The sequence below is a fragment of the Micrasema longulum genome, unplaced genomic scaffold, assembly GCF_059751315.1.
Source record: "Micrasema longulum isolate JH-2025_06_02 unplaced genomic scaffold, ASM5975131v1 h1tg001806l, whole genome shotgun sequence".
Lineage (NCBI taxonomy): Eukaryota > Metazoa > Arthropoda > Insecta > Trichoptera > Brachycentridae > Micrasema > Micrasema longulum.
Window position 1 is genome coordinate 251990 of NW_028278980.1, and position 144179 is coordinate 396168.

Here is a 144179-nt window from a genome sequence, read left to right on the forward strand (position 1 = left end):
ATTTGAATTTTTTGTTTTTGAAAAGAAATACAAGCATTTTAAATCATATACATTTTCGAGACATTTTCATTTATTTCTACTTAAAATTATGCCTTCAGTAATACTTAAAAAAAATATTGACATACCTTTTTTATAGAATTGTATTCTCTTTTTTTGAAAAAAGAAGATAATTCAGGTTATAATATTAAATTTTAAACAGTATCTTATTGACTTTTTTATGACCTTCAGACCAGCCCTAATCATTTTCGGTTACCCTGTTTTTAAAATTATTGTTTTTATCTAATTTATTTGTTTTTATTTTTGCGCGATCGAAAAAAAACATTCGTTTTAAAATTTCCTAATTTTGCGTTCGTTTTACCAGACTACAGCCTTAAAAAAAAAGACACCGAACTTCCTCGAGAGCGGGGTGCGAACCTAAGGCCTTTAATATTTGCTGTACTACCACGGGACCACACCCGGTTGTAAGCAAATAATACAGAGTTCTAAAAATCACACTATTGTCAAAATTTCGTTATTATCAAAAATCTTTATAGTATGTTGGTATATTCAGTCAGGCCTGGTGATAGCTAAAATTCTCGGGCCCCTGGGCAACGAAGTGTATGGGCCCTTCCAACCCCCTATTAGCACGAATTATTGAGATTTTTAAAACACCATTTACATATAAATACGCTGTCGTAGCGCTAGTGCAGCAAGAAAACAAAACCGCGGGAGATTCAAAACTTATAATATATATATATATATATATATATATATATATATTATACAAAAAAATTTCTGGGGCCCGGTTGTTTTTATTTTTATTATTATAGAAGTTATGTGTGAGCAAATTTCATAATAATAAAAAAAACATGTTTTCTTGGTTTGGTCCCGGGCCTCCTAAGAGCCCGGGCCCCTGGGCATTTGCCCCCACTGCCTCCCCCTGTATTCAGTAAATGTCAATCAAACCATCAGGCCGTTTTCCCCTAAGAATAGGCAAAGAGGATAAATTGCGACATCACTCCATCTTTGCATACAGATCTCGCTTCCTCTACATTCATACATCTTTTCATGCTCGCCCGCCGATTATTCCGACTTTTGACAGGTCCATCTACATATAATTGTCGGATTTGGTCGTGCCATGTCTTTCTTGGTCTTTCTCGATTTCCGCATCCATTCACATTCGCATCGTAAATATTTTTAACAGTTTTTTCTCTGTTCACTCGCCCATGTCCAAACCAACGCAAAACTCCTTCTTTATTTTGTCGATAATGCGCTTGTCTCAAACTTACATAAATGTACGGATCTCGCCATTCAATATGAATATTTATTAGGACCGGTAGGTAGTACCTATATAGGTACCTATTTCAAGGTTGTATATGTACCATGTCCACGGCAACTAGATACCTAGCAGAGATTTAACTATTTAGATAGCACTGATAGCAGCGGCTTGCAACGTTGTAGCATATCTATTACAATTACAGTACATAGATAGCAACGACTTGCAAAACCTAAAATTGTAACTCTTGTTAACATAAAAAAACGACTTAAAACTAAGAACAGCTTACGTGTTCCGTTTACACGATTGTACACATTATTATTATACTATAAACATAATGAATGTGTTTTAGTATTATGACCTATCTTAAATGTTTTTCCTGATAAGAAAATACAAATGGCAAACTGTTATAGCTCTACAAAATGTGATACAAACTCCAAACGTTAAAGCTGCCATATTATGTTATGATTTCCGTAATAAAAAATATTGACCTTTGTACTTTACACCGTAATGTCATATAATACACATTACACATAGATAAAATAATGACACCTTGCATTGTAGATTTATGATAAATCTTATTTTGGTCTTCTAGTAGTAGTCAGTAGTAGTCTTATCTCTTATCAGAAATAACCGTCGTTAATCGGCGTTGAAAACCGTTTGTGTTTGTAATGTTACGCTGAAATAACGGATCGATAATGTATTCTTGCTCGGATAATTTACAAACTCACGCGCAAAAAGACCGACTGTGGACGGCAGTATAAGTTCTCGGCGCAAGAAACAAGCTGTACCCTGCTACTCGAGCTAAGCAAATTACGTAAAATTTTCATCTTGTTTAGGTCTTGTCTCAAAAATGGAATCGTCCGATTCGGACAATGACAAGTGGTGGGGGGTTGGTAACGACTTGACTCGAGTGGTCGTGTCGAGTAATGGTTGGGCGTAGGGCCGTTGGGCGGTGAATAATGTTTTACTATAGTACACTAGTACAGTAAGGAAAATAAGCGACGACCGTAAAAATAAGCATAGAATGCAAAAGCAATTAATTTCTATGCAAGTACAGTCGTCCAATTAGGAAGCGATTTCTAACCATGTAACATGTAAAGCAAGGTAAAAATCATTGATATAATAATAGATACTATATCAATGAGTGGTATTTTTTTTTATGAGTCATTGTTTAGACAGATTTAAATTATAATTCTGAAATTATTCCACGACTAGCTGGAAAAAGTCAGCGAACGGGAAATACTGCCCTTCAGGCCTCATTTAATCGGCCCTCCGGGCTTCGTTTCATCGGCTGTACAGGCCTCATTTAATCGGTCCTCCGGCCTCGTTTCATTGGGCCTACTGGCCTCGGTTGGTTAGGATCTCAGATACCTAGAAATATTGCCCCTTTATGCCTCACAACGAATATATGAATAGTCTAGCTGTTTTTATTATATACGTTCAAACAAAATGTTCACATTCTTATACTTAAATTATTTTAAATTAAACTCTTTTATTCCCATAATTGTATAAAATCATGTTTTACAACCCCTGCTTGCACTTGTATATAACATAGAAATTTGTTTAAATTTGTCTGACAATGTCGGTCACTAGATGAAACTGTCACTGGTAAAATTTATAAATAAAAGTGGAATAAAACTATATACGTAATTTTATTATTATGATAAGTTCATCAATGGTGAAGGCATTTATTATATTCGACGCGTTGCTGCTGGTAGCAAAAGTGCAAGGTTTTACAAGTTACACGTACTGCGACCACAAAGCGAATAGCCTAAGTAGGCTATTCGCTCTGTGGTCGCAGTACACAATTTTATTAAATGTTCATATAATTAGGAAATTTATGTCAATTAAAAGAAAGTTTTATGGAAGTACCTTCATAGGTACTATTTGTGTAAGGTGAATGATTAAATTTAACGGAAGCCAACACTTTGATGGCGGCCTGCATACATAGGATCCACTCTCTTGGACCCCACTCACGTGACATGGACCCCCCGCAGGCCGAAGTCAATCCCTGGGGGTCAATATACACCACTGATATAAGGTGTAAGCAAGAAAGAAATAGAATAAGATAGGTGTTCATTCTTTATTACAAGACTACAATAAAACTATTTATATCCCTTTTTCCTTGGTCCTTCAGTTTTGCCAGCTTTAGGAGAAGTTTTTGTGAAGGATTGTGATTTTTTATTTTGTTTGTTGGCGATTCTTGTTCCAGTCTTTTTGAAATTGTCTGTTTTTTTATTTACATTGTTGTTGGTACTTGCAGTCGTGGAATAAATTACAACACTGTCTATTGTCACTGGTGTTTGGGAAATGCTTTTTGAACTAGTGTGCTTCTCGTTTGAAATATGTTCTGTGCTTTTTAATTTATGCTGTGAACTGCACTCGCCGCAGCTCATGTTACTAGCGCTGGTCCCACTGTACTGATCAATGGCTTGTTGTTCCAATTCCTCGAGCTTTCGATTAATACTCTCATCTGATACTTTGTACTGTTCTAGAGCTTCTCTTTCTAATTTATCATAGTGCGCATCAGCTGAACAGATCGTTTCCGCTGAAGAACAGAAGGACTGGTTTCCGGGTACTGAATATACAGCTTTAATTTGTGTGTCTGCTTTTGATGATTTATTTCCAATATTCGTATCAGAATCTTGAGAAGGGATTTTAGGAGTAAATTTATCACAACTCAAAGAGCCAGCTACATGTTGTTCTTTAGGACTGTTGCTAAGAACAGCGCTGTACAATCTCCGTCGGCTCGTTACAGCGGGAACTTCTGTTACAGTGGGACCTTGTAATTTTTTTTTGCGAGAAGCATTGAAATTTTGTTTGTTGTTTGGATTTTTTGTCTGAATGTGATCGACTGAAGAAAATTTATTACATTTTATGAGTTCTGGATCATTGGCAGAACATTGCTTGTTTGAGTTGTTACCTCCAACAGATACGCTACATTTGGCTTTAGGGGAGTTTGCGCACGATGTTTGTTCTAAAACGCAGATAGTTAAAGGTGAACAGTCAAAAACTGGGGATGCACCTTTTCTAGGAGGAGCAGCGTCACATTTCGGTGAAGACTTCAATAAACAATAACTAGGATTTGATACTTCATTCTTTTTAAAATTTGTAGGGGAATTAGCAGTTTTTTTCAACAAAGTAATGGGTTTGTTTGTCATATTACTCTCCATCTCAATCTTCGAGATTTTGCTATCTTTTTTTCTTCTTCTTGGGTAAGATAAAGGATTGGTTTGCTTATCTGAAATGCCACTTTCACTAGAAAATATTTTTGTTTGTCCCTTCGCATTATTAATTTTTTCATTGTGCAGTTGATCCAGTCGTTTAGACAAAGAACTATTACTACCAAAGGATGAGTTCCTAGACAAATTTGTCTGTTTTCCTAAAAGTTTTTGATTGAATAAAGATTCTAAATAGTTATTGCATTGCTTTTCTACCGTAAGACAATCTTTATTTGTTTTATCAGCCTGTGAATCGACTGATTGCTGCGTTTGAGAAGAAAGTTTTATGTTTTCTAAAGAACGAGCTTTGGAAGAATCTTTTAATTTATTTTTCTTGCTGTTGGTAAGCAAAATTAAGTTATTATTTTTAGTGGCCGTATGGTTCTTGACAATGTTAAAAGTGGTGGTTTGGGGAATTTTCGGTTGGCGACCTGTGTAGGTATCCGGGGGCTTTTGGTAAACAGGTATTGTATTCTGATGACCGAACAGGACCTGGTGAGTCTGGAATGGAAACATCAAATGAACTACTTGGGTCGCTACATCTTGAATTTTCCCTGGATAATGTATACTTGAGTCAGACACATCAGTTTTGGTAATCATTTGATTTTGCCTACAGCAAATAATCGTGTGCTGGTAGACACTGATCAAATTGCTGTAATAAAGTTTCTGCTGCATGATTTCTGGGCCTGTTATATTTTTAGGTATAGGTAGGTTTTTGAGTGCACAGTGAGCATTTGATACGATAGGAACAGCGGCAGAAGGAAATGTGGTATTACTTCTCGGGACATTCATAGTCTTAAGTAGATTATTTTGCGATAAAGCCTTGGGGAAGAGTTCACAAAGCCCAGATCTAATGGCATTGTGGTGGCGTTTGATCGCTGGAGAATTTGGGAAGAACTCGGGAGCTTCGACATTCAACAGATTACTCTTCATCGCACTTTGTATACGGGGAGCTTTATGTTTATGGCGACTTTGAATGATTTTTCTCGATTGCGAGTGTATGGGGGTGGGTTTTTTCTGTTTGTTAACTTGGTCGCTGGAGTAGAAATTCTTCATATGAGTTTTGAAATTTTGCAGGGATTTCTCCAAAGCCAAGGTTAGACTCGGAGTGATGGAGAATATGGGCGTTAGAGGTTTCCCCTTATGATCAAACAATAAGTATTGGTTGAATTTCCAAGCATTTTGAGCTGCCTTCCCGTAAACTTTTGCAGAAAGAATTTTCTCCTCTTTAGTTTCCAAAGTGGGATTGTATACAGCATTGGTTATATCACACCTTAGAGGATCTAAAAAGTAAAGAAAATGAACAGTGAATAGAAAGTCCATTATATCAACAGGTAATCCTCAAGCTAATGAGAATAATTCAATATGTCCATGTATTTATAATTTTCTCAAACTGAACAGTTTGGGTAGGTAGGAAGAGATTGCCTTAAGGCAATATGCCCGCCCTTATATGTATATTTATTGTATATGTATATAAAGTGTCAAATAAATAAAAAAAGTACTATGAGTTTTATAAAAAGCTTTCTTGTTTTGTCAAAAATCCTAGAACCACTCTAGTGATAAACAAAGTTTAGTAAAAACGTTCATAAAACATACACATGCATTTCATACAGCATATAATATACATTACATATAGCAACTATCCAAAATAAAAATGTCTACATTAATTCTGAGTTCATTATAATTTTTACAGGTTCATCTAATAAAATTCAAATTTTATTTTCATTTACTTTATTTTTAAAACACCCTTTTTTAAAATAAATATTTCAAGTCAACCATGTCGGGAATCAAACCCGAGACCTTTTGCATGGTAAACAAACGCGCTGATCATTAACACACCAAGAGGCCGACATATAAACATAAATAGTAAAATTTGGTAATAAATAATATAAGCAGAAAAAATAAGTACTGGGCAGATATTGAGCCGAGAAACAAGCCACTGCTGTGGGCTTTTAGGCATTTCTACACTGGCCAGCTTCTGGTACTTCAACATCTGCACAAATATTCATATACATATATAACAGACTCCAACACATGTTCCAGTGTGAGTACAATAGGTCAAACTTTACCCACCATTATCCCCTGGCAAGCATCCTCAGAACTGCTAATAATTATGCTGAGCTATTGAACTTGCTCCACACCACTCCTGCTGCTATCAAATTAGCTATCCTATCCATTGAATGGCCATCCCCTTAATTCTCCCCTATTTATTTCTTCATTCATCTTCACTTTCTTTTTTCTTTTTCTTAGAATTAATTACATGTTAAGTGTAATAGTTGTGAGTTTATTTCTGTTATTTTCTATGATATTTCACATGTACTTTTAACTTTATATTGTAAGAGCCCTCTGGGCGTTTATTATTAAATAAATAAGTTAATAAATAAACAATGTCATAGATAATAAATAATCAAAATACTATATTGATATAAAAATAAATACTATGCAACAATAATTTGGAATTTAATAGACTACTGCTTTGGTGTTGTGACCGTTTCATAATCATATGTTTTTATTTAAAGACCAATAATTTAGAAACACAATATCTGATATTTGTACATACGAGTACTTAATTTCAACAACTATATGTATTGTTATATGATATAAAATATTTACCAGTCTCTCTGTCCTTAGGAGAAATGTTATCATAGGTAAAGAAGGAAAAGGAAATATTGATGGTGAGGTTAGACAGGTGAAGAGGGAGCTTCAGTTCCGGGTACACAGAGTCTAACTGTAGCAGGAGGCCTGGAATGTTCCTGCCTGCAAAATAGAAAAGCAAAACGTTACAAGACACACAAAGATGTAGGAACGGTTGGATCGCCAGACTGTGAATAAATATAACTCTTTTTTTTTTTTTTAATGTTTGAAGCACTTACTTTGTGGAACATTATTATTTAATATATTAAAATAAAATCACTTTGTTTTTATGTACCAAGCTTGTACACTCTTTCTGAAAATCGCTTTAATTTTGGAGAACTTAATATGTTCATCCAGGACATTAAACACCCTTGGGGCCACAAAAGAGAAATTCCTCTGAGCAAAAGTCGTACGTGTTTTCGGTATGAAATAATTCAAATTACAGGAAAACCTCGTTCGAGCATTCTGCTGGGATCTTCTTTTGTAACCACATGACCAGAAATGTGTCAATGACTCTTTAAAAAAAAAAAATGTCTAATGTCCAATACCTTCATGAATTGAAACAATGTCTCAAACGGGAAAGGGGGGGGACATCAAAGCATCACTCCAAGTATTAATTTTTGTATATTTATTAGGGGGTTCATGATAGACGATAGATAATTAAAACAACTGTGTTAGACTTTTTGGCCTGTTATACAAAAAATAAAAATTACTCCCTTCAGCAAAAATATGGCTGATATTAGATTTATGATTTGATATTTCAATACACAATACTATTATATTTCAAGTGCATATCTGGATGACATAAAACTATTCTCTATGTTTCACATGAAGAAGTGACACAAAAGCGTAAATACATTTTGCGATTATACCTTGTCTTGTAGTTTGCAATGTTGGTAAATCGTTTTCTTTTTCTTCTGATTTGAAAATCTGCAATGATAAAAACACTAAAATGAAAATACAAATGATAATCTAGGGCCCCGATTACAATGGGAAGCTAACACAGTTATTATCAACGATCCATAAAGTAAAAAATAAATAACTGTATGATAGTTTATTTTTTAAAAATGTTCAATTGCAGGTTACTGATGAAGATACTCAATTAAAAAAAAAAAACATAAGCATTTTCTTTGGAATTAATAATTTAATTACTAAACTGTATTTATAATATTAGTTTTGTGACACCCGTTGATGGGAGCTCTCTTCCAAAACCAACGTCATGTTCTTTTTATAGAATAATAATTGATTCACAATGCTAATTGCTAATATGTAGAAATTTTCCATGGAATTTCAGCAATTAGCCTTAATATAAGTTAAACAGTTATGAAATGAACAAAAAAAAAACCTTTTTTATGTTGTTTTGCACAGTCTTCACACCCGGCCGCATGAGCGAGGGGGCGGGGAACACTTCTATCGAGTCTCTGCAGATCCCATCTGGACTGATTCACATAACTTGTCAATATTATTATACGTTTATCATTTATGTAGGCATTTAAGTGACAAATAGTATATTCAGGGGTAAGCACCTAATACTGAAATTTAAGTCTACCTGCCTTATTTGACTATGGTGGCATAGATCGGGAGTCTCTATACGATATAATGCTACAATTTCAAATCCCTCCAAAACTGATTAGACTTGTCAAATCAACCATGTCAGACTCAAGATATCAGGTCAAAATATACGGAGAACTAACGGAAGAATTTGCAGTGTCCCAGGGATTAAAACAGGGAGACGGCTTGTCCCCAACTCTTTTTAATATTGTGCTCGAACATGTCGTAAGAAGAACTCTGATAGACATTAGCTCCAAAATTTGTTATAAGAGTAGCCGACTTGCCGGGTATGAGGATGATATCAACATTGTCGGGAGATCAAAACCAGCCATTAAAGTGGTTTTTGATCCCTTGAAAACAGCTGCGCTGCACAAGATGAGGGACTGCAAATCAATGTTGAGAAAATAAAAATGATGACAAAGAGCAGTGTTCAATATAAAGATAATAACTCCTTCAAAGTGGTCAAGCAATTTACCTACCTGGGCTCTGGCATAACAGAGAACAACAAGGATCCAGCAGAAATCAGAAAAAGACTCACAGTGGCCTACAAAACATTATTTTCTTTGCTGCTCGTGTTCAAATACCGTAACGTCCACAGAAAAACCAAAATGACCATTTACAAAACCATTATACTAACTGTATTAGCATATGGGTGTGAGGCGCTTACACTGACAGTGAGAAAAAATAATCAGTGGCGCATTCAGTTTAACAAAAAGAACTGTACAAAATATACCAGGCCCCGAGCATCTTGGCACATGTGAAGTTGCTAAGATGAAGATGGGCCGTACATGTACAGCGAATGCCTGATTCATGTGTCTCTAAAAGATTAATGAATAGACACCCAGTGGAAGGAGATAAGTGGGAAGACCCAGCCCAAGATGGGAGGATGAAGTGAGGAAGGAAGTTGCGGGAGGGCAAAGCTGGATATGGGCTGTAGCGCCATCGGAAAGAGACTTGACTCGACTATCATAAAAAGAAATCAATTTATACAAATTCCAAGTCAAGTGCTTTATTGAATTAGTTGTTTATTGTCTACTTTTAATAATGAACATGATTTAAAACAATTTTAAGCTGCCAGAATTTAATTAGTCCATGTGCTTTGTAGCGGCAAGCCGTTTGTTTGGCGTCATAGCTATTAAAGTTATTTATCTTCACTCGATTTTTACCTAAGAGTAGCCATTGAGTCAAAAATGCTCGTCCAGGGTTCTGGTTCTTTTTCACACTCAGGACTGTATTCTTCATCCTCCAGAGCACAGAGTTTTTATATAAATACATTTTATTTTATAAAAAAAAACCAGCCACGATCATCTCGGTCACTGGTTATTCCAAATTGTGGATTTAAGTACCTTATTCCTAAGGGGAGGGATGAGGTCAGTGCTATACAAGCTCCTGATGTCATTGCGACCTGTGAAGATCTATTGTGACGGGTCCCTGTGAATAGTTCTATAAAAAATCTGGCTACTGTGTGGAAGGCGAGAGTTCTCATTTTGCTAAATCTCCCCCCCAAGCCCAGATCCGTAAAGTATCGGGCTATTAAGTAAGGAGCGAGCTCTTTAACATCTTCAGATTTGAGTATCACTCGTCTTTTATGTCTATAATAAATTAGAGTAATAATCTATTTCAATTCATAGATTTCAAAGATACACAACACACACACAAACCATTCAAAGCAGGGTAAAATAAACAGAACGCCATATCAGTCAGTCTTTGCATGCAGACCTCGCTACTCCTACATACATACATACCTATGCACGCACGCTTTCATCGTTCTTTCATCAAAGATTCTTAGTAATAATCTAAAAAATAGTTTATCATATACTTGTCTGGTACCGCTAATGAAGAGCTGACTATACAAGGATCCACAAACTGAATCAGATGGAACACAAGTCTCGTCATTTCCTCCTGTCAATTTTTGATACCAGTAATCTACCTAGAAATTAAGTTAGTTTAATAAGATAAATGATTTCAATTAAAACTTCAATAATTTCGGGGTTGCGAGTGTAAAAGATCTTCAAAAAGATTGTTAAAACTTGTCTCCTAACCTTTCTCGAGAAAAATGGTTTGTTGTTAGATAGCCAATATGGCTTCCAGGAAGGCGAAGGCAATGCCGACGCTATAGCTGCCATTACTCTAAAAATCACACAAAGTCTCGATAGTGGTAAAAAACTTATCGCAGTATTTCTAGACTTCGCCAGACCTTTGATACTGTGTCTCATTTATTACTTGTAAAAAACTCAGACACACTGGTATCAGAGAAAAGGCTCTTACTCATAGGTAATCAACAATAGCTTTTAAGACACCAGCAGGGGAGTTTTAGGAGTGAATGAGTCACAGTATCTTCATGAAGTTCCACAAGGAACTGTCTTAGGACCTGTTTTCTTCCTCGTATATATAAACTCCATATGTGATTTGAGTAATGGCGGAAAAACTATAGCGTTTGCTGATGACATGGTTGTTCTGTTCGGTGTTTCAAAAAGCAAATTGCGGCATAAGAAATGTCGAAACTCGCTAGATGACAATCTGCTTACGCTAAATGTGGATAAAACCAATTATCTTATGTTTAGTATCAGAGATGGATCAACTGTTCGTGTCAACTATTAAAACCAGCTGATAATATAAAACATCTAGGCATTATCGTTATTAAGAATTTGCTATGGGAGACAAAAGTCCAGTTACTGGTATCTAGATTAATAAAACTCAGCCATGTCTTTAGCTCGATATGTAGAAAATGTTATTATGTATTTTGAATATTGATTTGTCATAATATTTATAAATGAAGTGATTTTAGTATAGAAGAGTCACGACTTAACACGGAATTTTCTAAGAAATCAGGACATGAAAATTAATAATTGCGTTATAGTAAAATAGTGTATTGTGGGTATTAAAAAAAAATTTTTTTTTAAAAAGTAGCCATGAGTAATTTATTATATTTCACCTCTGGTAACATCCAGCACTCGAGATCATCAGCATTATTATTATCATTGATCGATTGAATTGGAAGTTTAGCTATGAATGACGACTCTCCATTATCCACAGTATAACAATTCTCTCTGGAAAATTATATTATAAATAATATTTATTTTTGCTTCAATATTTTCGATTTACTTTTATGGCATCCCTATTATAATAAAATGGCAAAACAACAGCTTTACTGAGTAGTATTTTTAATGGACAACTATGTATTTTGAATGGTCCAACCTCAGAATAATAATTCGCTGCCGCTTATAGAGCCGCCCACATGAACAAAAACCATTCCAGGATTATCAATCATGAAATCAGCGACAGTTTGTAGCAAAACAATGGGCCGTAGGCGTAGAATTAAGAATAGTTCAGAAACCGCATACGCATATCAAACAGAAGGCGACTAAACTACTCATAAATGAGTAGGTTTACATTTTGGCTTATTAGTTTCTTTGTAGACGTCGCTCAGTACGCAACTCCCGATTTTAATTCAACTATGCCGTGTTGTGTCATTTTAAAGTGTATAAATACCGCTGGGATATTAAAGAAACAGGATGGGATCACATTTCATGTGTAATTAGCAAATGTATGTGTAAGTAGCAAATGCATTACTTAAAAATTTAATTCTTTTTCCATCTGTCAGATTGTTGAAGAAAACAAAATTGACATTTCGTTAGTGTTGCCAGGGTAGTAATTTTTTTTACCTTACTTTGCTCATCTAATTAGAGAACCAATGAAAATTGGATCTCGGGTTAAACAACGCCGTGGTGGACATTCGACTGACATTATCTTCAAAACATCAAATATTATTTAACATGATATAAAAATATCCATTTTATGTAAAATACAATTTGTTTTATATTTTAAGTTTAAAGTTCATTTGTTAAATTACTCTTAATAAATGACCCTTTACTTATCTACTCTGCTGTGTCAATCAATATTTCCGCAAGCACAGTAAAATTTTAGAGAATTTAACAATTTTTTTTTCCTTACATTTGTGTTGGAATTATATTTTTTTCCATTGTGCAATATTACGCGGCGGCATCACGAATGCGCGCGGTGAAAGTGCGGCATAGTGGGGTAATTATTAGACACAGTCCGATGTATTCAAATATGATTCTACGCTCCTTCTGGCTATTCTTAATTCTATGGCCGTAGGTACTTAAATCGAGAATTGCCAAATAGGTATTAATTTACACTGTATTTTTTTTTAAATATACCAAAGTATTTCATTATTTAAAAGGTAGGCGTTACACATTTATAATTATTTCAATTTATGTTCTTATAATTCTTTTTTTATTATTGTAATAAGGAAATTTCCACAATATTTATGAGCAAAGCGACAAAATTATCCATTACACTTCTGTTATTAAACCAAAAATTGCAGGGCTTTTTGATATGCAATAGAGAGAAATGGCATCTCTATAAGCGGACAGCGTGTTATAACTCCGAGAGCCCAAACCCACCTTTCTTCATTGTAATAAAAATTTCCATAATATCGAGCAAGTCTCGATTCAGGAATAACATTGCTGACAGCAACTTGTTTTTCACTGTATGAATTCTCAATGCAATCATTGGGAGTAGCTCTTTCCTTTACAGGGTTATCTGCACAAAACAAGTTTTTTTTAATACATATTTGAATACCCACGTCCTTTATAAATATAAGCTGTATACCTATCTATTATTTTTTTAATGTTTTGTGTACAGTGGAACATATTTATAATTAATCTGTTCCTGGGCCCCGATTACAATGGGAAGTTAACAGAGTTATCTTCGACTGTCTATAAAGGAAAACCGATAATTGTCTACGAAAATGAGTCTATTTGCATGAACATTTAAAATATCTTCGTCGGTAACCTATGATTGAACATGTTTAGAAGAAAAAATTGTGTGCATATTCTGCTTTTCATACAGAAAACTTATTTTTACTTTGTAGATAAAATTAAAGATAAATGTTAACTTTCCATTATAATCGGGGCCCTAGGGGTTTAACAAATTAAAAAACAATTGACTGAAAATTAAATAATCTTGAAATTGACCAAAGAGGGAAAAAATTTTTGAGAAGAATATATGGAAGTCTAGGTATTTACAGGGCTAATGACCTGTCATTGACTGGTTTAAGTGGCCACTTTACATACGGTGTAACATTCACCAATCTGCCTATGTTTAAACCACATTTCCTCCGCTCCTCCATTTGTTGACTTTATAGAAGGGGCCAATCAAATCATCCAATGACAAGTTATAAAAGTTATAAGCTCTGTAAATGCTTAGACTATATTCCTGTCTCAAAAATGTTTTCCCTCTCTGTTGCAATAAATTTAAATCTTAATACCTCCCTAAGGAGTGGGATTCGGCCTCATATACAAGCATTAATTTGGACACACTCAAATTACTGTTGATATTTTTTTTGTTTGTCCGGGTATTTTTTTAACATATTGACTGAATTTCCACCAATCACATTTAATAATAATCTACAAATCTTTTTCAGTTTACATAATTACAAAAGATAATGTTCATACATAGGTTTTCATGTTTTTCAGAGGAAACACTCTGTTCTCGAAACTGTCTTGCATTAAGATCTTGAATTCTTTTTTGTGACCATAGTCTCTGAAAATTACAACAGCTATGACATCATAATATTTTTTTTAGGTAAATTTATAATATTTTAATGTGGGTGTCTAACAATTAATAGGGTTGTGGTCCCACGGCTAGTGTCACTGACTTAAGGATCAGAAGTCAGAGGTTTGAACTTTGAACCCCACTGGACCACAACTTGATTTTCATTTTATAAAAGTAATTTATTTACAATTTGTTGGAAATGGTCTCCAAAATTGAAATAATTGAATAAATCATTAAAAAGCAAATACGTATTTTAAAAAAACATTTAATAAAAAAAGCTTTTGTCACAGTTCTTGTTATATTATCTTCACTAATAGTGAATAGAGAACAACATAAACAAAACAATTAGTGTCGTTATTTTGTGATGGTAAGATCAGTACTCTTGGGCTTAAGACGCCAGTCCAGGGACTGTGGAATTTGATGTGGAAATTCGAGGCTTCAGCCAAGTGTGTCAACTACTACACTACAAACTACAGCAAAATGCCCAACAGTCGTCGGCAAAAATCAAAATGAAAAAAAAAAATGCAAATAGGTTATTTCAATATGCACATAAAAACACAAATCATTAAATTATTAAGGTAATCAGTTTGTGAAGAGAGTATTATCAACACATGAGATTTTTGTTTACATTTTTGTTATAAAAATACCACACAAACTAAGTGCCAATAAGATAATAATAGTTTATGTCAACATGACAGAATAAAAATACAGTGTAAATTTCTAACAAAATGTATGATTATCTTTTCTTGTCAACTGATAAATTAGTATTTTATTGTAAATAATTAGCTATGCAATTGAATGAATTGCGGATGAAAATAACCTGATTAGCAGTAATGTATTCGTCACTAGATTGAGGCGCCCAAGCAACATTTGCATACAGCTCAACTTCTCCCCAAGCTCTTGAAAGTTTTTCGTCCTCCTGGTTCATTCAGTACAAGAAGAGTTAATATTTATTTGTTACTCTTTAATAAAAATTTAAAGAACCCTTGTTATTCTGGAAAAATAAGAAATTATAATAAGTCACTACACAAGTATGAAAAGTTATTTTTTACCGACGAGTTATAAAAAAGAATGAAAACTCGACAACGTTCTATTGAATTGTGATTTTTAGTATAGTTCCAAACATTATTTTTATAAATTATAGCGGTATTTTTAAAATGTTATTTTAAAAAAAAACTATGTAAGTACCTACCATCTTTTTTAAACAAAATCTGGTCGTTAAAAATATAATTTATTAGTCTTAAATTAATATTTAAAAAGTATGAACATGTGACAGTGACAGATAATATAACAAACAACGAGAGTATAATTTGTGAAACAACGTTTGTGTTTGCGTTGACCCATATTTTATCTTATTTTTATCATATTGTTTTGTTAAGTACATATTTTTACTTTAAAAGTAAAATTTTGTTCCTAAAATGTTCGATAGTTTTAGGGATAAGCTTTATTCAGTAGTTCAGGATGGGATTAACCTTAATAATACCGTTCGTCGGAAAATATCAGAGGTTCAACATTCGTCTAAAAAAACCTCTAAAACTGTATTTATTCCTCCGGAATCTTTCGACTACTTCACGGGTGCAGATTTGTTAGAGAAATATCAAAAACAATGGACGCAATTGCACGAAACTGCCGAGGAAAACGCCAGGCAAGCGGAGTTCATAGACGCCATGATGTTGGGAATACACAAGAATGTAAAGAAACGACTGGAGGATATAACGAATATTAACGCTTCTCTGGGTAGTCTGCCGAAAGTTATAAGTTCCGTGGAAGATTGTGTTAGTAAACTTAAAGTCGCCAGTGAAAAGTTTGCGGCTGTCGAAACGGAATTAATTCACTTAGAAGCTATTATAGATAGGTGCGATTTTGAACAGAGAAAAATGGAGCACAAGTTTCAACTGCATATGTATAAAGAGAAGAAATTAGGTTTGTAACATTTGATTTTGACCTTTGGAAAGTGGTGCATATTTTAGCTGGGTTTACAAGAGAACAATACAACAAATAGGACAATATTGTCTTGTCTCAGCTCCATAAACAGACTTGACTTTAAAGTTATGTCGTCATCAATGGCTATAGATCGTATTAAATTGTAAGATTTAGGGTTATGGTTTATTTCTTGGAAATTATTAATATTATTACCACTGTGTGTATTTTGGTTATTAGAAAATACTGAGGCAAAGAAATTTGAAAACAAATTAGCAATATCAGTTCCATCTTGTGCAGTTACATCGCCATAATTCATCGTGTCAGGAAACAGGTGATTTTTCAAAACTTTTTACATGTGACCTGAGAATTTTCTGAATCCCAGATTTGCCAGAAGAAATGTTTTTGTACACAAGAGCTGATATTTTTTAAATATCTTTTTTAAATAGTCCAGAGACTTATTGAAACGTTTCCATATTTTAAAGAACTTAATTTTTTCCTTAAATATTTTAATAATAGGCAGTGTTTACCACAGAGGATATTTCGAGACATGTTTTAATTTTGTGGGTATGTGAGTATCAATTAATTTAGTAATAATAACATAAAACGGTTTCTCAGAGGTATCAGTGTTAGTTGCATTCTTCTTCTTAGTTTTTTTGGCTTTTTTCACCCCTAACTGGGGTGTTCTAGCCAGTGTCAAGTTTAAGATATCTTATTTAAATATTTACACATGTGTTAGTACTATACATACAAGTTAGTGTGTTAGTATTTAATATTACATACACTTTACATAAAATATAACTTATTTACAACTTAATTCCATTTATAACTACATACTGTTCAGAATCCATGTCCGGGACTCTGCCATTTGCGAATGTCAGCTAGATGAGGAAGAATTAAACCATATTTTTCTTGGATGCCCCATAAATGATTGTTATCCTGATTTCCTATCCGACCTCTCTGATATTAATATCCCATTCCCTATTCATATTTTAACTCTCCTGTCCCCACCCAATAAACGTGTATTTAAAATCTTATGTAAATATCTAGTTGTAAATGGTGTAAAGTTGTAAATATGTTTTATTATTATATGTATATATTATATTAAATACTAACATACTAACTTGTACATATTATATTACTAAAACATGTGTATATATGTAAAAAAACAAAAATACTCGACACTGGCCAGAACACCCGAATTGAGAAGTGAAAAGGCCAGGAAAAAAACGAAGAAGAAGACTATAACTACATATTTACATAAAATTTTAAATATCTGTTTATTGGGTGGGGACAAAGAGTTAAAATATTAGTGGGGAATGGGACGCTGATTTTGGAGAGGTCAGATTAGAACTCAGGATAACAATCATTTATCGGGCATCCAAAGAAAACATGATTCAGATCTTCCTGTTAGTTGCATTAAAAACAGAAGACCAATCAGTTTGAGATAAAACATGATGTAATAAATCATTGGCTTTGTGGGATAGCTTAACTTTTCTAGGAACATTTGTGATTTTGGTAAACCAGGGGATTGAAAGTTCAATTATTAGTGAATTATGGCGTCAGTCTTCTTTTACCAAGGACGTTCCAGCACTTGAGACGCAGACTGATTTATTGCAGAAGACAAGATCAAGTGTACGGTCATAATGATTAGACGTATGATTATATTGCGTAAGGTTAGAAAATGAACTGCAGTTCAATATAATTTTAGAGCACACATCTGTATTAGAGTATAAACTCAAATCTAAATCCAAATATCTCCAATCAATATTAAGCAAGTTGTAGTCTCCTATAACAAGGAAAATGTCTTTAGAGTGGTTAGTTGTCAGTTTACATATTCTATCTGTATGAGATGATATGAGAGATTTTCGGCCTAAAGAGGACAATTTTGGACCAATTCCTAGTAGATAGGAACATAGATGGATTTTTAAGCGAGACTTACCAACTTCAGGTGGCACTAAAGTTAGCCAAATATCTTCGGTATCAGTTTTCCACGAGTTATGTTATGATACATTTGTAGTATTCTTTTATTGCTATCATTACAGTATCTCTATCTCTCCTGTAAAGCTTGTAGCGAGATTCAATAAATTCTTCATCATTTATACTATCTAACAGCCAAGTCTTTGTTATGCAGATAATATCAAAATCATTGGCAAGAACGTTGTGTAAGAATTAGTGTTTTCGAGCGGAGACCGTGAGCGTTCTGATAAAAAATAAGTAATTTTGACTCTGCCATGGCTATAAAAGTGATAGTATTAGGTAGCTTCGCGAAACCTCATATAGGTCATTATTAATAAATCCACCATGTGAAAAAGTGTATGTTTGTGTTGATAACAGTGATGTGTAAGTGTGGGTGTTATGTAAAACATTCTATAAAAAATATAAAACATAAAATTAGAAAATATTTTTCAATTTAGATATGGTGTATACACAGATATGTGGCTGTATATATATACTATAGGTTTTATAAAATTTCGCATCTCGTACCTGTACGAGACGCGTTTCCGCCTCGTATAAAGAATTGTGAGACTGTAAAAATCTCGGCAAGGCGCTGGTATTCTACTGCGAGCTGCGATAGGTATCAGTAGCCCGTAGGTATGAATATTTATCCCAAATACTGTCGGCTGACAGTGGCGGCTAGCAGGTTGTAAATCCGCTTCAGAATTGGGCTGAGTCCAGGAAAGGTGCAGTGAAGATCTGAAGACGAAGTGGCGAAGTAATCGGGCAGAGTAGAGTTAAAAGACAGTGTTTACTGTTTTCGATCGATGTCTTTATTTCTCACATGTGCACATATTTATACAAGGTTACAAAATCTGACCCTACGGTTAACTTAGGTATGGGAATGGTGCCGGCTCCCCACTCTTGCCAAGTATTCTCTCGAGCGGCCAACGTAAATAGGCGCCTTCTAGCCAACGTATAAGCCCCGACCCCTGCCCCCGTTCCTCCATTGCACAATCGAGCGCCGACTAGAGTGGACGTGAAAGGGCCGCTAGCTTGACACGCTCCGCTCAATTCGTCCTTTATACGGCAGCAGCCGGTTAGTCGCGGAATTAGCCTCGCAGACTCATACATACTAGGTTACATATTAAATACAACTTAAATAATGATTGAAACATTTATACTAACATACAATAATAAAAGAAAGGACTATGACGTCAGCTACAGTACCCATAAAAAACAAACGTTATATTGTCTTTTGAACTCTTGCATCCCTTAAAATGATTTTATTTCCTCTGGTTAAATGCTCATTTACATCAATTTTCTTTCCACCTGGGATAATAAAGCCCGGCGCCTTTTTTAAGTTTGTTTTTTTTTTTACTGCGGCCAATAGTTAATCTTTTTTCTTTTGTTTTTAATTTGATTAGCACATTAGAAATATTTTTATCATTGTGTAGATTGATTCGTGAGCAAAATGGAGATCTTTTGGCAGATAAAATATCCTCTTCCTTCATACTGCATCCAACGGATGTAGCTATATATATATAGTTGGATAATTTATAAAGCGCCATTTTTGTGAAAATCACCTCAAGGGCGCTGTACAATTAATAAATATCCCAGTACGTCTTGCAGCTACAGAGCGCATGGACGGTTGGGATTCTAGTTCCTCGTTTTCAATTAAGATCAATCAAAAATTATAACAGATAGGAGCTAGATTACAGGACGTCTTGCAGCTACAGAGCGCATAGACAGTTAGAAATTTAGCCCCCATTTACACATTTTAAAAATTTACAAATAAATTTAGTGTATTAAAAAATAATAATAAAAAGGAGTAAGATTACAACACGCCTTGCAGCTACTAAGCGCATAGACGATTGGAATTCTAGACCCCGTTTACAAAATTTAGGTATTTTAAAGTTATAAAATGAAGCTAGATAACTAATCATCTTGCAGCTACAAAGTGCATGGACGAGAGGAATCCCAGCAAAGTTAAAACAATATCAATAAAAAACAAAGTCAAGTGTTCATGCCAAGAAGTAAGCAATAAAAAACTAAATAAATCAAACACTGTTTCAACTCCATGGTTAACAAAGGGAGATAGATGTCCGAAGAGAAGCTTTTGTTGACCGTAGGTAGATATCGTCGCCATGTGGCCCGCTGGCTGGTAGATAGTTTCTGGAAACGCACGTGTGTAGTACTATTATGCCTTTTGTTCCAATGACTTTGTGTCCATTTTGGTCCGTATTATTTCGTTTTATGAGACGCAACATTCCTGTTCAAATTCACTTTTTTACATGAATATTACACAAACGCGTGTATAAGCGGTTTGATTTATCATTTTGTATATTATTAGAAGGCAGATATTTGAAATATTATGCTGCAGAAAAAGTTGCAAAGATGAATTGAAGTGTCTTCAGAAATCCTTGTATTTCTAGGTTATTTATGTAATTGAACTGCTAGCTTCAGAGTTGAATCTCTCTCATGATAACATTCTTCCTTTTAGTTTTTCATTTTCTTCTACTTTTGTAATACTATTTTCTATATCGCAAATTTGTAGATCATATCGTTTTTAAAGCTTTCAAATGACTGTAAAAGTTCACACCTTTTCACCCCGTCATTTATGTTTGTCTTCATTGTGGTCTTTATTTCGCCGTAACCCAGAGATGGCATTTGACAAATCTGGATTTGCTGAAAACAGTTGCGGCAAAATAGGAGTTGGAACGTTGTTGATTGTTGAAAGAGCATTTTTTATTTGATCTTTTATTCTAGCCATTTTCGTATAGACTATTTATTTAATATTGTTTTTTAAAATAAATAAATATTACAAAACATTTTTTAGTTTATGGTGTTTGAACACTTTGTACAAGTATTTTTGTTTATGGTTTATAAAAACACTTAAATATTATAGTCTATGGTTTAAATAGAAGTATATTATTAGCTATGGTGATGTTATTTTTTAAATTTGACTTCATAATTACAACAATAAAATCAGCAGTCATTCAAAGAATTTCAAATAACATTTGAAGGTGGTTTTAAAGTAATCAAAGTCTTGCGAAAACTTTCACTGACCACTTATATTGGTTGCCACTAATTGAGGGATAGCAATGGATCGTGAAATGTTTAAAACTATAGAACCGATTTTCGCTGTAAGCAGAAACAAAGGTACTTGTTTATTATTATTTTGTTTTGTTTTATGAATTACAATGAAAATTTAATTGTGTACTTTGAAGTGATTTTAATGCATTGACACCGGACATTTTTTCGCCTTCGAACCAAAAATTTTACATGTACCCAGTAATTACAGTGCAAGTATAATAAAAGAGGCAATTGAAATACGTAGATACCCAAATAACATAAACTAATACAACGGGCTTAAATTAAACTCAACATGGTTCCCAGCACTACATACTACAAAAACGAATAGAAATGTGCCGTCTGCTGACTGGGACACGGTACAAATTACTAGTACACATACCATTTTCTACAAAACACTCAGTTTACCCTGAAGATGGCTCCTGCAATGGTAACCAAAAAAGAAACATAGTGTTAATATGCATCACAAATATGGAATCCCATGTACAATGTGCAGATATCACACATTGAAAATATTCAAAAGAAATTAGTTAAGTACATGTGTTTCCGGTTGAAACTTGAGTTTAAACCCGATCAATATATTCAAATATGTAAAAAGCATCACTTATTACCTCTGCAAAAACGTCGTGAAATAGCTGATATAATTTATCTATTAAAAATTGCCTCTGGTTCTCAATTGACTGTCCTGAACTACTATGCAAATTATCCATTAATGTTCCTTCCAAAGTACTAAGGAATAACCTTCTTCTAACATTCCTCTCGTTTCATCTAATTACAATCAAAATTCATATTTATGGTGAACTTTTAATAATTTTAATGTATTATCAAAATCATTGAACATAGATTATTTTGCGAATAATCATAGTGACGTGCGGCGTTTGCTCTCGAAATAATTGGTACTGTTTTTTCTTTTCATATTATATTGGATTACTGTTCATTTTATGTTTGAGAATATTTTTTAACTTACTGTGGTGTTATTTGTGAAAACCTGTAATTGGCTTGTTTGTAATTTGTTTTATTTTATATTTAAGAAAATGTAGCTGTTGGTTATCCAAATAAAGAATAAATATGTGTTTTTATCTGTGGGGAAAGTAGAACCAAAACCTATGAAAGCTACTCTCAAGTAAAAATCCTGTATATAAATCCGCCTGGTATATTAGTAGGCGTGTTTGCTTACCATGCTGAGGTCCCGGGATTGATTCCTGGCAACTGAATGTAGAGCGAGTGTTCTCATATTTCTAAATCTCCACCTCCAAGCCCAGATCCGTAAAGTATCGGGCTTTTAGGTAAGGAGCGAGCGCTCTAACGTCCTCAGGTTCAACGAGTGCCCTCCCGAGAGGTAGATCATTACTCTTAGACATAAAGATTTATTTATTTATTCATTCAAAAATAAACTCGTTTACAGATTCATAAACTTATTAAGACTTTTAGGCTGTGTCCGTGCTAAGCCGTAATAATTAACAAGAATAAAATATACATAGGAAAATAAGTTAAATTATAATAACATGTAATAGAATATTAATCCAGAAAAATAAAGCATAAAATAAAGAATAAAATAATAAATAATAACATTCTTAAGAAGATAACATTAAAAATAATCCAATATTCATGTTAAAATATAAATTATACGAATTTAGTTACATACATAATCAAATATACAAAATAAAATTGAAATCAATAGAAAATAATACTGATCAAAACAACAAAAAAGATAAAACTGTCAACATGTACAAAACAGTTCTTCTAATTTAATAACAAAATTCTTATTTTGACTTTGTATCTGCAGCCGCCTTGGAGGGGTGCCGAGTGAAGTTGTCAGAGCAGCAGGCCGAAGAGGCCCGCAGAGCAGAGTCTCGCCAGAGGAAGCTGCTGCAGGAACGGCAGTTGGAGGCGGCCAGCGCCTTCCAGCACGACATTGCTCTGTACAAGACACAAGGGGAACTTCCCAGTAAGTGTTTCAGACCCCTGGCATCAAAGATGGCCAAAGTCCTAAATTAGTTCTCAATTAGCTGATATTAAATCATTTTAATTTATTTAACTTTTAGACATTAATATTTGTACATTGTTGTTTCTTCCAGAAAACCAATAAAATAAATGGTGTTATTTACATAATTTTAGTTTGAAAATATACCATTCGGCAGGCTATTGCCGACTCGAAAGTTTGGTCCATCGGGCCCATTTGGATAGTTGGAATCTCTGGCACCTAGAAATTTCAGCTCTTTGGGCCATACATGGTATTTTTTTCTGTTCGAAGCAATCAAAATCTAACAAGGAAGAATCTGTCATTCAAAATAATGCTTCCACATTAAATATTCAGATATATCAAATATCCACACCAAAGTTATGTTAGTGAGCGATCGAATCGTAATGAAGAAGAAATAACTGTTATTTAAATTAATGCTACCAGATCTACACAAAATGTTCAGACAGGTATATCAAGGCTTTTCTGCTTGTACTCCGAATTACAAATCGCTTTGGAGAATAAACATTCATTTGCATTATTCCAAGATTGTTCAATCTCCCAAAAATCATTTTTCTAGCATGGAAGATCTTCAAATGAAAAAAAGAATGAACTGAAATAATTTAATTAAGTTAATTATTAAATTTAAACAAACCAATGAGGAACTGCAGCCTTACTTAATTGGATACAAAAAATGTTTTCTTATGCGCGGTAAAAATTAGAGCATTACAGCAAACACGTTAGAGCAATACAGCAAATTTTCTTAAAAATGTACTAAAAAGATTTAAAAAATATTTTTTTTAATCAAACTAGTTTGAACGACGTCACTAGTTCATATGAATCAACCAATGAATGGGAGTACTTACTTACCGTAAACGGATCAAACGGCAGAACTAACTGAGAAGAAGTGGAAGAGAACTTGAGTCGTCACACGCGGATTAATTTCAGAAATACAAAACTTAAAAAATTCATAGCGCTGATAGATAATACGATACGTAATTTTTTATTTTTTTTTGGCTTAACTAAGCTAAAACTAAAACTTAATATTCTATTAACTAATAAAAATAAACCACTGAACTTCCTCAATGTGTACCACTGAAAAATCTCTAGATTTCGTGGGTAAATAAAATTATAATACAGTTGAACTTGGTTATTATGAGGAAGATGGGGCTGATTAAATTTGCTAGTTATAAACATTGCTCATTTTACTAGAGAAAGGTTGTTTTTAATCCGACCGCCATCGCATATAGTCACCAAGTAAACAAATAAATAAATGTAAAGTTTTTTTTTAAAAAGGAATAACCTGCTAAGCCTCTATTTTCAGGCTTATCAGCAGGTGGGATAGAGGAGATGTGAGAGAAGGAGGAAATGATAAATACACCACAACACCCAGACCAATTGAGAAAAAATCTAGGATTTTTTTTTTCTTGCAACTGGCGGGAATCGAACCTGCGGCGCCAGTTTCACAGTTGGCCGTCTAACCAACTGCGCCACGGCGCCTGTCAAAATAATCAATACTCCGCAGAAGTTTCAAATGAATCATTACTTTAGTACACGCAGGATACAAACTATTTTTTAAACGGTTAAAAAAACCCTCCGATTTAGATATTACGACATATTAATTTGTTTGTTTGATAATTTTGTTTTTTAACTGTAAACATATTTTTTCTTAGGAAAGATGTCATTTACAAAACAACTCGACAAAGAAACGACACTGGAAGAAATTACTCTGGACCCAGAGGATACGGGAGAGTTGGACGATTTTCTAAACAAATGAAGACAGCTGGCTGATCGTCATCTCGTCACCGCCTTTCTGAATCCGTCTACCTAGATCCTCGTAACTAATAGTTCCACGGTATCTTTACCTGTCCTCAACATATCGACTTCAACATATACAGAGGAAGGTTGAAATGGGAAATAAAAAAATAAAATTTTAAAATCTATGTCAATCATCCAGTTTAATAATCGGACGAGCTCTAAAAAATGAAATTCAAATGAAGTAAGCGGTTTAGAGTAAAATTATTATCTTTAGCTGTTTCGCTACTCGGATGATTTCCAAAATGCCACCAAAAAATTATAATACCAAAAAACTTCTACAGGAATAAATAATGTTACTGCGGAGTCAATTCAAAAACATTCCTACAAATAAAGCAGATATTTTGCCAAGGTAGAGTAGAACATGTTTCGGAAGACGCTTGACCATGGCGCTAGTGACAAAATGGGAGGTATCGCTACTCTTGGATTATTTCCCCCCATTTTAACTCTTTATAACTCAACTTCTTTAAAATAAAAATAAAACAGACGTTTTGATACCTTTGTGCAAATAATGAAACACAAATTTTTTAGTTTTTCAAAATTTTTCACAATCAAATATAAAAAAACTTTAGAACATTCTAATATGACATTTGTGTCACATTGTGTTACAATGCCTCAAAGTCATGAATATTAATACATAGATATTACGACACTTAACTCATGCCCAACGCGTATTTAGTCATTCTTCGATCGCCAGTCAAGTGTAGCGTTTAGAATTGAAACCAAAATGCCCGCTTGTGTCACGAAAGCAATTGAAGATCTTTCGGATAAACATTGTAAAAAGAATTGTGTAACTTTTCATTGCTAAATATTTGTTCATGAGTGATTAACAAAGCTTGAAACTTATTTTTCAAATATTCTCAATTATAAATAAAATAAAAATTAAATGTCAAACTACGCCCAGCGGCGCAATTGCTAAGCTCTTCTTACTTACAGGGCTGCGCTGATAGGAATACGTTTTTAAAATATAATTTCCCAAAATCCAGTGAAAAGAAATAAATGGGTGAAAATTATAAGGAATTTGAGGAAATAATCTGATTGGGTTCAACCAAAAACGAATGTTGATTGTCAATGTTAAAACACAAACTTTTTTACATACCAAAAATGAGTGTCCTCCGATTGGTAGCATATGCATGCTCATTGAATGCAGCCCTGGTGTAAATAAACAAATTTCATAACCATGGGTACATTTTCGTGTCACTACTTTTAAAAATATTTTACTCTATAGGGCACGTCTATGTCAGTGCTCGAAGTATTCTCAATTGTCAAAGAAATATGAAATATTTTTAAACAATTATTTGAACAAAGCCCAGAATATGTACTAAATAGCACGAAGGAATATTTTTTTAGTTCATGGCGAGTGAATCTCAAATGAACTTTCTAGCAACCGACATTATCATGTGATCACCTGTTTATGAGAAAGTGTATTTTGATTGCATTAAATGGTGTGTATGTGGGGGGTAACATTGATTTAAAATGAACTCAAGTGTTTATTTTAGATTTTGTAAGTTTTTAAATAGTTTGTAACAAAGCTGTCACATGATGCTATACAGGGTTAAAGGGTTTTATTAGATTTACTCGGTTGTTGTTTTAACAAACAGTTTTTATTAGTCGCGGGATTGGATTATTAAAAACAAAACAAATATAAATTGAATGGCGTATTCCTTGATTTTAATACATCATTAAGAAATAAAATATTTAAAATGTTACTCATAATATTAACTCGAAATTTTCTGGACCAGATCACACTCTTACTCTAAATGCAAAAGAGTAAACTATAATCTATCATTCATTGCCAATTTTATTGTTGAAATTTCGCTGTTTATAGGTATAGCCAAGCAAAGCGACAAAAACAGTTGTCAAGATGGCAGCCAGCGGAATGAAGTTGGTGCAAATTGAATTTTCAAAATGTTTTTATTCCATACAATACAGCAATATGACCCCTCTATAAACAGTCAGGAGTTGCACAAAAGAATGTGAAGGAGTTTGTATACCTTGGGAGTAAGATCGCCTGGGATGGTCGGTCAAAGAGCGAGGTTGACAGCCGTGTACATCAGGCGAGACTCCCCTTTTAACAGGAAATCAAATTTTTTTTAGTCAAATAATGCACTATGCCTGAAACTATGCAAGCTTCATGTCGAGACCTATTTATGGAGTATTAATGTACGTCTGCGAGACATGGTGTCTATCCAAAAGAGACAAAAATAAACTAGAGGCTTTCGAAATATGGTCCTATAGAAGAACTTTCGAAATTAGAATAATAGAATCGAAGGAGGAAGGCACTTGATTAAGACCATCTCCGAAAGATGCATCAGATCGATTAGACACATAGTGCGTCACGAGGGTATAGAGGGGATGCCTGATGGGACAAACTACAGGGGGCGCCCTCGCCGAGATTTCCTCGAGGGTTTATGCGAAGATATGAGCTGCAGGTCATGTAAAAACCTGAAGAGGGCCGCACAGAGGACAGCCCAGAGTGGCAGTGGAGATGCAAAGCTTCGGTGCAAACCAATCCATCTTAGAGGATTGAAACCAGAGGGGGATAAGTGGTAGCATGCGCATTATTACTCTAAGGTATTTTTTGATTAAAAAACCAATCAGTTTTCGGATGTGTAATATGGGTGTAAGAACTACATATGCCTTTTAAATCATTGATAAACAGGCGGATAAAACAATTTTTATTATGATAACAGAAACCAATTAGGATAATTAAGATCTCTTAAAATGAGTAATTGCTAAGAAGGTACTTTCAATAGTCTTACTTTAACAAATATAATCTGTAATATGATACATATCAAATATTATTGAATAAGAGTTTTATATTAAATACAATTAATTGTATTGATTCCCTACAACGAGAAAAAAACAGGTAACTGATGAACCATCATTATTCCTTTATTCTATAACTACTCTTAGGCAAGAAATCTGTGGAGATCAGTCCTGATAATATAGAAGTGGATAAAGTTAAAAATGTATCAACATTTTATTGATATAATATAATATTTATTCTGTTTAATTATTACTTGTAGATATAAGATATTCAGGGTTTGTAGAGGTGATATTATTATAAAATATGTGTTAAATTTAAGATTGAATTTATAATATTATAAATAAAATTATTTAGTAAAAAATACTATTTAATTTTTTTGAGAGAAAAGAAAATACATGTGTTCCAATATATTTTCGTTTCGTTTACTAAAAATACGTATTTGGATTTAAAAGAGATAAAAATACAAATTCTTATAGTATGAATAACTCATAATCATCTCATAATTTAAAAAAAAAATATTTTATTAATATATATGGCAAAATTGCCTTTTACAAAACATATAATATGCACTTTAACAATGTTTTGAGTATATCTAAATGTTTGCAGACAGGCTGGATTGCCTAGACTTTCATATTCTCTTTTCAAAAATGTTTTCCTTCTCTGTTGCAACAAATTTATATATGCACTTTCATAATCGTCATCTTCGTTCCCTTTCCGCACCTAATAGTGCATAGGGCACTGCATTGGTACACCAATCGCAGCGTATCTTGATCATTTTTGTTACATGAAGGTAAGATGATCAGTCTTACGCTTAAGGTACCAGTCCAGAGACTATGAAGTATTCTAGTGTGAAAACGACCTTTTAAATAAATATTTCACATCAACCATGCCCGGAATCGAACCTGAGACCTCTTGCATGGCAGGCTAACGCGCTGACCATTACACCACTAGGCCGACAAATATGCAATTTAGTTTAATTCTTTTCAAAACAAACGCTTCTTTTTATCCCAGATTAAGAAACAAAAATTATATAACACATTCAGTAGAAGTTTGAAAAAATTAAAAAATAAATGTAAAAAAATCTAATTTAATAATAAAAATATAAATATAATATTTTTAATAATAAAACTATTTTAAAGTATTAATATGACAAGAAAATCATAATGTTACTGTTTCATATAATAATCATACTAAAGGTTTAATTACCATTCACCATCTTTGTCTTCAAACATTTGGACAAACTGTAATAGTTAACATATTGTAATAGTTATTAATGACCAACTGAAAATACATAACAGTGATGAGCATTTAAGGAGAACATTCGTTATTGTGATGTATTTTTCTTTTATATTTGATCTTCTTCTTATTAGTTTTTTATTGGCTTTTTCACTTCCCAACTATTTTTGTGTTTTAGCCAAAGGTTATAATATATTCCAGGTATCCATAGATACCCAAGTATCAAATGATGTACTTTTGTACTTCTCAAGTTGTGACATAAAGTGTAAAAAAAAAATTAAACCGCTCTCATGTAAAGCTGAAGAAAATCTCACGCATCATTGTTCTATCAAAATGAAATTGTTTTTTTTTAAGTCACTGAACTTCCTCATGGAGATATATGTTTTGATATACGTATATCATTTTAAATATGATAAATTATATTGCATTTATATTTTTTTGTGTATAATTATCTCAGAATCATAAGGGTAATTAACATGAGCCATCATAGTAACAAATGTTCCCTTTAAAAAAAATTATTTTTAGTGGTGCATTACTGAATTTGTTGCAACAGAGAGGGAAAACATTTTTGAGTAGGGAATATGGAAGTCTAGGCATTTACAGGGGCTTGTGACCTGTCATTGGCTGATTTCAGTTCAGCTCAGTGTAAAAAATCGGCTTATTATTAGCATAGTATTAATATATTCTATTTGCAAACAGTAAAGAAGGTAAAAAGATATACAAATAAGCAAAATTAAAACATAATCAAACATAGTAAGCACTGTCTATTCACTCACTAGGTATAGTAAATACCTGTTCTGAGGAAGACAGCATTTCTTTTTTAGTTTAATATAAAATACAGTATATTTATTACCAAAGATGTCTAAAGAAAATTAATAATATATAAAAATACAATAATCTCAATAAAATAATGGAACTAAAAAATTGTAATTTGATGAGTTATCTACTTTTTTGAGTGGTGAAATGTAGTTTTAATACTAACTTCTTCAAGTGGCCACTTTACGCACTGTGTGACATTCACCATTCTCATCCACATTTCCTCAAATCTTGCATCATTTGGCTTTATGAAGTAAAAGAGCTGAAACCTTTATCTTGTGGGTGAGATTCATCCGGTTGAAACAATTTATCTTCTTGTCAATGCCTGAAAATCGTTTTCCAATTTTTATACTTCTTCTCATGCCAGTTAGTTTAATTAAAATTGTTTTGAGTATGTCCAAATGTTTGTAGACAGGCTGGATTTCCTCCTTAGGGAGAAGGGAATATGGAAGTCTCAAAAATGTTTTCCCTCTGTAGCAACAAATTTAGAGATCTCAATCACTCCCTAGAGACGAAATCCAGCCTGTCTACAAGCATTTGGACATACTCAAAACATTGGTGTGTGAACCAATTATTACTGTTGAGGGGTGGGGTAAATCTGCCCATTTTCCTTTGTAATTAAATGGGCAGTAAAATAATAAACACTTGATTAACATTGAAAACATCTTTATATCAATAATCTAATATACATTATATATACCGAGACATACAGGAATCAATTTAACTATAGCATAACACAAATGTAACGACACTTTATACATTTATAATTTACAAATAACGTTTTATTTCTCCTTATATAACAAAGCTAATTAATTTAGTAAATCAATTTAAAGTAATCATAAGCATCATTTAGAGATTTATTTAGTTAACTTCATTGATTTTTGTAACAAATTCGATTAAACACATTAGTACACGTATTTAGAGCACAAGCTACTGAATTTGAATTTAAGTATGTTTATTAATCTACACTACTGGGGGCGATCACAATCAGAAGATTACGGAAACCATACCTTCACTATGACAGTTTTGTTGAAGATAAATTCTCCCGAGCGATCACAAAGATACACTATCGACCCTGTATCTTCAAGTTTTGATAAGTTATCGAGATAAGATAAGATATTTTTTGTTTTGTACACCATTTTGTAAAAAGGGCCTAAATTATATTGTTATGGTATTTGTTACAATCAATATGGTGTCATGTTTCCGCAAACCAAGTTTTGTAAAATTTCCATTGAAAAGAAAGGTAAAAATTTCATTTTTTAATGAAATATTATAAAATCGCCATCTATGAATAGTTAGTTTCATATTTTCGTTTAGAATCACCTTAAGTGCATAAATATGTATCAAGGGCACCCATAACCTACCTAAAAATTAATATACTCACTGGAAGTTACAAAAATCATGTTCTAATGAGCACTTTTTTCTTAGACTGCGATTTATTCAAATTTTAAATAATTTTGAGGTGGTTTCTTTTCATTTTCATCATATGAGCACTTTTTTCTTTGATTGCGATTTCTTCTAATTTGAAATAATTTTGAGGTGGTTTATTTTTTTTTTGTTTCTTTTCGTGGTGTCGGCCTCGTGGTGTAATGGTCAGTACGTTTGTCTACCGTGCAAGAGGTCTGACATGGTTGATATGAAATAATTATTTAAAATGGTTTTTTCACACTAGAATATTTTCATAGTCCCTGGACTGGTACCTGAAGCGTAAGACTGATCTCCTTACCTTCATGTAACAAAATTGATCGAGATATGCTGAGATTGGTGTACCAATCCAGTGCCCTATGCACCATTAGGTGCGGAAAGGGAATGATGATGATGATGATTCTTTTCGTCACAGAAGTCTTTTCAAAATACGATAAAGAAATAAGTAAACTTTAATTTGACATTGAGCGCGGAATAAATTTTGACTGTCAATACAGCAGTGACAGCACTGTGCGGTCAAGATTTGAAAATTTGAGGTAGTTACAATGCATGCCTCCAGATCATTCTACGATTTGAGATGACAATGCGCATGCGCTGTAAGGGCGCAATAGCAACACTTCAGGAGAAATGTTACCACTACAAAAAAAATTATATTTCCATCTCATTTTTTTCGCCGATAGCCTTCATATGTCTCCCTTAAATCATGTATCAATATGTTTAGGTAGAGCCAGTTTCGTAATACCAAGGTTGAAAAGTTAAGTATACTGTGTCTTGATACACACCGATGAATGAAGATAGCATTTGTAATCGCCCCCGGTAAGTTGAAATAGAATTTGATAACAATTAAACCAAAAATATAAGTACCTTTATGTGCCCCTAGTAGAAGACAGACTTTGAAAAACTTCTATCAAGTTTGCATTCAAACTAATTATTTGCTAAGTTAACGACATGGAATGTCGAACACAAGATATGTCATTTGATTTTACGTATAAATTACCTGAATACAAGATTAGATGATATTTTATAGTATGTACACCAAAGTTTTTACAACAATCTAGCTATTACATAATATTGAGCTTAAATTAGTTAATTATTACACTTATAAAATGCGGTGCTTATCAATGAAGTCAACTAATACTACGATTGGAATATTTTACAAAGGTGAAATTATATTTCTAACAGGCACATTTATTTAAGAACATTTATAAAGTTAATACAGAAGTGTAATTAGCTTAAAAAATATAATTCATTTACGAGGAAATACTAAAGGAAAACAGTTTGATTGTGGAAAGATTGATAGAAATTACACAAAACAATTTAATAACAGCTCTGTACAATGCTTTAACTTAAAAGACTAGGGGGAAATATCACTTTTTTTAACAATTTTAAATTAATAAGAGCATGAAACACTGTAGAGTAAAAAAAAACAATTTGAATTCTTGCAAAAACAGTTCATTGCATTGGCCACGCCCCTAATAAGTCACGATTCAGTTAAATGTTAAATTTTTTTGTGACCATTTGAATAGAACATCGTCATAATTGTCAAGGTGTCAAGCCCAAGCATGTCGCATTTTTGTGAAGACATTTTTTAACAGATTTATTTTAAAAAACACAAATGAAAACATTTCTCCACCAATATCCATATTGATTCTGTAAATTCAATTTTCACATGTTTTTATCAGTGTTTGTAGTATGTGATATTTCCCTATAATATAAGTCTAGATTTCGTTTTAAATACAGGTACAGTTGGTTATTTTTATGGTAAGAAATTATTTTTACTAAACGCATATGTGATGTGTGAGGCATAACTAATCTACAGGTACTTTGTCAGTTTGGTTACAAAGTACATAAAACAGATGCATGCATGTGTAAATGTTATATATATCTATGCACATGTAAGAACTGTCGGGGTCTACGTTCGTGACACGGAAGGAATGCGGTAATGTTATGGTGCTTCCCGGTTGAGTTTTGATAACTGCAGTGTAGATATTCACGAACACATGGAATCTCAAAATGTTATTATTTACACCCTTTATGCAGGAAGGCAGTTTTACTCGATTATTTCATCAGAGTATTTTATGTAAATGCTTCTTGAAGCTCCATATCTTGATGCTCCAAATTACACACACACACATATAAATAAAATAAGCTGTCATTTCATTTACGTACTTACGTACATTTACGCATACTCTTTCACAGCTTTTACGAGAAACATGAAAGCTTGTTCGTGAGATGATTTGTTTAGTCAATGAGTTGACAAATTATATCTGTCTTCTTTTTACACATTTTTATTATATGATTAGTAAGCAGAATGCCGACATTTCCTGATTGTGTTTTTTATAATATGGATTGGTGTTTGTTCGTCGTTCTTCGAATGCGAACAATAGACAAATACCTGTTTATTTTATTGTTGTATTTTGAAAGGAGAGTAAATGCGGGCAACAAAATGAACGGCGCACTAAGCACAGTAATTGCTGATAAACATATGTCAATTGAAGCTAAACTGGCAGTGCATAACGGAGTATTAGTCCCAACACTTATATGTATGGATGTGAAACATGGAACTGGCAGAGGAAGGATAAAAGCCGAGTGAACGCGGTTGAAATGCGATCTCTTAGACGAATGTGTGGGAAATTAATGCATGACAGGGTTACGAATGATGAAATCAGGCGAGAGTGTAAATCTGAGTCGGGTATAATTGATAAGATTAAGAAAGGGTCTCTGAGATGGTTTGGTCATGTAAAACGAATGGACGACGAAAGAATGGTAAAACAAGTATACATGGCGAAAATGAACGGTTATATGAGACGAGGACGACCAAGGAAGACGTGGCATGATCAGATAAACCAAAATCTTAAGTCTGGTCATGTCAAAAGCAGGCAGAACCTAAGGGCATGTATGACAAGATGTATGAATGTGGAAGAATCTAGAAATGTATGCCAGGGTAGACGTGTGTGTGGCGGTCCATTCTCTCTGCCTACCCCTACAGGGAAATGGCGTAATGGTAGTAGTAGTAGTAGTAGTAGTAGTGTTTTAAATATCTGCTCTTATCAGAGCATCATAACCAGTATATATATATTCCTAATTATTTAATTTTTCGGTGTTAGGTTATTCCAATTTATAATTCTTCTTTTATAAAGAAATTTCCACGTTATTTAGCAGTAAAGCCAAGCATACCCACGAAAGCAACCGTTACACGTCTGTTGTCAAACCAAACAATAATGGCCGCCAGCAAAGTGAATTTGTCACTAAGCAAAAATTAGTAACACTTTTGTTTTATGTGGGTAGCGCGTTATTACGTGAGATAAAAACATAAAAAAATATGATTTGGGAAATTGATTAAGAATATGAAGATCGATGTAGCACACAAGTGTGCTATGAAACGATAGAGAATTTATTTGTTTATTTCGGAACTGATTTCCATTTAATAAAATTATTTTCAACAATAATGATTATACAGAAAATATTTTCCTTGGCAAAAATGTACCTCACCTGTTCTTGATTGAATCTTATATAAAAAAAATAGTGAATTAAATAAATATGAAACTACTATTCTTGTCAAGTAAATTTGAACTAAAATATCACACCGAGCACAGTAGAATTTATTATTAAGCTTAGATATATTTTTAAGATAGTTTTGGTGTTACTTTCATACCAATATTTTAAATATTACTTTTAGAATAAACTATAATCACCGTAGCTTATATTTAAAGTAAGAAATTACTGATAGATTTGACTTTACAGCGATAAAAATTTATTACAGTTATTTTATTTACAAACTTTTGGAAACAATAAGTCCCGATACAAACACAAAATACAATAGTTATTTCAACTCAGAACAATACGTGTATTGTGACAGGATCAGTTTCTAGCTGATTTTTCAAAAAGAAATGACATACTATGTGGGAAACTTAAAAGAATAATATTACATCTGTGGAAACAGAAAAAAACACATTCAAGGGAAGATATGCTCCAACCCTGACCTATTTCAAAGACTCATTGTCGTAAAAAAAATATTTCCAGGCAAATGTTCCTTGAGTTTTGGGAATAATCATGAGATTTCAAACTCAGCTTCATGAATAGCTGCCATTGACACTGACGCCAGTGTGCTGGAGAGCGTTGTCCTGATAAAACAGCACTTGCAGAATTTTGCAGTGGTCAGCGGCCTGTTGTAACTGGTACTTTATACGCTATTAGGTTACATAATGCATACTCTTTCTTGCTTTTGACCTAATAAAGCTCAGCCGAAATCGAGTGAGGGTTATCGCTAAAGCCCTTACATGGCACTGCAGACTGAACAAACACCTTGCTAGAATGAACCTTTCCAAAACTTCTAGATGTAGGCTCTGCAGTGCAGATAAGCAAACACCTATACACATTCTATGTGAATATGATGCTTTACATCATAAAAGAAGCCTCATCCTCGGAGGACTACTGGTTAAACCTGAGGATGTTAAAGAGTTCGCCCACTACTTAATAGACTGATACTTAACTGATCTGGGCTTGGAGGGAGAGATTTAGCAAAATGAGAATTCTCGCCTTCCATACAGTAGCCAGATTCTTTAAAGACCTGGGCATGGAGGGCGAGAATTATTCACAGGCACCCATCATAATAGATCTACACAGATCGCAGTAATCGGATCAGATCGGAGCTTGTATAGTACTGACCCCCAGCTTTAAGAACAAGAATAAGTATACTCATACTCATTAGCTTAGCTGGTCAACTCGAAGCAGGTCAGGAGTGGAGCATATCAATAAACCCTGGTATTTATTTTGAAACACTTTAAAATGTGTGTTGTCTAAAAAATTATATTGTATTGTCAGTATTATGTTTATCTTAATGATTAAAATTCTATCACCTGAGAAATTTTTATTTTAGTTATGATTTAAGTAAGTTCAATAATAAAATTTTGGGATGAGTTTGTACTGCATAAATGGTTTTTTGCAAGCTAAAAGGAGGAGGATAAAGTGCTGAAAAGTCTGCATTCATTTGTCATTCAATAGACAAGAAAATAAAATATCCTCAGGTGATACTGCAATTTCACTAACTCTCAATAAATTTTATTGGCGGGGGAACTTAAAAAGCTTTCAGGTAATACATTACTTAGAATTTTAATCTACCAAAAATACCGCTAAGTTATTAACAAAACCATCGTTATTTTGATTAAAAATAGCAGTAATTTAAAACTAACGGCTCTTAGTCCCTTTGGCAAATTTATTTCAGTGAAATATTTTTGTAAATATCATGTATCGTATGTGAGGTCCGTATATACAAAGCGTGTGTCAGACCAATCATGACGTATGCAGTAGAGACGAGGGCAGATACGGTGAGAACAAAAAATTTGCTCAGAATGTAAGAGATGAAAGTACTAAGGGCAATAGCAGGGAAAAGCCTAAGGGACAGAATCCATAATCAAGAAATTAGACAAACTTACGATACCCAAGACATAAACGGTGGAGCAGAATAAGGAGGAGATTCTGGAGAGAGTACGCCGATAGAATGGACAGCTACAGAATCCCCTATACCGTGGCCCATGAAATCTCAACTTTTCTCTGTCTGCTTGGAAGACCACCAAAGAGATAGGACAGCTGAAACTCAGCGCCTCAGGAATCACCCTCTAGCCAATAACAAATCAACCGATCTAAACGGAGAAGAACTAAAAAAAAAAACAGGTTATGCAGTGTTGCTGCATCATCGACGATATGCTTAAAAGTTCCACTTCTCCAAGGAGACATTCACACATGGAGAAGTTGATCATTCTAATTCTTGACAAGTTCTTGTGATTATATTATTTTCAAAGCAATTGTTTAAATAATCTGACCAATATACTCGTATGTAGTATTGAAATGGTGTTTTTGTAGAACTAGGTACCTACATATCGTCATATCAAACAACGTTGTTTGCAATTGTGTCCTTTTTCATTGGATACAACGATATAAGGGGGAAAGGAGTAGTCTTACAGATGCACATTTTTAACTAAGAACATAATATAAAATACTAGATTACTAGAAGAATAAAGAGGGTTCTAGAACAGCCATGTTCAACTTTTTTTCTTCGGGCCACATATGTTAATATGTTTGCTAAGTTACACGGGCCGCAACATTATACTGATATGAGGAAAAAAAAAATCATATACGGAAAAACAGCGAATATTTGAAACTTTCAAGCAGTTTTGTCGTCATTGGTCAGTACCAATCAACGTTTCCTTTTTTAAAGTTTTTTGAAATCAAATAAATATTTTATCTTTTGTAACATGTTAAAATATTTGGTTAGTAAAATAAACAATTTATCTTATATTTTTAACATTATTTGCTTTCGCCATAAAGATTAAATAATCAATTGAAAATTCTTATTTACAACAATGATTTAAAATACAATGTACAATATAGTGGAAGTATATATTTTTCTATACATTCATTAATTTATAAACATTTATTTAAAAACAATTAATTTATGATACATATTTATTCAGTTAGAACGTTAGGAAGAGTGTCATAATTTCTAAAAAAAATTTAATCGCCAGTAAATGAAAAAAATGGTAACAAAACATAATTAATTTATGAGGTTATTGCAACATTCCAGTTTTTAGAAATGTTCACTAAGTTAGATTTTTAAAATTTGAGATTTAACTACATACTTTGAAATGGTTTTAATTTTAGAGTATTTATCTGGGATTATGAAAGGGTTTTAAAAAATAAAATGTCTAACAGGCGCACGAAGCATGACAAAAGAGGCAGTTTTGGTAATTGTAAAAATGAATTAATGAAGGACATTATGTCACAATTTTTTTTACATAAACGAAGATTTAAATCATATATTTTATTGATTTTATTTACAACTCTTTAACATAAAGCCAACCACACCATCAAAAAGCAGCAGAAAACCGATTTCGAGAGTGAATGAAAGTGTTACTTTATCAATATTTTTATTGGCGTTCAAAACTTTAACCTCAGTTATCTCTGCTTTTTGTTTTCATCACATAACACCTTTCTCCGCTCGTGTCTTAAATTAGGTGCAGTATTTCGTACTTATCTCCTCTAAGCACATGCCCCGGGTAGGACACCTTCAGAACTTTGATATCAGTCGGCAACTGTCTTTCGCTCTTTGGAGCACATTTTCGCTGCAGACCGTATCGGCTCATGGAATGTGTAACATTCTACGATGCATCCACATTTTGAATGCCTCTAGCCGGTTCATAGTGTTGATCTTGAGGGTCAATGATTCAACTGCATACAAAAGCACTCATCAAGCACAACACCCAATCATTCCTTTTTGTTTTTGTCACATTTACCCCACGCATGTCTTCAATTTTTAATAAGTTTCTGCAATTATTTCTAATGGTATTTTTAAAATCTTAATTTGAGATTTCAATCACAGTAGGTTTACTTAACTATGCATATAGAATTAACTCTACATGGATAGTTAGGTAAAATATTAACTGCTAACAGTACAACCATCAGTAATATTGCTTCTTTTGGAATGATGTGAAGTAATGTAAAGTCAATATTTACAGAGTCTTGAGTTAAAGCGCCATTATTATGAAAATGATTTCATAAAAGTTACCCATAACAATGACATTAACAGCTCGTAAAATTATTCCTTCATCTCAGTTAAGATTTAAGTTTATATCAAATATTTTTTACTCGTGTCTTTCCACCACCAAGATAGTAAAATATTCTGAGTTTAAAATATGTGAGTAATTAAACAAAAAGTTTTTACTTTACACATCAAATATTTTTGGCAAATTAAGTCAATGTCCAAAGGTACCATCCGAGGCTACCCTACAATATTTTTCACAGGTGTACTGAACTTTCTTCTCTCATATTTGACAATGTTTCGCAGTTAAAAAATCTTGGGAAACACCGCATTGCATCGCGCTTTAAGACACCCGCGTGTCTTTGTTGCGTTTCACTGTTTGAAAGTGAAAAAGCTCGTTCCGAGGTCCCAGTCGTTGAGGTCAAGAGGTCCAAAACAGTCGTCGAAGAAGGCTTCAATATTTTTATAGAGATGCAGTTGAGAGCCGCTGAATTCGTGATCTTCATCAGGATAAACCTGCAAAAAAATTAAGTGTTTTTCAAGATTAAAGATGATTGTACAGTTACAGATTTTATAGATGACAATATTCTAATCATCATCCATTATTTTATGTAATTATGTTGATTTATATGTCAAGCATTTTATTAAAAAATAAATTAACATGCCAGATACGAGTGATTTTTCGCGAGTCGATATAAACCACTCCTTAGACGTCACTACAAAGTTATGTCGTCACTTTTACTGACAACTGTTATTCTAATCAAGCTATATTTTAAGGACTATAGCTAAAATACCTGATGTCTGAACATGACGCCCTGCCTCACGAGCGACCTGGCCAGGGCCAGGGAGTGCTGGGCCGGTGCGGTGACATCGGCCAGCGCCGTTGTCAGCAGGACGGACCTGCCGGCCAGGTTCCCCGCCCTCCTCGTCATATCGGCGGCTTCGTACCCTCGGTAGTTGCCCGCCGGAGTACCAGACCCGAGGTAACGCTCCGTGAAGAATGTATCTGGGAAAAATAAAACACATTATTGCCAATATCAAAAAAGCTATTTTATCATTTATTACATTTTTTTGTCTTAGCTTTAATTTTCTTTATTTGAATTTTATTCAATTGTGCCTGTATGTATTATAAAGATTTGTATTTGCCCTTTTTAATGGACTAAGTTCATTAGTAAATAAGTACATAAATAAATTAATAAAGAACCACCATTCTGTATAAAGACAAAAAATAAATAAATACACAGGAACCTCTTTTACACTGTTTTAAAAAAGATAATTAACATCGTAGGAAAATAACTGACCTAATATTTTTAAAAAAAATCATTAATTCTAAATTTGATTGTTACGAACGCCTGGATTTAATAAACATTAATATACCAACACATAGAACTAGACAAATAGTCTTTATTATTGTCACCCTTCTCAAACCAACTATCTTTGTCACTCACCTATACCGCATGTACACAGACTAGGAAACGAATGTACCTTTCATATCGACATTTTTAACTCGAGTCTCTGTGAATTCAAATCATCTCTTTTCAAAGATTTTATGATTTTCTATAGAAACGATAAACAAATTATTTTCAAAAGCTACTCACGCTAATGATCTGGTGGTTATTCATTTTATATTTTTCATATCTTTTGTACGCTGACATACATACATGTATATATATATTTCTTAATATTTTTCTTTTTCTTTTTATACCCATGTTTTAATATTGTTGTATTTCATACTAACTCATTTTATTGTTCTATTTTATATTGTAAAAGGCACTTGTACCGTATAATAAATAAATCAATAATACGATATGTTAAAAAAACTTTGTTTAATAGTCTATTTGTAAATAATAATTATAAACAGCCACTGAACTTCTTTGTTACTGTTACACAGTGTGTAACGTGGCCATTTAAACCAGCCCATGACTCGTCAAAAGCCCTGTAAATGCCTAGACTTTCATAACCGTTCTCATAAATGTTTCCCTATCAGTTGCAATAAATTGCAATCTCTCAATTTTTTTATTTCTCTGGGAAGTAAATCCAACCTTGTTTAAAAACATTCAAATATACTCAAAATATTGTTGACGTTAGGTGATCGACGGTTGAGTTAACAAGTACTTACTATGGTAGGCCCATGTGACGACGGGAGCCACAGTGACAGAACACCTGGTCAGGTTGACGGAGTCTTGTGATGTCATCATTCCCGCTACGTAGCCGCCGTATCCCGAACCCCACACACAAATCTTCCCGGCGTCCACAATCTTCAGATTATCTCGGAGATATCTAAAAGCAAAGAGAAAGCGAGCATATATAATATTGCGTAGGGGAGGTCTCGGTCGAGGAGAGTTGAAATAATGGCGATTTCGAGAAATCTATGATCGATGGCAAATTGGCAACATCGTACATTTATTGTTTTTTTTACGTGCTACTTGATGGAGCCGGCAACAGCATTCTACGGGGAGTGGTTTTTTTAAATATATATTTTTTTTATTTTAATTTTTTTGTTTTTTTACAATAAACATAAATGATAAAACAGAGTATTAAAAAAATTAAGCATAATTACATAGCAATGAAATACATATTAATAGTAAAAATAGTACACAAAAAATCCCACAAAGGCATGGCCTGTTCGTGGGTATACAAGAAAATGTTAATGAATTTTTGCTCCTATAATAAATAATGCACAGTTATAATATTTTTGTATAACATAAGAAAGAGAAAATTCAACCAAAAATTAGAGTGCGTCTTATGGTCCAATGCGTCTTATCGTCCAAAATATATTTTTCTTTTAAAAATTGATAGCTAAATTTTGGGGTGCGTTACTTATGATTCGATGCATCTTATCATCCGCAAAATACGGTAATAAAAAATGTAATAAAACGTAAACAAAAAAATGTAAATAAAATACAGCCACCATTACATATTTTTTAAGACAATAGAATATTCATCATCATTTCCTTTCCACACCTAATGATGCATAGGAAATGGCATTGGTAGGTACGCTAATCGCAGCGTATCTTGATAATTTTTGTTACATGAAGGTACGATACACCTTACACTTCAGGTGCCAGTCCAGGTAGATCTCCAAGATCTCTTGCATAGTAGGCAAGTGTGCTGACCACTACACCACTCATGGTTCGCCTTAGCCGACAAATGAATATTAACATAAAATACTTACGTTAAAACAGCAATTTGATCTTCAACCTCTACTGTTCCGAGCCTATGATAAATTTCTTTTCTCAAGTTGTCTCCCTGAAAAAATCACAAAAATAAATTAAAAAACACATTGATAAAATAAATAATTAATGATAAAATCAAAATTGTTTAGGTTCTACAAAGTTTGCAACAAAACTAAGAAAAATAAAACACATTTTTATGTCACTCAGGTGTGTAGAATTTTACAGTTAATATTGTCAACCTTGGTTGATAAGGAATGTGGTTTTAGGGTGAAGTATACAATAACCAAATACTTTAATACTCCAAGATGACCTCTGCAATGGCAGTCAAAACGTCGGAACAATTCAAGTTCATTCAATCCCAGCGTCAAGTTTTTTGAGGAATTTGAGATCTTAGACATAAGGCAATTATATATTTTTAGAATAATTAAGTTTGTGAAAGTAAATTATTCTATCAAATCCCAAAAAGAACACTCCCACACTACCAGAAGTCAAAATAGAGGATGGGTCATATTGGGTCTATCACAAACTCTGAATTCGGGCAAAGAAATTTCAGGTTTCTGGGTCCCAAAATATTCAATATGTTTCCCAAAGATTGCAAAACCATGACCCGGATTCAATTGAATAAATTCGTAAAAGAATGGTTACTGGGTTTACGTCGAGAAAAATTGGAAAATTTACTCAAAATACATTCCTAAATAATAAATTAATATTGTATAACTGAATACTAAATTAACAAGTAGGTAGTAATGTGATTGTTTATTTTGCATAAAAATGTCTGCCTTAAAACAGTTTGTACCTAGTTAGGCAGACTAGACATGATCCAGCGAAATCTATTACCTAAGTGTGTATGTAGTAGATAAAGTAATTGTTATTTTGTTAATAAACTATGATTATTATTATTAATTTAAAAGAAACCCTCAACATTCACTACGGTTAATCTCCATAAATTATTTAAAGTTCTTACAAATTTACTAATAAGAAAAAATAAAAGAATTTGACATGAATAAGTCACTCAGACACCAAAATAATATTTAATTCCACTCAAGTCATGGTCAACAGTTAAGTTTTCAAAGGAATAAAAAAATATTATAATCTCCCCAATTAATTGAAACTATTTATTTTTATTTTTAATAGAACATATAATACAAAAAGTACATATTATACTCCCAGGAGTTATTAAAGAAACTCATTTGAGACCGTACATAAATTTTTTTTTTTTTTGACAATACATAATATCATACATATTAATACATCCGAAATATAAAGAAGTATTAGATAAAGTAATTGTTATTTTTGTTAATAAAGAAAAAAATATGTGAAAATTTCACCCTTCGCAGGTTTACCCAAAAAATATACCATTTAATATTTGGTGATACTTTGTCTTACAAAAACATGATCAGACTAACTTGAAATTTCTCAAACTTTACCTGGAAACCCGATCCTCTTCCGTCTATCTGTGCCACAATGAAATTCTTAGTACTGGAGAGGTACCACGCCCAGTCTACTTGGAACTTTTCGGAGACTAACTGCGATCCAGGAGATGCATCACTGAATGGAAAAATATAAACATTATCATATTATACAACTAGGAATGCATGTCCGAATAGACACACATGACATTCCATCTTCTCTGTCTACCCTTATAGGACGATGATGTGATGGTAGTAGTAGTAAATGTTTTATTCATTTCGTTTACATGTAAAAAAAATCAACTTACACTTGCAATATAAGTGGAAAGGGCATCTCTTCATACTCTCTCAACCCCGGAGGCAGGTAGAGGCGCACTTGGGCGTGGTAGCCGTGTAGGACCTCCACTTGGAAGGACCGTAGCTGGGGAGCAGCCAACCCCGCCACCCGCTCCCTCAGCAACCCCCCGGGGTGCAGAATACCCACCCGAGAGTTGGTGAGAGTCTCGGCCAGGTACACAGAAGGCGCCTCAGGACCGAGGCATTCCTAACAAGCAAGATTATTTCTGTTGTCATTTTATATTGGCGGTGTTGCAGTCCTATTGGCTGGAGGCAGAAATGTAACAATCAAAATTGCTGACTAACTCAGGACTGCAGAAGTTTCTGTGATCCTGCTTTCTCTACCTTAGAGTCTTATAAAGATTGTCAGAAATTGACGGTGTTAGGAACAGTTAGGGTTTTGCACAATATTAAAATAATACAAAGTAGGTGCAAAGGAAAAAAATCTAAAAGCATTGAAAGTTGCATCTTCTGATAAGCGGAAATGCGAAAATTTGGCATTCGCAGTGGCCATCTGATGATCAATCTTGCTTGCCTCTTTCATCGGCTCCTAAGCCACAGCCATCCCCGAAGACCACCAATGACTGTACAATCTTCACTATCTTCACCAGATCTTTGCGAGGCTGGGTTGTAGTGGATAAAGCAAAGGTGCTGGCTCAGAACGGAGTTGGATGGAGACGATTTGTACTTGTCAAATGCTCTACGATTGGAGTGAAAATGGTCAGAGAAGAAGGAAAAAATAATACAATAGCCTTGTCGATCTGTTGGGATTTATTTTTTAGGGTTAAAAAACCCTGAACTTCCTCATTGGTAAGGAATATAATATATTATTTTGAGAACCAAGTTTGGTTTAGAATATATATATTTTTTTAATTAAATGAAATATTTCCGTTCTTATGATTTACCCAAATATTTAATTTTGAGGGCCATTTTTCAACGAGTAAATAACTCACTATTAGAAAACGGAATCGAGTTGGGGTAGAGTGGGATTCGAACCACGGACCTTTGGTTCAAGTTCAAGACACTAGCTACCCGACCACAACCCGATTATTTTATTAATATCAATAAAACAAATTGTTGAAACCTAGTTTGATTCTCAAATCCTGGTTAATTAAGAGGAAGAAGTGTTCTCCTGTAAAATACTGCTTTTGTCAGCTATGTACTTCTAGGTATGATGTTTTGGCGATCTTGGCTTCATATTTTACCCCAGGATTTAAATACTATTTCCACTCATTAGGAAATTGAATAAAACATACCTGGACATAGTAACGGTTGTTAGAACTGAATATAACGTTGTTATAAAGGCAGTTATTTGGCACGCTTTCATTCAGGTAGAAGACTCCATTTCTCTTCCCCGCTACGTTGAGATGTGCGTATGACTTTTGGCCGTTCATAGAAGCCGTGACTTTCGAAGCTTCAGTAGCTCTAGAAGTGGCCATCGTATCCGTGACATTGAGATCTTCGTACATCTCTCCGGATGTTGTAGAAAACGATTCATCCGTGTCTAGTTGAGAGGTGGTAGGTTGGTCATCAACAGTTGCGGTAAAGTTTTGAGATAGGCCCGCCTCAGTGGGACACGTGAGGCATTGCATTGTCGACATGTCAGACCACAGATTAGTTCCCTGGTTTTCCCCCTGAGTGTAGTATGTCCTAGAACCGTCGTCGTCGGGAGGTTTGGTCGCTTGAAGCTTTATGCGGTAAAGATGTCTTTGTCCAGGCTTTTTTTCTGGAGTTGCTAAGAAATATCTGAAAAAAAAGAGTGATATTTTTCAATAAAATATTTGTTTGAAAATACAGTTTGTTTGAATAAAATATTCGAGTTATTATGGAGTGAGTTTTGTTATTTTATCTTTGCCAGTTCTATTCTCAAAGGGGACGATAGCGCCCCCTTGTGGGTGCTGAAAGCCTTCAGGGGGGGCGGTAGAGGACCCAGAGACAATTGGGTGGCGATGGAGCTACAAATGCTTAAACTTGCATTGTATTAAGCTTTTTGGGGGCTCTGGAATTTTTTTCATTTCAAAGTGGGAGAAATAAGTTTGAATACTTATGATCTATACAAACAAAACAAGCCATCGGCGGATCAAAAGAATATTTTTATTTTATTTATTTATTTAGATTCTTGTACGTAATACATTGGCAAGCTTATTACCAAATGGCAATATCTATCAACCAACCTGTAAAATAATAATGTTATATTTATAATTTCACTTTCAAAACATTTTCAACAGAAAATAATAAAATTAAAAATTAAAGATATACAAAAATACAAATGGCAATAACAATATTTGAATGTAAATGACTTAAAATCAAAACTAGTTTTCAACGAGAAAAAAGAATAAAGAGAAAATAGAAAAGGATGAGAGTTTCGGGAAGAGAAAGGGAATATTTCTTCAGATGTGATTTAAACAGAGATACTATAGAAACATCATTGATAGTGGATTGGGGATGATTCCACAGTCGAGCCGCATGGACACTACATGAGTTAAAGAAGAAAGAGGAATCATTTATTTAAAATTGGGTGTTAACATAAGTCAGCCTCATGGTGTATAAAACCATTAAAAGATCTCGTGTTCGATTCCCGTCATGGTTAATATGAAATATTTATTTAAAAGGGTGTTTTCACACTACAATATTTCATAGTCCCTGGACTGGCACCTGAAGCGTAAGACTGATCATCTTATATTCATGTAACAAAAATGATCAAGATGCGCTGCGATTGGTGTACCAATACAATGCCCTATGCACCACTAGGTGCGGAAAGGGAACGATGCACGATTGAACGCGAAAAGAAGGAGGTGTCGAAAATGCTCGCTTTCGTCTACTCGACATTTCATTTTGTAGGCTTATAATCAAATAAAATAATATATGTAAAAGAAAAGCAAACACAATATCTTGTAGGGCAGAAATTTTTCTTTCGAATGCCTTGTAACCTTTACCATTTTGTTTTACTTTTGAAACTCATTTCTAAATTTGGAAAGCACGTCGATAGTTATTTTTTATTTTTTTAAACAGTTTTTAACAGTTTTTCAATTTAAATTTTATTTATTCATATATATGTGCATTACAAAATGAAATATCTTAATTCATACATATAGAAATAATTAAAATAATAAGGTAAAATTAGGTATATATAAAAATAACACATAAGTATTCATATTCTCCAGAGAATAATATGTTAAAATGTAAGAGAATCTTGTAACGAAAAACTCCCTCAGAGACGTGAAAAATGTCAAGGTCCAAAGTAATATTGTTCAACAAAGAGATAGCCCTTTCAACAGGCATAACCATTGGCAGATTGGTCCTGTATATTGGAATGTGAAACAGTCTATGCTGACGCTGTCTAAGTTAATTATCCGGAACATAAAAGCTAATGCTCCGCATAATTTCAGGGTTGTCAATAATACCGCGCAACAATCGAAAGAAGTGCGTAGTTAAATACACATCCCTTCTGGTCTTCAAACTGCTGTAACCGAGCATACCCTGGAGGAACTCAGTGGGATAAAGCCATGGATAATATCCGCACTCCATCACGTAGAGAAACCGAAGAAATTTCTTCTAAACTCTCTCCACCATAAGAGAGGACGAGACACTCTCGAGTCTACTTCGCACCAACGAGTTTAAAGAATTCTCAGTACTCGTGTACTACCAAAAACCCTGGCAGTACGCAAGACGAATCCTAACATCTTCAACGAATTACTACGAACTGATTGAACTACGGGTATCCTGCCACACATTGCGGTTACAACTTACACGTATCCGTTGTCCTCGTCCCAGGCCTTGAGGCCCGTGACCTCGAAGCTGCCCATGGTGACGGGGGCGGAGCGGCCCTGCTCCGCCACGTGCACCACGTGGCAGTAGCCGCCCGCGTCGCCGTCGCGCACCGTGGCCAGCGCCAGCAGCCCCTGGCCGTGGCGCGAGTACAGGAAGGGCGGCCCGGGGCGCAGCGAGGGCGGCCCGCCCAGCGTCGACCACATGCCGGACTGCGAGCGCTCGCTGTATATCTGCGAAAGGTGGACTCTTATGAAAAGACACTGATTTTTTATACTTTCGTAATTTTAAAATTGCTCTGCCCGTGACGCCACAAGTTCATTTATTTTGTTTTATTTAATTTTTTGTACATAATATTATTTGTACATGGGCTTATTGCCAAATGGCAATTTCTTCTAACCAACCGATAAAATAAAAGTTTTATTTTTATTATTCAAGTTACAGAACATATTCAATAGAAAAAAAGACTGAGATTTGAGGAAATGTGGATGTTCAAACATGGGCAGAATGGTGAATGTTACGCAGTGTGTAAAGTGGCCACTTAAATCAGCCAACGACAGGTCATAAGCCCTGTAAATGCCTTGACTTCCATATTCCCTTCTCAAAAATATTTTTCCTCTCTGTTGAAATAAATGTAAATATAAATAACCAGTCAGCAGAAATCCAGCCAGTCTGCAAGCATTTGGACATACTCAAACATCGTTGAATGTTTATCTTCGCTACGCGAAGAATGAATGTCCGCTAATTCAGCAACACATGTGTATAAGAGAACACGAAGATAAAACTCATAAAAAGGAAGACAGAGACGCTGTTCTGTGGCAGGTGTTGTGCAAAATAGATTCAGTCTTTAGTCGGCTGATAACAGTGATGGGGGACGCACGCGCGTAATATGAGCAGCGTTGTAAGAAAAAAACCCATGAAAGATTTTCTTCTCAATTGGTCTGGGTGTTGTTGTGAATTTTTCACTACCTTCTTCCATATACCCTCTATCCCACCTGCTGACAAGCCTCTAAAATAGAGGCTTAGCGGGTTATTCCTTTAAAAAAAATAAAGAAAAATTGCGACCTTCAGCATTACCCAAAACACTTAATTAGGTTGAATTTATCAAACTGTATTTTTTTCAAGTTACACCAAGTTTAATCATCAGTGTGGCCATTATACGATACAAAGTGTAGTCACATAAAAAACCCCTTAATTAACCATTCTCTAGGGGTTAGAGATGATTAAAAATACCTCCCTAGATCTGTATATCCGACAGAGCTTACGAAGAGCTATAAATATATTGGTTATGAACTTACATCTTGGCAGTTAAATTGAGGAGTTTTACAGATGCTGATGATGGAGTAGTTTTGCATTCTGTTGAGGAACAGAACTGCCACCTGTCTCTCTGCTACCCAAGCTGTGTACATCACATAGCTATCTGAAAATTTACAGCACTGACGATTATAAAGGATGTCCCAAAAATAAACGTATTTCCTTCAAGGGCTGATTAGAGCCAGTTTATGACTTACCAGAATATGTACATATGAGCTCAGTAAAAAATCTACGCATTAGATCAGTTTCTCAAGTGCCAGAACTACATTTTTTTACAGTATTTAAAGGATGTTTTTTTTTGGTTTTTATTTGTAAACTTTTTTTTAATCAATTAATATAGTTACATTAAATGATACATGTTTTTTTTTCCTATTACAATTTAGTATTATATATTCAATTAATCTTATAACTTTCCAAAAAAGATACAATCACTTTCACGTAATATTTCACATTAACCTCATGCACGGCAACAAAACGCGTTACCATAAGTTAGATATAAAATATGTTAAAAAAATAAAATAATCACAAATAATAATAATTGAATAAAATATCATTAATACAGAAAAGTAACACTCTGTATACAAGCTTTACATCTGTGTGAGTACCGTGATGGCCTCAACATAGGCTGCGTTACCTATACATAACACTTTGTACTTCACAAATACATAACATTCCGTACTTAGGATTTTAATACACGTTACTATAGAACATTCTGTACTTAGGATTCTAATATACGTTGCTATATTTGAATATAATCATCATTAAATCGATATGAAAAATAGATAAAAATAAATATTAAATTGGTGTCCGACACAGAAATATTAAAAGACATATACATTATAAATTAGGTTTTGTTGTAAGGCGTAATTTTTTAACACAAATATTGTTCATGCGATTTGATGCAAATCGCAAAAAACCCTGTTCTAAAAAAAATATTTAAATTAATTTTTTTTTTACAATACACATAAGACGGAAAACAGAGTTTAAAAAAATAAAGGATAATTACATAGCAATGAAATACATATTAATAGTAAAAATAGTGAACAAAAAAATCCCACAAAGGCATGGCCTGTTCGTGGGTATACAAGAAATGTTTATGAATTTTTGCTCCTATAATATATAATATTATATTTTTTGTGTAATAAAAGAAAGTAAAACAAAAATATTCAGTAATAGATCATAAAGTACTTTTTTATTTTATAGTAATTAAAAAGGAAATAAAAAATATAAAAAAAACATAAAATTATTCCTTATTTTTAAAGGACAACAAAATATATCATAGAAAAAAAGAGTTAATATTTTTAGTTTGAATACAGGACGGTGCGTGTTTTTTAAAAGAAGGTAAATTTTGAAAGTTTGGGATCAATGAAATATTATCAGTAAAAAAGATTGAACACATTTTGGGCCTATAAAATATGCGTATTGAATTGCCTCGTGACAATAATCACGTGGAAAATAGTTATTTCTATGTAAAACGTACCTGGTTCAACATTAGGACTTGGCTGAATAGCATGAGGAAACAAGTATTTGGGTGTTTTGAGATTCACGGTGTAGATTTTTACTTCTGGATTCTCCGTATTTGCCTGAAATCAATAAACAGTATGATATAATAATGTTCAAATAATTTAATTAATTGTGTTAGGAATAGAGTCCTGGGCCACGATTATAAAGGCTATCTTCATCGGTACATACCGTGACGGTATGCTTAGCTTCTCTATCTACCTCGGTATGTTCTACCGACTTGTCATCTCGACGTCACATGATCGAATACAACCAATGAAACCCCGAAAATTTAGTCCGCGTTCCTTACTTAATTAAAATTTTAAATAGTTCTTAATTATATTTTAGATAAAAAGTGGCCACTTCAAAGCGATTATAAACTCCAATAAATCTCAATTCCAGCGAAATATGCTCGCTTGAAAATGATTTTTGACAATTACCAAGACGGCATTCTTAATTTTCGTCTGTATTTTTCACCGAGCGATTACGAAGCCGGCTCTTTTAACGCCTCGATACGTACTCCGGAAGATAGTAAAACAGATATATAATAACTAAATTTATTTTTTATTGTGGCTAGATTCTTACGGCCAGATGCTCTTATATATTAATAGGGCAGAATATAGCCACATCGTCTGTTCATCTGGCCGTTCGTTTTCAAAACTAACAGTTGTCAGAATTTAATTCGACTTCAAAATTTACTTATTTCTCTCCCATATTTTAAAAAGGCTTTTAAGAAAAAAAAACCGGTCACCTCAGAATGACAAACAAATTAATTGTGATTAAAGCAAAAACTACTGGGCGGAATTTTTTTGTCACTTTTAATTAGTAGATATGTGTGCCGTGAGGTACCAGACCCGTCGGCACATGCCGATGTACTTACCTCAAAACTAAAAGGAGGGGGTCGGTATTGTATCTTCGTAATCGCTCGGGAGAATTTATCTTCAACTTTGACGTCATAATGAAGATATGTCACTTTAGTGAGTAGATATGTGTACCGTGACGTACGCTTTCCCCTGTCACATATCCATGTACCTATCCAAAATTTGAAGGTGGGGGGTCGCCCCCCAGGAGTTTGCTACAGTCGAATTCGGAGAGAAATATTTTATTTATTATTAATATATTTTATAAAAACAAATATTTGCGATCTTATGATTTACCCAAATATTTAATTTTCAGGGCCATTTTCAACGAGTTGTAAATAACTCACTACTAGAAAATGGGAATCAAGTTGGGGTAGATATAAGCCCAGAGAGCTTTTATGTGACAGGTACAAAATTAAAATTCAAGCGCTTCGTGGTATAATATGTGGGTCTAATAAACGGAAATTATTATAACCATTTTTTCTTTTTTTTAAACTACAAAATTACATTATGCTTTATAGATATAGCGGATAAGAGATGCTTGCTGGATGTTAAAAATAAAATATGAAAAAAAAAATATTTAAAAAATGTATACAAATGGCAAACATAAAGTTTTGCATTATATTAAATAAATTGTCCATGAATTCTTATGAAAATAAAACTTTGTTTTAGTGTTACACAATTTTATTATTTTACAAGAACACAACTATAGTTTCGGGAGAGCACTCCTCCCATCGACGGGTGATATAAAACTAATATTGTAAACTATTGTAAGTTGTCTCCCGAAACTATAGTTGTGTTCTTGTAAAATAATAAAATTGTGTAACACTAATAACAAAGTTTTATTTTCATAATAATGTATAATGAAGTGTTACAAAGTGAATGCCGAATCAATTAAAAAATCGTCTATGTTTTATATATGTATGTGTATGCGCATGGGTGTATGTACATGTGTGTGTATGTACGTATGTTTATATATATGTGTATATGTTTGTATATGTACATGTGTATATGTGTGTTTGTGTGTATGTTTATGGATCAAAATGTGTATACGAGTAAGTTTATATTTTATTAGTCTGTGCTTTCTACTAACTTGTAAACTGTTATCATGTATTAAAATGTAATTGCCTAGCTTGGAACGGGGTATGCACCCTTGTTAAATGTAACTTAAAATTGTATTTATGATAAAATGTATAAATAAATAAATAAAACATAAAATATTACATTAAAGTAGGTAGAAACATAATTCAATGTTTTTGAAAAATTATAACAGTTTTAGGCAAAAAAATAGTTCACAGTAGGTATTATTTATGTGTGGTAAGTAAAATACACCTTGGGATATCTGACGCTTCTGATCTCCGGATACTTGAGCTGGTCTTGCTGGTTGGACCCGCCGTACCAAGCCCAGCGGTGCTCGCCGACCTTGGTGGAGTTGTACGTGGCGTACATCAGGTACTGGCCGTCGGAGCTGAACCACAGCGCGTGGTCGGTGCGGGAGATCTCCGTCTCGTACAGGTGGTCGGGGACCCCGTTAAAGATGACGCCAGGTACTCCTAAAACGATTCAAAATAGGATCCAATGAGAAAGTTGTTTTTTTTTATTTTCTCAACTCAGTTTCGCATTGCATGATTTTTGAGTATCAAAATATATACAGGTTGTTCTTTAAACCCTATTACATCCGAAACCACGATGATCAGTATGGGCAAGAAGGCATATTAGCATATTTAAAAAAAATATTTAGCACGAAGAAAATTTTTTAAATATAAAAAAAAACAAATGGTTGCTTACTTCTGCAGGTGAGAAGCGAGGGGGCGCGGACCTGCGGTTGACGGTGTATCAGGCTCCCCCCTCCTCGTTTCTTCCCCACAGGAGTAAGAAACCATTTGTTTTTTATTTATCTTTTATTTTTTATGATTTTCGTTGTTCTAAAAAAATATTTTAATGTGCCAATATGTCTTCTTGCTCATACTGATCATCGTGGTTTCGGATGTGAGGGGGTTTAAAGAACAGCCTGTATAAGTACGATTAAATGTGAAATCACTGTGAATGGAGTTATACTAAAACAAGAGGAATTTGTGTATCTGGGAAGTATGTTTACTAGGGATGGAATGACTGAGAAAGATATTTAAAGTAGGGTGAGTGCCGGGATTAGAGTGAACGGTGCACTTAAATTAACCTTGGCAAATAAATGCTTGTCGCAAGAGGCAAAATCAGCAGTTCACAACGGAGTCCTGGTCCCGACCCTGATGCATGGGAGCGAAGTATGGACTTTGAAACACAGGGATGAAAGTAGGCTGAATGCTGTCGAAATTCATTTTCTCAGGCGAATGTGTGGTAAAACTATGTACGATAGATGCACAAATGTTGAGATCCGTACATTATGTAAGGCTAAGACAAGCATTATCGACAAAATCAAGAAAGGAGCTCCGCGCTGGTTTGGACATGTAGAACGAATGGACAGCGAAAGAACGGCTACGAATATTTCCAATGCGAATGTTGATGGATGCAGAAATAGAGGAAGACCGAGAAATACGTGGCATGACCAAATCCAACAAATACTTGAAGATGGACATGTCAAAAGTCGGGGTAATCGGCGCGCGTGCATGAGAAGATGTATGAATGTAGAGGATCTCGCTCTATAGTCCTTAAAATTTAGCTTGATTAAAATGACAGCTGTCAAACTAATGTCAATAGTGATGGGAAATTATTGATCACTGATCATGTACCGATCAAATCGATTTTATCAGTTTTTCATGCAAACATGAAATTCTGTTTCCAAAAATTTATATAAAAACGCAAAAACAAGCCTATTATAGTATGTTTAATACAATTATTCACCAAAAAATAAGACATTTTTACTTTTTTCGTGAACATTATTAAATGAATTATTTTTTTATTCGATCAATTTGTCCCATCTTTAACGTTTTTGCAAAATGATGTAACCTTGTAAGAACGTCGTTAATAATTAGGTTTATTTTTTTTAATTTTAAAGCTGATTTTATATATTTATGTTGATTTACATGTCAAGCATTGTATTACAAAAAAAAATATACCAAATACGAATGATTTTTCGTGTGTCAATATAAATCACTCCTTAGACGTTACTACAAAGTTATGTCGTCACTTTTGCTGACAACTGTCATTCTAATCATGCTATATTTTAAGGACTATAGTATAATTATTGGGAACACACCAACTGATATTTTTTAGTACATTTGGATAATATATACTTCCAGAAATAAGCTTATAGAAATGTTTCCCAATGTGTATATTTATTAAACTTGGAATACAAATCCTTAATACCTTTTCAAGATCAAATATAAAATAAACTTAATGTCGCATTTTTTGCCCATAGGTCGTTGCTCTACGATCACGACGATATATACTTATTATTTTCCTACATAATTTAAATAAAAAATTCAAATACGAGATTTTTTATTAATTAAAAAAAAAACTTCAATGGGCTGTTAAATTATTTTTTTTCTCTAGGCGGCCCCCGAGGTGTAATAGTTAAGATGCTTGACTCACGTACAGAAGGTTCCGTATTTGATTCCCGGAGAGAACACTTAAATTAAATGTGTGTTTTTTTTTCTCAAGCCTTAGTGATCTGCGCTGTCATTTTCCACTTTAGTTGGGCCTTCTGGCCTGTTGTGGTACAAAAAAATATTGTGGAATCCTTGGCCTGGGTCCTTATTTTACTTCAGACGCAAGTGATCACAATTTTAGGTACGATCAGTATACTCTGATTAATAATGAAAATTCTGATATTTTGTGTAACAATTACATTCTTAGACTTAAAAATAATTATAATTTCAAGGACGTGCGACTGATAAGGAAAACGAAGAACTCGTATATTATGTATGGACAATGCAAATATAAGAAAAACGCTATTAACGAACCTGTGCTGGTGATTCTGCAGACGAGGGGCTTGAGAACTCGAGGTTTATAGTAGATGTCGTTGTCATGGACGAATACTACAGCATTGCCATCAGGAGACCACTCCGCGTGTTGCAGAAGGGGGGCGTCACGGTCGTCCTCAACGGGAGACAGGGGAAACCTTGTCCTAGAGAAAAAAAAACATGTATTCGAAAATTCGCTAAAGAATGGTTAGGTGTGTAGGGTTTAGGTTTTTGAGTGTTGGAGTTCCTACCCCAGTTAGAGATTGACAGAGAAGACACGAGGTTGCTGTTTGTTGTTTATTTATTCCACGGCGAATAAGATACAGCACTTGGTTGTGTAGCGCGAGCGTAGCGGGGATAGTAAGTTGAAGTATCTGAACTTGAACTACATGCTGGAACTGTGTGACGTCGTCGAGCTGGACTGAACGTGTGAACTGAACTTGTTGGGCTGACTGACGTTGGGTCCTGTGGTCTCTTTATAGACGACGTTCCTTTGTAGTTCATTTCCATTTCCCGTTGATCCCCTTTTCTCTGACATTACTTCACATTACATACATTAATATTGTTAATTTTAATCAAATTTTTCTACTGAAATTTGTTTTACTGTGAAAATCGCTTTACTGAAATTTTATCAACTACTTTTGGTTTAAAATCTTCTCCTTATATTGCTTTTTCAAATTTTAAATACTACTTGCTCTACCTGTTATTCTTTCTTTTTTCTCAGCTGCATTGATATGTTTTTATACTTTTAAACTACTTTTAATTACTTATATTGTATATTGATATAAAATCAATATATTGCTGCTCTTACTATGTGTCATTAATTTTGAAGATGTTTTTAATTGACTTAAATTTATTTTCTTATTTAAAGATTCTTTAAAGATTCGTCTCATCATTTCTTTGAATCCCTTAAAATATGTATGTGTATATTTATGTTTTTCCTTTTTAAAAAATGTTATTATTATTTTATTTTGAGCATGTTTTTCATTCTTTATTTTAATTCTTAACTTTTCATTACTTTTACAAATTTTCTTCATTTTCTTCAACAACTTCTGTTTATGTTTTTTTTTCCTTCTTTTTTTTGTACTTTAATTAATAACCTTACAAATAATTACTTTATAATATGGAAACTTCACTGGTCCATTAGAGTTAAGTAACTGTACTGTATGTTTCCTAAATAAAATAAAAGAAAATAAATTTAAATTCTTCATGGTAGGAACGATGTGAATGTACTGCAGAACAATGCTTCCGGTTTAACGTGCAATACTATAAGAGTTGCATTAAATGTGACATTGGATTCTACCGAAAACGATGACATTGCTTTCTTCGGTCATCACACTACTCGTATTTCTGGTGAAACGTTTTAGCAGGTGTGTCATCGATTATGGGACTATGAACCCTACGAGTGCTATGTTTGGTCAGTGCCTTTGCATGGAGTTGAATCGTGGACCCTCAAGATCAGTACTATGAACGAGCAAGAGGCATTCATAATGTGGATGCATCGTAGAATGTTACAATTGGACCGATATGGTCAGCAACGCAAATGCGCCCCAAAGAGCGAGAATAGATAGACAGTTGCTGACTGCTATCAAAATCCGAAAGGTGATCTATTTGATAATAAAATGAAAAATAGATGGTTGACGAGGTGTGAGCAGAATGCAGATCTACTGGCTCCGGAACAAGCGAGGCTGGACGGAAATTAGATCAGGCAGGGTGCTGTTTAGAGCTGCTCAAGACAGAGACACATCCTCTCAAATTATAGTTTACGTCAGGGGGACTTGATATTTATTTATACTTTTACATTGTTTGTTTTCTTTTTTTATACAGAATAATGTTCCTTCACTGGGGTGTCCCGTGCCGAGGGAAACATTTTACAAAATGTGAAACATGCCCTAAGATTAGCTATTTAACAAAGTTAACATAATAATAACAAAAAAATTAATTAATTAATCCAATTAAAATAATTATCATTAAAATAATAAACAATAAAAAACTAAAATAATCATAAAAACATAACAAATTTACATAGACCAATAGAACAAATTTCATAAACAGTACACACATTTTACCGATCTGGCTTAATCCGCTCATCGATCCTTGTGCAACCCACCTCCTTTTATATTGTGAGAACTTACTTATTGTCCTTATGGATAATGGAAGTAGATTGTACACTTTCACCGAGTAGTAGGCCAATCCTCTTTGACCGAAGGTTGCATTTATTTTTTTGCAGCATCAAGGTGGAGTATCTAGTAACTCTTGTATTTGTAACGGAAGGCAGAGAATAATGTTTACGTTTTAGTAACAAATCTTTTACATAAAGTTATTTTATAGATTTTACATTAAGATTTTCAAATATACCGAGGGAGCTAATTCTGATTGGGACTCTTAAGATAATTTTAATAAAGGTTTTTGTGCAATTATTATTTGCTTGATCAGTGTGTCATTTGCACATCCCCATCCAATTATCCCATATTCCAAAACTGATTGAGTTATTGCGTAATATATTTTTACAAGTTCTTTTAGGCTAATTATATTTCTTATAGTTTAATTTTTTTTTGCTTATATGACACATAAAGAGGAAGAAGAAAAAAATTAGCCCACTGTTACCTCTGCGAGTTTTATTTAACCCTTAAATGCATCGTGATGGAAATTTCTATCACACCAAATATTTCAAATCAATTAAAATCATAAAAAGTAGAGTATTTTTTTGTGTGGTAATAATTTAGAGAGTCCATCTACGGATTTAAGAAAAATAAAATGCACTTTTTGTCTATGATTTTTGTCAGTTGAAATTGTGACCGCGCGTGTAAGTAATTTCTGAAGTTTTGCAAAGTTTAATATTCAAATTTCTCAGTTAGTTATAATCTTATCGAAGGTGAAAAAAATCGAAATGTGGAGCAAAAACGTTAGTATGTGTTCATATATATATATATATATATATTTGCTTTATGTGAAAACATTAATTTCAATAAATTAATTTTGAATTTATAGTATTTACTTTTGAAATCATCGTACTATTTTCTTAAAATATTATAGTTTTTATGAAAAAATTTTTAAAAATATTTTTTTCCAAAAACTACACCTTAAAATACACCGTACAACATTTTTTTTAATGCAATAAAAACAATCTGCATTTAGAGTAAATCTGTCTAATGATGTTTGAAGATCGGATGCAATCGCAAAATGTCTGCTTTATAAGTAGAACATATAAAAATGTTCTTGATACAACCCAAGCCAATGGACGTATAGTTAAGAAGACACGTTTATTTATTTATTTCACAGTTTTAAAATGTAGAAGGTTCTTTGTTTCTTGTCTCGAACAGTTAGGAAATCCCTGTGTTTAGACAGGACCTTTATTTTATATGTGTTTTTTTCGTTAAATGATGCTTAAACATTTCAAATAATAATAATAACACAAAAAAGTGAAACTATACTGATAATAATAAAAATTGAAGCATAAATATAAATTGGAAAATATACCATTAATAATTAAAAATTGAAACATAAATATAAATTGGAAAATATACCATTAATAATTAAAAAATGAAACATAAATAAAAATTAGAGAATATAACATTAATAATTTAAAAAATAAAACATAAATATAAATAAGAAAACATGCTGACAATAATAAAAATTTAAACATAAATATAAATTAGAAAACATACCGATAATAATAAAAATTAAAGCAAAAAGATGAATTTGAAAATATGCCATTAATAATTAAAAAAATGAAACATAAATGTAAATGTGGCGTCAAGTTGTCCGAGGAATTTGATATATTAGATATAAGGCAATTATATATATCTAGAATAATTATGTTTTTGAAAGCAAATTATTCTTCCAAATCCCAAAAGGAACACTCCCACACTACCAGGAGTCAAACTAGAGGATGGGTCATGAGGTCTATCACAAACTCCGAATTCGGGCAAAGAAATTTCAGGTTTCTGGGCCCCAAAATATTCAAAATGTTACCCAAACATTACAAAACCATGACCCGAATTCTATTAAATAAATTTGAAATAAAATGGTTACTAGATTTAAGTAGAGAAAAATCGGAAAACTTACTCAAAAAGATTCTTAAATAATAAATGGTATAATTTAATATTGTAAAACTGTGTAATAAATTAATTTGTAGGTATGTTATTGCTTATTTTTGCATAAAAATGTCTGCCTTAAAACAGGTTGTACCTAGTTAGGCAGACTAGACATAATCCCGAGAAATCTTTTACTTAGGTGTGTATGTAGTAGATAAAGAATTTGTAATTTTTGTTAAAAAACTGTTATTATTATTATTATTAAAAACTAATAATAATAAAAATATAAAAAAATATAAAAGTAACAAAATATTTTTTTTAAATACATAAAAATTGTACGTTACAAGTGCGAAAGAAATGGCAGTATAATTTTTTAGAGAAATTTCAAAGTGTATCTATTTTTTTAATGATGATTGTTTTAGCGGAAACTTGTTTTGGTGTCGTAAGTTCAGATCTGATACTCTGAAGTCATTTAAATAAATAAAAGGATAAATAAAATATGCTGGTGAATAACAAAGTTTACCTCGTGGCGATTTCGTACACGTGGTATCTCGCTAGAGTTGTAAACTGGAAGACTTTTCTGACGTCAGATATCAGTAGAACGTACTTCAAGTTACTGGACACCTTGTAGTCTACGGCGTCCAGTTGTCTCTGTAAAAAAAGGAAACCATACTTTTAATGTAAAAATCTAACACCTTAAATGAACGATTTAAATTTCATAGCAAAAAGCATCGGCCTATTAATACACATAGACGCGTCCTGAGCCCTTAGTGATGCCAGACGCGAATTTAGTCGTTCTTTGACCGCCACCTGGATGTGACGTGAGCTTGACGTTTAGAATCGAAACCAGAATGCCTTTTTTGTTGTGAAAGCGTGTAAAAACCAAAAATGATAGTGTAACTTTTCACTGGAAAGTATTTGTATATAATTGATTACACAGTTAAAAATAATTTATATTTAAATATAAGTATTACTTAACAAATTTCAACAGAGAAGGAGATTATTTTAAAGAAGGGAATATGAATGTCAAGGCATTTACAGGGCTTATGACCTGTTATTGGCTGGTTCAAGAGGCCACTGTACATACTGTGTAACATTCATCATTTTGCCTATGTTTGAACATCCATATTTCTTCAATTCTTCCATCTGGTGATTTAAGTAAAGTTAAAGAGCTGAAGCCTTTATTGTTGTGAAGAGATTAATCTGACTAAATTATTTCACATACTAGGCAACGCCTGAAAACAATTTTCCAATTTCTTTAATCTTAATGACTCCCGAGGGGGTGAAATCCAGAGTTTTGTCTATGACATTTTGAAAAACTTAAGTGTTGTAATAAGGATTATTTATTTAAAATGTCAAACTACGCCTAGGCGTAAAAACGCTAGCGGCATAAAAACGAAGCTCATCTTTCTAACAGGGGTGCATTGGTAGGGATATGGTTTAAAAATACAATAAATGTGAGTCAATATAATTTTAACATTCCGCAGCATCCAGTAAAAATAAGTAAATGTGTAGAAATTAAACTAAAGAATCTGATTGGCGTACATAAAAAACTAATGTTTGGAAACATTTAAATAACAACTTTTTATGTACCGAAAACGAATATCCTTTCAGTTTTTTTAGTATGGGCATTCTCATCGAATGCAGCCCTGGGTTGGTATTCTGAATCTTCTCTACCCCCTAGAGAGCGGTTAATTTTTGGATTAGGATTTTTTCATGCGACTACGCTTTGCTTCATATGGTCGTCACACTGATGGTTTAACGTCAAATAATTGACCACGAAGTTAATGCTTTAAACATAAAAATTAGTTAACATTGTTTTTAGATGTTTTTTTCTATATTAGGCGTTAACATCAGTTATGTCTGTTTTTTGTCGCCCTCGTGGTGTAATGGTCAGCGCATTTTCCTACCATCCAAGACGTCTCGGGTTCGATTCTCGACATGGTTGACACGAAATATTTATTTAAAAAGGGTGTTTTTACACTAAAATATTTCATAGTCCCAGGACTGGTGCCTGAAGCGTAAGACTGATAATTTTACCTTCGCGTAACAAAAAACCATCAAGATACGCTGCGATTGATGTACCGATGCAGTGCCCTATGCACCACTAGGGGCGGAAAGGGAATGATAATGTCTGTTTTTTTCCAAATTTAAAAATGATTACCCAAAGTAGAAGAAAATGTTTTCTAAAGCAAATTTTCTGCTCTATAAGATATTGTGTTTGGTTTGACGTCACATATATTATTTTTTTGATTATAAGCCTTCAAAATGAAATGTCAAGTAGACGGGAGTAAACATTTTCGACACATCCTTCCGTTGGCATTCAATCGAGGGAATTATGGCGAAATCATTATTGACTAATTTGTTGTAACTTGTCCGCTTGATTTCTTCATTTGATTAAAACCGACACAATCGGGTTGTGGTCCTGTGGCTAGAGTAGCGGACTCACGGATCAGAGGTCCCGGGTTTGAAGCCCACTCTACCCCAACTTGATTTCCCCTTTTCGATAGTGAGTTGAAAATTGAAATTGAAATATTTGAGTAAATCATAAGAACGCTAATATTATTTCTTAAAAAAAAAAACTTTTGTTTACACTCAACTCAGGTCTCTTGGCCTCATAGAGTTTGGGATACGTTATTTTATTATTTTTATTATAGGTATACAGGTTGTTTTTTAAACCCTGTCACATCCGAAACCACGATGATCAGTATGAGAATGAAGACATATTGGCACATTAAAATAATTTTAAGAACGACTAAAATCTTAAAAAATAAAATATAGAAAAAAAACAAATGGTTGCTTACTTCTGCAGGGAAGAAGCGAGGGGGGCACGGCCGTGCAGTTCAGACTCCCCCCTTCTCGTTTCTCCCCTGCAGAAGTGAGCAACCATTTGTTTTTTTCTAAATTTTATTTTTTATGATTTTAGTCATTCTAAAAAAAATATTTTAACGTACCAATATGTCTTCTTGTTCATACTGATCATCGTGGTTTCGGATGTGACAGGGTTTAAAGAACACCCTGTATATGTATTTGTATGAATAAATAAATTTATATTTAATATATATTTTTAGTTTTTTACTGATTTAATTTTTAAGATCCTCATGACTTTTTAACTTGTTTTAACTATGTATTTATTTTTTAAATTTTTATTACATCTTTTACTTTATTTTTTAATATGCTGTTTTTTTTTCTTTCTTTAAATATGCTTTTTGCTATACAACATACATTATTTTTTTTATTATGACTTTAAATATGTTCTGTTATTCTGTATTCTGTTTTTATTTCGCATTTTACTGAGTTTCAAAATATTTTTATAGACATATTTATATATTTTCATGTTTTTTTTTTTTTTTTACTATGTTTTCACTGCATTATTACTTTTTTTTATAATTTATTTTTTTTGCTACGTTTTTTTTACTACATTTTTACTATGTTTTTACTACATTTTCACTGTGTTTTTACTACAATTTTACTATGTTTTTATTACATTTTACTATGTTTTTACTACATTTTTTACCATGTTTTTACTCCATTTTTTACTTTGTTTTTCACTTTGTCCTGTATCTTTATAACTGTTTCTATAAATTGATTACTGTTTTTTATATTTTTTGACTGTTTTAGAACGGGGTAAATAACCCTAGTTAGACAGTCAAAGCAACTTTACATAAATTATAATTTTGTGTATGTAATATAATGATAAAAAAAAAAATAATAAAAAATTATAAATAAACAAAATATAATTTACATAAATAAAGAAATGAAAAAAAACTCCTGCATAATTTGAGAGCAATTAGAATATTTGGTTTAAATTTGATTTGGATTTAATTACATTAATAGTTCACCCGTTGTTGTAGACAAATGGGGTTGTTCATAGATTAACATCAGTCTGTTCGCTGAAGCTTGTAACTAGATTTGAAAATTTCAACTCGGATGATATTTTCGATCTCTCAAAATGTGAATTTGCATTCAATGCAATTTGGAAAAGTTTTGTATTAGAGCAGAAATTCAATTGTGCCGACGAGAATGGCGTCGAATATCAAATCGTCGCCGTTCAGGCAAAAGTTACTAACCCTAAAATTGACAGTTTTGAGTGAAATATGTCATTCGAAGCATAAAATTATGTTCCTTAAGAGGCAAAAATCACCAAAGTTAAGTTGGAAAGAACTGTAATAAATCCGAATTATTCGTTTTTTACTATGTGACTTTATTATTTATTTATTTTAGAAAAAAAAAAGTTTTTAATCACAACATTTTAACACATAATTATCTGTAATATTTCGTTCCTCACTAACTTTTATAGGTAACACTCTCTGGATTATAAACAAGCAAAAGTCACTTAACCAAATTTTAGGCAAATTTCCTTTGTATCAAAAGGAGAAAGTTACCAATGTAATTTATTTACTAACCGACCGAAATAAGATTTTCAGACGAAACCGAAAACGTATTTTGGCTTCTGTTCTAGTTTCGGCCGAAATTGAAACACATTTAAATAAGTTATAAAATCATTTTAAAATGCCCAGAATTCACATTCGTTTGAAAATGCCCTAACAAGGCGAAACAATTGTCACGAAATTTTTGTTTTTATATTTTTTATATTTATAAAAATGAAATAAAGTGTTTAGTAGACTCAAATCAGTGTTTGATTTCTAATATTATAAGTTTAAGAAATTTAGTTTATACATTAATAGGAGCTAAATCGCAAACACGACCTGCAACTACAGAGCATATGGACGGTTGGAAAAATGCCATCGATCAAATGAAAGTGTATAAAATAATATTTATTTATTTATTTTACAGAAACAAACAGTCGACAATGATATTATAACGTAAAAAAGATACGGTTTAAGGACAGACTAGCTAAGTTTCTAAATAAAAATTATACATATAAAATTGTGTTAAAACACAAGGGTGTGTTTATGTGTCTTTGTATCAGAGTAAGTGTATACGTGAGTTTGTGTGTATGTGGTAGTAAGTGTTCAGTTATGTGTAAGTGTGAGCATCATTAATAGCAAGTGGGATCGTATCGCAGCCAGAAAGAATCAGTCTTAATTATTTTTTAAATATAAGGGGCGTGTTAAATAATAGTTAAAGCAAGAACGATAGAGGAAAGAGTGTTGTGCATAGTTAGTGCTACAGACTGGCAGATGGAATAAATACTTATTTCTTGTCACGCGAAAGGGGCATTAAGATTAATTTTGGAGAGTAGGTTAAAAAAGTCTACTTTATTATTTAATAATTTATATAAATAGCATAATTCAGATATAGTGCGTCTATTTTCAAGGGTGAAAAATCCATTTTGTTTGGCAGATTGGCTGTAAGTGCAAAGCGTTTTATTGTTTTTATAATCTAGGTATTTTAAAATTTTTTTTGGAACATTTTCAATCCTTTCTATGTTTGTTATGTATTGTGGGCTCCACACGACGGATGCAAACTCTAAGTTCCTGCGTACAAAAGTGTTGTATAAAGTTTTTAATGTGCTTGGTTTTTAAAACGGTTTGGAAATTCTTAAAATGAAGCCCAGCAATCTTAAATATTGCCGAACAATCTTGAACACAGGTAGAAAGTAACCGATTAAGTCATAGATAAATATTGTTTATTAAAGCATTAAATTTGTGGTCGATATTTTTATTTAATGTTAGAAAATATAAGTATTTAACCACTTACAGACTTTTTATGTTTCCAGGTTTTGAGACGTACTCGTCTCTTCATCGGGACACGCACTACACCAACATGCAAATACCAAAAACACTTTCACTCTTACCGTAACCGTAGTATACGTAGTATTTACGAAAAAATACATAAAAATCATGCAGAGTTAAAATGCAAACACCACCATGTTCGAACATGCATTCAGTACATCGGATGAAGAGACCTGTACGTCTCGAAACCGGTGGACACAAAAAGTTGGTAAGTGGTTAAATACTTATATTTACTAAAATTAATTCAATATTGTTTATTTAAACCACTCGTCAGTCTTTTCATATTTTTTTGGAAATCGGTAGGTATAATTTTGGCAGTAGATTAAAAAGGAAAATATCACATACTATGGAATATACGAGTATGAAATGGATTAAGAATAATCAATTGTATTTTCGAAATCACTATGGATATTGTGGAGACATGTTTTCATGCTTAATATTAATACGTTGCTAGAAAAACGCGACATGTTTGACCTTGGTAGTTGCGACGTCAAGACAATGTTCTAAATAAATTTGAATGGTCAAGAACTAATAAACGTGAATCGTGACGTATTAGGGGCGTGGCCAATGGAATGACCGTAATTGAGGGAATTCAAAAGTACAAATTAAAAAATATTTCTTAAGCTGCACATACGAATAATGAGCAAAATTATTTTTTTTACTGGACAGTATTTCATAGACCTTTATTACGTGTTATTTCCTTATTGCGAAAAATCTGTGTTGTATGCATACATAAGGTGTTTAAATTCTTTGACTTCACAGGTCCTATAAGAAAGTTGTTCCCGATCGGGAAACTTTATTATTTAGAGGAGCACCGCTCATATAAATCAGTATATGCATGAAGATTTTTCTCGTATTTGTTTTTCTTCCGCCATTTTGTTACTTTCTGCATTTGGCTGCAGATGTCGCCAGCAGTTTGGCGGGAATCCGCCATTTTATCGAAAAGTAGACAAGCTTGTACCTAATTGGGCGAACCGACGCGACGCCAAGCGCCATTACGTCGTTGACTGAAAGTTAACTCCTAACAGAGGTTGAAGGAAATGAAAAGTTCACAGGTAAACGGATAGTTACGATTAACCACTGAACAAGTTTAAGTATTTTTACCTTTTTTTAGTCTACCTTAACGGGTAGGATTTCACGTGATCAATTTTTAAATGTTAAATTCTAATTTCTTTAAAAGGTTTGTTTCACGAGTGGAATAACAAATTAGTTATTTTGAATAATCATGGTTTAATCGGAAATTCATGACGTGGGTAAACTTTTATGTTAAAAAGGGTATTATCACAAATCGGGAATAAAGTTGAAAATATAGTTTTTATATTTAGACCGGATTTTTACAAGAATTTAATCGATATAAAACTATATAAAATCGATAAAAAACAATATTTCATTTGTAACTTTAAAAGCTCGGGTTTAAAAATACATACAAAATAAATAAATTACAACAGGGATAGAGAATACTTTAGAAAATGGAATATGGATGTCTAGGCATTTACAGGGCTTATGACCTGTCATTGGCTAGTTTAAGTGGCCACTTTACACACTGTGTAACAATCACCATTTTGCCTATGTTTGAACATCCATATTTCAACATTTCTTCCATTTGTTGATTTTAGTGAAATCAAAGAGCTGAAACCTTTATTGTTGTGAAGAGATTCATCTGATTGAATTATTTCATATACTAGGCAACGCCTGAAAACAATTTTCCAATTTTTATACTTATTCTTGGACCAGTTGGTTTAATTACAGTATTTGAGTTTGTCCAAATGTTTGTAGACAAAAGACTGGATTTCACAACAATAAAGGTTTCAGCCCTTCACTAAAATCAACAAATGGAAGAAATGAAGAAATATGGATGTTCAAACATAGGCAAAATGATGAATGTTACACAGAGTATAAAGTGGCCACTGAAATCAGCTAATGACAGGTCATAAGCCCTGTAAATGCCTAGACTTCCATATTCCCTTTTCCAAGGTATTCTCCATCCTTGTTGTAATTTGTTAATCTTAATGACTTCCGAGGGGGTGAAATCTAGTCTTTTGTCAACAAACATTTGGACAAACTCAAATATTGTACATACAAAATATTTCGCAGTTGGCGTTACGTCTTTTTGACGAAACACGTCATATCCGCCCAGAGCGCTTGAAACAAACATTGCGTACAAGTGTGGCGCAATAACCTAATACGTACCGTCCTTTCCCATCAAAGGGAAGCAGTGTTGCTAACCCAATATGTTGAAATTGTCAAACGTGTACCTACCTACTAACAATCCTTTTACTGTGACTTGAATAAATTGATGTAGATCATAACCATTAAATAAGCGGTACATACATGATTATGGGATTTATCTTTTGGTGAATTTTGAAGAGTGTCGGAGATAGAAAATTAAAAAATAACGGTAATTAAATTCTAATCTGATATTGTTAAATTTATAATATTATTATAATGGACATAGGCTATTGTGGTACATGTAAATAAAGTTTTGCATCTTTTTGTGTTTGGAATATGGTCATGAGAATGAATGACAATATCCGTCAAAGGTCCTCCATATAACTTGACAATCTCAGTGAAAAGAGCGGTGGAAGTAATAGAATTTAATAAAATTAAAATCGCGATATATGGAATTTAAAAGCGTAACTAGTTTATTGACAAACAAAATATGGCTTTTTTGTTTTAGTGAAACCGATAGGAAGACCCAAGGTCATTATTCGGGTATATGGAGGAATGTACTTTTACGTGCCGTTTGTCCCATAGGACGTGACACGTCTCGTTACACGTGGTGGTATTCTGAATATCTCTACCCCCTAGAGTGGCCTAGAGAGTGATTAATTATTTGTGAATTTGTATTTTTTGAAATCGACGACACTTTGCTTCATATAATGGCCACACGGATGACTGAACGTCAAATGGTGTATAAAACTGCTTCAAAACGGAAATAAAACTAATACGGTTTGGTCAATTGAACCTAATAAAGTGTTTTGGGTAATGTTTAAAGTCGCAATAATGTTCTAAATGAAAATCATCATGTTTGATTTTACGTGATCATATTTTGAACATTAATCATCAGTGTGGCCATATAATATATGAAGCAAAAATTAGTCGCATGGAAAAAATAAATATCCCTAAATGAACCACTCTCTAGGGGATAGAGAAGATTCATAATTGCACCCCTGGCATTTCAAAAGAAATATCTGTATTTTAAACCACTGTAGAGAACTTATTCAATAGGAAAATAAGGATTCCGTTTCTATCGTAATTTTTTTGACCATAAAAAAATATTGTAAAATTGAAAAAACGTGAAAAGACCTCATTCAACTTTTCTTAATCGAGAATAAAATAATATTTAGACGAGTTGTGGTCTCGTGGCTAGTGTTAAGGGCCCCGGATCAGGAGGTCCGAGGTTTGAACTCCGCTCATCCACAACTTGTTTTCCATTTTCTAACATGGTTATTTCATCATCATCATTGCCTTTCCGCACCTAATGGTGCATAAGGCACTGCATTGGTACACCAATCTCAGCGTATCTCGATTATTTTTGTTAACATAAAAGAAAAATGTCTAATAAAACAATTATATATTTGTAGAATAATAATGTTGTGAAAGCAATTTATTCTATCAAATCCCAAAAGGAACACTCCCACACTACCAGAAGTCAAACTAGAGGATGCGTCATGGGGTCTTCCACGAATTCTGAATTCAGGCAAAAAAAATCAGGTCTTTGGGCCTCAAAAAATTCAATATTAACATATTGGGTAACCCCAAACATAAAAAAATCATGACCCGGACTCAATTTAATAAATTTGTAAAAAATTGGTTACTGGGTTTAGGCCGAGAAAAATCGGAAAATTTACTCAAAAACATTCTTACATCACAACTTCAGGGTGCCTGGAAGGATAACTAGGCGGGTGCCACCGTTTTGCAGTAACAACTCACGCACAGTGTATAATTGTAATGCCGTATTAAGCCGACTTCATGAACTCGGCAATAGTTGTTCCCACATATCGGATATATTTAATGTGGGGTATTGTTCTTATAGAACAAACCTTATAAACTTTTTCAAAGATGAGCAGTAATCATATTTAATGTAGTTACTTCATATATGATTTTCTGTTTTTATATATATTTTTATTATAAACCTTATTATGTTTAAAATTTGATTTACTTTTTATATTAATTTTTAAAGTTCTCGTATACTTTTTATTTCAAACTTTTGTTTTATTTAAACTTTTTTTTTTTTTAAATATTATGTTATATAATTTTTAGGCTTGATTATTGCTCCTTAGTTTTGAGTGCAAATATGTAGTTTAAAAAATATCAAACCTTATATGTTTATATTATAAATTTGTAAAAGGCAATTATGCCGTGTATGTTAATAAAAATAAAAAAAATAAAAATAAATGAATGTTGTATAACTGTATAGTTAATTAACTAGGAGGTAGTAATATTATTGGTTATTTTGCATAAAAATGTCTGCCTTAAAACAGGTTAGTTAGTTAGTTAGACAGACTAGACATGACCCAGAGAAATCCATTACATAAATTTGTATGTGGTAGATAAAATAATTGTTCTTTTTGTTAATAAACCATGATTATTATTATTGTTTAAAAAAATACGCATTTACATAATATGTACTTACAAAAGTGGAATTGGTCATAAGTAGTCGAGTGGTGAGGTTATCTGCATTCATGACCGCCAGACCCCCGAATCGATCTCTGAACACCAATTCCGTATCTGAAAATAAAAAATATTTTTAAAAAACATTATTAAGATGTTTGACTTTGACAAAAATACACATATTTTTAATATGGTAGTAAAACAAACATCATCATCAGTGGCGCTACAGCCCGTTGTGGGCCCTGGCCTCCTCCGGAATTTGTCTCCATTCGTCCCTGCACTTCTCTTCTCTAGTTCGTCAGGCCAATCGCTCTAATGTCACTTTCCACATTATCCAGCCATCTTCATTTTGGTCTGCCTCTGCTTCGTCTGCCTTCCGGAGTGGGTATAAAGAATCTGTTTTGGGGTACGGTTATCATTCCTTCTGTGCACATGGCCCAACCATTGTAATCTTCTTATTTTGCTAAATTGTGCAATGTTGGGTTCGCCATACAGTGCCTCTAATTCACGATTAAGCCGTCTCCTCCACACTCCGTTTTGGTTGACAGCACCAAACATCTTCCTTAATATTTTTCTTTCGAACACTGATACCATATTTTCATCTCTTTTGGTCATAACCCAGCATTCGGCACCATATTCAATGACCGGTCTGAGGAGAGTAAACTTCTGTCAAATAACAGAAGATTGATGAGATTATTATTAGTATCATCATTATGCCCCTTTCCCCACCCAGTGGTGCATAGGGCACTGCTTTGGTAAAACAAATACAGCTTATTTTGAGAATCTGTTACATGAAGAATCTGTTACATGGAATCTGTTTTATTAAGTGATGCTTTTTGCGCGAAGACAAATAATTCGTACTGGCGAATTGTTGCACTTTGTTATTTTTGTATTTTGTTCGTTCCAATTTAATACAAGACTTTAAATCACATGGATTTGGGATTGTCCCAATACATGGATTTAAAATTATTTGTGATTAAATAAATATATCTATGGCAGTGATTGCCACACAGTAGCTCGTGAGCTAACGGCAGCTCGCCGAGGCTTTTTCGGTGGCTCGCATAGAATAACTAATTTGCCTAGTAAATTTTATTATTGAACTCCGAAAATAAATAGGAAATGTGCTAAATTTCAACGAAATGCTCATAAGGTTGCTGTCAACGTTTCCAATATGAAGGTTGTTAAGAGTTAATATAGAAACAGACTCACAGATTTACATCTTGATAATTGCATTCGGATGGGAGGGACAAGGTACTCCCCGAGAATCGAAAAAAATGCGGAGGAAAGTGAATGCCATTCTTTTGATGAATTATTTTAACTCCTTATTTCTACTTTTATTTTTATGTTAATTTTTAATCCCACCTATTTTCAATTATTATTTTGATAATAAATATATATTTAAAGTAAATATTAAATTAAATAAAATTTAAATAACACAACTTCAATATCAGACACAAAATCAAAAGCAAACCATGCCAATAACTAGTTTACTTCTGTTGGAAACACTTTAGGCCAAAAAATTCTTAGTGAATTAAAATCTAACAAAGACACCCTTGCTTGTAATATACCATCTCTTGCTTCAACACATAAAATTGAAGAAATTACAACACCTATTGAAATAATAAAAACTATAGATTCTTTGAAACTGAGCACAGCTACGGGTCCAGATAAAATAAATTCGATTGTTATAAATTCAATTAAAACAAATATAGAAAAACCATTAGCATTCACATTTAATCTTAGTTTTAATTAAGGATTTTTTCCGAAACTTTTGAAAGAATCAACTGTAATACTAATTTATAAAAGTGGTGACAATAAACGTATTAATAACTACAGACCTATCTCCTTGCTCAATACTGTTTCTATAATAATTGAAAAAAATGTCTAACTAAAACTTAATAACTATTTTTAAAAAAATAATTTACTCTCTGAAAACCATTACTGATTTCGGACAGGCATGGGTACTGAAAACGCAATAGCTCAATTGACTGAAACAATAGCCAAACATCTAGACAAAAGGGAAAAATGCTTGGCTTTTTTTCTGGACCTAGCGAAAGCTTTTGACACTATTTCACATAAAATTATATTTAAACGGTTACATAATTAAGGAATCCAAGGGCAGTTATATAAATGGTTATATAAAAAGGGATCTGATACTAAGTGAAGGGGTCAACACTGTTCTGGCATCGATACAACACCATTACGTAGGCAAAAAGGTCCATAACCTTTTGCCATAATCGTGGAAAGACGAGAGTGTTGTCAAGTTGCGGAAGGTGTTGACCTCGCTCTTTCATGACATTGGTCGTAGGGAGTCAGAAAAGTTGATGCATGCCACGGATTGGAGATTCTTAAAAAAAAAATATTATCGAAAATAAAATATGAAAATAAAGAATAATTTAAAAAAAATATATATACAGATGGCAACCATGATGTTTCGCATCATAAATAAATTGTCTATGTTTTATGAATGTATGTATGTGTATGCGCATGGGTGTATGTACGTGTGTATGTATGTACATGTGTATATATGTGTGTGTATATATATGTGTATATATATATATGTGTGTGTATGTGTATCAAAATGTGCAAGTTGATATTACATTACATAAAACGAGTAAGTTGATATTTTATTAATCTGTGCTCTCTATTAATTTGTTAACTATTATCATATATTAGAATCTAACTCCCCAGCTTGGAACGGGGTATGTACCCTTGTTAGCTGGGCAAAGTGAACGTAAAATTGTATTTTTGATAAAAGGTGTAAATAAATAAAAAAGTACGCATTTTATGTTTTTTTGTTAATCTGATGTTCTAATTTATGTAAACTAATATAAAAATATTATGTATGGTACGATAAGGGCCGATGATAAAAAACTATAAAGTGGGAATTTGTATAGATAGCTCACCAGACAAGTTCAATATCTGAAAGTAGCTCACATCCTTATTGAGTTTGGAGACCACTGATCTATGATAACTAAAGGGTTTAACTGTGTTTGTATTTGAAAGAAAACAAGTAATAATCCATACATTTATCACTGTTGTACAAAACCTCTAATCCTTATTACAGCTATAGTTAATGCTTTAAGAAAACAACCCTATTCGGGATGAAACTAAATCCGTCCCATGGTAAGGTCCCTTAGGCGTGAGGCGTGAGCCCTAAGCCCATGACCTCTAAAGCCTTAATTAATATTTTAAAGTACAAATAACAACAGCGATGTGGTGAAAATAAGAATTAAGTTACACTGTCTTATTAATGGTGGGAATAACCGAATAAAAATAATCGAAATATTCGGATGTTATCGGGTGCAGTAAGGTCAATTCCATGTTCTGCTAAATACAGCCAGGCTGCTTTCATACAAAATACTAATAAAACTAAATAAAATAGGATAGAATTAATCAGTTAATTATACCTCGATAAAAAAGCTTATGTAGCTTTGAAATCAGTAGGCAGAAAAAAACATTAGTGGCTAAAAACGTTTTTTTTTTATTTGTTTACGGTTCTATGAACCTTTTACATAATTACAATAAAACCAGTGAAAAAAAATACATAAAAAAATTCATGATATTAGAAAAGAACAAAAACACCGAGAAAAGTATACAATGGTAAACAGTATTTATATATAAAAAATAAATAATACTTCTGTAACGAATATAAATATTTACCTCTATAAAATAAAGGTAGGTTAAAGAAAATAGCAATTTTAAAAAAGAAGAAAAAAAGGGAAAGTTAAAAAGTTTACTTCGTGGTCAATATTATGTATCTTTTTTGGGTGATACCGTGTATGTTGGATTTGATCCGACGTTTCGGCTACCATTGCAGGAGCCATCTTCAGGGAAAACTGTGTGTTTTATAGAGAAATGTATGTGTTTATGTACTAGTAATTTGTACCGTGTCACAGTCAGCAGTAGGCACATTTCTAGTTTTGTAGGAAATAATAATTATGTTTATGTACTAGTAATTTGTACTGTGTCGCAGTCGGCAGTAGGCACATTTCTATTCGTTTTTGTCATATGTAGTGCTGAGAACCATGTTGAATTTAATTTAAGCCCGTCGTCTTTGTTTATATTATTTGGATGTCTGTGTATTTCAATTGCCTCTTTTATTATTCGTGCACTATAATTACTAGGTTTATGTAGAATTTTTGGTTCAAAGGCGAAAAAATGTCCTGTGTCTATAAAGTGTTCCGCTATTGCGGATTTGTCTGGATGCCCAAGTTTATACGCTCTTTTGTGTTCGTCAATTCTCTTCTTACTTCGTGGTTTATATAAATATGAATACTCAACAATAATTAATTTAAAAAAGAATTATACGCAGAAGAGTAGAGTTGAAAAAAAAATGAAGAACTAATCATTCTTTGAATTTTAAATTGTTAATTCTTTTTCAAAACATAGGACTTGATCATCAGCGGCGTGGTACAAAATAAATCTAAATTATCAGTGTATTGATTTGCAAGTCGCTGCATGCGAATAATTAGTGAATGCAATGAATAATCAAAGAGATCAAAGTCAGAATAGAGGTGGCGCGAGACTGCTTTTTCAGGATGCGTGACCTTCTTTGCAGTAGAGACTTTAATTTAGACCTCCGAATGCGCATTACTCGATGTTACGTCTTCTCAGTACTTTTTTACGGCGTCGAAACGTGGACACTCACCAAAACACATTAAGAAAGATCAATGCCTTTGAAATATGGTGCTACAGGAGGATATTTAAAAACTCCTGGATGGATAGAGTCCGAAACGATGATGTTCTCCGACGGATGGAAAAATATGGTACTGAAGACCATAAAGAAAAGAAAACTTGAGTACTTTGGGCATGTGATGAGAGGCGAAAAATGTAAAATTATACAAGTCATTCTACAGGGAAGGATTGAAGGGAGACGCAGTGCAGGTAGAAGGCGCATCTCTTGGCTTAAGAACTTGCGCGACTGGTTCCATTGCAGCACTCAGTCCTTGTTCAGGGCAGCTGCCAATAAAGTAAGAATCGTAATGATGATTTCCAACCTCCATCGGGGAAAGGAACCACAAGAAGAAGAAGAATGAATAATTTGTACCATGATGATGACTGTAAAACAAAAAAAATTGTCTTGTTGGTCCATGTGGAATACGAAAGTTTATTCAAGTTTACAGTTCTGGGCAATCTATTTTATTATTTAATTATTTATAAATAAATAAGATGTCATTTATTGTCCTCCTGCTTGACAGTAATGGTAAATTAAAATTAGTCATCAGGAATTTATAATTTATTTCGGAAACAGGTAGACTTAATTTAAATTGAATATATCTTTAAAACTTTCTTTGTACTCGTTCAAGATCATATGAGTTGCAGTAATAAACGGAACTCCAAACTGCGGACGCATACTCTAGCTGTGATCTTACAATAGAACAAAATAAGATAAAATTATGATTGTTTTAATATTTCATTTAGTTTCAATTTGTTTTAGTACAATGAATTACCACAAAGTAAGTGATAGTGATAAGATAAGAAATTTTTAAAAATAGAAATATTGTATAATAATACATTTATGTTTATATAAATTTCCTCATAATATTTCAATCATATTTTAAAATTAAAATGAACAGCAACCTGTTATAATATTATTGATATTTTTTTCGACAACAATTATCTAAATTTACAAAACTATAAGGCTTCAATTATTATCTCACAATACATACTTGTATGTCAATAAATACTTACTTTGTTATATTTTCCCCGAAATTCAAATATAAATACCTAAATTCCCCATTACCTATTAAACACTTAGCCTCACCCTTAACCATCGGTTTTTCCCTCAATTATGATTAATGTCCATGCTATAGTTCATAAGATTATTTATATTTTCTACTTAAGTACCTTGAATTATATAACTATATAAGGACATTCAATCCAAATAATCTTCACATTCGTTTGAAAATGCCCTAATAAGGCGAAACAATTGTCACGAAGTTTTTATTTTTATATGTTTATATTTGTAAAAATAAAATAAAGTGTTCAGTAGACTCAAATTAGTGTTTGATTTCTAATTATAAGTACAAAGTAAGTGCTTCAAATATAAATTTTAAAAACGGTTTTAATTAATTGAACTACTTTGAAGGACGTCACAAGTTATTTATTTTATATTTTATTTTATTAATTCATATTTATTGTTGTGCATACACTGCTACGTTGATATAACACAATGATATTATTACAAAAAAAAAAATATAAACACACGTGACTCTATTTGTGTTGGTGTCTCTATTGTTGTGACTATGAAGCGTGAAGTGTGGCTTATGGAGTGGTGTGTGCACAATGTGGTGTTTATTTATTTATATATACGCCCAATGGGCATTTTTATGGACACATTTATACATAGAAAATTATTATAACAAAATTAGAAAGACTCAATGGTTTATAGTAGACTTTGTGGGAGTGGAAACGGGAGAGAGGTGTTTATAATTGAATTTGATTCAGTGATTGTTTGAAAGAATACAACTTGTTATCAAAGAAATCAAGACTGGTATGTTTGTTGGCAGACCTAAGAATTCTGGGTATAGGGGAATGAAAACCATAGTTAGTTCTATGGTTATCGGTATAAAAGAGTAAGTTTTGTCTGAGGTTTCTAGTTGGGATATTTAATTTTATTAAGCTCAGTAGTTCAGGCGCATCAAAGAGTGAGTTGAGAATTTTAAATAGGACTATAAGTTCGGATTTATTTCGACGGTCTTAAAGAGAAGATATATTCAAAGTAGTTTCTAACTCATTATACGTATATAGGTCTCTGGATAAGCCCAACCTCCAGCCTATCTTTCTTAAAAATTGATGTTGAACTGATTCAATATTCTTGATGTGAACATCATAATATGGAGACCAGATAACAGAGGAATACTCTAGGTGCGGGCGAACTAGGGAACAGAAGAGAGTTTTAAGGGTATTGATATTTTTGAAGTCAGCTGTGCTTCTGTTATATGTATAGTAGATTTAGTTTTTTTTTCTATCTTTTTTATCTGAATTCATTTTTAAAAAGAGGCTATGAGATTTCTAATTTAAAAAAAAAAAATCATAAATTTATTGCATAATATATAAGTATAAATATTTACTACCAGGGAATCTATATAAAACTAGTGAATAGAAAATAAATACAGAGCGTTCCCTGTTTAGGATAGTCTCCATCTAACATGACTCTAAAATTGAGATTTTTTATATCTTAAAGTATAAGTAGTTCTATACTAATATAACAATAACAAAAAAAACTAAAACTACTTAATTATAAATGCATGGGTAATGAATTTAAAAAAAATAAATTGTTATTATATAAATATAAAGTATGTATATGTGCCAAGAATATATAATATTATTTACACATAAATATTGTAGTATAATTTATAATAAAAAACAAATGTAAAGTAATGTAATACATAAGATTATAAATAATAAGTAAACCGATTATATAAAGTAAAACGTTTATAATCTACACACTATTTAGATATGCAGTTATTTTTATTAAAAAAATTGTTTTACATTATGAGTCTTTTATATTTGGCATTAAATCATTAAATATTTTTGAAACAATTACATTATAATACTGTTTTTTACCAAAGGACGTTGATACAAATGGGACAATACAGTTAATTTGTGTTGCTGAACGAGTGTTTATATTTTGTTGGGTTCTTTTGACCTCACTTAATTTATCATAAAATTTTAGCAGTAGGCACACCTAACAAACAATTGTCTTACATCCAATATCTTTAACTCGAGACTCCGAGACTCAACTTTCGTTTACATCAAATAACTGAGTCGTTAAATACGTCAAGATCGTACATATTCTCGAATTTTCAAAAAATTAACTGTGAATTAATCAATAATAGGGTATGGTGATATATTTCAGGTTTACGGTAAGCTAATTCACCAATCAACAGAACTCACCCCGAGAATTTTTGACGTCACAGGCGGAGTAATGTCAAAATTGCAAAACTTAAAAAATCGTAGCACTGATAAAGCGATACATTAAAATACATATTTTTTAAAATTTGGTTTAGTTTGATAATCTATCGAGAAATAATAATAAAAATATACAAAAAAACGTCTTACTTCCTCATCAAAAAAACAAATATATGAAAATTGTTTTTTTACAAAAAAATGTGACGAAATTGATATCATAAAAAAATGTTCCTACGAAGTTTCGCGGTATGGCCATGTAGAACCGTGTGTAACCTGAAACTTTTGTTTTTTGTGATAAATAAAAAATTGTCATAAAAGTGTTTTATTTTACAAGATAAATAACGTAAACGGTTTTACGCTCCATAAAACAATAAATTTTTCTTTCAGACGACAGAAAATGGCGGACGCTCGCCGTTTTGCGTTGCTTAAGGGATTATTCTTGATATTCTAGATTATGACAGTTTCTCACAGCGGGGGAGTCTTGTTTCCTTAAATTATCTGAGGTTACTTACTTCTGTGGATAAAACATTTCATTAAAAAAGGTTTCCGGCTACCTACGACTTAATCGTGAAAAGATAATTTAGTTACGGGAATTCGAAATTAATATCTCTAGAGCCCGGAAAAGACGAAACGCTGCTTTGGAGATAAATAAAGTTTAATTAATCTATGGAAAGCGCTGTTTAGAAAAAAAAAACAAAGATGGCGTATCTGTGAAAATAGGATAACATTGCTCTCATGTTGTGTTGTGGAGTGGTATGTTGGTAAGCCATCTGGCGCGTTTAGCTTAAATGAACATGGAAAGGGTACAATAAAGAAATGTCAAGTTTTAAAAACATTTTTAATGTATTAAAGGTCTGTGAAATACATCTTCATCATCGTCATTCCCTTTCCGCACCTAATGGTGCATAGGTCACTGCATTGTTATACCAATTGCAGCGTATCTGAATCATTTTTGTTACAAGAAGGTAAGATGATCAGTTTCACGCTTCAGGTACCAGTCCAGGGACTATGAAATATTCTAGTGTGAAAACACCCTTTTAAATAAATATTTCATACCAACCATGCCGGGAATCGAGTCCATGACCTCTTGCGTTGTAGGCAAACGCGCTGACTATTATACCACGAGGCCAACAACTCTGCGCTTTGACACCATTAAAATCAACAGATGGAAGAATTGAAGAAATATTGATGTTCAAACCTAGGCAAAATGGTAAATGTTACAGTGTGTAAAGTGGCCACTTAAACCAGCCAAAGACAGGTTATAAGCCCGGTAAATGCCAAGACTTAAAACAGAGGTAAGGATAGATAATTCAAAATTATATGAAAGTAAATGAAATAAAGTTATTTTTATCTTAAGGATCATCATCAAAATATTTTTGGGTTAACTAATGAGTTGATATAATGCTATTTTAATGAGTTTAAGTATTTTATTTTATTTTACTATAAAGGGCCTAAACGAGGAACTGAGCCCTACGGTAATTGGACACAATAAATGTTTTCTTGCGCGCGGTAAAAATTGGAGAATTAAATTGAAAACATTTTAATAAAAACGAACTACATTGAACGACGTCACTAGTTCATATGAATCAACCAATGATGAGAGAGTTATGGAAGATTTACAGTTTGCTTGCCGTGAATAGACTAATGGGCAGAACTGATCAAAAAAAAGGGGAATAGAAGCACTGACGTAACATCATCATCATCATCATTCCCTTTCTGCACCTAGTAGTGCATAGGGCACTGCATTGGTTCACCAATCGCAGCGTATCTTGATCATTTTTGTTACATGAAGGTAAGACAATCAGTCTTACGCTTCAGGTACCAGGCCAGGGACTATGAAATATTCTGGTGTGAAAACACCGTTTTAAATAAATATTTTATATCAACCATGTCGGGAATCGAACCCGAGACCTCTTGCATGGTAAGCAAACGCGCTGACCATTACACCACGAGGTCGAAAAAATTAAAAAAAATACTGTCCAGTAAAAAAATATTTCTTTGCTAATTAGTAATAGCCTGAAAAATAATTTTTAAATTTGTAATTTTGAATTCCCACAAAAACGGTCATTCCATTGGCCACGCCCGTAATACGTCAAAACTATCAAGGTCGAACGTGTTGCGTTTTTCTAGCGACGTATTTAAAAACGTATTTAAACATTTCTCCATAATATCCATATTGATTTTGAAAATACAATTAATTATTCTAAATTCATATCATATATATTTATCCGTATTCGTAGTATGTGATATAAATAATTCCTTTTCCATAATTTGTAGCAATTATAATTTACTGAGGAAGTTCACTTGTTTTTTTAAAATTTTTAATTTGTTCTAAACTATGCCAAAATTTATTTTTATAAATATGTATATTGGAGTCATTTCAGAAATATTTTTTATTTTTTTATTTCTGAAATAACTCCACGTATGACGTCAGTTTAAGGTGTAAATATTTTCGGCCTCGTGGTGTAATGGTCAGCGCGTTTGGCTACCATGCGAGAGGTCTCGGGTTCGATTCCCGACATGATTGATATAAAATATTTATTTAAAACGGTTTTTTTTTACATCAGAACATTTCATAGTCCCTGGGCTGGTACCTGAAGCGTAAGACTGATTGTCTTACCTTCATGTAACAAAAATGATCAAGATACGCTGCGATTGATGAACCAATGCAGTGCCCTATGCACCACTAGGTGCGGAAAGGGAATGATGATGATGATGTTACGTCAGTGGTTCTATTCCACTTGTTTTCGATCAGTTCTGCCCATTGGTCCATTCACGGCAAGCAAACTGTAAATCTTCCATAACTCTCTCATCATTGGTTGATTCATATGAACTAGTGACGTCGTTCAAAGTAGTTCATTTTTATTAAAATGTTTTCAATTTAATTCTCCAATTTTTACCGCGCGCAAGAAAACATTTATTGTGTCCAATTACCGTAGGGCTCAGTTCCTCGTTTAGGCCCTTTATAGTAAAATAAAATAAAATACTTAAACTCATTAAAATAGCATTATATCAACTCATTAGTTAACCCAAAAATATTTAGATAATGATCCTTAAGATAAAAATAACTTTATTTAATTTACTTTCATATAATTTTGAATTATCTATCCTTACCTCTGTTTTGTATAAATACATTGAACTCCCTAATAAAGATACCAGTCTCGAAGATGTCGCGAAAGCGATGAAACCGGTCACTGGATATTCCAAATTTGTGGATTTAATACCCGTATGCAGATACAAACCTTAAGGTGAGGAAAGTACATCCAATTGTCTTCACCTTCGGGTTATTCTTTGCATATGAGATTAGAATGTACATTCCTCACCTTAAGTTTTGTCTCTGCATACGGGTTCAAGTATCACTCGTCTTTTATTTATATAATATCCATAATAATTATGATTTTATTTGATTGTCTGTCTTATTTAATATGTCAAATAAATAAATAAAATAAAAAAAAGCACAACACCCCGTGAATATTTTTTGCACCATCAATATGAGTTCAGTTATTTTAAAAGTTTCATGGCAGTTATTTTACAAAGCTGTGGGTCATGCGAGCTGGCAGATGGAGAGGCTGTATGCCAAGGTGCTCATGTAATGCTTTTATTGTACAGGGGCACAAAGCTTGTAGAGGCCATACTATTTGGGAGAGAATCTATTCGGACACAATGACCCGTAACTGGTGCTGGGGCGTCCGGGAAATAAAAATGAACACAAAAATAACACGAAATTAGGAATACTGTGTCAAGTTTTAATACTGGAATTTTATCATCTTAGGATTTTATATAAAGATATCAATATTAACAGAAACTATTTTTACCCGGCGATTAAATTTTAATTGGTTATAAAAAATACACTCAGTCTTGTTATTTCAATATCTTGGTACTCGAATGTAATATTAATATAAGAATTATAATATACAAACATATCAACTGAGTACACTAGGGTAGGCCGATAATTTTTATTTGCATATTTTAAAATTAATGAGGTCTAAAAAAGTGCCGTTTGAATTACACGGAATGCAAAATATATTTAAAAAAAAATTGATACTTCTTTTGGCCCTCAATCAGAGCTTGACGTTTTCAAAAAAGTCATTTTTTTGGGCTGAACCGGCTGTCATTTCGTATTTCAGTAAAAAATCAGTCCAATTAAATTTTATAATGAACATAAAACCTTATTAAATAAGTACCTTAGGGCGTGAGTTGCACTATGTTTTGAAAAAAATGGGTGGCATTGTTTTAATAAGCCATTGTTTTCGTCAATATTAGCCAGGCGCTCAACGGAATCAGTTTCGCGGAGTGTAATTTTTTTGCAATTCGGTAGTTTTAAAACGTGTTCGAACTTGTAATGTGATTAAGTTATATCTTAACTAACAAAAAAAAAATCAAAATAGATAATTAACAAAATATTCAGATAGTTATAAACTTCAAACCTCAGTTGAGGGCAAAAAGTAGTATGGAATATATTTTTAAATAATTTTTACGTTCAATGTGATCAAAATCGCAACTTTCACTTTGATGTCTAAAAAAATAAAAAACTTCATACATCATCGGCCAACTCTAGTGTACACGTCACCATACACAAACGTTTAGATACGAAAAACCTATCCGCGCCATGGGTGCCGCGTTTGCTCACTATCGACCAAAAACGAACACGTGTGACGGATTTGGAGAAGGTTTTGACGAAGATAAAACGTGATTCAATGGATTTTTTTAATCGTTACGTCATTGTTGATGAAATTTGGGTACAATACTATGCGCCGGAGGCGAAGGAACAGTCCGAGCACTGGAGAAAACGCGGCGAAGGCCTACCGAAGAAGGCAAAGACAACCCAATCAGCCGGTAAAGTAATGGTGACTCTAGAGTTCTACAAAATAAACGCCAGGCAATAAAGGTATATATGTCAATAAACCTTGGTATGTAATTGAAAAAGGATTGGTTTGGAAATGAATATTCATAAAACAAAGATTATGAATCCAACAAGACGACACATTTTCATTAACGATAATAAAATCGAAGTGGTTGATGAATACATTTATCTAGGACACAAAGTCAAACTTGGTAAAGATAACCAGATAGCGAAGTTACCAAGAAAAAAAGGGCTAAGTTGGGCAGCTTTCGGCAAACTTAAATATATTTTCAAAAATAAACAAGTCCCTATCTGCTTGAAAAGACAAGTATATGAATTGTGCATATTGCCTGTGACAACATACGGACTAGAAACCATGTCTATAACACAAAAAAGTAGCCAGAAATTAAAATGCACGCAACGATCCATGGAAAGACAGATGCTCAAGGTATGTCTAAGAGACAGAATAAGATATGAAGAAATAAGGCACCGAACCGGAGTCGTGGATATCATGGATCGTGCAGAGAAATTGAAATGACAGTGGGCAGGACACTTGGCGAGACAAAATGATGGCAAGTGGACACCCAGAATAATAAAGCGGAAACCGTGGGCAAACAAAAGAAGTGTTGGAAGGCCACATAAAAGATGGGTCACGACATTGCCTCTATTGCCGGTAAAACGTGGATGATGAAAGCGGGTGATAGGAAAGAATGGAGACGTTTGGAAGAGTCCTTTATTCAGCAGCAGAGGAGAATAAGGCTGAAGAAGAAGAAGATGTAATTGAAGACCCCGTTCTAAAATCATCAAACGTCAAAAAATTTCCAATACGATATTATTGGATTTTATTTTTCTTTGTCTATGCGTCCATACAATCGTTCCATTGAAATATTCCGAAAAAAATATATAAATACGTGAGGGTCATAGCCTATTGATTGATGACACACAAATCTAAAAAAAAAGCTATCTGGTCTCCTGTTTATAAATGAAATATTAATAGAATCGAATGTGTTAAAAAAAAATCATGAAAAACTAGAACACAAATTTCATTTGCTTTTTCCAAATTATATGGCTTCATTAAAATTTCATAACCTTGATTCATTAGCACACAGAAGAGACATTTTTGATCAGATTCTGCTTTACAAAATTGTAAATTCGATTCCCCAGAACTCATTAATCTACTTGCTTACCGTGTCTCCTCCAGGCCAACTAGACTCTGATATTTTCTATATTCGTAAAATTAAAACTAATCATTGGAAACATTCAACGGTCCTTCGTATATGTGAAGCATTTAACAAAAAGTTGAAAGGCTTGATATGTTTAACCCTCCATACATTATGTACAGAAGATAACTAATAGGCTTGATTCAGAATTACAGAGAATAGACGTTTTGTCTCTTTTCTTGCTCTTCATTAATAATTCATTGAAGCATTAAATCAAATGCAATTTTCCACTCTTACTTTCCTTCAATCATCGTTTACCACTCTTTATCAATTTCCTTATTTTTCTTCCTACTATCTCCTTGCTCTGTTCACATTTATCTTATTTTAATAAATAGGATATTTATTATTTATATAGTTTAAACTTTAAGCCATCGTCGCTTTATTACAGGATTATTTAGTGAATACAAATGATTGGATGGTAAGCACTACTATGTATAAATTTTATATATTTAAAAAAAAAATATTTAACCTGTACATCTGTTTATATTCGAAATAAATAAAATAAAATAAAAGTAAACAAATGGGCAAAATGATTAAATCTAAAATATAGAGCAACGACTACAAGAAACAAGTCAGCGCTTTTTATTGGATACAATACATTATATTCGGCAAGAGCAAAAGTATTGCACGTAAGACATCCGTACACATAAAAAAAAGCCCAAAGTACATTAACTTCGTTTCCGTCATGGAGATATGAAGAACAAAAGAATGCCGCTTATAAAAAGACCGCAGGGCGTGCTAACGTCAATAAGGCAAATCAGTTCAATTACAGTCACGCGACACATTTATTCAATTCATTATTTATTCCCCATGTAATAAATACTCATCGAACATCAATATAGATTTTTCTGTCCACCTCCAACTGAGGTAAATCCTACAGGTATTTCAAATTAACTGTAAAAAATACGGTGTTTTGCGAAAACAGCAATCGTCAACATTTATTTGTTTAAAAACAGCAATTGTCCTGATCAATTTGAATGAATTAATAAAAAAACTCTTAATTTGCATTTCTACCACTGTGCAAAGCAATCATCACTCATTGTTTCACAGTTCAAAGGTGTACTAGTTATTCCACAATGTAGATTTTTAGCAGTGTTTACTGAATATTTTTGCAAATCTAAATAAAACCGCTATTTTCATTTCAACCATTCTAACTAATTTTCGTAAAGTTTTTTTGAACTACAAAGGTCCAAATATTGTCTAAAAACAGCAAATGTCACGCTAACGTTTATTAAATATTTATGAAATGTTCAACTTCTATATAGCGCACTTAAGGTATATCTATGATTGTTTTTTTATTAAATGACATAAAAACCACGGTATCAAGTTTAAACACTTTTCTTTTGTTTTCTTCTTGTTTTAAAACAAGGTCTTTAATTGCATTCCTGATTAGTGATAAATAAAAAAAATATTTGGCCACTACTAACTGTTAGTGAATTTTATTATGAAGCGATTAAAAAGAAAAACAAACTGCATTAAAACATTTATTTCAATTATGTTGTCCGTGTTGAGGGATGAAGAAAACAATTATGTGTGTAATAAAGAGCCGGAATTCTTTACGAGTGTTTTTGACTCAATGGCTACTCTCAGGTTGTCTTATTCTTAGTTGTATGGTGGAGTGTTTGATTTAAGAGTAGTAATTCAGTCAAAAACACATGTGTAGTTGTTTGGTTAAATTTCACACACATAAAGGGGCCTATATTTCCAAAGTGCACTTATTCCACTGAAGTTTTTTTTGGCAATTGCTGAAAAACTGTTGTCGGGTCAATATCGCTTTTTTTTGTTATTTCTGTTAAAAATTATATTTTACACATCGAAATGTGTAACTCATTATTGAAACGTAACGTGATTCCATTGTCATTATTTAAACGAAATTACATTAACTTACATATAAACTTGAAATTTTAAGCACTTTAAGGCTTTAAGACACGAGGGCGTGTTTTCGCCTAAGTAAATAAGTAATGACTATGTTTAAACGATTTCAGAATGGGTTGCCATTGTTAAAAGTACATACAATTTTATTTAAAATTGCGTTGCGTTGCGTTAAAAAAAAACGACTTTGATTTTTTGGGACAGCCTAATGTATATAAATATATATATATATAAATATACATATACAAGGTGTTCTTTAAACCCTGTCACACCAGAAAATACGATGTTCAGTATGAGAAAAAAGACATATTGGCATATTAAAATATTTTTTAGAACGAAAAATTAAAAAAAAAAATATTAAAAAAAAACAAATGGTTGCTAACTTCTGCAGGGGAGAAACGAGGAGAGGGAGGGGGGAGTCTGACACACCGTTAACCGTGCGGCCGCGCCCCCCTCGCTTTTCTCCTTCAGAAGTAAGCCACCATTTGTTTTTTTTAATATTTTATTTTTACAAATTTTCTTCGTTCTAAATATTTTAAAAATATGCCAATATGTCTTATTGCTCATACTGATCATCATGGTTTCGGATGTGACAGGGTTTAAATAACAGCCTGTATATATATATATATATATATATATGAGTATGTGTGTGTATGTATGTTTGTACGTATGCTGTATGTGTATAATTACAGTTGATTTTATTTCTTTTTACTATATTTTATATTTGCTGAGTCTTTCTACTTTTTCTCTTATTATTTCTTCCCTGTTTTCCTATACCATTTCCTTTCGCCCCAAACGAACTGTACGTTTTGTTTTTAATATTTTTGGTCCCAAGTGAAAAACGCATAATTGTATTTAAAAGTAGTTGTTATAAGGTATGTATTGTTCATTAATATGACTGTGTTGATTTCATGAAATTAAAAAAAATAAAAAAATAAACGAATGAATATTTTGACGAAATCACTTCTTCACAATTTTGTAAATAATCCCACTTTACCAGTTTATCTTAGAGAGCTCTTCCAACCTCTATTACAGCATGGGCTAACTCTACGCTCTAGTAACGAGAAAACCCTCTCAATACCCATTCACCACTCTAATTTTTTAGCCTTCTCTCTCACAGTAGTAGCTGCTCAATTATGGAATAATCTACCTACTGATGTCAGAGACGCCCTTCTTTATTTAAATTCAAAACACGTATGAAATGTCACTTCCTGTCACTTTTTATCCCTCTTTCCTTCCTTTTTACCCCCTCCGCTCTTCATAGTATGGTGTAGATATTTAGTCAATTTTTACTTCTTAAATAATATTTATGTATACCAATATTTTGTTCTAAAATTAAATTATTAATACTCCAACATGTTCATGTACCACTGATTTTCTCAAATCGAACGGTTTGAGTAGGTAGGAAGAAATTGCCTAACGGCAATATACCGTCCTTATGCATATACTGTTTAAGTTATTACATAAATTAAATAAAATAAAGTGTTTACATAAATAAATATATAAGTGCACTTTGGAAATATAAGCGTCGTAACAACTGTTTTTCTTTAATCCCGGTAACAGGATTTTTATCATTGATATTGTTACCAAAAACGGTTTTTTAGGGACGCCACTGTTGGCTGACACAAATATTGGGAAACTACACGATACTCATAATATCTGAAATTCGCACAAAAATACAAAGCTTTTCAGGAAAAACTCGATTCAAGTTTTACACTATGCTCACAGAATACCTGAAATATTTTTCAGGACTGAAAACATGTTTTTGAACTTTTTTCCCTCAGGCTTTCATTTCATGATGATTTATCTATATCCGCGCTCAGTGGTACATACGACACTGAAGTATTTAATGAAAGATTAATGCGTAAAAGCAAGATGTCTGTGTCTGTGCAAGTCCTGTGACTATGAAACGTGGTCATCATTTTCCTATCCGAATTTAAGTTTCCAATTGCAGCGTCTATGGATCGTTTTTTGTGTATATGGAAGGCGAAGTGATCAATCTTACGCTTCCAGTACCAATCTACGGAAAGTGAAAAATTGCAGTGTAAAATCACCTTAAAAACAATTTTTTCACGTTGACTCTGCCAGGATCGAACCTGGGACCTTAAGCATAGTAGACGAACTCTCCGACTACTACACAACAAGGTGGACTTATCTCCACTCTATTAAAGAGCAGTCATCGAGTCAAAAACACTCGCTCAGGGTTCTGATTCTATTTCATACACAGACATGAATTTTTCTTCTGCCCGGATACGGAAATTGATATTCCATGTCAATCCAGAATGATCAGACTTTTTGACGAAAATCAGGATCTGAATTATTTTGGTTGTAAGTAGAATAACTTTACTAATCAATTAAAAAATAAATTATAAAATGCAATATATTCCATGCTTCTGTGATCAACCCTGATCCCATAATGTTTTGCCTATTATTGAACAAAAGAAAATAAAAATAAAAATTATATGAATGTCTTGGCTTTTTCTTTTATTGTTTCATTTATTTAATCTATTGTGGTTCGCAAACAATAAACAATACATACGACATTGGTATAATAATCACAATTTTAACATAACTGTTTAGATATTGTTCATAAATTATATGTGAACACAACACGCACAAATAAGTAAAAAAAGTGTTTATTTTATTGACATCATTCTACTTATAAAACAAATAAAATATGTTTGAGTATGTCCAAATGCTTACAGACTGGCTGGATTTCCTCCCTAGGGAGTTATTCATATTTAAATTTATTTCAACAGAGAGGAAAAACATTTTTGAGAAGGGAATATGGTACCTGGTAAAAGAAAAAGTATAAAAATTGAAAAATTGTTTTCAGCCTAGTACTCGTAGGTGATTTAGTTCAGTCGGATGAATCTCACCCACGTGATAAAAGTTTCAGCTCTTTTACCTCACAAAAGTCAACAGATGGAAGAGTTGAGGAAATGTGGATGTTCAAACACAGGCAGAATGGTTAATGTTACACAGTGTGTAAAGTGGCCACTTAAACCAGCCAATGACAGATCATAAGCCCTGTAAATGCCTAGACTTCCGTATTCCCTTCTCGAAAATATTTTCCCTCTCTGTTGAAATAAATTGAAATATAAATAACCTCCCTAGGGAGGAAATCCAGCCAGTCTGCAAGCATTTGGACATACTCAAATATTGTTGAATAAACTACCCGGTAAAAGAAGAAATATATAAATCGGAAAATTGTTTTCAGGCGTTGCCTTGTAGGTGATTTAATTCAGCTGGGTAAATCTCACCCACGTGATAAAGGTTTCAGCTCTTTTACTTCACAAAAGTCAACAGATAGAAGAGTTGAGGAAATGTGGATGTTCAAACATGGGCATAATGGTGAATGTTACACAGTGTGTAAAGTGGCCACTTAAACCAGTCAATGACAGGTCATAAGCCCTGTAAATGCCTAGACTTCCATATTCCCTTCTCGAAAATGTTTTCCCTCTCTGTTGGAATAAAGTTATATACAAATGAAATATGTTTATCTAAAAAATTGCATTTCGTAAACTATTGATTTACACGGAGCAACCGTAAATTGGTTAATAATATTGCGATTTTTATTCTATTATTCAACGAAATATTGTTACTTTTTCTAAAAACTAGACATCAGCTAACTTCCCAGCTACTAAATTTCTAAGAAGTAAGTTAAAGTTTGCGTAAGGGTCCTTCAGTGCTGTTATTTTAAACTGCATTGTAAATTCTGCTCAGAAACCCCACCCAGTCAGTAAAAGATCTACAAACTCCACTTCAATCTTCGGTACGTCGAGTTGGAAAAGTGTTCTCAATTCCCGATCCATTGAATATAGTATGAACGCTGGTACGTGTGTAAACAGAGGAAGTAGCACGGCGCCGGCGCCGTTTGAGTGAGGCTGCTTCTCAACTCACTCAACACTCGGCAGTCAAAGCAACTTTACATAAATTATAATTTTGTGTATGTAATGTAATGATATAAAAAAATAAAACACGAGTGATACTTTAATCCACAAATTTGGAATATCCAGTGACCGGTTTCATCGCTTTCACGACATCTTCGAGACTGGTATCTTTATTAAAAAGTTAAATGTATTTATACAGAACAGAGGTAAGGATACATAATTCAAAGTTATATGTAAGTAAATTAAATAAAGTTATTTTTGTCTTAAGGATCATTATCAACAAATTTTCTTTGGGTTAACTAATGAATTGATATAATGCTATTTTAATGAGTTTAAGTATTTTATAAAAAAAGCGTTAGAATTTATTGTTTCATTTTTCTATATACAGGACCAACCTGCCGACGGTTATGCTAAATAAACTAATGGGTCAAAACGTAAACCTACTCATTTATGAGTAGTTGAGTCGCCTTCTGTTTGATGTGCGTATGCGGTTTCTGGACTATTCTTAACTCTATGGACTTAGCCCTTTGAGATGTGGTGTTACAGAGTAATATTAGGAATTTCTTCAGCCTCTATTATAACGGGAAGACAAGGACGTCAAACCGTCACCATGACGGCATAGTTGAAGATAAATTCTCTCGAGCGATTACGAAGATACACTACTAACCCCCCACCTTCGAGTTTTTAAACCCCTTCGGATACATGGAACAGATCAACATCCAAAACGAAGTTGTATAGCATAGCAGTAGCCCTTAGGATTCTCATACTATTTTGACAAGAGTCTCGTTATGTATTTTTTTGTCTTTTTATAATATGTACGTATTAAATTTTAGTTTCGTATGCATGTATAATTAAAAATAAATTAATTGAATGATTGAAATTGAAATTAAATGAATTGAATTGAATTGAAAAATCTCTGGCTCTAAGTGTTACCACGTGCAAGTAAATATTTTTATAATTATTATTATGTACAATTGTTTTATGTTTTTTTTTTATATCTTATGTTTTTATTTTTCTTTTTCATGTACTCGTATTTAAAATTATATAAACTCTTATAATAAACAATAAACAACTACAACAGTGTAAGTCACTCTCCGAGAACAAGAGTTAGTCTCTTTTTTGGAGAGTTACAGTGATAACATTTTTTAGATGTGTAAAAGTAGATATATTTGGAATTTTACAAAAACATGCACTTTTTATGAAATTTATGAATAAAAATAAAAATAAAAAAATAATTTCCCGTAACCCTGAACTCCCTCATTTACACAGAGAACTGTATTATTCATCCATCTGGATACAAAAAATAGTCTAGGATCACAGTATAATTTTAAATGATTATGCAATAAGTTTTACGAGTAGAATGGAATGCCTTAACCCTTTATCGAGGCTGAGAGTTTGATCAGAAAGCAAGTATGTAAATGAGGTCTATTGACTATCGACTATTTTGCATAGAAGTTCCTTTTACAAAGGTTTTTATAAGCTATACTTCATACTAAAAATGTCGAACGGTAATTAAAAAATCTATTTTATACGTACGAGTAAAAAAACCCCGTTTAAAAAAAATGTGTTTCCCCGAAAAGTCTATACTTAGTGATTAACAAAAATTGGAATAAGTTTTTAATCTATATTTTTTTGCCAAAATTATGGAAAAGCGGATGTGTTATCAGATTGAAGAAAGTGTTGACCTCGCTCTTTCGTGACATTAGTCATAGGGAGTCAAAGATGTTGATATATCTGAATAACTCCCTAGGGAGGAAATCCAGCCTATCTACAGACATTTAGACACACTCAAAACGTTGTTGATCCCATCATTATAAAAATGAAATAAATAAGCACTAAGTAAAAACAATTATTCTTTTAGGTATTTCTGATGAACAATCCTCATAATTATTAAAAATTATTTATTTTTTAAACTTTTTGCGTTGAATGTAAATTGTAAATTGGCGGGCGTATAATGCATAAATGCTAAATCCAACCATTATTTATTTATTATTATTATTATTATTTATTTTTTTGCTCCACAGCAGGCCATGAGGCCCAATTACATTGGTGAATTACATCACAGAACACCAAGGCTTGAGAAAAATCACATAAAATTTTTGTGTTCTCACCGGAAATCGAACCCGGAACTTCCATATGTGAGTCAAGCGTCTTGACCACTACACTAAGGAGGCCGCCAATAAAATAAAAGTTTTATTTATTTAATTCAAGTAACAAAACTAATTCAACTTATTGTACTGCTCACTGGTGAGGTTTCAGTAAAAATATGCATCTCAAATCTGATCACTCATTTATAATTTTATTTTATTTATTTATTATCATTATATTACATACACAAAATTATAATTTATGTAAAGTTGCTTTGACTGTCTAACTAGGGTTATTTACCCCGTTCTAAAACAGTCAAAAAATATAAAAAACAGTAATCAATTTACAGAAACAGTTATAAAGATACAGGACAAAGTGAAAAACAAAGTAAAAAATGGTGTAAAAACATGGTAAAAAATGTAGTAAAAACATAGTAAAATGTAACAAAAACAAAGTAAAACTGTAGTAAAAACATAGTAAAAATGTAGTAAAAACATAGTAAAAATGTAGTAAAAAAACGTAGCAAAAAAAATATAATAAAAACAAAGTAATAAATGCAGTGAAAACATAGTAAAAACCATTAAAATATATAAATATGTCTATGAAAATATTTTAAAACTCAGTAAAATGCGAAATAAAAACAGAATACAAAGTAAGAAACATATTTAAAGTCATAATAAAAAAATGAATGTATGTTGTATAGCAAATAATTTAAATACAGATAACTTCAAGGGAGGTCAGAGAAAGTTCCTACGATATATAAACTACCAGCGGACCCAACAGACGTTGTCCTGCTATTTATTACCTTAAAAAAAAACTCTTTCATTAATAAGTAAGTACCTAGGTACTTGTTCATGGTTGAATTCCAAAACATAAAATAAACATTTTTTCAAATATTGCACTCTTTTTACAAACGTCAAACTCCGGTCTTCTTACCAACAGAGGGGTGTACTTATCTAGGAATACGATTATTAATAATGTATTGAATTTAATATTATTTTAGTATTATCAAAAATCCAGTAAAAATAAATAAATGGGTAGAAATTATAAGAAATTTAATGAAAAAATCTGATTGAGATCCACAAAAACAAATGCTATTTGTAAACATTCAAAAACAAACCTTTTTTATACACAAAAAACAACATCTTCCCATTCTTTTGTACATGCATTCTCCTTGAATGCAACCCTGGTAGATCGATCAATAAAACATTTATGCTTCTAACGTCTTTTTTACATATAAGATCGAAGATTTTAATATCCGCGAACACGCACAGCGCAAAGATCTATACAGCTCTGAAAACCGCATGTAAATCGGTTAAGCCGTTTAAGAGGAGTTCGGTGACATCACACGTACAGAGGAATTATATATATAAAGATAAGATGACGTCCATATCTTTCCATCATAATCGCGGCCCCGATGTTGTTACACTTTGTAATAACATTGTGAATAATGCCCATGCTTGGTAAATGAAATAAACTTTACGATTCAATTTAAGACCACCAAGGCTTCAAACGCTTTCGCGGCCGTAGAAAAAGCTTTTATCTCGCGTATGTAATGAATGTTTAAACAATGTTTGCGTAAAAGTGTTTTCTACGGCCGCGAGAGCGGTTCAGAGTAGCACCGCAGACTTAGATTTACTTTGCACACAAAATCTTTTCAAACAAATTATGCCCAGTTCTCTCTCTATTAGAGCGATTTCATCTAAATGCCGACAAAACCTTTTTTTTTTTTATTAAAAAAAATTATTAGCGTACTTACAATTAACCCAAATATTTCCATTTTGACCATTTTCAACGACTTGTAAATAACTCACGATTAGAAAATGGAAATCAAGTTGGGGTAGAGTGGGGTTCGATTCATTCATTCATTTATTTTTTAATGTATTAAATTCTCCGTCTGCTTGAATTAAATACGAAAATATGCCAAGTAGAACATAAGTTATCAGCAAAAACAATGTTTAAATTAGTCAATCCTTTACTAGTTAATTATTATATTGATGAATGTACTTTTCTATGTTAGTGAAACAAAAAAAACGTAAACACTTTGGTGAACCGAGAGGCGGAGACGACGTGTTGGCTTTTGTACACATGTACATCATTCTTTTCTCTCATAAATCTACACAGAGATGATATATTATGAGTAATTTATTTAATTTTAATAAAAATGATATAATGTTGTTTTTAACCATTTTTTTTTCTACCGACCGGTTTCAAAGTTTATTTTTCAAGGTATACTTAACTTGATTAAGAACCTTGTGTTGTGCCGGTAGAAAACAATTTAGTTTAAAACAGTAACCACAAAGTCAGTGCTTAAAACGACCTAATTAAACTAGCGGATTACTGTTACCATAACCAGCTATTCTTACACACTGATAAATGTTTCGTTATTTCGTTCACTAGAAACAAAAAAAAATATTTTCAACTATGAAATTAACGGTAATTGTCTTGTCTGGAAAAACGAGCTGAGAGATTTAGGTGTGACTATGGATGAAAAACTCTTATTTGATTCCCATATTCAGGCGTCTATAAATAAGGCTTACAGAAATCTGGGCTTTATTATACGCACCACTCAACCATTCAAAACAACCGCATCCCTCAAAATCTTATAAAATGCATACGTTCGTAGCCATCTTGAGTTTACATCTGTTGTTTGGAATCCCCGATATACAATTTATATATCACAACTAGATGAAATACAGAATAGATTCCTTAAACTTCTGGATCGTAAATCTCTTACATATTTTGACTCGTATAAAGACTCTTCTTCCTTTCATAGTTTAATTTCCCTTACTAAACGTAGAAGCATTTCTGATCTGTCTTTCCTCTTCAAATTTTTAAACAATTTTATCGATAGTCCATATCTCTTGGAGCGTATTTCAATCAATTATCCCGTAAAGTCAACACGACAAGTTCATTTGTTTTATAATTCATTGCCAAAAAAAAATATGTACAAAACTCGTTTATTTATCGTAGCTGCTCCAAATTTAATTTAATTTGTCCATTTAGATATGTTTAATACAAAATTTTGTGACTTCAAAAAAAAAATTTTTGAAACACTGTAAAATGAAACATTTGTCAGTGTGTAATAAGTTTATGTTCCCTAAATTAGGTATATTTTATTTTAATATCAAAATCTTGAATTGGTCAACTATATTACGAAATCCCTCTCCTCCACTCCTCCACTCTATTTTCTCATCCCGTAACCTTCTTACGAGCTCTTTTTTTTCTCATGTTTTATATTAATATATTATTTTTTTCTTTACTGTGTAACATGTTCTCTCATTATATTTGTGAAAACTTTAACTGGATGTATGTTTTATTTTTTATATTTTGTATTCTTATATAAAACAACTGTTGTTTTTCCTTAATAAATAAAAATAAAAATTAATATAAAAATTATTTAATTTTCCTCTCTGCGACCTTTAATTGAGAGCGATTTTAGAGCGGCGGATGAACCACAGACTTTTGATCAGCGAGTCTGCAATACCATAACGGGCCCACAACCCGGTTTTTATTGTCAGGTTAAAAATGTGTGGCAAAAGTTCGTTATTTCTATATTTTTTTCTAGTTTCAGTCACACAAATGGCGACCAACGTGAAGCCGGAAATCAAATTTAATAACGTCACATATACACGTTCATATTACTTTCTTGAAGACATTCTACGTCTTTGTTAAGGTATTTTCTGTAAAAATTAGACCTTTATCTGCAAGAGAAGATTGCTTGACTGTATACACGCGAGAAATTGAGGATATATCTACACCTAACTGTAGAATTCCTAGAACTGTCCGGCATTTTTCTCATGTCTGAAGTCATTATCTAAAGCCTTCACTTGATTATTTTTTGAACGTGCCTATTACGAGCGTCGTTCTCACTGTGCACAATGAGATGAAATATCACTGTTTTTTTTTTTAATAAAAAATATAATTAACACTAGTTTAAGTGTGCCCAGGCTTATTTTATTCGTAAATTAAATATATTTTCAATATTATTATTAGAACACACATAACAATATGTATGATATGTGTGCCCTACTTTAAGATTTAAATAAATAAATAAATAAATGATCAAAACAATGATATTTTATGTATTTTTTTACAATAACAGAGACAGCAACAAATGCAGATTTATTACCTCCCGGTCTATCCATCCTGCCTGTCTACAAGCATTTGGACATCAAAACATTAAAGTTTATGCATATTTTCAAAAAAAACGTTTTTATTTAATTCATAAAATGGTTTTTAAAATGTATTTGCAATTAGTATTTATTTTCCATACGAATAAAAAAAAACATTAAAAAAAAATATTTATCAAAAGCATACAAAAATTAACATATAAATTATCAAGTTCTACTGAACTGCATAAAATGCGATGTTCAAACGAACATTGCAATAACTTCTAAACTATTAAGAATAAAAATAAAATAACTACACCAAAAAAATTTTAATATTTTTTTTTATCTGTTATCAAGCATAAAATATTTTTTACAACTGCCAGATTTAATTCTTGAGCTCAATCACAAATGACTATCGACGTGCTAATAAGCGAAGTGATAACAATTTCTCACCATGGTTGTTTATCGTATTCGCGATCACAATGCAACATCAGTGAACACTTAATATAAAATGTCAAAATATTTACGTGTCGCGACGTATAATCCTGCTGCGCAAACACTTTTTTGAATTTCACCTGTGTATATATGGAAAATATTCCAAAACTGCTATTTTTATTTATTATTTATTATTTATCATACCATTTATTGCATTTAGCTGGCGGTTGGCAAGTCAAATGCCAAGAAAAGCAGTAGCCATAGTAATTGTAATTTAATTTTTACTTTTTTGTATTAGTTACACCTTATTATTTGGCAAATGCAATATATTGTATTATTTGTTTTATTATATAAATAAAAAACGAGTGATACTTTAATCCACAAATTTGGAATATCCAGTAACCGGTTTCATCGCTTTCGCGACATCTTCGAGACTGGTATCTTTATTAATGAACTCAATGTATTTATACAAAACAGAGTAAAGGATAGGTAATTTAAAATTATATGGAAGCAAATTAAATAAAGTTATTTTTATCTTAAGGATCATTATCAAAAATTTTTGGGTTAACTAATGAGTTAATATAATGCTATTTTAATGAGTTAAAGTATTTTATTTTTAGTGCCCCATTCTTCGTGAGTGTAATTTTTGTCTATTATAATTTCTGAAACACAAAGGGTAAAATAGGCACTAAAAATAAAATACTTAACCTCATTAAAATAGCATTATATCAACCCATTAGTTAACCCAAAAAATAAAAAATAAAAATAAAACGATCTTTAAGATAAAAATAACTTTATTTAATTTACTTGCATATAATTTTGAATTATCTATCCTTACCTCTGTTTTGTGTAAATACATTGAACTCCTTAATAAAGATACCAGTCTCGAAGATGTCGCGAAAGCGATGAAACCGGTCACTGGATATTCCAAATTTGTGGATTAAAGTACCACTCGTCTTTTATTTATATAATAAATAACAATGAACTTCCATCACGAATTTTCACTTTGAAACTTAAATGTATTATTTGTTATCGTAATCGCTGATTTTTCGCCAGTGAACTGTATTTATTTACGAGAAAAAAAAAAAAAACAAACAGACACGAGAGTTGACTTAGGGCGCGTCCAGGTTGCAAGCCTAGCGCGGTAGCAACAGCGGGCGCAAAATTTCAAACATACTAAAACGTATGAAAAACGCTACACATGTCCATAGTGGGAGGCCTGTGGCCTAAAAATATTTGAGGCCTAAAAGCGAGTGATTTTACGAAACATTTCTAATCACTCGTTTAGAGATTACACAGGAGTCGACTTATTACTGCGATAACTTAGGCATGTTCATGGTGATAATACTTAGCATGTTTAAAGCACGTCGATAGTTATTTGCGATTGAACTACAGGTTTCAAAGGGTAAAGGATGACATGAATTCGCTTCAAAACAAACAAACTACCTATCTAAGTTTAAAACGAATTTTTCTGTTTAATGCTGATTATCGACGTTTACAAAAAAAAGAGAGGTACTTAAGCCGGGATTACAGCGTAAAAAAAGACATAGATTCTCTTCATAAGTACTCAAATAAAGAGCAATTTTACGTAAGTCATTCCTTAATGCAAGAAGAAAATTCGCTGAAGAAATTTAAAGTTGTTTTTTGTCTGGCTTTAAGGGGTACTTAAGGAAGATGACTCGCAGCAATCCATCAATTGTTGAATTATGAAGAAAAATGTTTTTCCGCAAACAAAAGAGAAAGTCTGATTTGAAAGTTTGGAGTATATGTTTGTCTGTCTTGAGGTGTGGTAATTGTGCGTAGTAAACAAAAATAATTCTAATGGTTTATTACAAAAATTACAGAATCTTTATTTACTACATTTTTTATGGTAATAAATATTTTCTTACAACATACAACAACATCTCTTGAACTTCACTAAAATCAACAAATGGAAGAAATTAAGAAATATGGATGTTTAAACATAGGCAAAATGGTAATTGATACACAAGAGTGTAAAGTGGCCACATAAACCACAACATCATTATACTTACAGAGGAATATTTTTTTTTAATGAAATGAACAAAGATAATGAAAAATACAGTCAGGAATACCATATATTTAAGAAAGAAGTAAAAAATTACATCTATAATTCTTCTTTATGTAACACTGATTGAAAACATCGTTAATATCTTTTTTGTAATTTATATATGTTATTTAAAAAATATTATTGATTAAAATAAAATAATCTCTTGTAAGACGTCACTCCCCATTATGTACACAAGAATAGTTTATTTCTTTTACGTAATGGGTAACGTTAATGTAAATATATGTACATGTTTAATTAATGTAAAAAATTGTATTTAGTTGTAATATTGTATTTTAATTTGTTATTAATAAATAAATAAATAAAAAAACGGCCAATGACAGGTCATAAGCCCTGTAATTGCCTAGACTTACATATTCACTTTACTAAGGTATTCCCCACCCCTGTTGTAATTTGTTAATCTTAATGACTCCCGAGCGGGTAAAATCCATTCTTTTGTCTACAAACATTTGGACGAACACAAATATTGTAATAAATAATGTAACTTTACCACGCATTAAAGAAGTTCATTGTCTTTTTGAAATATTTATAAATAGACTATTAAAATCAGCCATTTTGTTTTTAACATATTACAACAGAGATGAATAACATTTTAGGGAAGGTAATATAAAAGTCTAGTCATCTACAGGGCTTATGACCTGTCATTGGCTGGTTTGAGTGGCCACACACTGTGTAACATTCACCATTCTGCCTATATTTGAAAATTTTTATTCCTTCAATTCTTTCATCTTTTGATGTTTGTGAAGTTGAAAAGCCAAAACGTTTATTTACGCGGGTGAGATTCATCTAATTAAATTATTTCAATGAAATGATTTTCTTACACTATTTTCCTCTTTTTCCTCGATTTCAGCTCTAGATGATTATTTTTTGTTCGGGCAGAACAACGTCTGTGAAGTCCGCTAGTAAATATATATATATATATATATATATATATACATATATTTATTTTTAAATCTCGAAAAAACGCCTTTAAACAACTTTTTTAATAACAAATAATAAAAAAAAATCATTTTCTAATAATATAGCACAAATTTCACCTAACAATATTAGGCCAGCTTTTTATACTAATAATAACATAGGTAAAATATTAACAAATTGTAAAGATAAGGATGATAAATTAAATCATTCGGGAATTTATAAATTAAATTGTTTAAATTGCCCAAATTTCTATATTGGAAAAACTTCACGTAAATTTAAAGTTAGAATCAAAGAACATATAAGATGTCTGAGTAATAATAATTTTTCGGAATTCGCAAATCATCTTATATCCGAAAACCATGAATTTAATCAATAAACGTGTGTAGAAATTTTGCATGTCAATAAAAATGGTTTTCGTTTAGATAATTTAGAACGATTAGAAATTAGTAAAGCCATTAATCAAAAACTTCAAATAATAAATAATCAATTAAATTTAACTTCGAGTCCTCTTTTAAAACTACTCCCGTTATGATTTATTTTATCTTCTTTCTCTCTCTTTCTTTCAATTTTCTGTCTCTTTCACACAATATTTTATTATATAAATAGCAACGCGTGTAATTATAAGTTAGTTAAATTCCTGACGATGAGGTAGTAACCTCGAAACCGGTCGAAGTGTAATTAAAAAAATAAGGTGGTTTATACAAATTTATAAACAAATAAGTGTAAAAAAAAGTCGATGGGCATTTTGAGTATATCCGTCGTTGTTCAAAGTGCTGTCCAAACATCAGCAAGGAGGAGTTTTAATACACGGCACAATGACCCAGAAAAAATCGCAAGAATCTGAAAGGCCGTGAAAACTTACAAACTTTAATGCTGCATTTGGTTTACCAATGTAGCGCCCTATGCACTACTGGGCGTGGGTAGGAGAACGATGATGGGTAGGGTAAGGTTCTTTTTTAAATCAGTAAAAAAATAGAATAAACAAATACATCTCTAAGAATTTCATGAAGGAATCAAATAGGTAGAAAACAAATTTGATGAAAATTGAAAAAATTCAATCGAAGAAATCTCGTAAAACCATGATACATAGCGGAAAACAATAGAAAAGTAACTTTATGTTACGTTTAACGGCTTTCTTCAGAGTTGCCATAAGGCGCATAGAGAAATAGTGGCACAAGTCCAAAAAATACTACATTTACCGAAATCATTTGTTACAAATATTGAAGGAAGTATCTTTATATATATATATATATATAATTCCTCTGTACGTGTGATGTCACCGCACGCCTCCTAAACCGCTTAACCGATTTACATGCGGTTTTTAGAGAAATATAAATTTTTGCGCTGTGCGTGTTCGTAGATATTAAAATCTTCAATTTAATGTGTAAAAAAGAAGTAAAGAGCATAAATGATTTATTCATCAATCTCCCAGGGTTGCATCCGAGGAGAATGCATTTTCCAAAAAATGGAAAGATGTTGTTTTTTTGTGTGTAAAAAAGTTTGATTTTGAATGTTTACAAACAGCATTTGTTTTTTTGGATCTCAGATTATTTGCTTAAATTCCTTATAATTTCCACCAATTTATTTATTTTTATAGGATTTTCGGTAACACTAAAATAATATCAAATTCAATATTTTTTTAAAAATCCTATTCCTGCATAAGTACACCCCTTTGTCGGTGAGACAACCGGAGTTTGACGTTTGTAAAAAGAATGTCATATTTGAAAAAATATTTATTTTATGTTTTGGAATTCAACCATAAACAAGTACCTAGGTACCTACTTATCAATGACAAGTCTTTTTCCAAGCTAATAGCAGGCAAGCCAACGTTCGGACAGGACAACGTCTATCGGGTCCATTAGTTGTAGTGTATAATTAGAAAATGAACTCCCTTGTGCGAAGCCTTGCAACATGTGATACTATTCATTACAACAACATTTTGCTGTCGGCCTCGTGGTGTAATGGTCAGCGCGTTTGCCTACCATGCAAGAGGTCTCGGGTTCGATTCCCGACATGGTTGATATGAAAAAAATATTTAAAAAGGTGTTTTCACACTCGAATATTGTAATAGTCCCTGGACTGGTACCGGAAGCGTAAGACTGATCTCCTTACCTTTATGTTACAAAATTGATCGAAATATGCTGGGATTGATGATGATGATGATGATGATGATGATCATGATGATATTTTGTGTTTGTCCAAATGTTTGTAGACAGAAGACTGGATATTCCCCCTTTAAGAAGTCATTAAGATTAAAAAATTACAACAGGGATGGAGAACATTTGTGTAAACAGTGTGTAACCACTTAAACCAGCCAATGACATGTCATAAGCTCTGTAAATGCCTAGACTTCCACATTCCCTTCTCTAAAATGTCCTCCATCCCTGTTGTAATTTATTGGTCTTAATGACGCCTTAGAGGGTGAAATCTAGTATTTTTTCTACAAACATTTGGACGAACTAAAAATATTTTAATAAAACCAACTGGTCCAAGAAGGAGTTTGAAAATTGTGAAATTGTTTTCTGGCGTTGCGTTTCCTAGTGTGCGAAAAAATTCGATCACATGAATCTGTTCACAACAATAAAGGTTTCAGCTTCTTAACTTCACTAAAATCAAAATTGAGGGGAGATCCTCACGCCCACCATCCACTGAGAATCCTGCTCCGAAAAAAACCTCTTCGGATACATGGAACAGATCACAACATCCAGAGCGATGTTGTTCAGCATAGCTGAAGCCTTCCCAACAGGTATAAGCATCGACAGGTTGGTCCTGTATATCGAAATATGAAGCAATCTATGATGTCGCCGTCTAAGGTAATTATCAGGAACATACAAACCAATGCTCATCAATTTCTCAGGATTATCGACCATACCCCGCAAAAGTTGATGAAAATGTTTCATCAAATACACATTCTTTCTAGTCTCCAAACTGTTGTAGCCATGCATACCCTGGAGAAACTCGGTCTGGTAGAGCCGAGGATAATACCTACACTTTTTCATGTAGAGATATCTCAGAAATTTATTTTGGATTTTCTCTATTATATGAGAGTATTTCAATTCACGTGGCCCTCAAATAATCGAGCCAGTCTCGAGTCTACTTCGCACCAAGGAGTTGTAAAGAGTTCTCAGTACGTAGATATTTTCGAAAACCCTGGCAGTGCGCAGAACATATCCACGCATCTTCAATGATTTACCACTGATTGCCTCTATGTGATCATAACATGCCAGGGTGCTCAAATCTAACGCTAGATCCTTAACATTTGATGTTCGTATACAATTTTGCGTATAACAGTCAAAAATATAAAAATACATTTTTTTAAGTCATAAATTATCATCATCTTTATCCCTTTCCGCAACTTATGGTGCATAGAGCACTGCATTGGAAGACCAACCGCAGTGCATCATGATATTTTTTGTTTCATGAAAGTAAGATGATCAGCCTTACGCGTCAGGTGCCAGTCCAGGAACTATGATATATTCTAGCGCAAAAAGACCTTTTTAAATAAATACTTCATGTGAATCATGTCGGTAATTGAATTCGAGACCTCTTGCATGGTAAGCAAACGCGCTGATTACCAAATGAAAATACCAATTTTTAAACTAAAATATAAAAATTATACAAATTAACTTATCAATGAAACTTCTTGGTTTAGATTTATTTTTTATTATTTTGACCAACAAGCGCTTTTGCCTAAGTAGGCATCTTCAAGACTGGTGAATTGTTTAAAACATTTACAGTTTTTATACTATTCTTAACATATTCTTAACATATATCTCCCAAATAATTAATGTTGTAAACAATTCACCAGTCTTGAAGATACCTACTTAGGCAAAAGCGCTCGTTGGTCAAAATAATAAAAAGTAAAACTAAACCAAGAAGTTTCATTGATAAGTTTATTTATAATTTTATCATAATCATTTACTATGGAGTTTTATCAAGAAATATCAACAAAAAACATCAATATTATTAAAAATTATACCATTTTATCAAAAAATTGCACATATTTTTAGAATTTTGGAGTTGCGTCATTGTTATCTTATGCCTGCTTGAGAAAAACAAATTTTATTATTCGTTTCCCCCAGGCTTCAGTAACATTGGATTTGTTCCAACAGGAAACCATTCATATTTTGTAAAAGCAAATAAAGGACGGACGAACAAGATTGGAATGAATTCATATACAGACGTAAAACATGTAATCTATGAACAAACCATGTCTAAGTACTCGGCGATAATAGTTTTTGGCAAATTACACACAAATATTTTTTACAAGTTAATAAACAAAGAAAGTTAAATAACGATAAGGAATTATCTGTGTATTTTTTTGAAAAGAAAGTCAGGGGCGGCTGAAAGAGAAAACCGATCTTTATCCGCAGCTGTTATTTTATTTTATTTAGGAAACCAACAGATCTACAAACATATTTATATTATTTTCACACTTACACACACCTGAAAACTTACTCCCACACAAATTCACACAAACACCAGGCGCGTTCCGCCCATACACACTGTGGGTGCGGCGCATTTCTTGACAATAATTAAAAATATGAAAAGAAAATCTTCAAATATTCCTAAAATTATCTTATTCCGTATTTCTTACATTGTCAAGGTCTCTTCCAAGTCGGTCCCTCAATACCGAGGATCGTAATCACCATGAACACTTCTCATTAGTCTGTTCCACCCCAGTCTGTCCTCATCCCGACGTACTGACTCATCAAATTTTAGCCCCGTAGCCACCTTTATTTGGTCAGTCCATCTATATGGGATTCTACCCCGGTTTCTCCTGCCTTCAACTCGGCCAGACATTATTACCTTTTCTAGATGTCTGGCTCACGTCTAGCAATATGTCCAAAGAAAGACAGTATCCTTCTCAAACACACCATTGATAGACGAGTTGTAATATGGAGCTCTTCCAGTATCGATGCATTCGTCCTTCTCCAGCCTTCTCCAACACCACATCTCGAATGCATCGATTCTCTTCCTCTCGTAGGCACGCATTGTCCACGTTTCAGCCCCATATAGGAAAACGGAGAATACCAGGGCTTCCGTCAACCGCTTTTTTGTGTTTATTGATATACCTCGATCTCGCCAAATCTTCTCCAAACGGTTGTCAAGGTACTAAATATCAAAGTACCTTGGTCTTGACAGTATTTGTTAGATACGCTAAAATCTGGATACTACTCTTCATTTTGAGTCCAGTCCTATTACAAGTGATCGAATTTTATGGTTTATAATGGAAAAAAATATGAAAAAAAAAGAGAAATGAATAATAATACGTAATCCATCAATATACCGAATTATCTGATTATCATAAACGGCTAATCGTATTTGTATGAAGCGTTTATGGTTTCAGGATATATTGATCTGAAACAAAATAACTGGCTCAGCCTGTCGACTCAATTTGCACTCTGAAGTAGATGGATCATTTACAAAATAAATTACTTTCCAACCGAAGCAATCGACATGATAAAGTGCGTTGGTAAATTAATAGCCGATCCATAAATCCTTAAACTTTTGAAGAAATTGCTAAAATCGTAAGCGCAGTCGAGAAGCGCTCAGCATACAGATAGGAAGATTTGGCGTGGAATATATATTTATTTGACTTTTTTCAATACATGCAAAATTTCTTCTAACCAACTAATAAAATAAAAGGTGTTACATATATTTTAGCATAAATGAGTTTGTGAAAAAGTATGTATACTTCATAAAATAGAACTAGCTGTAAATTGGTTGGGTAAAAAATACGGTGAATAACGTTATTACGGATAAAGTAACAAGCTAATATAAAATTGGAATTAATCTCCTTCAAAATACTCTCCTTACATTGATTCTGTGGGGGTCATAGTCCATTGATCAATGACACACACACGATAGTTGGTAAAATGTATATTTTTATATATTTTGTCTCTGATAGTACTTTAAGAATAATTTATTTGTCACTTTCAGAATCAATTATAAGATACGCTTTAACCTCATGGGTTTTTTCCAGTAATACAAACATTAACCTTGTTCAGAACTTACAAAACTCATTGATCAAATTGTTAATTGACAAAAATTGTGCTGTCAGCGACACGATATTCCAATATCCTTTTTGTATAAATCTATAAATATTGTATCCGTTAGAGCTTTATTATGGTCCAAGCTGGTTTCTCAACATGCGTCTCTATCTGAATATAGAAATAAATTGGAGCGTGTATATAATACTCGGTTCACTAGTGTAGATGGACTAGCTCTCCCTTAATTCAATAATAAATACGGGAAAAGAACACTGGAGTACAATATACCAAAAATGTATAATATGCTCATTAAATATAAAAATCAAAAAAACTTATCTGGCTCAAGAGAAAGACGTCTGCTGAGAATCTGGCTATTAGAACGTGGTTTTTAAATTGACTTTTTTTTGTTTTTCTTTTTTATTTGGTCATTTTTTTTTATATTTTTATTTTTTATTTTTGATGTACATATTTTCTTTTTTTTTCCATAGTAATAAGAGTTTTTAAATGTTTATGGAAATTAAGAGATAAGAATATGTATATATATTAGAACTTAACTATACATAACAAACAGGATTGAAAATGTTCAACGAAAATTTTTTAAATACCTAGATTATAAAAACAATAAAACGCTTTGTACTTACAGCCAATCTGCCAAACAACATGGATTTTTTACCCTTGAAAATAGACGCACAGTATCTGAATTGTGCTATTTACATAATTTATTAAATAATAAAGTAGACTCTTTTAACCTACTATTCAAAATTAATCTTAATGTCCCCTTTCGCGTGAATAATTCAATTAGATGAATCTTACTCGCAAAAATAAAGGTTTCAGCTCTTTAACTTTACAACCATCAACAGATGAAAGACTTGAAAGAATATATATGTTCAAATATGGGCAGAATGGTGAATGTTACACAGTGTGGCACTTAAATCAGTCAGTGACAGGTCATAAGCCCTGTAAATGCTTAGACTTCTGTATTCCCTTGAAAATGTATTCCCTTCTATGTTGCATATATTTAGATTATTCCACTTTAATTTTAGTTTTATTTTCCTTTTTTTTATGTTAAAACTAGTTTGTTGTGAATTTTATTTATTTATTTTTATTTTTAGAGGAAAAACTTTTTTTTTAATTACTAAATGTTTTGTACTGAATACAATTTGGCTGGTTGGGTATTATTCCACTATTTGGCCTACCTGCTTAATCGAGCTGGAATAAAAATATTATTATTGCATTATAAAAAACAAACAATTTTCCCAGAGATATTTCCCAGAGATATAACGCCAAATCACTTTGTCTGGAAACAGACCTCGCCTCCTCTACATTCATACATCTTTTCGTGCAAGCACACCAATCATTCCGACTTTTGACATGTCCATCTTCAAGTATTTGTTGGATTTGGTCATGCCATGTCTTTATCCATAAATTTAAAATCGACGAAGTATTAGGAAGTTTCCTTTTTTTCATAACGGTTATTTTCGACTAAAAGAAAATTGTTCAAAATTTAAAATATTTGGGAAGAGTAAAGGAATGAAAATATATTTTTTAAAATAAATAATTCGCGATTTTCATTGGCTGGATACTTTCCATATCAAATATCAGCCAATCAGCGTCGATCGACGCCTGGGCCAAACACGCGATAGTTCAAACAGCGTAATCGGAGACGTTCATTTGTTCTTTTGTTTTCGAACGTTAAACTTTTAGAAATTTGAAATCAGAACACCGGAGGCGATTTCGCAGCTGAGATTAAACGGGAAACTTTTACGCCACCCTAACCCTTCACAACCATACCTTTTAGAATGAGAAGGTTTAATCTTTTCCTTACTTTATTTTCAAATTATTTTTTTTTTCAGTTTATTCAGAAAATATGTATATGTAGGATTTGGCGCTTAGAGGTAAGCATGGGGGCTCCTACTCAGTTGCAGGTGACAGAAGACAATGATGATAAGCTTTTAAGCGTCCACGTGCATCACGTCGGGGTCAACAATATAGGATTTATGCTTGTTGATAGTACTGGAGCTTCTGACCAGATGGAGGTAGACAGAAGAAAACGATGTTGATGTTGTTATGCGTGTTAATTACATATCGCGTAAACAAAGTAACGGAATAATTGTCTGCGTAAACGTTTTACGTTAGTTAGTTACGGTGTAAGTACTGAACTATCTGACTAAACGATGGAACTTACTGAGCTTGTCCGAACGAACAAACTAAAGATCCACGGCTTATTATCGTCTGGTGTTTATTTTAATTTTTAGTAGGATCTTGAGGTCATATACCAATTCCGTGTTTCTCAGCGAGACCCGCTCATATCAGCAGTTTGTTATTAGATTTTTGGATATTTTGATAATCTTTTGTTTGCATACAGGAAATGAATGATTCGTCGTTTCTCCTTTTGAACCTAGTAGTTTATAGAACACTGGATAAAATTTCTAATTACAGTGTACATTATATTGATCTTTTTTGTTACACGGAAGGTAAGGCGATTAATTTTACGCTTTAGGCAAGAGTCCTGTAACAATAAAATATTGCGACATTACAAACGCACTTTTTTTTAAAGACCAAGGGTCTTCCTATCGGTTTCGCTTTTATTAAAAAACGTTAATGTTCACACATAAGTTCTCGAAAACGAAATTAATTTTTAGAGTGTACAAGTTTGGATTTTGTGTAAGGAAAAAAACCATTGTACGAGACTGCCGCTAGATATTGCATAGATTTATATACTATTAAGCGTGTTGTCCAGATTTTTATTGAAATATGTGTTTATGGAATAATTTTTTAATTTGCTATTATTGTTTTAAAATGTACATGCTTCCACTTTCCATTATTTGTATCCCAACTCAACACAGGGCTCTTGGCTTCATAGAGTTAGATATACTTTTTTTTGTAATATAAATAGATTTGTATAAATAAATGAGTATGAATATGATTAGCCACAATAGTGAATGTTATACATTGTGCAAAGCGGCTACCTAAACCAGCAAAAACTCCGTAAATGCAGACATATCCATGTTCCTTCTCTAAAATGTTATCCATCTCTGTTGTAACATGTTAAACATAACTATTATGTTTAAATTCCTTAGGGGGTTCAATCTTGTCCTCGTCTACAAAAAAATTGAAAAAATCAAAATATTGCCGATTAAATTTAAAGTTTTTGCATCGGAGTAGATTTAAGTAAACATATAATAAAAGCAATTTAAATATTAGATTACGTTTAAAAAATATCAAAACTAGATTGAATAGATTTTTTTACATCACAATAAGCCAGAAGGTCTAATTGCTGCGAATCACACCACGGAACACCCAGGCTTGAGAAAAAACACATATTTTTGTGTTCTCACCGGAAATCAAACTCAAAACCTTTCGTGTATGAGTCAATCGTCTTAACCATTACATCACAGAGGGCGCCTTACTTATTTTTTTAATATTTTAAAAACGAAATAAATTATCAACTTATTCCATAAATTGGTTTGTAATTACTATATCAAACCAGGTTGTGGTCACGTGGTAGTATTCTACTCACGGGCCAAATGTCTGAGGCTTAAATCCCACTCTACCACAATCGATTTCCATTTTTCCAGCTCAAGTTATTGACTACTTTTAGAAAATGGTTTGAAAATTTAAATATTTTAGTATATAATAAGAACTCAAGTATTTATATTTAATAAATTAACTTAGAATTAAAAATAGTCCAGAAGGAGCGTAGAATCATATTTGAATACATCGGATTGTGTCCAAAAATCCCCCCAAATTGCCCTATATTCACCGCGCGCATTCGTGATGTCACCGCGTAATGTTGCTTGATGGGAAAAAAATCATTACAGGTAAAAAAAAGCAATCTGTTAATTTCTCTAAAATTTTATTGTTCACGCGGAAACATTGATTGACACAACAGAGTAGACAAGTAAAGGGTTATTTAATAAGAGTAATTGAATTAATGAACTTTGAACTTAAAATATAAAACAAATTTTATTTTACATAAAACGGATATTTTTATATCATGTTAAAATATTTGATGTTTTAAAGATATTGTCGTTCAAATGTCCCCCACGGCGTTGTTTAATCCGAGGTCCAATTTTCATAAGATGAGAAAAGTAGGGTAAAAAGTTTACTACCCTGGTAACACAACGAAATTTTCATTTTGTTTCTTCGACAATCTGACAGATGGAAAAATTATTCAATTTTTAAGTAATGCATTTGCTACTTACACATTTATTTGCTAATTACACATGAAATGTGATACCACCCTGTTTCTTTAAGATCCCAGCAGTATTTCTACACTCCCATTCACATAAAAGGACACAACACGGCATAGTTGAATTCAAATCAGGAGTTGCGTACTGAGCGACGTCTACAAAGAAACTAACCTTCCCATTTATTTTAGTCGCCTTTTGTTTGATGTGCTTATGCAGTTTCTGGACTATTCTTAATTCTAGACATATAAACGATATAAACCTATGTACATTGTATTAGGTGTTAACAGGAGTTGAATCCGTTTTTTCAAATTAAAAAATTAGTAACAAAAAATTATTTTTTATTTTTTATTTTATTTTATTTTATTTTATTTTTTATTTTATTTTTATTTTTGCACCACAACAGGCCAGGAGGCCTAATTACAGCGGTGAATTACATCACAGAACACCCAGGCTTGAGAAAAATCACATTTTTTAATTTTTGTGTTCTCACCGGGAATCGAACCCGGAACCTTCCGTCTGTGAGTTAAGCGTCTTGACCACTACACCACGGAGGCCGCCAAAATAAAACAAAAAGGTGAAAGCTATACGTACTTCAAAATAAAATTTTCTGCTCTCCAAGATGTTGTGTTGGATTTTACCTTAAACATATTGTTTGATTACAAGCTATCAAAATGGAATGTCATGTAGACGAAAGTGAGCATTTTCGACACCTCTTTCTGTTCGCGTTCAATCAAGTGAAAAAGGCAGAAAATAAAAACCATTTTGTTTTACTTTTGGTGCTCTTTTTAAAATTTGGAAAAAGTCAGACACAACTTATGTTGAAAATTAATACATGCTTTGTTTTTCACGCTTTTTTGTTACAAATATCATACTCCTGATCAGCATCACGTCTGATCATGATTAAAGTACGTTGGAGAAAGAAGGACGAAAGATTTTGATATTCGATTTTCTTCGTGTCTTTAATAGAGAAATATCACATACTACGAAAACCGATAAAAACATGTAAAATGGGCTTAGAAAAATTTATTGTATGTTCAAAATCAATATAAATATTCCAGAAAAATGTTTACGTCAATAATTTTGAAAATGAAATTGTTAAAAAAAAATTCTACAAAAACGCGACATGTTTGGCCTTGACACTTGGGACGTGAAGATTCGCGACGATGTTCTATTTAAATTGAAACTCGTCAGAAACAAAATTTAACAATTAACCGAATCGTAACCCATTAGGTGCTCATGCAATGAACCATTTACGCGGGAATGGTTGAAATAATAACAAATATATACATATATATATATATATTAATCAACGGGTTAATGGCGTCCAAGTTTAGTGACTGGCATTTCAAATTTGAGAACGAAAGTCATTAATTAAAGCCTCCTATTGGTTGGAACTTCGCCTCTTTACGTCCGCCATTTTGTGATCAATAATAATATTAATGATAAGTGAAAAGTTGAGACGGTTTGTTTAATTTGTAACATAAAATTGACTTAAAAAGTACGCTTTTATAAGGGAAAACTTTATAATTTGAAATTCAAAATTCTTCACGTCACCAGATACACGATATTATGATTTTTATCATAAGAATATTAAGAAAAGCGTATGTTTGATATAAATATTCTTAGGCACAACCAGGGTCCCGATTATATTGGAAGTTAAAAGATTTATCTTCAACTGTCAATAAAATAAAGAATTTTCTCTACGAAAATGTGTATATTTGTATAAGCATTCAAAGTGTCCTCAAAAGTAACCTGTAATCTATATCTATATTAATCTATACTTATATGATCATATAAATGAAGAGACACCCTTTCTTCATTTTGAGCAATTATCAAAAAACCTGACACAATAATAGCTTCTTTTTATATTTAGGTTTTTTTTTACGACCACTTAATATTTTATATTTAACTAGTTAACACATTACAACAGAGGTAAAGAACATTTTAGAGAAGGTAATATAGAAGTCTAGGCATCTACAGGGCTTATGACCTGTCATTGGCGGGTTTAAGCGGCCACTTTACACACTGAGTAAAATTCACCATTCTGCCCATATTTGAACATCTATATTGCTTCAATTTTTTATCTGTTGGTGTTCAAATATGGGCAGAATAGTGAATGTTACACAGTGTGTAAAGTGGCCACTTAAACCAGCGAATGATAGGTCATAAGCCCTGTAGACGCCTAGACTTATATATTACCTTCTTTAAAATGTTCTTCATCTCTGTTGTAATGTGTTAATGTCGGCAGCTCCCCAGGGAGTTGAATCCAGTCCTTGTCTACAAAAATTTGGACAAACTCAAAATATTGTTGATTAATCCACCTGGTCCATGAAGAAGTATAGAAATTGAAAAAAAAAACGTTTTCGGGCGTTGCCTTGTATGTATGTGAAATAATTCAATTACACGAATCTCACCCGCATAAATAAAGGTTTCAGCTCTTTAACTTCACAAACATCAACAGATGAAAGAATTGAAAGAATACAGATGTTCAAATATGGGCAGAATGGTGAATGTTACTCAGTGTGTAGATTGGCCACTTAAACCAGCCAATGACAGATCGTAAGCCCTGTAGATTCCTAGACTTCTATATTACCTTCTCTAAAATGTTCTTCATCTCTGTTGTAATGTATTAATGTTGGCAGCTCCCATGGAGTTGAATTTAGTCCTTGTCTACAAAAATTAGGACAAACTCAAAATATTGTTTATGTGACTAGTGTTGAACTAATCATGATTATGTCATAAAACAAAAGCGAAATAATTAATTTTATTTTGGAGATTGCTAACTTTACAATTTACAAGTACGGGTTACCATATTCGCAACAAACCCAATAATTTGAAAGTCAAATTCTCACTAATAAAGCCATATTTTGATCGTAAACAATTGTATTATTTTTTGATTTTTAAAAAAATTGTATTTATATATTGAAATGAAATGCAAAAACGTTAAACATCTTTGTTTACTACGATAACCGATGCCGACGTTCGTAGTCATGGCAACGCGCAAAAGCAGACGTCAGCGTCGCGACCCGGCGTCGTCAAGTCATATAAATTTCTACCTCGTTAAACCAGAAGGAATGCTCACTATAAAAACGTCATTAGCCATTGTTAAAATGGCCCCCACATGCCTTCTGTTCGGTATCTTGTAACGTTAAAAATAATACCATTTCTTTTATTTCGAAGATAAAGAATATATTATTATGTATTATTAATATTCAGAGCATAAACTTTGTTGTCAAACATTTTAGTAAATAATTGTATACATTGGAACCTCGTTTTACACGACCCTATTTTATTTTTAAAAACATTAATTTTACAATCTTTTTCTTCTACTTCTTCTTCAGCTTTTTTATCTCCTCTGCTGGATGGCGGCCTCTTCCAAACGTCTCCATTCCTTCATATAACCCACATTCATCATTCATGTTTTACCGGCTATCGAGGTAATGTCATCGATCCATCTTTTCTGTGGTCTTTTAACACTTCTTTTGTTTGCTCATGGCCTCCGTTTAATCATTCTGGGTGTCCACCTGCCATTATTTTGCCTCGCCGAATGTCCAGCCCACTGACATTTTAATTTTGCTGCACCATACGTGATATCCATTCTTCAAATCTTATTTCTTCATTTCAGCATCTGTTTTTCCACGGATCCTTGCGTGTATTTTAGTTTCTGGCTACTTTTTCGTGTTACAAACATGGTTTCTAGTTCGCATGTTGTCACCGGTAATATACACGATTTATAGACTTGTCTTTTCAAGCATATAAGTACTTGTTTAATTTCAAAAATATATTTTAGTGTGCCGAAAGCAGCCCAACTTAGCCTAATTTATCTTGGCAACTCCACTGTCTGGTTATCTTTACCAAGTTAGACTTTTTGTCCTAGATATACGTATTCAATAACCACTTCAATTTTTTATTGTTAATGAAAATGTTTCTCCTTGCTGGACTCATAATCTTTGTTTATATACCTCCTTATGCTCCCAATGAAATAAGAATCTTTACGGATGGTAGCCTGCTCGACGGCAAAGTGGGAGCGGCATTCGTTTCTTTTGAGAGTTATAAAGAATTACCAGGCAGAACATTTAAATTAGATAATTTCTGCTCAGATTTTCAGGCTGCTACTCTACTACGAGACCGAGAACTACTCGCAATACGAGAAGCTCTAGAATGGTTATTAAAAAAACCACCAGAGAGATGAGTTATTGCAAAAATATTATCAGATTGTCGTTCAGGCGTTCAATCTATAACTGATACTAGGTAGGTAAATTCATTAATTGTAGATATTCAGAGTAAAATTAAGCATCTAAAAATAAGAGGGATGATCATTCAAATATGCCGGATAAGAGGACATGCTGGTACCGTAGGAAATGAGAGAGTGGATGAACGAGCAAGAGCCGCAACTTGTAAAAAAATGGCACTTTTCTTCTCAGAATTTCCCCTTAGCTTTGCTAAACGCTGTACAAAACAAAATACGCAACAGCGTTGAGAGGATCATTACCGCGCTTCTTTTACAGGTAAAATCACTAAAATGTTTTTCCCAACGCTGGTTGATGCAGCAAACTTCCGTTATCATCATCAAAGTACTTTCGAAACTACTTAATTTTTTACCGGACACGGAGCTATGAGAAGTTATCTATAAAGGTTTAAATTAAGGAATGATGACTATTGTCCATGCGATGATATTTCTTCACAGAGTATCGAACATCTGTTATTTCAGGGCCCATTTTTAAGTTTACAATGCCATAATCTTGAAGCAGAATGCAGGAAATATGAAATATCCCTAACAGATATCCACACTGTAGTTAAAAGTAGTTATCACGCTTTATTGTTCTTGAACTTTGCAACAATGGTGATTGGACACATAAAGGTAATAAACCAAAATCAGTGATCGAACATCCCATTTTCAAGACAATCAAAATTGATTTTTCCTAGTACCTTGGCATTGTACACGATTCGCAAGGCTACTAAATACAGGGGTCCAAATATATATAAAAAATAAAAAAATCTTTGTTTTATTAATATTTATTTCCAAACCAATCCTTTTTGGAGTCTCATGTAGTTCTATAATCATTTTGCCTAGTTCATTCAAGTCTTTACTTATGACAACTGTGTCATCTGCGAATCTGAGGTGACTCAAGTACATGCCATCGATCTTTACACCCTTATTCTCTCTAATTAGGGTTTTAAATACATTCTCTAAGGCTAGTGTAAAGACCTTTGGCGATATTGTGTCCCCTTGTCTGACACCTTTCTCTATTTTTATTTTATCAGTTTATGGATGTAAGGACGTGATGAGGACAAATCGATCCTCGCATTACAAACAAATTGATTATATGTACGGCCTAAGCCAATAACAATAGTTATTAAAAAACATATGTATAAGAAACTGAACAAAAAAAACATAAAACTATGTAGCAATCACATACAAGGGCAATAAAGCAATGGTATACAATATGTCAAAAAAAGCGATTAACATATAAGACTTTGAGTTGACCCATGACAATCCATCTTCATCTCACGCTGTGTTAATGGCAAGTGATCAACAAAAATCTATTCCAATAATTCAAAGCTGTGTGATGAATTGATTAATCGCACACTCTGGACATTGGGGTATGAAAACCAAATATGCTTTTAGAAGATTTGATTTGATTTTTTGCTCCACAACAGGCCAGGAGGCCCAATGAGGAAGTTCAGTGTCTTTTTTTATTTTTTTTATTTGTTGATAGACTACTTAACTAAGCCAAAAAATTATTTTATTTTTGATATATCGTATTATCAGCGCCATGATTTTTAAAGTTTTGTATTTTTGAAATAACTCCGCGTGTCACGTCAGAGATGGTCGATAGTCGTCTGTTAGTTCTTCAAATTGGTTCGTTTACGGTAAGCCAACCGGATATCCTTCACAGCTCTCATATCGTTGGTTGGTACATATGAACCAGTGATGTCGGTTAAAGTAGTGCGTTTTCATTTAAATATTTTTTGTTATTATTTTCGTACATTTTAAAGAAACTTTGCCCTACAATTTAATGCTCTATTTTTTACCGCGCGCAAGAAAACATTTTTTGTATGCAACTTCCTTTAGGGCAGAAGTTCCTTATTACAGTGGTAAATTACAACACAGAATACCCAGGCTTGAGAAACTCACATTAAATTTTTGTGTTATCACTGGGAATCGAAACCGGAACCTTCCGTGCGTGAGTTCAGCTTCTTGACCACTACACCACGGAGGCCGCCAAAATTTAATCAAGATTCATAGGTCTTCTGGAAAAAAACGTTTAATTCACACGTTCTGTTCTTATATTCCAAAATTCGTACTCTAAATCCAAATCCATGTTGCAATTGTTATTTTAAGATTTTAAATAAAGTTTTAAAAATAATATATTAATAGAAAGGTAATTATTTTTTTAAAGTGTGTAGGCGTAGAGACGGTTAATTAAATTTATAATGAAATTAACATCGTTGAGAGATTTATAATACAAATTTAAAAGAAGATTTACAACGTCGGCGAATGATGTTTGTAAATATTGAAATACATTTTCGCACGTCTTGATTTATGAAATGAAAATTCTTTAGCAAGATGCTGTTATTCATAGCAAATAGATATTAAATCTTTCGTAAAAAGCGTGTTATGTTTTATTTTATTTATTACGGTTCACGTTTAATTAACGATAAATACGATATTGGTGTAATGGAGCAATCTCTTAATCTGTATTTATCGGAGAAACGTGAAACGGAGATATGGACCTTATGTGCACTTTCAAAATACTTAATGCTATTATATTATAGTGATGTCCCATCACTGTTGTATTAAACTAATTTTTTCTGTTATCAGCCGTGTCAGCAGAAGTCGAAATCTGCTATTTATTAAACCTTCCAGGAAATTGGTGATGATCGTCTGAAGAAAAAAAAAGTACTAAGTACTTGGGACTGTTAGTGGACTCGCAGCTTACTGGGAATGAACATGTTGAGCATGTGAAGGGAAAGATTGTCCCCGTAGCTGGAATACTGTACAGATTTCAGAGAATGCTTCCAGTTTCGCTGCTTCGAGCAATCTATTTTTCTATGGTCCATTCACATTTATCATACCTATGCTTCAGTGGCAAATGGTGATTTTATTTTCAGGTAAGCTATAAAAAATATCATATATTTGTACCTACATTGAAGGTACATTATATAATGTAAGTAATATATACTATAAATTGATATTTTTCTGTGGTTCTATGTGATACAACATCTCTCATCCATGAAATTAACTCAAACGATGTAACTTCGTGATATATTATATTATATAGATATATTATCCATTACTTTAATATATAATTTATTAAAAAATAAATAAAAAATACCACTAAGAAGTCAGTCGATATTAGGTATTCGATTGAAATGTCAACTGGCCGCATTGATCTAGTAATTACAAGTGCTTAAAACGGCCGCGTGGAGTGCTATATGTCCTGCAATATGACGCATGAAAGTAATCATGGTCTAATGTCAAAAATACCATCTAAAAAAAAAAAAATAGTCCTTAAGAAAGAATGTTTAAAATACTGTTTTCCAAATCAAGAATCTTCAAATAATTTGTGTAATCTGCAAGTTTAATCTAGGAGAAAAATTCCGCACCGAGGTTTAGACATTCAAAATATAGTATACTTATTTGGATGAAAAAATAAGCTGGAATAATCGGCTAGTTTCTTGGCTCACCGCAGGCGCTGGGCGCGTTTTATTAAAATTTATATTTATATTAGGATTAAAATACAAACTGTGGAAATGATTAATAATAAATGGTAATTATTTATTTGTTTTTATGTAAATAAAGTTACAATAAAATATTATTACGGTTAGTCAAATATAATGGTAAGCTGTGCATAATCGCTTCTATACACGATTCACCCCTGCTTTGCTGTGTTTGGGATTTTGTAACTAAGAGCAAAATCTCTGAGATGCAGGTTATTCAGAATAGAGCGATCAGAAATGTGTTACGCCTACCGTATGATACTCATGTAAGGGACATTTATTTTGAAACAAAAATCATGCCTTTTAGCATGCTTTCCTATTTCGAGATAACTGACTAGTGTAAATAGTGAATATAATTAATGAAAATGTAGGTACATATGAAACAGTGAATATTATAAATTAGGATTTTAAGTGTATAATAGTGATAAATAATGTTAGAATAAGTATAGATGTAAATATTGTGTTGTAAATATATATTAGACTATGTAAATACATAGAACTAAATAAATAAATAATAAAAAAAAAAAAAAAATAATAATAATACAACTCTCGACTCAATGCACAGTAACATAAAGCCCGCTTTCATTAGACACATCCATCAGTACAGTACTTGATCAAAAAAGAATATTTATATTGGATCTGTGAAGTCTACGAAGTTTGATACTAGATCTTAACAATACATAGGTTTCAACGAATTTAATAAATTGCCACAAAAATACCAATTTCAAAATATAGAAACAGGACGTGCGAATTGAAGAATTATTTTTTCCAGAAATACTTTGAATAAATAATGTTAGTTTATCCAGAGAATGCGCATCTTGAACATACAACTTTTAATATTTTATCGTTTTTGCTTGTATATGTAATTTTTAATACTATTGAAATGTTATTTGTGTTTTTTTATACTTTTTTAGCTTGTATTATGTATATTTAGTTTTAATATGTTTTTGATATTTTTTTAACCTGTAGTGGGTGCGCATATTTTGTTAATTTAAAAAAACTTTTTTTATTCTTGTAATTTTTAACATTTGCACTCTCGTACTAGTTCAGTTTGTATACATGTAATTTTTAAACTTTTTATATTTTTTAATTTTTCTTTCCCAGACTGTATAATGTATACATCATTTTGAATTTATTTCCCTACTTAGTTTTATGTTTATTTTGTTATTTTTAAATATTTTTCATACCCTTTTAATTTGTAGTGTATCATAATTTTTATTCTGCTTTTGTAAATAATGTTATAGTTTAAAATATAAAAACGTATTTAAATAAATATTGTTATCTGCATGTCCCTAAATGAGTTTTTTTCAAAAACTCCTTGGGAAAATTAAATAAAGTTATGTGTGTTTTCAATTAAATAAAAAAATAAAAAAAACTTTTGTTTTTATGCTCGAATATCCAGAATGTGTATATAAGTCAATTCGTCACACAACTTGAATTCTTTGGGATAGATCTTCCCGCTTTTCAAAGATCTCTTCGCCATAAACACAGTGTGGGATGAATATAGATTGGTATGGGTTATCTAGAAATTTTTTATGTTGAGCATGTTCTTGAATACTATTATTTTATTGTCGTTGTTTGTCTTTATAATTATAAGTATGAATTATTAACAAAAATAACCATTTCTTGATCTACTACATAGACACTCAGGTAATAGATTTCTCTGGATCATGTCTAGTCTGCCTAACTAGGTATTACCCTGTTTTAAGGCAGACATTTTTGTACAAAATAAACAATAACAATACTACATACTACTACATAATACTACAGCAACGGAGCAACCGATCGACGTGATTTTTTGCACAAGGATAGCCGAAGAGCCAAAAAATTACTTTGATCTCAAACAAATCACTTCCACAGGAAAATTTGATGGAAGGAATAAAGGAGAAAAGAGATAACAAGAATAAGGAGAAAACGTGATTATTTACATTTTTTTTATTATTTGTCCTCTTGTTCTCTTAATTTGGAAAAAAAACAGACTCAACTTATGTTAGCACCCAAACTTAAGATAAAAGCTTTATAATGAAACTTTCGTGGCGGTTTTCGAAAAAGACGTTTTTATTTAATACTGACCTTGATAATCCTCCTTCATTATTTTACAACAGATTAGTTAATAATGTATTCTCTTTATTCTCTTATTAAACACGAACAAAAGAAGGTGTCGAAAATGCTTAATTTCGTCTATTTGCCATTTGGCTTGTAATCAAATAAAATTATGTATGTGACGTAAAAATAAACATAAAGCGTAGAAAAAAAAAATTCTTTCGAATGCCGTATATTTGCTTGTTTAAATAAAAAAATAAAAAATGAAGCAACTATGTTTCCACCCCACATTATTTATTTATTTATTCTTTCAAAATTACACTCGTTCAAATATTAATGAACTTATTAAGGCTTTTTAGGCTGTGCCCGCGTCAAGCCAAAATAATTTGCAATAAAAAATACATAGATAAGTTAATTAAATTAAATTATAATGACACGTGATTCAATAGAATAACAATAAAAAAAAAACAAAATATAAATAATAAATTATTAAATTACAAAGTAGAAAATTTTCAAAAAATAATCAGATATAAATTTTAAACTGCAAATTATGAAAATTTAGATTAATATATAATAAAATATACAAAATAATAGTATCATTGCAATCGAAAGAAAATAAGTATAAAATATTGTTAAAATGATAATTGAGATTCTGTACTCTCTACTGTAGAAAGAAATGACAGTATTAAACAATATGCCAAATAACAGTGAGTAAAAATTGAACGTAGTTATGCAGAAAGCAGCTAGTCCACAATTTTGAAAAAATTAGAAATTAATGTTATCAGGTGCAGTAAGGTACATTTCTATGTTCTTCTGAAAACAGCCAGACCACCTTTATACAAAAAACTGTATTAACCTTCTGAAAATGGTGTCGATTACAAAAACGACATTTTTCAATTTGCTAAAAACACCCACAGCATTAGAAAAATCTTGCGGTTCTTCAAAAATCATTGGAACTGGTCAAATACATAATGAGATTCTTGTTTGTCATATAAAAAACTAATGTTTTCATTTTATTATTTGTTAAAGTCAAAAACATTCCAACTGTTATGTAGACTTGATAATTCAGTCTTTTAACAAAAGTGCTATTATCTCAGTTTCACTTTTCTATGGCTGGCTGCTTTCTGCATAACTACGTTCAATTGTTATTATTATTACACGAAAATCGCTTTTAAACAATTCTTATACGAAAAAAGAAAAAGTTTTTTGGCATTTGGTAAGCTATTAAAATAAAAAAAACAATGGAGAAAATAATATAATATAATGCTTTATTTAATGAATAAACAATAGCAATCGGAAGGCTTTCAAAATCAATATGCGAATTTAGGAGATGGCAATATTAACAGATCTCTCTCAGGATTGGGGGTGACTTGAACACACTTCTCGCCGGGGCGGGGGCGCGGCGGGGTGAGCTCGGTCTATATATAGCACCGTACTTTTTTGCCCTATTTATGGGTGTGGAGTTACCCTCTACACCTTTAGGGGCTATAATTCAGGTACGTAAACTGAATTTATATTTTATTCTCCTCTGCAAACGGCGAAGGACCAAATAAAACGTCATTTTGAAATTTTAATTTATGAAGTAATCAAGCGATTAGTAATAAACAAATACAATAACATTTAACAAACAATTCCATACAAATACAACCAAAGGTCAAAAGTATAAGGATACTTATAAGAAAAAAAGACTTGCAAAACTCAATGTACAGTGGTTTAAAATATATCAGTAAGTTGTACGTACAAATTAAAGACAAAGATTTTTAAAAAAATATTTGGAGCACTAAGTTTATGGTTATTCATTATAATAAAATGAGATAAAAAACAACATTGTTTTTAACCACTTATTTTTTATTTTTTCTCTCTGATTGTGATTCACTCTACATTGGAAAAACTAGAAGAAACTTTAATATTAGAGTAAAAAAACACTTAAGGTGCCCAAACAATAATATTTTTTCTCAATTCGTAAACCGTCTGATAGAAAATAATCATGATTTCAATAAAAATACTGGATTAATTGGTCTGGGTGCTGTGGTGTATTTTTAATTACCTCTTTCCTTTAAAAAAAAATACGCGAATTAAAACGATTATTTCCATATTTTTTACTGTCATCGGATAACACTGATCGACAGTGATTTTGTCACAAGAACTATTGTCACTGATTCCTATTTAATTGTAAGGTCAAAGCACCAATGAATGATTGTTTAAGATTCAGCTCGTAGTGAAATCAACATTAAAGGTATAAATTTCATTATTTAAGCGTACAAAATAAAAGAAAATAATATAAAATACATTAATTTTTTAATTTAATTTTTAAATTTTATAATAAAGTACTTTTACTTTTTTATTGAAATACGAGTATGACCACTACTACCCTAGTAAAAATAATACTCAGATTTAGTTACATCATAACATTATAAAACACCCTAACACATTAGAATATGGATATATTCGAAGAATTGCGGGAAGCACTGCACCAAAAAAATATATTACTTTTCTTGGATAAGTACATTTATATCATATTCCTTTACTCCATACAGCGACCAGTTGCGCCTCTATTGGCTAACATCAATTTGACTTACGACAGTCTAAGGGAGGTGACAATATACGCACTCGTTATGTGTGAGAAAGAGATAACGAATATATTTTGTATGTCTTAACAGGGAAGTTACAATAATAAGTAAGTAATTGATCATACTTATGTTTCGGTGGTTTGAAAGTAAATTTGCTTTAAAATAATTTAATATTTTGATATTTTAATCGAAACGAATTGATATTTTAATCCATAATATAGTATAAATCCTTTAGTGGGTTTTAAAAAACAAAGATTCGCTAATTGTTTTTGAATTGTAATTCGTTTTTGTGCATACGATGACAGTTGAATATTGTAGTTTATAATTCAGTATCTATTTAAACTTTTAAAATTTAGTTAGAGTTATGGTAAAAACGTTACTAGTGTATAGTGTTAAGAATAAATATATATGAAGAATTATAATATGCATAACTTATGTCGTTTTGTGAATAATAATGCGATGAAACAATGATTCTTAAAACGTAATTTATGTTTTGTTTGGTGAACTATCGTACTCGGTAAGGAATACTTTTAAATTATTTAATTATTATCATTTATTAAGAAATAGTGTTTTATTTCAAGACAAGTTAATAGTCTGACATAGCCAAAGATGCACCGGTACGTTAATGAATTATCTAGTTTATTAATTACTTTTTCGACACTTAGGCCAAAACGTGAAATAGCTGCGTGGATGGGTCGTTGCTTTCTAATGACGCAGGCGGGGGCTCGAGTCCATAGGGGTTCCATTTTTTTTTGCAATTATGTTTTTTTAAATTGTATTTTTTAAATCAAATGTTTGTGCTACATTAGAAAATATTTTTACTGAAACTATTAGCCGCTGGAGCCATTTGTTAGGAATTATTTATTAAATATAAAATGGACTTGTTTTTTATATGCCATACTACCGCCATGGACATTTTATTAGAATTTTTATAGCTCACCAATTTAAAAACTCACCGCTCGCCACTGACAGATACCTTATACAAGAGAGAAGATATAAGTTATAACAATGTAGACAGAGACGCTGTTCTGCGGCGGGTGTTGTCTAAAACAGATTAAGTTTTCAGTCAGTTGATGACAGTGATGGGGGATTCACGCACGTACCATGAGCAGCGTATTTATGATTTTTAATATTTTGCTATGACAGGGCTAAAGTATATGTTTACTCGCATAAATTATGGAAAAGGAATTATTAAACAGTATGTCTCCATTTTTTTTTTGAATGTCCTAACTTTAGAAAAATCCGTTTTCTACTAGTGATAACACGATATTACATCACTGCGCGCAAAGGGTTTATTTACCACAGTCTTTAAAGAGTTAATCTAAAGATTTGCGATCGGGGAAAATTTAGAAAGCAGACTCTAAATAAGTAGGTATAATTCTCGTTATATTCAAAAAGTTTAATTTTGTCAATCAGTGTAATTATTTTTCACTGAATTTTTCGAGAAAGAGCTTCAAATAACAAAAAATATATACTTATTATAATAACGTTAAAACGAAAGCAAAAGCTTTAAAAAAAAAAGTTATTAATGTATTTTGACCACTAACCTTTGTATGTACTTTCGGTATATTTCAGTACTGATGGTTAATAAAGACGGGAACTTACCTGAAAAAAAGAGAAACATTTTTAAAGTTCTAAAATACATCGGTAATGAGATGGAAAAATGGCATATCTGTCATTTTCTCAACTGTACAGGACATTGCAACAGAGGGGGGTAATAATTTTAAAGAGAGATTATGGAACTCCAGGCATTTACAGGGTTTATAACCTGTAAATGACTGATTTAAGCAACCACTCCACACACTGTGTAATAACAACACACAATTTACATTTCTGCTTATGTTAGAAAAATCACATTATCTCGACTATTCCTTCGGTTGTCGTCTGAGAATGGCGAATGTTACCCATTATTTATTTTACATGATATTTGAATTTTTTTTATATCCACATTTTTTTTTTATATCACAACCCATGTCGAGGCATTCATGAACATTTATTTTAATTTAATTTATTATAATTCAGTTCATGAATTTATTCATTCAAAATTACTAATTATTTACATATTATATAGGTACATGCATAATCATAATCATTATATATATGTGTGTGCTTATTCTTATTCTTAGAGGTGGGGGTCAGTGCTATTCAAACTTCCGACGTCACTGCGACCTGTGAACATCTATTGTAACATATATATTTTTATTTTTTTTTAAATATATATTTGGACCCCTGTATTCAGTAGCCTTACGTTTCATGTACAAGGCTAAGGTACTCGGAAAAGTTTTTGTTTATCTTGGAAATGGGATGTTCGATCACTGATTTTGGTTTATTACCTTTATGAGTCCAATCACCATTGTTGCAAAGTTCAAGAACAATGGCGTCATCATCACCAAAGTACTTTCGAAACGACCCAAATTTTTACCGGACACGGAGCTATGAGAAGTTATCTATATAGGTTTAAATTAAGGAATGATGACTATTGTCCATGCGATGATATTTCTTCACAGAGTATAGAACATCTGTTATTTCAGTGCCCATTTTTCAGTTTGCAACGCCATAATCTTGAAGCAGAATGCAGGAAAGATACAAAAAGGAGTTATTGTAACAGATTCCTGTGAATAATGAGTACTTACACATTTTATTATTATTATTATTTTTTAAAAATATTTTTAAATTTGGATTTTAGGCCGGAGCAACAACCTAAACAATTTTACATTGATCGATAAAGTGGTTGATAGGTTTCCTCATTAAAGTTTAAAAAAAACAGATATTTTTTTAAATAATGATATTAATTTATTAAATATTTTTGTGAACCGTATATTATATTATTATCACATATGTAGTTACTGTTTTAACTTATTTTGTTTTAAATTTGTTTTTAACAATAATTTGTTGATACCATTTTTTTAATACTTATAAGTATATGTAAATGTATTTATTTTTTTGTTTGAATTCTTTACAAGTTATTTACAATTTGCTTTTTAATTCAATTACTTTCCTTATATCCATTTTTTTTCTATTTTACTATGTAAAGTTTCACTTTTTATTTTGCATGGCAGTATGCTTCTTATTGTTTCTACATGTATACAAAAAAGCGTTGTTTATCTTTTAAGTTTTTACGCACTATGTTTGTACTTACCTGTTTATTTTTTGTAAATGCCCTTTGGGCGTATTGTAAAATTAAATAAAAAAATAAAAATAATCATTGTTCAATGAGTCCACTTATATTCACTACACACTCTCGCATACATACAATACTCACACACCCATACACTTATACACACACCCTCACACATCCTAAATATATATACTCACCTCACTAACATGTACAATAATAAAACGGATACACTAATTTTTTGTGACTAAAACTGGTAGTAAATATTTTTATGTTATAATAAAAATTATACTCATAATGTAATTGAGACACATTTGATGTATATATTTCTACCGACATATTGTAACCATTGTATAACTTCCATAATGTGTTTTGTTTTTATGAGAAAAAAAAAATACGCTCGATTACATATTCATGACCTTATTAAGGCGTTTTAGGTAATAAGGGTAATTAGCGATTCTTTGAAAGCCAAATTCCCGGCAGTTTATTCTCATTGGGTAGTGTAATTGTTTGTATTTTAATGGATACAATATTGGGGAATGAACGTGTGTTTACCTGATCGTTTAATAATATTTTATTGGGGCAATTATTTAGACGGTTTATTTCTAAAATTTAAAGTTTAACTAATTATATGATAAATAAAACTATATACGTATTTTTATGATTATAATTAAAATGCAGTTCTACCAAGAAATGACAGTAGAAAACTCAATCTGTTATACATAAATAGTAAAAAAAATATTTTTCGTAATAATATAAGCACAAAACATTAGTACTGTGCAGATAATGAGCCGAGAAACAAGTCACTGTCGCGGACTATTAGACACCTGTACACCGATCAGCTTCCCGTATTTCAACATCCGTACAAATCATCTTGATCCTAGAACAAAGATGAATGTGATTTTCTTCAACTTTACATAAGAGCGCTTTAAATTTTTTTGACACTTGTCACAACCACCTGCTTCCAAGCGGAGTATTTGGACATTACTAAACGCTTCCAGGAAACCCTGTTGCCAGCCATCACTTTCTCTTCCTCCTACGTCAATCCCGGGTCATTGAGTACCGCCAAACAAATCCGAAAGATCGTCATCGACGGTCTTCCAAGACGGTGTGAGCTTGTAGGTTTAAAGAAGAGGCAACGTGGGTTTAAGTTCTTCTAAGGGATGAAATCATTCTTCTGCAGTGATAGTCTGAATTTAAAACTGAGACAGAGGATAGTCAAGTGGTATGTGCGGTTAATACTGCTCTGCGGGGTTAAAACATAGACTCTCAAGGTGAACTCCATGAACCAATTAGAAGCTTTTGAAATGCGGCTTCACCGGATAGTGCTAAGAATTTCGTGGACAGATTTAGTGACCAACGTGGAGGTGTGAAGTATATGAATCGTGTATATTGCCGGTGACAACATATGGACTAGAAACCATGTCTATAACACAAAAAAGGAGCCAGAAATTAAAATGCACGCAACGATCCATGAAAAGACAGATGCTCCGTGTATGTCTAAGAGACAGAATAAGAAATAAAGAAATTAGGCGCCAAACCGGAGTCGTGGATATCATAGATCGTGCAGAGAAATTGAAATGGCAGTGGGCAGGGCACTCGGCGAGACAAAATGATGGCAGGTGGACAACCAGAATTATAAAGTGGAGACCATGGGCAATCAAAAGAAGTATTGGAAGGCCACAGAATAGATGGGTCGACGACATTGCCTCTATTGCCGGTAAAACGTGGATGATGAAAGTGGGTGATAGGAAGGAATGGAGACGTTTGGAAGAGGCCTTTTCCAGCAGTGGAGAGATAAAGTTGCAGAAGAAGAAGAAGAAGTGGAGGTGCTGAGACGAGCCAGTGCCAAAAAAGAACTACTGTCCTCAATAAAACAGAGAAAATTCGCATACCATATAATGCGCGGAAGCAAATTAGCACTTCTACAGCTAATCACGATAGAGAAGATCGAAGGAGCGTGGAGTAGAAAGGCGACAGATGTCCTGGCTGAGAAACATTCACGGCTGGACGGGAGTGCGCGGGGTTGAGGCGCTGTTCCAGTTGGCGCAGGACCGGAATGCCTATTCTAAAGTGATCACCTACGTCGGGGAGACCTGATATGGCACAGAAAGAAGAAGAAGCGATGCGCAGTACGTGTTCAAGCCAGGTTCACCGCCGCATCCTCAAGGCGCTCGTTATAGGAGGCTGCTGCGTCCGTTTTCGAATTTCAATGTTAGTTATAAAAATCAAACCACCTTATGCTCAATATTCTCCTCAAGCACTTACTCTCAAAACCCAGAAGTCTTGATGTTTTGAGTTTAGGTAAGGTGCCAGGATTCGCATCCGCATTGGAACAGAAGCAGAACCCTTCAAGTCTGGAACGATCGTTATTTAAGTGAACCTACCGGAAGTATAACTAAAATGTTTTTCCCTACCATTTTCCATGCCTTTGATTTCAGGAGAAAGCAGAATGCTGGCTACGAGCTCACCCAGATGCTTACGGGTCACGGTGGGTTTATGAGCTACCTGCATCGCTTCAAGATCTCCAAAATCGACAGCTGCCCATGCGACGATGAAACTCCTCAAGATGTCCCTCACCTGTTGATGCATTGCCCCCTTTTCAGCTTTCAAAGACAACAGCTGGAGGCGCGCTGCAGAAGCTTGGGTGAAGATCTATGCGACATCCCATCGGTGATAGGTAATAAAGAACTCACACGAGAGGTAGTATTATACATGATCAATATAGTGCAGGCTATTGGTAAAATAAACCAAAGTAGGGAAGAAAATGCCGAACACTCCTCTAGTGGAACGGAAGGCCTGTTGACTACTGCCAACAGGCCGGCTTCTCCTGAAGAGTTTTGAGTGGTTTCCTCTCCACATAAGCAAATGCTGAGAAGTTCCTGATTGGCCCACATTAGTATATCCCACCTGATCCCAACAGTTTAGATCAATTTAAAGAAATTTAATTGCAGAAAAATCCACTTTTGAAATATAAACCTTGTATATTATAAGCAAGGTAAATAATAAAGCAACTCCTATATAAAAAAAAAAAAAAAAAAAAATCCGCATTGGAACAATGGTTTAGTGCACCAGCCGTGGTCACAACTAAGTAAGGGTAAAAGTATATCATTTGATACTTGGGTCAGTTATATACATTTAAAACCTAGAAAATAAAGCTTTATATAACCTTTTCAAGGTCAGATATAAAAGAAAGTCAATGTCGCATTTTTCGCACATTCGTCGTTGTTTTACGATCGCAACGATCTAACGTTATGTAAAATGGTAACTTAAACCAGCCAATAATAGGTCATAAGCCCTGTAATTGCCTGGACTTCCATATTTCCTTCTCAGAAGTGCTTTCACTCTCTGTTGCGGTGAATTTCAACACAAATAACCCTTTAGGGAGTGAAATCCAGCCTTGTCTACATAAATTTGGACAACCTTAAAAATACGTTTTTCATTCTGTTATAAAACTCACATTTTTCATTTTAACTAAAGAAAGGCATACGTTTATTTTGAGTTTTTCCTCGGAAGCCTGAGACATTCACAAAATAAATATCACTAGGGGATTATTTTTCAGATTTCACTTTTCACCCCCCGAAGAAAACTTTCCCTAAACGTTATGTGATTTTCTGCACAGATGAGAGGGGTGAGAGAGGAAAAAGTAGAAATATGGTGTCGGTGAAAGGAGAGCAAAAGGGGTTACAAATAGAGATGCGCACAGACTTTGAGGAAGAACTGAAGTCACTCCTAACCAACTAATAATGACCGAAAAATCGAATAATGAAACAGTTTAGCGGTTTAAAAAACATATGTGTTAATAGACTATCAAACTTCGCCAAATAAATAACAACTTTAAATGTATCGTATTCTCTTCGAAAAGATTTATTAAAGTTTTGTAATTTTGAAAATCCCTACTGGAACTTTGAAATTACACTGTTCGCGAAGTTATGAGCTCTGATCGGTAAGTGATCAAAACACACATCTGATTGTTGAAACATACATGACAAGAAGCAAACGAAATATGGATGTAAGCACAAGAGCTAGTCTCATTTTCGGAAAGTAACAGTTATAACATAAAAAAATTATATAAGTAGGTTGTATAGAAAAAAATGTATCAATTATGTAATTATATTAAACAACTAGCTGACCCGACAGACGTTGTCCTGCCCGAGCTTTGGCTTGCCTTGAAAAAATACTTTTTATTGAAAAGTAGGTAGGTACCTTGGTACTTGCTTGTGATTGAATTCCAAAACTAAAAATTGGTAATATTCAAATAATAAATTTAAGTAGGTACTTGTTTATGGTTGAATTCCGAAAGATAACATAAATATTTTTTCAAATATGCCATTCTTTTTGCAAACGTCAAACTCCAGTCGTCTCGCCAACAAAGGGGTGTACTTATGTTAGAATATGATTTTTAAAAATGTATTGAATTTAATATTATTTTAGTGTTACCAAAAATCCAATAAAAATAAATAAACGGGTAGAAATTATAATGAATTTAAGGAAAAAATCTGAATTAGATCCACAAAAAATAAATGATGTTTGTAAACATTAAAAAAAAACTTTTTTACACACAAAAAATAACATCTTTCCATTTTTTTGCATATGCGTTCTTCTCAAATGCAACCCTGGTAGATCGATGAATGAAACATTTATGCTCTTAACTTTTTTTTTACAAATTCGATTATGAATTTTAATATCTACCAACACGCACAACGCAAAGATCTATATTTCTCTGAAAACCGCACGTTAATTGGTTAAGCCGTTTAGGAGTACGGTGACATCACACGTACAGAGAAATTATATGCATATAAAGATAAAAAAAATATCTGACTTTATTGTACAAACCGCTGACTTGATTGCATTCTACAAAATTGTTTTACATGATCGGATTAGTTTGTAGGAAAGACAAATGTTGAACCCCGAACAATTTTTATAATATGTATCCCAAACACGCTTAACATAGAAAAACATAGCTACCCCGTAAATTAGAAATCTGTTGTCATTTGCAATTATGATTGTCCATGGTTTCTACGACAATAAACCGACGTTTTATTGATGGATAGTAAACTCTCATTTCAAGTCAATTCAATAGTCGAAAAAGTGGATTTATATTACGCGCTTCAAAGCCATTCACATCCCCACACGTCTAAAATGAATGCGGGCTTGTTTAAATTCGAATGTATTATATAAATATTAAGTTAATTTGAAATCAATATAGAATAATTTTGTAAAGCGCCTTTGTTAATAACGCTGTGTAAGTTATTCGTAATTATAATAAAAACAACATTAAGAGTTAAATTAATCGATTATCGTAACCGATTATGGACATCACTAGATGTAAGTTTGTTAGAACGCAAAAGGGGTAAACCATAGTAGTCCTTTTCAAGTACAACAGCTTAAATTGAGGAGAAAAAATTCGCAGAATTTCTTAAGAAAATGTTTGTATTTTAAAAGGTTTATTCTGGTGTAAAAACACTATATTTCTTACTTTCTTTAACAGTATTTCGCAGCAGGAAAATTATCAATTCACAATGGAGTCCTTGTACTGACCTATGGCAGCAAAGTATGGAATTGGAAAACAAGGATAAAAATTGGCTAAATGCTGTCAAATACGTGGTAAAAAAATGAACAAATAATATCGTGATTCGTACATTATGTAAGACTAGCAATTTTACAAAAATAATATAAATGATGCTGAACGCTGTCGAAATGTGATCTTTTAGCGGTGGCGTCTTTGATACCAAATTTCTAGTGAAGCTCAAATTTTAAAGATTAATATAATATGCGTAAATGTTGAGTAGGTACCTGTAGTAAATAACACAGTACGGATCATGTTTGTAGGCATCTTTGAGCATTTTTATATTGGTTGCTATTTTTTTATCTTCATAATTAAAATACATATTAGGTACTGGTGAATAGCAATGATTTCTTGGTGAGGCACAGCCTCACTTGCTTCATATGCTCCTTCGTTCCTGTCTTTTAGGCGTTGCGTTGCATATGTAAGGCTGGGACAAGCATTATTGACAAAATCAAGGAAAGAGTGCTTCGTTAGTTTGACATGTAGAGCGAATGGACAGTAAAAGAATGACTAAAAAGATTTGCGATGTAAGAGCGTTCGGAGTAGCAGCGCAGTTGTTGTCCTCCCATCTTTTCGGCGGTCTTCCAGTAGCTCAATGACAAAAAACTATCGACGTGCTTAAAAACATGCTATGCATTTGAGCGATCACAATGAACAATAATGAACATGCTTAAGTTATCGCAGTCATAAATCAACGCGTGTGTAATCTCAAAGTCAACGCTCGTGTCAATTTGTTTTCCTAAAAACAGTTCACTGGCGAAAAATCGGCGTTTACTATAAAAAATAATACAATATATTGCATTTGCAAAGTAGTAAGGAATATCTAAAAACAAAAAAGTGAAAATTATATTACAATTACTATGGCGACTGCTGTTCTTGACATTTGGCTTGCCAACCACCGGCTAAATGCAATGAATAGTATAATAAATAATGAATAAAAATAGCAGTTTTGGAGTATTTTCTGTAATTACACCGGTGACATTCAAATATTTGTTTGCGCAGCAGGATTATACGTCGCAAAACGTAAATATGTTGACATTTAATATTAGGTGTTCACGGATGTTGCATTGTGATCGCGAATACGATAAACAACCATGGTGAGAAATTGTTATCACGTCGAGAGTTATTTGTGATTGAGCTACTGCTCGAGAATCAAGTGATGGTTTGTTTTTTTGCTATAGACAATTTCTGGATTCAATACGCTGAGGGTTGTATCAATATTGTCAAATACTTTGCAGAGATCTGTAGTGTAGTTGTCGGTGTACGGGTAGATGAAGAATACAGTTCTGTCGGTAAAATAGGACAAGAAGTCCGGAGGTGAGTTTTTGACTCCATGGTTCGGATCCCTATTCCGTAAAGCCACGATATTACCACGGAACTAAAAACGTCTAAATCATAATCATATTTCTATCCGCATGGTGCATAGGACAATAAATTGAAATACCAAATGCAGCGTGCAAATGCAGGACGCAGCAAACTCCTGTGACAACTGTCACTAAGCGGAGGCGGTACGGTTGGCTGGGCCATGAGCTGCGGATATCTCCTGATAGTCTTAACCACTTTTGCCTACTTTACAAGGCATCGTGTTCTTGACGGTCCTAGACGTCCACTGCGGACTGTTAGTCGGCAGTTCGTGTCAGAACTACGGGACGCCAACCTGAATTAGAAGGATGCACAGGAGCTGGCCTCTATTGCCTCCACTTGATGACAGTTGTGACAGAAGTTTGCTGCGTCCGTTCTCTTATTACTTTATTTTGCACAAAAACTGATTAACCTCGAAAAAAGGAGAACATTAATAGACCTCACATTCCTCTATAAAATTATTAACAGTCTAGCTGATTCGTCCCAGCTCCTAAATAAAATTCAAATTAACTGTCCATCACGTGCCCTACGAAATCACCCAACCTTTAGAATACCTAGTGTCAATACGAACTATTGCCAGAATTCGTTTTTACACAGATCGTGTTTCACTTTTAACAGCTTTTTTAACCATATAGATATTATATCATACAGGATTACAATTATTTAAAAATAGTGTATTGAAAAAATTAGAATAAAACTCCCGTTGGTCCCTTTTTCTCTTATATCACTCAAATTACATACTTTAATACTATTATTATAAATCAAATTTCTCTTTTGAAATTTGTATTACTACAAAAATCACCTTAATGAAATTTTATCGACTTCTCTTGGTTTAAAATCTTCTCCTTATATTGCTTTTTCAAATTTTAAAGATTACTTGCTATACTTGTTATTCCTTCTTTATTTTTTCTTTTTTCTCTGCTGCATTGGCATGTTTTTATACTTTTAAACTACTTTTAATTACTTATATTATATATGTAAATAAAATCAATATATTGCTGCTCTTACTATAATGTGTCATTAATTTTGAAGATGTTTTTTAAATTGACCTAAATTTTTGTCTTATATTTCACTTAAAGATTCTTCTCACTGTTTCTTTGAATCCCTTAAAATAAATATGTGTTTATGTTTTTCCTTTTTTAAAAAAAATGTTATTACTATTTTATTTTATTTTTACATCTGAGCATGTTTTTCATTCTTTATTTCCATTCTTAATTCTTAAACAAGTTTTCTTCATTTTTAACATTATTTCCATTTGTAAATATTCACTACAAACTACAAACCTTAAAATATATTTTTTTCACTTAAATTAAAATTTTTAAACAACTTTCATTTATGTTTTCTTTTTCCTTCTCTTTTTTACACTTTCATAATTAACATTAGATTTAATTGCTTTTTAATATGGAAACTTCACTGGTCCATTAGAATTAAGTCCAATTGTGTAAAATATTAAACTTTGTAACTGTACTGTATGTTTCCTGAATAAAAGAAAATAAAATAAAAATAAAATAAAAACAAAGTCAAACGACCACACACCCAAGATTCTTCTGAGACACCTATTCTCAAAACTCAGTATTTTGCTGTTTTGGACCCTTGTGATTCATATTTCATATTTTCATATTTTTTGTCTTACAAACTATAATTAATAATAAAAAAATGTGACCTCACTGGAGTTGCCCATGCCGAGGACACTTACAATTTATATTTTTTTAAAGTATTTTTACATTTGAGAATAAACAAAGAAGACTAATCAAATAAACAGAAATAATAAACAGAATGTTCAGACAGTTTTAAACACTACATATTTATGTTTATAATTAATTTATGTACATCATGCGCGGTCCGTTCATAGAACGTATGGAACCATTGGTTCCCCTAAATTTTGGCAAATAATGTTTATAAAATAGCATATTTAATAAATTAATTATCCGTCATAATACCTAACATAAAGATTACTCTAAACAAATTATGTCACAATAATTTTATTGATAATCGCGATAAACTGTGAAGGAATTTTACTATCACCTTAAAAAAATATGTTGAAAAGCAACGTAGCCTACGGCACACCCATTTACCACCGCTGTCAAGCGCGTACTGATCGGCAAGTACTTGCTACCGGCTGGCTGGGTATCGATTTAAAAAACGATCGCGATGGAAGCAAATTCGAAATTCCGTTCCAGCGCCGTACTGAACGCGCAGTTTGGGCGCAGGCGCAGGCTTAAATCCTTACTAGGTAATGGAAGCAATCGAAGCATAACAATACATTATTTTCCATGTGATCCAAATGCAATACCGCGCAGCGCCGCACAGCACAGAGATGCGATTTTGGTATTTTGGCGCTTGACATAATAGTTTTATAATTATTTTGTGGTAGAGTAGGAATACAAAATTAAATCTCGAATTTAATTCAAACATTACATGGATATAATGTTGATTAGTTATGAGAAAAAAGTTTATAATCTACTACATGTATTGATTTTTCGGGTTCAAATAATGAACAATTAATTTTCGTTAAAAACCCATGTTTTTTAAGAAGATAATATTTATTTTGGTTTCACTGCATTTTAGTCAAATAAAATATAATTCCAAAAAATACTTCGCAGTTTTTTATTATAGTATTATAGTGAAGTTGGTTATTTTGTTATTACAATTTATTACTAGATATGCAAAATTATTGTTTTTATTTCTAATCATATGTATAAAGTATTTAGTTTGTCTTTAATCTTTTAAGGGCAGTGTATATTATTATGTACCAATTACTTGTATTTTTTTGTTTGTTTTTTTTTTTTGTTTATTTATTGATTGCTTCCCTAATCAAAAACCCCACCGCACGCCCCTGATGTACATCTGAATTACCGCATTATATTATTCGCATCCATATAAGAGAATAGGTGTTATGCATGCGTTATATAGTCGGCATTTGGTTTTCACAGAGTAAGTATTTGATCTCCAGAAAGCCTTCATACTGTTGTTTTTGTGGCGCCTGCTATTTCTAGCCGCACTCCCAGTTATTTTTAAAAGCGCCCATTTTCCGTAACATATTATCCGAGGTATTTGAAATTCTCGACCCTTTCGATGATTTGGTTTGACATAGTCAGGGTATTTTGGGCATCTAGGCATGTTTAATTTTACTCTCCTGTATAATATTTTAAATATCATAACTGAAGCTTCAAGCAGTCGAAACGAGTTCATATTTCATATAAAATTTTCAAGTCGTCGGCAAATAATAAAAATATGGAAAAAAAATGTTTGGATAAATCATATGAACGCAAATATATATCTGTACCTCAGAGGCAGACGGATGTAAATACAAACGTCAAATGTTCAACCAAAGCCTAAAGAATCTACTTACTCTAAGCGATTTCTATTCATTTAAATTTAAATTTTTAATTTGTTATATTTTTATTTATTTATTAAGGAAAAACAAACGTTGTTATATAAGAATACAAAATATAAAAAATAGTACATCCATCCAGTTAAAGTTTTTCACAAATATAATGAGAGAACATGTTACACAGTAAAGAATAAAATAATGAATTATATAAGACATGAAAAAAAAAAAAGAACTCGTAAGAAGGTTGAGGGATGAGGAAATAGAGTGGAGGAGAGGGATTTTCATAATAAAGTTGACCAATTGAAAATTTTGATATTTTAATAAAATAAACATAATTAAAGGAACATAAACTTATTACACACAAATGTTTTTTTCAAAACGTTTTTTTTTGAAGTCACAAAATTTTGGATTAAAAATATCTAAATGGGGACAAAGTAAATAAAATTTGGAGCAGCTACGATAAATAAACGAGTTTTGTACATATTTTTTTTTAGGCAATGAATTATAAAAAAAAGAACTTGTCGTGTTGACTTTACGGGACAATTGATTGAAATACGCTCCAAGAGATATGGACTATCGATAAAATTGTTTAAAATTTTGAAGAGGAAAGACAGATCAGAAATGCTTCTACGTTTAGTAAGGGAAGTTAAACTATGAAAGGAAGAAGAGTCTTCATAGGAGTCAAAATATGTAAGAGATTTACGATCCCGAAGTTTAAGGAATCTTTTCTGTATTTTATTTAGTTGTGATATATAAATTGTATATCGAGAATTCCAAACAACAGATGCAAACTCAAGATAGTTGCGAACGTATGCATTCATCTTAATACATTGGTTCTTTCATTATAAGACTTACATTTCTTTAAAATCAATGGACATGATCATAAACTAAATACGAAAATCGAAATGTAATTTCATCAAATTCCGGATTTGCATCCATCTGCCTCTGAGGTACAAATATTTTTTAAAACAAAAAAAATGCCCAGATACAAAAGAGCGTAGATAAATAAATATTAGACGGTTCTATTCGGGTAAGTAAAGAAACCATTATTTCCGGTCGGTGGTACTTTCACTACCCTTCTTCGTTAGAATAGTGGGAAAGTGGGCGCTTAAACACACCCTTTCAAGTGAGAGAATGCCTTTTTGACAGTTGGCAGAGTCCTAACTAAGTCATTTTTCACACTAACACTCCCACTATTACAAACATTATGTACTGAGGAGTAAATAGAGGCACTTCGGGTTCCGAACAAATATTTTTGAGCTCTCCTTTCCCACTGTTATATATCATAATTGAAGACGAGGAACTAGAATCCCAACCGTCCATGCGCTCTGTAGCTGCAAGACGTGCTGGGATATTTATTTATTGCACAGCGCCCTTGAGGTGATTTTCACAAAAATGGCGCTATTAAAATTATCCAAACATATCTTTATGTATATAATTCCTCTGTACGTGTGATGTCACCGTACTCCTAAATGGCTTAACCGATTTACGTTTGGTTTTCAGAGAAATATAGATCTTTGCGCTGTGCATGTTCTTAGATATACATTTTTTCAATTCAATATGTAAAAAATATGTTAGGAGCATAAATGTTTTATTCATCTTATATATATATATATCAAAGGGAAGTAGTGTTTCCTTTCTAACCCTCGGTGCTGTAATTTTCAAACGTATTTATTTCAAACTTCAAGTAAAAAGAATAATTACTTTGGTGGTTTTATTGCTAAAATCAATATCTTCCAGCCAATCAAAAAACACACTGGTCAAAATTGTGAACTAAAAAAACATAAATATATTTTAAAAGATACATACATATGTTAAAATAAAATATATAAAAAACCTAAATAATTAAAAATAACCGCTGTTTTTTGATTAGGAGATAAGGCTTGCACATATTAACATTAATATAACTTTTTTTCTTTTTTAAAGTTCATTATGTTGAAGATATTAAATGATGAGGAACATGTGGGATCAGATAATGAGTTTGGAAGGAGAGAAAGAGGAACCAAGAAAAGAAAAAGGGATAAAAAATACATTTGAGAAAAAGAAAGCAGTAAAAACTCAAGGAGTTCAGGATTCTGGGGATATATAGTAATGTTTCAGGCGTTTTTTGAAGGTGGCTAGAGAAGGTGCATTTTTTATATGAAGGGGTAGCTTATTTCCAAGTCTAGTGGCTTGAACGGAAAAGGAAAAGCTGAAAAATGATGTGCGGTGTCGAGGAAAGGAAGTGTTCTGAAAGTGAAAGTCTCCTGAGAAAGACCATGATCAAAAGGGTCGATAAAATTTTCTGCAAGATATTTTGGAGCGCAAGGATTGTGAAGAATATTAAAAAGAAGTGAGAGAGATTGAAAGTGTAAGCACTGATAAAAATGAAGCCGTTTGGAGCAAAGGGGGATACATGGTCATACTTTTTGGGAATGAAAATGTAGTATTAAAAATCCTTTCACGGCGGCGGAATGAACTTTATAGTGACAAGTATGAAGAATATTTTGAAAAGGAATAACAGGATATGCAGCGGAAAGCAGTTTGATAAATTGGTATTTGAATATAGTTTTTCTGTCACTCTCTTGCAGATACCTCCCTGCGCGAAAAATATAATTCTACGTCGGCGTCGGACTGATTATGCCTAGCTATAACCGATGAAATCAAGATCTTGTATTCTTGTTTTCTCTACCTCAAAACTGAACCGCTTTTGTTTATTTTTTTAAAGAAAGTGTACTAGAAATAAATCTGTGTCGGCAGGGGGGCCATAAAAATAGCCGACGGTTGAACATTTAAAAAAATCGGTAGATTTACCATCGAATTCGGTATACCGGTAGATTGCTTCCAAAATCGGTAGATCTATTGAAAAATCGGTAGAATTGGCAACGCTGCATATAAAAGACAATTTATCAAAAGAAACAAAGGATTGGAACACGCCAATAAAAGTAATCTATAGCGTGTAAAAAAAACGTATAGTTCTAGTGATTATCCAGAGAGAAAACGTGGGAATATGTTTAAACGAAGAAAAGTAAAGCCGCACATTCTCTTAAGTAAATAAACTTTAATATTTAAACAAGCAAATAAACTCCAAAGTGCGCATAACGGCAAGAAGATCAATTTTATAATTCTCAATTACATAACTTTTCATCAGGTTTATAAGTAAGACGCAGTATTTCTAATTTACTCCGCAATATAGACGTATGTGCGTTAATAGCGGGCAGCGTCGTCGGGCGCAACCCCCAGAGGGGCGCACTTTTCAGATCCACAGCCTTCTTTTCTCTTTCTTTTCCTCGATAATACATCTTAGAGGGCGCAAAATTCGAATCTTGCCACGGGTGCTCGTGACTCTAGCTACGACGTTGATCGTGGGAGTGTGAAAAATGAGTTCTGACTCTACAAACTGTAATAAACTTTAAGTTATTGGGGAATATGGAAGTCAAGGCATTTACAGGGCTTATGACCTGTCATTGGCTGGTTTAAGTGGCCCTTTTACACACTGTGTAACATTCACCATCTTGCCTATGTTTGAACATCCATATTTCTTCAACATTTGGACAAACTCAAATATTGTTATGAAACCAACTGGTCCAAGAAGAAGTTTAAAAATTGAAAAATTGTTTTCAGACGTTGCCTAGTATGTGAATTTATTCAGGCAGATGAATCTCTTTGCAACAATAAAGGTTTCAGCGCTTTAACTTCACTAAAATCAACAAATGGAAGAAATGAAGAAATACGGATGTTCAAACATAGGCAAAATGGTGAATGTTACACGGTGTGTAAGGTGGACACTTAAACCAGCAAACGACAGGTTATAAGCCTTTTAGATGCCTAGACTTCCATATTCCATTTGCTAAGGTATTCTCCATCCCTGTTGTAATTTGTTGATACTTTCCGAAGTTTCAGAAAGGTTAATTCTAGCAAGGTTTTTATTCAATTTGCAGTGCCAAATGGAAGAATTGAAGAAATATAGATGTTCAAACATGATTTTAGTGAAGTTAAAGAGCTGAAACCTTTATTGTCGTGAAGAGATTCATCTGACTGAATTATTTCACATACTAGGCAACGTCTGAAAACAATTTCTCAATTTTTAAACTGTAATCAACTTATGTATGTATAATGTTTTTAATAAATTAATAGAAAAATTGCCTTCTTTTTTGTATAAAGAAATAAGTTCTGTACCCGAGAGCCAACTTGTCTTAACTCCAAAAACACAATTTTACAGTAAGAGCAAAATAAAAAAAATATTCTACTTATTCTCTCATAACTTTTTTAATAATCGGAATACGAAATAAATATTTATACACTACATAGAATATATTACAATACATTTATATATGATTAGAGTTTTGCGAAAAAAATATTATTTCAGGCAATTAGTGGACTTAAGTCTTTTTGGCTCTGATAAATTTTCTTTCCCCTAATGTCTGTATGGAGTTAAGTTATCTTGATTCTCATTCTCAGACAAGGTTTTTGTAGAAAAAAAAACAATAACATTTACAACATAACTTTATTTATACACAAGTGCAACATTAATTATATTTAATGCAAAAGTATTAAGAACTATCAATATTATCTTCTTTGAAAGGAATTGATCTGAAATAATCTTTGTACTCTTCAGGAACCCATTGCAACATAGTTAAAATATCTTCATATTTTTTTTTGCTGATGGGATTTTTGTGAGCTCTCAATTGCGGAAGAGTTGCTGGAATCTCGGCAGGCCTCCTTTTATTTCTTCTTAGGTCAACTACAGAAAAGTCGCCATCTTCAAAGGCAGTTTTGTAGAAGAGTTTGCCATATTCTCCTCTGCGTACCTGCATCCATACCATTGCTGATATGGATGTTGGTGTTCCATTTTCCGATTTCTTCCGGTTAACAAATGGCCCATTGTTTTCACAGAGGGAAGAAAATGAACAAAAAGAACTTAAAGTCATAGGATAAACACTAAACGATTGGCCACAACTTCGTACAAAGTTGCACCAATCGTTACATGTGAAAATAGACATTGTTTTTAAACATTTCTTTCGCCTCTCTATGATACTGTGGGAGGCATCCACCTCCATATGAGTATGACCACGTAATAAAAATTTGTGGTTGATCGTCTCCAGTGATGGATATTTGTTCATCAAGATGAAGAACATCATCACCATCATTATATTACGGTTTTGTCCAGGACAATTGTCTGTCCAAACCGTTATGGACTTAATATTAGCTGTTATTGTCTCCTGGACGAATTTAATAAAACAAGAAGCCATCTCGTTTCCACCTCTCCCACCTTGTATTTCATCCCACATCATACAACTTGTTTTTTTGTTTGTGCTGTCATAAACGGTGTAGTTGAATGTCCAGAGTTTTCGTAAATAAAAACTCTGGCTATTTGTTAAGTATGGTGTGGGCAAACATTTTTGTAGGTCCGCCATTACAACTATAGATGAGTTAAAAATGGCTGATTTCTTATCTTCAGCCTTCAAATGATATCGTTTAGTTGCATCATCTATATGCTGTTTCCTCTGGTCTTCTATTACTCTCCTTTCATCCTCTGTGTGTGATGCTTTTAAATCATTCAAGAAAGAATCACACATATCACATGTGTCATTGTCCGGAGAATGAAAGGAGAGGTTAAAATTTTCGTTAAAAATCTTTCTGTAGTGCCACTCCTTACCTATTGGCGCTTGGTTTGTCGTACATTCCTCCACGTAAAGGTTGTACATTTTTTAAATATTTAACTCGCTTCCAAGATATTTTTTTGCTGTACGTTCCCGACTGTAATGGCTCTCGTATGCAGGGAACTTTTCGATGTGTTTCTTGATGGTGTCGACTATGGTACCAGAAGTTTCATTTATTGGAGAGTGTTTTCCCCGTTGGTCTGGTTTTATCAAGCCAGAAGACTGAAGTTTTGTAATCAAAGACTTTATGTATGACTCACCAATATTAAAAGTATTGAGAAAAAATGTCTTGCACACTCTAATGTCAATTCCATTGTTCTTTATTTTGTATAAAATTGTCTTGTTCCTGTTCTTGCTGCCATCCTTTGCTCTCGATCGCTTCACGGAATCTATAGTCATACAGGAAGCAAGATACTGATTTATTTGGTCCCACGATGAGTTGCCAGTCCAAAACTCATCAAAAATACATTGTCGCATTTCCGTGCTGAAATGTATGCTGCATTTGTGACGGCAACTGTCTTTACAAGGCTCTTTTAATTTTTTACATGTCATGATTTTTCCTGTTGAGGAAACGTACTGTTTTCCCCTGACTCGGTTCAGTTTCCTTACATTTTTCTTCCACGCATGTAAGTTCCTTTTTCTTTTTCTGGTCTTGACTGCTGTTGCTAGTCTTGACTGCTGTTGGTCTTCACAATCACTGTCTGTGCTTGAATAGGGAACTAGCGAATTAGAGGTATTAATATTATTTTCTTGACCAATATCACATAATGATGATATACTTCCAGATCTTGAACACTCTGGCATATACTCAGAACCCGAGTCTTCTAAGTCTGACTCAGAGATGTACATTGCATCTGTAACAAATTAATATTTTTTATTAGAAAGAGGCTAGGTATGAAAAATATTCTGCATTGTCTGAACATTGATACCTACCATTCATATTTATCGACGGAACCTCACATCTTTTAGTTTTATTTACACAATTTTCATCAAGAGCAATCGTCGTAGGATCAAATGTATTTGAACTCGACGCTTCCGTGTTTGCAGCATACGGATTATCTAAAATAAATTTCAGTTTATATTATCAGAATGTATAAAAGTCTTTAATCAAAATTATGCTTTACATGAAAGAAATATTCAATATTGTCTGAACATTGATACTTATGTACCATTCATATTGATCGACGGAACCTCACATCTTTTAGTTTTATTTAAACAATTATCATCACGACCAATCAACGTAGGATCAGGTGTATTTGAACCCGAGGATGGAAGAGCATGAACTTTAAAGACATTTAAAGTGTTGTAAATACCAACATGCAATCTGGCTAGAATTTAAAACTTCGATTATATTTCTCATTATTAAAGTTTTGGTCATCCTAAATACCGAAATAAGTATTTTAAAGAATCTATGAAATAATAATGTAAACTTACCCTCTTGTTCATATTGGTTTCGATGCAATGCCAAATTCACATTTTTTTTTGTTCTTTCCGAATAATTCTTAGTAGAAAACATCTTCAAAGTAGTTATTTCTTATTTTACAATGTAATTTTGTATTTTTCACGACAAACAACAGCTAAAAGGGCACAAAACGACACAAACTACACGCGGGCAACAGAACAACTGTCAACGTAACTTAACTTCAAAGTCATAGACAAAACATCTTAAGCAGCAAAGTAGACTAAAATGTTTAGGGCCAAAACGACTTGAGTATTTTAAGATTTTTTGGCTCTAAACCAAACAGGATTTAAGACATTATTGATTTTGGTTTTCTGTTAAACTACAATGGATTGAGATTTAAGTCTTTTTGTTCCGGATAGAATATGCGACATATGTTTCGAATTTGTACTTAACTCATTTTACCTAAAAATGGAGTTAAGACATGTTGGCTCTCAGGTACAGAGTTATAATAATCGGCAAGTTTCATTGTTCACTGGGAACGGTCTGGGTGCGCTTTAACGACATTCATATGTATTTTAGAGGAAAATACAAACAATGACTGTGATTTGAAATAAATAACTTTTTTTTCCGTAAATAAATTTAGTTGAACTATAAAACATTATTTCGGATAGCAAATAAAATAATAAGCTGAGCACAATCACTTATATGGACGATATGCCTCCGATATTTTATGGTAAATGGAATTTATATTACAAGACATTATTCAAAGACTTATTTATTTGCGTTCAAGAATACACACTCATCCCCGAAATATCTATGTAAATATCTGGGGGCCTATTCCCGAAGCCAGTCTTAATATCTCGTCTCGAACTTCCATTCGCCCTTTTTATTTATACAATGTAAATGTTTGTTTCTCCGAAAGTCACATGTTCGGGGGAGCAGCCATAATTTATAATTTAATTGTGTTAGTTTAGCGATGGCTGACTTTATTTACATGTTAATTTAATCATTCACTGAAAATACTTTGTCGTCTGTTTTCGTCGTTGAATAACAATTAGCTTTTCTAATGCGATAATTTCTCACAATGTTTTAGTATGCGTAAACTTTTGTAGACAAATATTGTCTATTATAATGCGCATGTTATATTATAAGCACGCTAGTTATATGATCGGCATATTCATGATTAATAATTTATTTTCCTATAACTGGCCAAAATTATATAATTATTTTTTATAAGTAAATTATATTTTATTTTATAAATGAAATTACATCAAATTTGTTTGTCGGCCTCGTGGTGTAATGATCAGCGCGTTTGCCTATGATGCAAGAGGTCACGGGTTCGTTTTCCGAAATGATTGATATAATTTTTTTTTTTAAAATGGTGTTTTTCTCCCTGGGTTGGTACCTGAAGCGTAAGATGGCGGCCTCCGTGGTGTAGTGGTCAAGACGCTTGACTCACGCACGGAAGGTTCCGGGTTCGATTCCCGGTGAGAACACAAAAATTTAAAAAATGTGATTTTTCTCAAGCCTGGTTGTTCTGTAATGTAATTCACCACTGTAATTGGACCTCCTGGCCTGTTGTGGTGCAAAAAAAAAATGAAATGAAAAAAAATGAAAAACTGATCACCCGATCGTCATGTAACGAAATTGATCAAGGTACGCTGCGATTGGTGTACCAATCCAATGCCCTGTGCACCATTAGGTGCGAAAAAGGAATGGTGATGATGATGAACATGTAAGCAAATAATATTTTACAATACGACGATGTCGTGTACAATATTACTTATTTAAAGAAACACAGAACTTTGGAAAAAAAATCAAAACCAATATGAACATGATCACAATACTAGAGAAAAGGTAAAAATCAGACTCCCATTAGAAGAAGGGTGAAGTAAAAAAAAATAATTATATAAGGCAGTAAAAAAATTATGTAAAATAAAAAAAAAACATTAATGAAGAAAAAAAAAACAAATTCTAACAGAAGGTTAAGAAATATGTGCTAAATAACTTGAATATGTGTTTATTGTTATTATTAGAGTACACATAAGAATATGTTTATGTGTGCCCTATTTCAAGATTCAAAATAAAATATAAAAAAATTAAAAATATGGAAAAGGAATTATTTAATAGAATGCCTGCATGTTTTTTTTTCGAACGTCTGAAATTCAGAAAATCCTGTCTTGCTTGTGGGTAATGCAATGTTACAGCACAGCGTGTAAAGGAATTTATAATAATCATAGTTTTTCTTAAATTCATCTTATTTTGGTTAAATCTATTAATGTGTGTAAGAGAGGAGCAAATTATACCAGTAGCTCAATCACAAATAACTATTGACGTACTTAAAAACATGCTAAGCATTTGAGCGATCACAATGAACAATAATGAACATGTTTAAGTTATCGCAGTCATAAGTCAACGCTCATGTCGGTTTATTTTTTGTTTTCCTCGTAAGTAAATACAGTTCACTGGCGAAAAATCGGC

General features: G+C 32.6%; 3 protein-coding genes, 1 long non-coding RNA gene and 1 pseudogene across 11 annotated transcripts; 2 read left to right on the forward strand and 3 right to left on the reverse strand.

The window, feature by feature from the left end:
• Nucleotides 1-2233: 2233 nt before the first annotated feature.
• Nucleotides 2234-5632, forward strand: LOC148273907 (uncharacterized). The gene is made up of 2 exons (XR_015824432.1): nucleotides 2234-2362; nucleotides 5557-5632. It is a non-coding gene; the product is annotated as an uncharacterized LOC148273907 (long non-coding RNA).
• Nucleotides 3330-15201, reverse strand: LOC148273908 (uncharacterized). Of its 7 annotated transcripts, XM_088237991.1 has the most exons (9): nucleotides 15065-15201; nucleotides 14145-14232; nucleotides 13092-13230; nucleotides 11600-11714; nucleotides 10484-10594; nucleotides 8459-8552; nucleotides 7986-8043; nucleotides 7093-7236; nucleotides 3489-5762 (listed from the first exon to the last, which is right to left on the reverse strand). In XM_088237991.1, the coding sequence occupies exons 1-8, from the start codon at nucleotides 15170-15172 to the stop codon at nucleotides 7161-7163; spliced, it is 789 nt and encodes a 262-aa protein (XP_088094117.1). In that variant the 5' UTR covers nucleotides 15173-15201; the 3' UTR covers nucleotides 3489-5762; nucleotides 7093-7160. The 7 variants fall into 7 exon arrangements, with proteins under 7 accessions (XP_088094111.1, XP_088094115.1, XP_088094113.1 ...); XM_088237985.1 differs by lacking the exon at nucleotides 7986-8043 and having other exon boundaries at nucleotides 3330-5762; XM_088237989.1 differs by lacking the exon at nucleotides 15065-15201 and having other exon boundaries at nucleotides 3330-5762; nucleotides 10495-10594.
• Nucleotides 15202-15480: 279 nt separating this feature from the next.
• Dysb (dystrobrevin binding protein dysbindin) lies at nucleotides 15481-25852 on the forward strand. 2 transcript variants are annotated; one of them, XM_088237992.1, is made up of 3 exons: nucleotides 15481-16167; nucleotides 22982-23143; nucleotides 24829-25852. In XM_088237992.1, the coding sequence occupies exons 1-3, from the start codon at nucleotides 15663-15665 to the stop codon at nucleotides 24930-24932; spliced, it is 771 nt and encodes a 256-aa protein (XP_088094118.1). In that variant the 5' UTR covers nucleotides 15481-15662; the 3' UTR covers nucleotides 24933-25852. The 2 variants fall into 2 exon arrangements, with proteins under 2 accessions (XP_088094118.1, XP_088094119.1); XM_088237993.1 differs by lacking the exon at nucleotides 15481-16167 and adding an exon at nucleotides 20942-21264.
• A 12635-nt stretch (nucleotides 25853-38487) lies between these two features.
• Nucleotides 38488-69487, reverse strand: LOC148273910 (inactive dipeptidyl peptidase 10-like; the record flags this gene model as incomplete). Its single annotated transcript, XM_088237978.1, has 14 exons — nucleotides 38488-39270; nucleotides 39549-39760; nucleotides 40874-41034; nucleotides 41930-42003; nucleotides 43358-43478; nucleotides 43648-43883; nucleotides 44932-45421; nucleotides 47426-47676; nucleotides 48742-48863; nucleotides 50238-50340; nucleotides 52450-52670; nucleotides 55017-55180; nucleotides 59577-59704; nucleotides 69389-69487. Coding segments are annotated over 14 exons (2526 nt in total), but the record flags the coding sequence as incomplete, so codon positions are not given.
• Nucleotides 69488-139186: 69699 nt separating this feature from the next.
• Nucleotides 139187-140695, reverse strand: LOC148273911 (uncharacterized; annotated as a pseudogene).
• Nucleotides 140696-144179: the final 3484 nt, after the last annotated feature.

Bases quoted from the DNA above. Each gene is read 5' to 3' on its own strand.
- Dysb (XM_088237992.1), top strand. From the start codon at position 15,663: ATGTTCGATAGTTTTAGGGATAAGCTTTATTCAGTAGTTCAGGATGGG. The intron at 16,168-22,981 runs GTTTGTAACATT...TTGTATCTGCAG, and splicing joins GTATAAAGAGAAGAAATTAG to CCGCCTTGGAGGGGTGCCGA. The intron at 23,144-24,828 runs GTAAGTGTTTCA...ATTTTTTCTTAG, and splicing joins GACACAAGGGGAACTTCCCA to GAAAGATGTCATTTACAAAA.
- LOC148273908 (XM_088237985.1), bottom strand. From the start codon at position 15,172: ATGAACCAGGAGGACGAAAAACTTTCAAGAGCTTGGGGAGAAGTTGAG. The intron at 14,233-15,064 runs GTTATTTTCATC...TGTAATTTTCAG, and splicing joins AATACATTACTGCTAATCAG to AGACTATGGTCACAAAAAAG. The intron at 13,231-14,144 runs GTATGAACATTA...TGTTTTGTGCAG, and splicing joins TGAAAAACATGAAAACCTAT to ATAACCCTGTAAAGGAAAGA.